Below are 130594 nucleotides of genomic sequence, written 5' to 3'. Positions count from 1 at the left end.
ATTGATACATATCTGAGTTATTTTGACAACAGAAGTTGACTTAACTTTGAAGTTCAAATGTAAATCTTTTAACACGTGCACTATTATTCAACCCCCTTCAGCTTCAGTACTTTGTGGAGCATCCTTTAGCTTTCATAACTTCGAACAAACATTTCGGTAAGTGCTGACAAGCTACTTACATCTTTCGATTGGAATCTTTGCCCATTCTTCACGTGCAAAAGCCTCTAGCTCAGTGATGTTTGATGGCTTCCGTGCTACAACTGCCTTCTTTAAATCCCACCAAAGATTTTCAATCGGATTTAAATCTGGTGACTGAGAAGGCCGCTCCAGGATGTTTTTCTCAACCAAGCTTTGGTTGACTTGGAGGTGTGCTTGGGATCATTGTCTTGCTGGAAGGTCCATTGATCACCAAGGTTTAATTTGTCAACAGAAGGCATCACATTCCTCTTTAAAATGGCCTGGTATTTCTGGGAATCCATGATGCCAGGTACACGAGCAAGATTGCCAGTTCCTGCCACAGAAGAACAGCCCCACGTCATTAATGACCCATCTCCATGCTTGACTGTGGGGATGGTCTTCTTCTGGTCATAAGCCTGGCCTTTCGCACGCCAGACATACCGCTGGTCCATATGTCCAAACAGTTCCAGTTTGGTTTCATCAGTCCATAGAAATGTCTCCCAAAACTCTGTAGTCTTATCCAAATTCCTCCTGGCATATTCTAGTCAACTTCTGATGTTCCTTGTGGTCGAGTGGAGTGCGTCTTGGAGTCCGGCCATGAAATCCTTGTTTATTCAGTGCACGTCTTATAGTTGCCACTTGTTCCAGCCTTCATGATGTCATCCTGTAGGTGTCTTGCACTCGCATGGGGGTTTTTCTTAGTTGTCCTGACTAAGTGGCTAAGGGCCCTTGATGAAAGTTTGGGCTTTCTTCCACGGCCAGGCAGGTTTGCAGCTGTTCCATAAGTTTTAAATTTCCTTATAACGCTCCCCTTAGAGGCGAAGTGGCCAAGTGGTTAGAGCGCTTGACCACTAAGCGAACGGTCCCCGGGTCGAGCCTCGCCTCGGACGGTGATCTGGGGCTCGCCTCCTGTCCACCCAGCAGTGAATGGGGACCTGGTGGAAACACTGGGGAAGTTAAAGGTGGCAAGGAAAGGAACTGGCCACCCTACCTCACCATGCCGATGGCCTAGACAGAGTGTGCGCTCTAACAGGCACTCCCCAACGTACGTACGAAAACGTATCTGGGACTCTTTGACTTTTGATAATGCTCCCAATGGTCTCTTGGAACGTTCAGTTTTTTGGACATCTTCTTATACCCAAGGCCCTTTAGGTGTGATGAAATAATCTCCTCTCTCAGTTTTTGTAGAAGCTCCTTTGTCTTTCCCATGATTGCAAATGACCTTGAATACTTTCATCGGTGGGGTTTATATATGCATCACAGCTAAAGCAAATGAAGAATCATTATAGAGTTCCCAAAGGCTTAATTGTGTTTCAACTCCACTTTAGGCCATAAACACTGTCAGAAAGCTTTAAAAACAACATTATATCGGGGTTGAATAATTGTGACATGGCTATCTTAACAAAATATACTATTACACACAAATACTACATCATGCATTTTCTGGGTTGATTTTATGTATCACTCAACTCATAAAGAAGTCATCCAAAGCAGAATCTTGCTCTCTGAAAGAACTTGAACTGATAAATCCTTAAAATCTTTGGGGGGGGTTGAATATTTCTGATTGCAATTGTATGTCAGTGGTTTTAACGTCATGGCTGATCGGTATTTGTTGGCGTCACTTGACTCCGAGCTAATTAAGCTATCTATCTAGCCAACGTAGTCATGTCGATTTAATCTAAATCGAAAATTATTTCACTTTAATTGAACCTTAGCTGTCTCGTTGCCTATGTTGCTAGCCAGTTTGCCTCAAATATTTCATTGTGTATCATTATGTTTATGATGTTTTGTTCCGCTATTTCTAATAAATGTATTTTAACGCTGAAAAAGTGAAGTTTATCCCAGGTCTGGGAGAGATGAACTCCGTGACCCACTCCTTCCTCCGGTGCTGCCCCTCCACAGGGCACCTCTTGTGGTGCATCTATATTATATAACAGTATATGAAGCATGTGTCGCCTTTGGCCGTTGCTCTTTTTTTGTTAACCTAGGAAGTGCTCTGAAGTACCAAAAGTCGAGTCTTTGTTTACCTGTGTGTACTGTGTGCTAGAGAATAGCCGTAGGAACTGCTGAGGTGGTTCATCATTACTCAAAGTTAACCAGTGGCCTATGTTTTATGTGTAATAGGGCTCAAAAAGGTTTTTGGACTGTAGCACAACCTAATAAGACCTGGCACCTTCAGAGAGGTGTAAATGATCCGGAGGGCTTTTTATTTTTATTATTTTTTTATTATTATTTCCGTACTGTAGGAGTGACGTATTGAGTGCCACATTTCATTTATAGCCATCCTTGTTCTATTTGAGTAGTTCAGGTTTTGGGTTTGAGCAAATAATAATCCCAAACGCCAAGCTAAGTGTGTGCTAAGAAACGTGTCTTTTATTGTTTTATGTATTGATATAAGTTGATGACTATATTAATAATGATGATGATGATGATAACATTGTAATGTATCTGATGCATGTACTGCAAAAGCCTAATTGTACAGGTCATTTTAATGTCAATTATTGGTGTTGCTTTGTGTGTTTATCTTGTAAGATGCTTTTAATAAAAGTCACCCCAAAGACATCCCAGTGTACTCGCCTGTTTTAATAATACAGTATTTATACCACAGTTGAATTCCCAGTTCTGATTGGACAGAAGGTGTTGATTACATTTCTTTTAAAACAGCGGTTTTAGCTCAACAGCTCATTTGGAATTGAAATCTCCAGTTTACGTTAAAGGGGAACTGAAGTCATTTTTAAACTTGCTTTATTTCTTAATTAACATGTTATTCAATTACGTTTTCGGTTTTAGTAACCTTATATCGTGACCCGTATTGGCAACGAATTGCAATTAAATATTATACTGATCGGCCTATTCGGTTTTTAGCCGTGTTGAATTTAGTTCGTTTGGTCCATGGCAGGCGTCACTTATCCGCGCGATCTTCACGAGACTTGTGCGAGACTTCGAAACGTGAAGTGTCAGCCAGGTGTCAGTGCCGCCATTTTGAAAACCGTTTTCCAAACGAAGTATTGCACAAAAACGAGTTTAAATGACGATTACTGCCTACTTTTTTCAAACTTTCCTGATTGCTATCAAAACAAACTAAACTCCCGGCTTGATTACGTCAGCATTCGAAAGAGGGCGCGCGCGTCTTTTGACAACGTTGGCGGATGTTGGTCACTTTGATTTCCGCTCTACATTTTACTTCCGTCCCACGACGTCTCGCACAGGTCTCGACGAATCTCGTTTACGGTCATTGCTTTGACATATGGACTGATATATGACATAGCACACTTCAAACACTCATAACTTGCTATATCAGCGACAAAATGGTGATCAAAAATGCATTCCGATATTTAATAAAATGAGAAATACAATTTTGATAATAAAAGATTTGCCGTCAGTTCCCCTTTAATGCAAACTTGATCTTTCAAAAACGTGTTATTGAAAAAAGATGCATCATGTTTTTTTTTTTTTATTCTATCCACATTCACTGGATATGAGCAATCGCGCGCTCTGATTGGCTACTACTAGGATATCAGCTCATATACCGTGAGTAGAGAAAAACAAAATGGCGGCGCGTTGCTGAACCAACTGAGGATGAAATAAAAACTACTCGAAAACAAAACCCCAAAAAATACAAAAAAAAAAAAGCAACAAAATATCGAATTAAAGTATTTGATGGTAAGAACATATCTTTTTTTTTGTTTGTTTGTTTATTTATATTCTAAGCAGAAATTATTTTGTCGGACATTTTGTATAAAGTTTTTATTTATCAAACTTGCAAAAAATAAAGATAAAAATGCTCTGTTCCTCAAAATCCAGTGAATGTGGATAGAATAAAACAGTTATTCCACTCAATCTCGTCGTACATGGCTTGCAGACAATTCGTCACTCCGCGCCTCTTCGATGATCAGCTCGTGTACGACTCGATTTCGTGGAATAACTGTTAAATGTGGTGAGTTTGAAATGATTATCAGGGATGAGAGTTTTCCGCTTTTCGGCGGATTTCTGCTTTTTCTGAGCAAAAATCGATATTATGCCAAATCCATTGATTTTTTTTTTTTTTCATTGAGGGGGGTTGGGGTATGTTCCTTCGTGATACTCAAGCGTACGACGATGTTACATGTTTACATTTTCGCCATCTTTAGTCTCGCTAAGTCTCGCGGTAGAATACGTGTTATCTACAATGTAATTGGCCAAAACATCGCTGGCGAGAGCATGATAGCCAATCATAACAGCTCTTACAAGAGTGTGGGAGAGAACAAAAGCCAATCATAACAGTTCTTACAAAAGTACCCGCATCTGTTCTATTTTATCGAAACTTGCACATGTTCATCGTCGCTGCGCTTCAAAAATACGTTTCTCTTTTGTATCGGCTTTTTTACTCAAAATGCCGAATACAGTTGACAAGCGAGACGAAGCGAAGGTACGTGAAATCGATGCTGGTATAAAAACAGAGAGAGGACTGACGAGCTCTTGTCTTTGGCCAAAAGGCTGAAGAAGAAGTTGAAATGATGAAATGAAAATGAGAAGTGATTGTGAACTATAAATAACTGTATAAAGTGTACATAGACATTATCCCATAAACTTAGCACTCGTTTGATTTAATACATTGAACATGTATATGATGGTCAGTAAATCTGAATTAATGCTGACAGTTTTGAAAACTTAAATATTTCAAAAGACTTCTTGAAATCATATGCAACTAATGAGGACATAGGGTGACTGACCTTTTCTCCCTAAGAAATTTTATTTAATATATGAACATTTTGATAATTAATAAAACTTAGGTTTAATGTGAATTTAGTTTGTCATTTTTGTTGATCATAAATTATAACCATACCCTTGAATGTAGAATGTGATTTTATTTTGAATTCAAACAATACTCCTATTGATTTGAAACATATTTTCATGTAAATATATAAAAAAGACAACAGATTTTTTTTAATCTACTACAGCTCAGATTGCAGGAAAAGTGGTTTGTAAGGCCTTATTTTTCAAAATTTTCCTGGGGGGTATCCCTCCCAGACCCCCGGCTTCGGGCGCCATCTTGTTTTCTGCTTTTTTGGTGACCACCCACTCTCATCCCTGGATTATTTAATAATATGGAAGGAGTCTCCAGTGTCAGAGCTTTGCAGTAGTCAGTAGGTTTTCCCCCATGGGAAAGTTTTCAGGAAGGAGAACTTTATAACACATCTTGTTAAAGAGAGAAAAAAAGAGGTTGGTCAGGGAATGACTGTTTATGGCTGCTCTAACCCAAGTAAGAACAGGAACTAACCGGGTGGGTTTCCCAAAAACCTCTTAACGCTAAGAGCATCTTAACTAGGAGAGAGAGCGTTCATTGTGCTGCTCGCTCTACCACTTAAAGGCCAACTAAGATGACAATTGCCTTACCCGTTTTTGTTATTTTAAACAAACAAATAGTGGTTTTCAACCACATAAGAGCCCATTTTCTGATTCCAATAGTAAACGCCTTTAGTTAACCAATTACTTTCGCATATTTTACACACTGTTGATGATCGGAAATGTTCGTAAGCTCCCGACAGGTGAGGTCACTCACAGTACACACCGCCATAATTGAGAGAAGTGAGGATTGTTTGCGTTCGCGTTTTTTAAGATTATTTGAGGTAATGGTTGGATCCAGGTGTTGTGTGGGAGGATGCAACAATGACAGAAGTGAAAAAACTGGCCTGCATCAATTCCCAAAGGACAAAAACATGAGAAGGCAATGGATAAATGCCATTTGCCGCACATCCTGTCTGTTGAAGACTGTGATTTGTACAAAGCCTCGACCTAGGTGGACTTCCGGTTACAAGTAAACGACTATGCTTATTTCAGTATGAGATATATATAAAACGTTTCCATTAATTTGTCGCTTTAAATACATCATAAATGTTTTCTAATAATTACAACAGCTCATACATTTAATGAGCAATTTTATTGAGTATATACAGTGGGGCAAAAAAGTATTTAGTCAGCCACCAATTGTGCAAGTTCTCCCACTTAAAAAGATGAGAGAGGCCTGTAATTTTCATCATAGGTACACTTCAACTATGAGAGACAGAATGGGGGGAAAGAATCCAGGAAATCACATTGTAGGATTTTTAATGAATTAATTGGTAAATTCCTCGGTAAAATAAGTATTTGGTCACCTACAAACAAGCAAGATTTCTGGCTCACAGACCTGTAACAACTTCTTTAAGAGGCTCCTCTGTCCTCCACTCGTTACCTGTATTAATGGCACCTGTTTGAACTCGTTATCAGTATAAAAGACACCTGTCCACAACCTCAAACAGTCACACTCCAAACTCCACTATGGCCAAGACCAAAGAGCTGTTAAAGGACACCAGAAACAAATATGTAGACCTGCACCAGGCTGGGAAGACTGAATCTGCAATAGGTAAGCAGCTTGGTGTGAAGAAATCAACTGTGGGAGCAATTAGCCTGGGCCCGCCCATCCTAAGCGTGACGCAACACGAGGGCCTGTTGCGAGCTTAGTCTGGCCAGGCAAGCTATCTACAGCTCTTCCAAGCTCCCGAAAAATCGGGAACCAATCAACTTTGAGCATCTCCAACGGCCCTGGGTAGTGGCGTGTTCAAGGCACTGACGTAGTAGAACTGCGACCGGAAGCCATAGATTGTTTACAGAATCTATGCCGGAAGCGCTTCATTCACGCTTCCGCATCTATTACGCATAGATGCTGTATTGAAAGCATTCAACGGGAAGTTCTCATTGAAAACGGAGCAAAGAGCAGCCCTGGAGGTATTTATTGAAAGGAAGGACGTTTTCACCTTGCTCCTGACCGGCTTCGGTAAGAGTTTAATCTACCAGTTAGCCCCGTCGCGTCGCATACGTCAGAGGAAAGAGTGATGTGATTGGTTTAAGCTTCGTCACAGCCTTTTCTGGCTTCGACCAGTAGCAAACTGAGGCATTTCAGGGAGGCGGGTTAACCACGGGCTCTGGGAAACGGTTGGGCTTAATATCTTGGCCAGACCAATAGCTCATAGAGCTTTGTCGCGTTAGCCAGACTAGGGAGCAATTATTAGAAAATGGAAGACATACAAGACCACTGATAATCTCCCTCGATCTGGGGCTCCACGCAAGATCTCACCCCGTGGGGTCAAAATGATCACAAGAACGGTGAGCAAAAATCCCAGAACCACACGGGGGGACCTAGTGAATGACCTGCAGAGAGCTGGGACCGAAGTAACAAAGGCTACCATCAGTAACACACTACGCTGCCAGGGACTCAAATCCTGCAGTGCCAGACGTGTCCTCCTGCTTAAGCCAGTACATGTCCAGGCCCATCTGAAGTTTGCTAGAGAGGATTTGGATGATCCAGAAGAGGATTGGGAGAATGTCATATGGTCAGATGAAACCAAAATAGAACTTTTTGGTAAAAATTCAACTTGTCATGTTTGGAGGAGAAAGAATGCTGAGTTGCATCCAAAGAACACCATACCTACTGTGAAGCATGGGGGTGGAAACATCATGCTTTGGGGCTGTTTTTCTGCAAAGGGACCAGGACGACTGATCCGTGTAAAGGAAAGAATGAATGGGGCCATGTATCATGAGATTTTGAGTGAAAACCTCCTTCCATCAGCAAGGGCATTGAAGATGAAACGTGGCTGGGTCTTTCAGCATGACAATGATCCCAAACACACCGCCCGGGCAACGAAGGAGTGGCTTCGTAAGAAGCATTTCAAGGTCCTGGAGTGGCCTAGCCAGTCTCCAGATCTCAACCCCATAGAAAACCTTTGGAAGGAGTTGAAAGTCTGTGTTGCCCAGCGACAGCCCCAAAACATCACTGCTCTAGAGGAGATCTGCATGGAGGAATGGGCCAAAATACCAGCAACAGTGTGTGAAAACCTTGTGAAGACTTACAGAAAACGTTTGACCTCTGTCATTGCCAACAAAGGGTATATAACAAAGTATTGAGATGAACTTTTGTTATTTACCAAATACTAATTTCCCCCATAATTTGCAAATAAATTCTTTAAAAATCAGACAATGTGATTTTCTGGATTTTTTTTTTTCTCATTCTGTCTCTCATAGTTGAAGTGTACCTATGATGAAAATTACAGGCCTCTCTCATCTTTTTAAGTGGGAGAACTTGCACAATTGGTGACTGACTAAATACTTTTTTGCCCCACTGTATTAAGAAAAACTCTTACCAGTCATTTCGACCCAGTCGCTGGTGCTGCGATTCTGACCCGTCATTCACAGAGGACCTTTCCGTGTTCCTTTCTTAATAATAATAATAATAATAATTATAATAATCAGTTAAATTTGTGTACAGTGTCTTGCAAAACTATCCTCCCTTGTTTGTCCTGTTTTGTCGCATTACAAGCTGGAATTAAAATGGATTTTTGGAGGGTTAGCACCATTTGATTTACACAACATGCCTATCATTTTAAAGGTGCACATTGTTGTTTTATTGTGACACAAACAATAATTAAGATGAAAAAACAGAAATCTGGAGTGTGCATAGATATTCACGCCTTCAAAGTCAATACTGTGTTGAGCCACATTTTGCTGCAATTACAGCTGCAAGTCTCTTGGGGTATGTCTCTATTAGCTTAGCACATCGAGCCACTGGGATTTCTGCCCATTCCTCAAGGCAAAACTGCTCCAACTCCTTCAAGTTGCACTGGTGTACAGCAATCTTCAAGTTATGCCACAGATTCCCAATTGGATTGAGGTCTGGGCTTTGACTAGGCCATTCCAAGACATTTAAATGTTTCCCTTCAAACCACACCAGTGTTACTTTAGCAGTATGTTTAGGGTCATTGTCCTGCTGGAACATGAACCTTCGTCCCAGTCTCGAACCTCTGGCTGACTCAAACAGGTTTTCCTCCAGAATCACCCTGTATTTAGTGCAATCCATCTTTCATTCCTGGCCAGCTTTCCTGTTCATGCAGATGAAAAATATCCCTACAGCATAATGCTGCCACCACCATGCTTCACTGTAGGAATGGTGTTCTCAGGGTGTTGGGTTTGTGCCACACATGGCATTTCCCATGACGGCCAAAAAGATCGGTTTCGGTCTCATTTGACCAGAGAACCTTCTTCCATGTGTTTGGGGAGTCTGCCACATGCTGTTGGGCAAACTCCAAATGTGTTTTCTTAAGTAATGGCTTTTTTTCTGGCCACTCTTCCATAAAGCCCCACTCTGTGGAGTGTACGGCTTAAAGTGGTCCTATGGACAGATATTCCCATCTCCACTGTGGATCTTTGCAGCTCCTTCAGTGTTATCTTTGGTGCCTTTGTTGCATCTCTGATTAATGCCCTCCTTGCCCGGTCTGTGAGTTTTGGTGGGCGTGGCCTTCTCTTGTCAGGTTTGTAGTGGTGCCATATTCTTTCCATTTTGCTATAATGGATTTAATGGAGCTCTGTGGGATATTCAAAGTTTGGGATATTTTTTATAACCCAACCCTGATCTATACTTCTCCACAACTTTGTCTCTGACCTGTTTGGAGGCTCCTTGATTTTCATGTTGCTTGCTTAGTAGTGTTGCAGAGTCAGGGTCCTTCCAGAACAGGTTGATTTATACAGACATGTGACAGATCATGTGACACTTGGTGGATCTTAATCAACTAATTATGTGACTTATGAAGTGAATTGGTTGGAGCAGCTCTTATTTAGGGGTTTCACACGAAAGGGGGTGTATACTTATGCACACCCAGATTTCTGTTTTTTCAACTTAATTATTGTTTGTGTCACAATAAAACAACAATTTGCACCTTTAAAGTGGTAGGCATGTTGTGTAAATCAAATGGTGCTAACCCCCCAAACATCCATTTTAATTCCAGCTTGTAATGCGACAAAATAGGACAAACACCAAGGGGGACGAATAATTTTGCAAGACACTGTAGAGTCTTTCTCATCCCCAAGGTCGCTTTACAGTTAGAGAGGGAGAAAAAAAAGAGAGCGAGAGAGAAAAAAAGTCCACCAAAAGAAGGTCAGGATGGAATTCCAATGGTGTAGCGACCCACAGTCCCACCAAAAGGTGCACAAAAATAAGTCCCACACCGCCTGCACAGCCACCGCAACGCCACCGAGCAACATCACTCGGAACACCGTGCCAAGCACTAAAGCACTGCCGCACAGAGCGCTGGACAACCCCGATGTTAAAATGGGCAACGAGCTCACTGCAGTCCATAACGAGGAGCACAGGCATCACCCACGGCAAACCAAGGCCTTCTTCTGTAGGAATTGCACACGGCTCGAATTGATACGGTAATGCTTGTGCATCGTGATCATCATCACTATTCGTGTCATTGTCCGAAATACTCGAGGAAATCAGTGAAGAAATGTCGCTGGCGCTATCGTCCATTTTGTCGAATATAGCCAGAGGTGGACAAAGAACCCAACTTCATTACTAAAGTCAAAGTACAGATCCTGCCGGTCAAATGTTACTCCGATACAAGTGAAAGTTCTCCAGTCAATTTTTTTTACTTAAGTTAAAGTACTTGAAGTACTTGCTTTTAAAAAGTATTAAAAGTACATTTTCCGTCAACGCATCGTTGTATTATTGCCACAACGCTTACAAAACATAACGCCGTTACCAAAGACAGAAATGTGAATTCACAAAATGAACGCATGCTGTGCCATCAGGGTGGTTTAACGTTAAGCTAGCTAGTCAGTGAAGCTCCACCTGACATGCTAGCAAACACTTTTCAGACTTGAAATCATATTGTGTAGCTAACGCTAGTAGAAAAGAAAGACTTCTACATGCTGTTTATTTGGCAAGATTATGCTAAAACATATTCCTGAAAGGACTTCAGATAAGTTGACGTTATTCATGTTAGCATGACTCCATTTTTACATGCTAACTAACAGTGTTCAAGTTAACTAGCTATGTGTAAACAGCAACTTGGCGGGAAAATCCATAGAAAGTCATTTGACTAACCAGACTGCATAGATACGTTTGCAATGTTATCGCTATCTCTAAAAGCACAGACCACGTCATTGCAAGCTTTCTCTTGGAATAAAATGTTTATATACCTCAATATGCTTCCGCAGGTTGGACGGCGAGTTTTTGTCGTGGTTCGTTTTCAGCAAACATTTAAAACGAAACGATCTTTAATCCTTTCAGAAAACTGAAACATGGGTTCTAGGTGGGGCGGCACGGTGGTGTAGCGGTTAGCGCTGTTGCCTCACAGCAAGAAGGTCCGGGTTTGAGCCCCGTGGCCGGCGAGGGCCTTTCTGTGCGGAGTTTGCATGTTCTCCCCGTGTCCGCGTGGGTTTCCTCCAGGTGCTCCGGTTTCCCCCACAGTCCAAAGACATGCAGGTTAGGTTAACTGGTGACTCTAAATTGAGCGTAGGTGTGAATGTGAGTGTGAATGGTTGTCTGTGTCTATGTGTCAGCCCTGTGATGACCTGGCGACTTGTCCAGGGTGTACCCCACCTTTCGCCCGTAGTCAGCTGGGATAGGCTCCAGCTTGCCTGCGACCCTGTAGAACAGGATAAAGCGGCTACAGATAATGAGATGAGATGAGATGGGTTCTAGGTGAAGCCATGGGTGTGCGCATTCTCCAGAAGAACCGCCTCCTTCCATTCTGCCATCAACTGATCGTGTTTAAATAATGCTGTTGAGAAATCATTGAACTTGATATTATACAGTCTATGGACGTGATGTGACCCTAGTGATTACTGTCTCAGTGTCACCTGCGAAAACAACCGATCACGTTTTAGAAAAGAAAAGAAAAAACATCCGCTTTCAAAACCGCTTCATAGTAACGAGGACCTTGATAGAAATGTAGTGGAGTGAAGAGTGCGGTATTTGTCCTTCAAATGTAGTGAAATTAAAGTCATAAGTTTAAAAAAAATGATACTCAAGTAAAATACAGATACTCAAAAAGTGTACTTAAGTACAGTACTCAAGTAAATGTACTTCGTTACTGTCCACCTCTGAATATGGCCGTGTACTGTAAGTGACATCACACCTTTTGGAAACCATTTGGAAAGCAGTTTGGGTGTTTCCGGCAATATTTCCGCCTTTTTCTGTACAAGTGTGATAAAACGCATAGTTTCAGCCTCGTTTTACAGCTAAAGGGTTTGGGTTTGTCCGTAAGTCAGGGTTGCATCTCATTAATACACTATTTCAGATGTATAGTGAAAAAATCGACACTGTTACCTTAGTAGACCTTTAACGATGATCTTTGTGCTGCGATTCTTTTGGGAAACTCAGGCCAGCCTTGTGGACATTCATCATCGTTTAATGTAACTATAAATGGATAAAAAGTAATTTTTTTAATGAATTAAAAATTGTTCGCAAGTTGAAACATTTAATCAGTTTATGTTGCATTGTGGGGCGGCACGGTGGTGTAGTGGTTAGCGCTGTCGCCTCACAGCAAGAAGGTCCGGGTTCGAGCCCCGTGGCCGGCGAGGCCCTTTCTGTGTGGAGTTTGCATGTTCTCCCCGTGTCCGCGTGGGTTTCCTCCGGGTGCTCCGGTTTCCCCCACAGTCCAAAGACATGCAGGTTAGGTTAACTGGTGACTCTAAATTGACCGTAGGTGTGAATGTGAGTGTGAATGGTTGTCTGTGTCTATGTGTCAGCCCTGTGATGACCTGGCGACTTGTCCAGGGTGTACCCCGCCTTTCGCCCGTAGTCAGCTGGGATAGGCTCCAGCTTGCCTGCGACCCTGTAGAAGGATAAAGCGGCTACAGATAATGAGATGAGATGTTGCGTTGCGTTGTGTTGTACTGTATAACTGAAATGTGTGTCAATGTGGCAGGACTGACAATGAAAAACTATTGTCAGAGGCATAAATTCTACCTCATGATCTAAAATCTGCACTTTCCCTCTACATGAAAGCGACTTAGGGATGGAGCCGAACTCTTCATCTATTACATTAACTCACCTCGGCCAACCTTAATCCATTTACGGCTGCAGGAGTTTACTTCAATCAATAGACTTACACAGCAGAGCTCCGGGGCAATGACATGGGAAATCTCCACCACAATATCTGCACAGTCAAGAACCCAATAAAAATGATGGGTTTTGCTTCGAACGATGCTTAAAGCCGGACAACACTTCCTCATTTTACCGCTTAACAACCATCGCTTTGGGTTGTGGTTGTGTGTCTTCAACACATTTTAGGAATAAAAGGTTTTCAAACAAAATGATAGAGTATCATAGACGCAATGCTGCCTTCAAATCTGAGGTCTTACCTACCGTACAAAACCCCCTTCTAGTGACGCAGACCTGAAAACATCTACGGTTTAGTCGTAGCATTTACGTTTTGTTTTGCTTTTTAACCTGTTGCGATGGAGATACGGGAGACACCGAAAAACTATACTGTAGTACATCATGCAAAATTCACCCAGCAGAAAAGCCAGTTCACTGAAGGGGAAAGGACGAGGGGGCATGAAAAACGCATTTGCTCCTGGTAACGGTGACTTTCACTTTGCGACTTTGGATTTGTGAGCTAACAAGAAGTTAGTGGATGGAATTATAGTCTCTGGTTAGTAAAAAAAAAAAATAGAGGCACTGGGTTTTTTTATTATTAAGTAGTGGTTTCACCTGACTGTGTTTTCTTACTGTTTCTTGGGACAAAAATAAAATTAGCCGTCACATCCAGCAACATCTACGCGCTGGTCTTATTTTGGAGTATTTTTTTTTCTTCTCTGCCTGCAAGGAATTTCTTTTTAGTTAAGTTGCCATGTCTGGTGATGGAACGAAGGGCAGGCTGATTGTCAGGGGTAGCTCAATGGATATGCTGTTGGACTTCTGATTGGAAGGTCATGAGTTTGATTCCCAGCACCACCAAGGTGCTGCTGCTGGAAATGCCCTTAGTTGTATAAAAATGAGAAGTTGCTCTGGATAAATGCTGATGGTAATAAAGAAAACAACAGTTATTATTATTACCAATATGTAGGAAGAATGAATTAAGTTCATATACATTTAAGTTCACCCCGAAAAGCCTGATGGTTGGGTTAGTAACTAGTTGGAATAGAACTTTGTCTCCCTCTGCAGGATGTAGAGTTCAAGAATTTATTGTCAAACACATAGTAACAAAATCCATCTATCCATCCATCCATTATGCCACTTATCCATAATGGTCATAGATGAGCTGGACAACCATCACACGCACATTCACACCTACGGGCAATTTAGAGGATCCAGTTGACCTAATCTACATGTCTTTGGACTGTGGGAGGAAACCTACAAAGAGAACATGCAAACTCCATCAGGTTCAAACCCCGAACCTGCTTCCTACAAGGCAACAGTACTAAACCACTGCACCACCCTCATGAGAACATAGCCTGAAGTAAATATGACTAACCTGTCAAATGTGCTACTTTTAAATGCACTCAACTAGAGCAGCGGCTACAGTTATCGACACCTTAACAATCTTTTGGCCGTTGCAAAAGTATAAAAGACTTTCAATATGTAAATTGTGCCTGAATAATTACTCAAACTTCCACTGGAAAAAAAAAAGAGTTGATTCCTGATTACTCAGCGTATCAGATCACGTGCCACCGTTCCACAATTATTGACACCTTTGTCCGCAGTTATCGACACTCTTCCACAATTATCAACACCCAGATGATTCATCTCATCTCATTATCTCTAGCCGCTTTATCCTTCTACAGGGTCGCAGGCAAGCTGGAGCCTATCCCAGCTGACTACGGGCGAAAGGCGGGGTACACCCTGGACAAGTCGCCAGGTCATCACAGGGCTGACACATAGACACAGACAACCATTCACACTCACATTCACACCTACGCTCAATTTAGAGTCACCAGTTAACCTAACCTGCATGTCTTTGGACTGTGGGGGAAACCGGAGCACCCGGAGGAAACCCACGCGGACACGGGGAGAACATGCAAACTCCGCACAGAAAGGCCCTCGCCGGCCATGGGGCTCGAACCCGGACCTTCTTGCTGTGAGGCGACAGCGCTAACCACTACACCACCGTGCCGCCCCACCCAGATGATTATTTATAAAAATATCTTTTATATAAATATATCGATGTTGGTGTTTAAGTAAATGAGGAAGTAATTCTAACGTTTGTAAACAAATGAACTGATAATGTTTAACCTGCGTCAGAAAATCTTTTTGTTCCACTTTCTAAGGTCACATTTTGTTCATCATTCGTTGTTGTTTGTATTAATTTCTAGTTTTGTCATTTACCAATAAACGTCAACAGGCAACTGACACTGTAATCACATGAGCATCCAGGTCAAAGGTCGCATGTCATTCCTCGAACCAAAATATAAAATGTCTACTGATATTGTAATATGTGGTCGATATTTACAACAAACTGCAAAAAAAAAAAAAATTCTGAACGGAATCGAAAAATCTGAATATTTCAAGCGTGTAATTTTTTATATGCTAGGAATTTAATTCTGCTCTAATTCTATTTACTGCAATTGGATTCCAAACACTCTATAAACATTCCATTCTGTTATGAATCAGAAAAAATTTATTATAAATCACAGCACTTTTATTTTTTTTTAAAGTACTTCATCGACTTCAACAGTGTTACACAAAGATCGATCCATAACAGTTGTAAATGTTCTTAATTCCACAGGGTGTCGATAATGGTGGACACCGGTGAAAGTGATCACTATTATCGACACCTCACGCACGTGAGTTCTCAAACGCGCGTTTAGATACAAAATAGCGACTGTTAAATGAAAGAGTAAGAAACAAATAGGTTTCGAGGATCAGATCATGAAATATCGGTGAAGTTGATCAGTAAAAACATGTCCATGATCTTTCCATCATGCTTACCTGCGATGATAACGTCCGGGTTTTCCGAAAAATTGCTGATCGTGCTAAAAAAATTCCAGCTCGGGTAACGAGCTGTGTCATCAGATGACAAGATCAAAGGGTGAGGCGGGTCCTCTGGTTGATTAATTAACCAATAATAACTGTTGGAACTGAAACTCACATTTGTAAAATAGTTTTTTATTGGTGAATCTGAAAAGGCGTCGGTAATTATGGACTGTTGATAATTGTAGCTGCTGTTCTATTTAAAAAAAAAAAAGGTACTTTTTTTTAACTGATGAAATTAAGTAAATGACAAGTTTACATGCGAAAAGTAACCTAAATATTACTTAGTTAAAATTATCAGGTGATTTTTTTTTTTGGTTTTAAAACCATAAATACTACCCTGAGTTTCTTGAAAAACATCATATAATCTTTGTAACACTGCTGTCCGTTCCATGTGCTAACTCTATCTTGTTTGCTAATGAATAGTCAGAGATAAAAGGTCTTGTAAATAACATATGTTTACTATTAGCTAGCATGTGACTTGCTGAAACGGATGCGAGTTTCACCTCGCATTAACCAAAAACATCTGGCTAAAATAGTTAAATAGCCAGTTAATCCGATCAAATTAGCGAAACTTACCGCCACAGCATGATTTTTATTTCATTATTCGAAGTTCACACCGTCTACGCAGGCAAAAATACATCCCTAATTGTATAAAAGTCTTACAAGTGCAGACGCCAGCAAATTGAATCATTTTCCCACACTGCTGTCTGGTCGTTTATCCATCTCCAGATGCACACAGATAGTTACAATGCTAATTTCATTGTGTAGCACGAGAAGGTCACAACAAGCAATCCGTTATCACAATTAATTATCGATAGTTTTTCCGACGTGTTAACTTGACTAGATGCTACATGAAAACATTTGGTTGCTAAATCAAGTCCATTCTATTGACGCATAGAGGTGTTGGCTGGAGAAGAGAAGCCCTTTGAGATTTATGTCTAAATAGAAATGTAAGGAGTAAAAGTATGTTTTTTCCATTATTCATGTTTTCAAGCAGGGCAGCACAGTGGTGTAGTGGTTAGCGCTGTCACCTCACAGTAGGAAGGTCTGGGTTCGAGCCCCGTGGCCGGCGAGGGCCTTTCTGTGCGGAGTTTGCATGTTGTCTGCGTGGGTTTGCTCCAGTTTCCCCCACAGTCCAAATGTGAGGGTTTTGCTGGGATTCAAACCTGGTTCACTGGTGTGATAATCCAGCAAACCCCCACTAGGCCACCAGGGGGATGACTCAAATGCAGAGGCGTGAGGCAGAAGTAGAAAAAGTATCAAAAGGTTTATTTACAATATTTACACTATTTACAATCCAAGGCAAAAACAAAAGTATAATCCAAACGCTCAGAAAATAACCAGGAAAAAAACAAAAGTTCAAAGAAACAAAGAGCCAAAAAACCAGAAAAGAAGAGGCAAAAATACAAACGCTCAGAGGATCCAAAATGGTAAACACAAAGTCCAAAAAGTCCAAAAGAAAGCAAAGTACAAAAACCACAAAGACACGGGCGAGGAAATCGGAACAGAGGTTACTGGAGCTAAACATAACAGCACAAAGACTCCGTGACAAGAGGACTGAACTCAGGGGTATAAATACACAAACTAATTAAGGACAGGGCGGGGCAGGAAACAGGCAATAAGACAAAAACAAAAACACAGAACACAGTGGTGACCTCTAGAGGCCCAAAACAAACATGGCCAGAAAAGGAAACAACAGTGGCCTCTAGAGGCCAAAACAGTCCCAGTCCTAACAGGACCCCCCCCCCAGGAGCGTCTCCTGACGTTCCCAGGACGATCAGGATGGGCCGAATGGAAGTCCCGACAAAGTTCTTTATCGAGTATGTCCTGAGCTGGGACCCAGCAGCGCTCCTCAGGGCCATAGCCCTCCCAGTCCACAAGCTATTGGAGGCCCCCACGAACCCGGCAGGAGTCCAGCAGGCGGCGCACGGTGAACACAGTCTGACCCCGGAAGATGCGGGGGGACGGGGGGTTCCTAGGGGCAGGGGCATACGTGGACGTCAGTACGGGCCGCAACAGGGAAACATGGAATGTGGGGTTGATCCTTAGCATACGTGGTAACTGGAGCCGGTAGGAGACAGGGTTAACTCTGAGTACAACCTTGAAGGGGCCAATGTAGCGAGGAGCAAGCTTGCGGTTCTCCACCCGCAGCGGAAGGTCCTTGGTGGACAGCCAAACCCGCTGCCCAGGGCGGAAAGTGTGGGCAGGTCTCTTATGGCGGTTGGCCTGAGTCTGGTTGGTACTGGAGGTCTGGATGAGTGTCCTCCTGACCTTGCTCCAGGTCTTGCGACACCGTCTCACGTAATGGTTGACTGAGGGCACCCCAGCGTCCTCCTCCTGGTCCGGGAACAGAGGTGACTGGAACCCAAATTGGCACTGGAACGGTGACAGCTTGGTGGCCGATGACTGCAGGGTGTTGTGGGCGTACTCTGCCCATGGCAGCCAGGTGCTCCACGATGTCGGGTTATCCATAGCCAGGCCTCGCAGGGTGGTTTCCAGGTCCTGGTTGAGCCTCTCCGTCTGGCCATTGGACTGGGGGTGGAACCCAGAGGAGAGGCTGGCAGTGGCCCTGATGCTCTTGCAGAAGCCGTGCCATACTCGGGAGGAGAACTGGGGCCCCTGGTCAGAGACAATGTCCTGAGGGAGACCAAAAACTCGGAAGACATGAGTGAACAACAATTTAGCAGTGTGAAGGGCAGAGGGGAGTTTGCACAGTGGAATAAAGCGGCAGGCCTTGGAGAATCTGTCCACTATGACCAATATGACAGTGTTACCTTGAGACTCAGGGAGACCCGTGATGAAGTCGACTGCCACGTGGGACCAGGGACGCCGGGGAATAGGCAGAGGATGCAGGAGACCCTGGGGACGCTGTCGTGGGTTCTTGGTTCTGGTGCAGACCTCACAGGACAGGACGAATGACCTCACTTCTTTCTCCATGTTAGGCCACCAGAAGCATCTTTTCAGGAAGTCCAGGGTCCTCCGAGCTCCCGGGTGGGCGGTGAGAGGGGAAGAGTGAGCCCACTGGAGAACCTTGGCCCGGGCTTGACGAGGGACATACAGGAGGCCCGGTGGCCCCGTCCCAGGATCAGGGTCCCGGCGTTGAGCTTGTCGAACGGTCTCCTCAATACCCCAGCGGACAGGAGCCACAATCCGGGATATAGGGATGATAGGCCCAACTTCACTGTCCCTGTTGTTGGGCGAGAACAGCCTGGAGAGCGCGTCCGGTTTGGTGTTCTTAGAGCCCGGGCGGTATGATAGGGTGAAGCTGAAACGGCTGAAAAACAAAGCCCACCTAGCCTGTCGTGGGTTCAGCCTCTTGGCTTGCTGGAGGTACTCCAGGTTCTTATGATCCGTCCACACCAGGAATGGATGTTGCGCTCCCTCCAGCCAGTGCCTCCACTCCTCAAGGGCTCGTTTGACTGCTAGCAGTTCCCGATCCCCCACATCATAGCGGGACTCTGCAGGGCTCAGGCGGTGGGAGAAGTAAGCGCAGGGGTGCAGCTTCCCTTCCGAGCATTGAGAGAGCACCGCGCCGACACCACTGTCCGAGGCGTCCACCTCCATGATGAATGGTTGGGAGGTGTCCGGGAGAACCAGACTGGGTGCCATGCAAAAGCGGTGTTTTAGGTCATTAAACGCCTCTTCCGCCTGAGGGGACCAGACAAAGGAGCCACCAGTCCTTTTGGTGAGGTCCGACATAGGTGCAGCTACGGAACTGAAGTTCCTGATGAACTTGCGGTAGAAGTTAGCGAATCCTAAGAACCACTGAACCTCCTTAACGGACTTGGGAGTAGGCCAGTCCCGGGCAGCCAGGGTCTTGGCTGGGTCCATTTGGAGTTGCCCCGTTCGTACGATAAATCCCAGGAAGGAGACCTCGGGGACATGAAACTCGCATTTCTGGGCTTTAGCAAACAGATTATTCTGCAAGAGTCTCTGGAGGACTTGGCGGACATGGTGGCGGTGTTCCTGTAAGGTCTTGGAGAATATAAGAATGTCATCGAGGTAGACGAAAACGTATAGATTAATCATATCGCTCAAGACGTCGTTGATAAGGGCCTGAAAAACAGCTGGTGCATTGGTGAGTCTGAAGGGCATCACCTGGTACTCATAGTGCCCTAACGGGGCGTTAAAGGCGGTCTTCCACTCGTCTCCCTGTCGGATACGGACGAGGTGGTATGCGTTCCGTAAGTCCAACTTGGTGAAGATGGTGGCGCCTTGGAGCAGGTCGAATGCTGTGGACATCAGCGGAAGGGGGTAGCGGTTGCGCACGGTGATCTTGTTCAGGCCCCTATAATCAATACATGGTCGGAGACCCCCATCCTTCTTGCCAACAAAGAAGAAGCCGGCACCAGCGGGTGAGGTGGAGGGTCGAATGAACCCAGAGGCCAAGGCTTCCTTGATGCACTCCTCCATGGCCTTGCATTCTGGCTGAGAGAGGGAGAACAGATGGCCCCGAGGAGGAGTAGTCCCAGGGAGCAAGTCGATGGCACAGTCGTAGGCGCGGTGCGGAGGAAGAACGGCGGCCCTGCTCTTGCTGAAGACCTCCTTGAGATCCCAGTACTCTGTGGGAACTTGAGATAACTCTGTGAGATCAGGGGGCTCGGCAGGAGACACAGGAGAGCTAGAGAGCAGACAAGAGGCATGACATGCAGGGCCCCATTCCACAACCTGGCTTGTAACCCAGTCTATACGAGGGTTGTGGCGGGTAAGCCAAGGAAGACCTAGAATAACTGGGAACTCAGGTGAAGGAATCAGGTGCAGGGATATTTCTTCCTTGTGACCTTGAGACTGGAGGAAGACTGGAGAAGTAACTTGGGTGACTCTTCCATCCCCTAACGCTTGGCCATCGAGGGCAGACACAGACAGTGGGACTTCAAGAGGCGCAGTCAGGACATTGGTGCTTTGGGCGAAGTGGATATCCATAAAGTTTCCAGCCGCCCCTGAGTCTAACAAGGCTTGACAAGAGTGGACGGACTCAGCCCAGGAGATGGAGACCGGGATGTAGATTCCTTGGCCAGGGAGTCCGGGAGAGAGGGTAGGCCCCGTCACAACCCTCCCTCGGCTGGACAGGGTGGTCCTTTTCCCGAGAGTTCGGGACATGATGCTCGGAAGTGACCAGGCTTGCCACAGTAGATGCAGCACTTGTCCCTCCTTCTGCGATCCCTCTCAGATACAGAGAGGCGAGTACGACCCACTTGCATGGGTTCTGAACAGTCACTGGAGGAGGTAGACGGGCTCCAGGTAGAGGCAGGGAGGCCGGGGAGGCTCAGTGGCATTCTCTCATCCTGTTGTCCAGACGAGTAGAATGTGAGATCAGTGTTTCGAGGTCACTTGGGCATCCGATAGAAGCCAGACCGTCTTTGATGGGGTCAGACAGACCATGGTGGAAGGCTGACACCAGGGCAGTCTCATTCCATCCACTTACTGCTGCGAGTGTCCGGAACGAGATGGCATAGTCTGCGATGCTTCCCCCTTGCCGGATGGACATGAGCTTTCTGGCTGCGTCTTTACTGATGTCTGCTTGATTGAAGACATGCAGCATCTCCTCAGTAAACAGCTGGAAATCAGAGCACTCAGGTCCCTGTCTCTGCCAGATAGCAGTAGCCCAGGCTCACGCCTTACCAGCTAACAAGGTTATCACAAAGGCAATCTTGCGGCGATCCGTAGTGTAGGTGGTAGGCTGAAGCTCAAAGGTGAGTTGACACTGGGTAAGGAACTCTCGACACTCACTGTGCTTGCCGTCATACCTCTGTGGTGCAGGAAGGCTGGGTTCACGAGGTGAAGAAGGCAGCATGGCAGGAGGCACTGGAGCAGAATCAGGCAGAGGAGATGGGGGCAGAGAAGTCAGCTGTGCCAGGGTTCTCCCAATCTGCTGAAGCAGTACCTCGTGGCGAGCAAGGGTCTCACGTTGGCTGGCGAGAGTCCGTCCATGAGTGTCCATGGTGGATCCGAGGCGTGTTAACGCAGCCATCATTCCCTGAAAGTTGACCGGGTAGACAGATGAAGAAGCCTCTGCTGAGTCGGTCATGACGGAGTCTTTCTGTTAGGGTTTTGCTGGGATTCGAACCTGGTTCGCTGGTGTGATAATCCAGCAAACCCCCACTAGGGTGCCAGGGGGATGACTCAAATGCAGAGGCGTGAGGCAGAAGTAGAAAAAGTATCAAAAGGTTTATTTACAATATTTACAATCCAAGGCAAAAACAAAAGTATAATCCAAACGCTCAGAAGATAACCAGGAAAAAAACAAAAGTTCAAAGAAACAAAGAGCCAAAAAACCAGAAAAGAAGAGGCAAAAATACAAACGCTCAGAGGATCCAAAATGGTAAACACAAAGTCCAAAAAGTCCAAAAGAAAGCAAAGTACAAAAACCACAAAGACACGGGTGAGGAAATCGGAACAGAGGTTACTGGAGCTAAACATAACAGCACAAAGACTCCGTGACAAGAGGACTGAACTCAGGGGTATAAATACATAAACTAATTAAGGACAGGGCGGGGCAGGAAACAGGCAATAAGACAAAAACAAAACACAGAACACAGTGGTGACCTCTAGAGGCCCAAAACAAACATGGCCAGAAAAGGAAATAACAGTGGCCTCTAGAGGCCAAAACAGTCCCAGTCCTAACACCAAAGACATGCAGGTTAGGTTAACTGGTGACTCTAAATTGACCGTAGGTGTGAATGTGAGTGTGAATGGTTGTCTGTGTCTATGTGTCAGCCCTGTGATGACCTGGCGACTTGTCCAGGGTGTACCCCGCCTTTCGCCTGTAGTCAGCTGGGATAGGCTCCAGCTTGCCTGCGACCCTGTAGAACAGGATAAAGCGGCTAGAGATAATGAGATGAGATGAGACTGACTTCCTGGTAGCCACATTGCTGAAAGGCTTGCGGTAAAATGGTAGCTTGCTCTTGCTAGCTACAGGTAGCCATGTTGTTTCTGTAACTATGTTACCTACAGCTGGGAACTTCATTTTTTTATTTTTTTTTTATTGGATAATTCTCTCATGCTGGCTCTCTTGGTCATCTCCATCCTGTTAAACCACAGAAAGAACATTTTGCCACTGTTAGTTAATTTCCTTGTTCTTCATGTGCAAGTGACGTCACGCTTATTTTACAAACTGGAAGTCCGCCACGTTGGATGATAACAGCAACAACCAGGAACCAGCGCTTTGTGATTCTCTTTTGATTTCATTGCCTTTGAAGAAAGACAATGCTTTGTGTGCGGGATATAATTGAGATATAATTAAGGCTACTCGTGACAAAGAGAACCGGTTCTTCAGAAAGAATTCCCAAAATAATTAAAAACGCCGACAAAACAGATGAAGAACTGTCCAGAGAACACTGTGCGTACAGAAACATACAACGTAAGGACGTAACTCAGGAAAAAGCTAATTACACCCGTGTGTGTGTGTGTGGTGACCACTTTATGTCTGGTAAGAGTTCATTGCTAATTAAAGCCATGTTTTCTGATGATTAAATTGAACTTTTGAGCTTTAGCGTGAACACACTGCTTCTCACCTTGCAGGAGCTCTGGCAAACCGACGCGATAAAACAAATCCAGATTGGGCGCCAACACTTAAATTAGGACAGGATAAGATCAAGACAAAAACTCGTCTCACAGTATCAAGCAGCAACAGGATAAATGAAAGCTCTGCCAAGAAAGCCAGATTAGACACAGCGCGAGAAATCTTAGCGAGTTTGGATACACAAGGAGAACAATGTGGGTCAGCTTCGCCAATTAAGATATGAGCAATGCCGTTCCAGTAACCCAGTAACTTTGGTTTACTTGTGCACTTTTTGTTTTACAGACGTACTGGAGTCAAATGAAATTGTGCCTGAAACCCTCCCAGAAGAGACACACACTGAAAGTGGTGGCAGACGGAACTCACTGGGTTACAAATATCTCAAATAGAGCAGTGCAATAGCGAGACGACTTGTGAATTGGTGGAACTTAAGAAAAAAAATATTGTAAGCTGATTTAACTTGATAAGCTTGCCGAAGTATGCTGTGTCTCCACCAATTGTTCCTTTTGATTAGAGTGATTTTACTTCGTCTATGAAAAGGAAATAGAATTAGCATAACATAGTACTAGAGCAGCGGCTACAATTATCGACAGTCCATAATTACCGACGCCTTTTCAGATTCACCAATAAAAAACAATTTTGCAAAGGTGAGTTTCAGTTCCAACAGTTATTATTTGTTAATTAATCAACCAGAGGACCCGCCTCACCCTTTGACCTTGTCATCTGATGACACAGCTTGTTACCCGAGCTGGAATTTTTTTAGCACGATCAGCAATTTTTCAGAAAACCCAGACGTTATCATCGCAGGTAAGCATGGTGAAAAGATCACGGACATGTTTTTACTGATCAAATTCACCGATATTTCATTATCTCATCATCGAAACCTACTTTGTTTCTTCCTCTTTCATGTGACAGTCACCATTTTGTATCTAAATGCGCGTTTGAGAAGTCACGTGCGTGAGGTGTCAATAATAGTGATCACTTTCACCGGTGTCCACCATTATCGACACCCTGTGGCATTAAGGGACATTTACAACTGTTATGGATCGATCTTTGTGTAACATTGTTGAAGTAGATGAAGTACTTTAAAAAAAAAAAGTGCTGTGATTTATAATAATTTTTTCTGATTCATAACAGAACGGAATGTTTATAGAGTGTTTGGAATCCGATTGCAGTAAATAGAATTAGAGCAGAATTAAATTCCTCGCATATAAAAATTACACGCTTGAAATATTCAGATCTTTCGATTCCATTCAGAATTTTTTTTTTTGCAGTTTGTTGTAAATATCGACCACATATTACAATATCAGTAGACATTTTACAGTGGTATGCAAAAGTTTGGGCACCCCTGGTCAAAATTGCTGTTACTGTGAACAGTTGAGCAAGTTGAAGATGAAATGATCTCCAAAAGGCATAAAGTTAAAGATGACTCATTCCCTTTATATTTTAAGCAAAAACAATTTTCATCTTTTACATTTTCAAAATGACAAAAAAGGAAAAGGGCCTGAAGCAAAAGTTTGGGCACCCTGCATGGTTAGTACCTAGCAACACCCTCTTTGGCAAGTATCACAGCTTATAAACACTTTTTGTAGCCAGCTAATAATCTTTCAGTTCTTACCTGGGGGATTTTCACACATTCATCCTTGCAAAAGGCTTCCAGTTCTACAAGTTTCCTGGGCTGTCTTGCATGCACTGCTCTTTTGAGATCTATCCACAGATTTTCAATGATGTTTAGGTCAGGGGACTGTGAGGGCCAGGGCAAAACCTTCAGCTTGGGCCTCTTGAGGGATTCCATTGTAGATTTTGAGGTGTGTTTTGGATCATCATCTTATTGTAGGACCCGTCCTCTTTTTAACTTCAACTTTTTTACAGATGGTGTGATGTTTGCTTCCAGAATTTGCTGGTATTTATTCGAATCCATGCTTCCCTCGACCAGTGAAATGTGCCCTGTGCCACTGGCTGCAACACAACCCCAAAGCATGATCGATCCACACCCATGCTTCAGAGTTGGAGAGGTGTTCTTTTCCTGGAATTTGGCACCCTTTTTTCTCCAAACATACCTTTGCACATTGTGGCCAAAAAGTTCTATTTTGATTTCATCAGTCCACAGGACTTGTTTCAAAAATGCATCACGCTTATTTAGATGTTCATTTGCAAACTTCAGATGCTGAATTTTGTGGCTCGGACGCAGGAACGGTTTTCTTCTGATGACTCTTCCATGAAGGTCATATTTGTTCAGGTGTCGCTGCATAGTAGAACAGTGCACCACCACTCCAGGCTCTGCTAAATCTTTCTGAAGGTCTTTTGCAGTCAAACAGGGGTTTTTATTTGCCTTTCTAGCAATCCAATCTTCATCTTCCAGACCTCACCTTAATCTCCACTGTTTCAGTTAACTGCCATTTCTTAATAACATTACAATCTGAGGAAACAGCTACCTGAAAACACTTTGCTACGTTCTTGTAGCCTTCTCCCGCTTTGTGAGCATCAATTATTTTATTATTCAGAATGCGAGGGAGTTGCTTAGAGGAGCCCATGGCTGTTGATTTTAGGGACAAGTTTGAGGAGTCAGAGAATTTATACAGCTTTGAAATCTGCATCATCTGACCTTTCCTAACGAAGAATTTAAACAAGCCACAGCTCAATAAGCTAATTAAGGTCTGGAACCTTGGTAAAAGTTACCTGAGAACTCAAATGTATTGGGGTGCCCAAACTTTCACATGGTGTTCCTTTTCTTTTTTCACTCTCCAATTGTACAAAACAAAACTAATACACAAATCTTGCAGAAAATGCTGAAATGTGTCGTCTTTACCTTTATGCCTTTTGGTGATCGGTTCATCTTCTGCTCACTTAACTATTCACAGTAACAGACATTTTCAGTAAGGGTGCCCAAACTTTTGCATGCCACTCTATATTTTGGTTTGAGGAATGACATCCGACCTTTGACCTGGTTTTCCATGTGATTACAGTGTCAATTCCCTGTTGATGTTTATTGGTAAACTACAAAACTAGAAATTAATACAAACAACAACGAATGATGAACAAAATGTGATCTTAGAAAGTGGAACAAAACGATTTTCTGACGCAGGTTAAACATGATCAGTTCATTTGTTTACAAACGTTAGAATTACTTCCTCATTTACGTAAACACTGACATCCATATATTTATATAAAAGATATTTTGGACTCAATATAAGTCTATGGAAAACACATTTTAAATAAAAACTATGTTTTGTTAATACCACATACTGATTTTTTAAAAAAATAAATAATCATCTGGGTGTCGATAATTGTGGAACGGTGTCGATAACTGTGGACAAAGGTGTCGATAATTGTGGAATGGTGTCACGTGATCTGGTCATCGGGAATCAACTCTATATTTTTTTTTCCAGTGGAAGTTATATATGTTATTGACCAGCTGGGAGGTCCATATCGTGAAATACCGTGACCTCGGCCTTGAAAGTACTGCCTGAGGCTCTCTGGGCCGAGGTCAGTATTCAAGGCCGAGGTCACGGTATTTCACCATACCAACCGACCTTAAGCTGGGAAATAATATATTAATTTTTTTCTTTACCAAATTCTAACAGAAAACGAGAGCGCCCGAAAGGGAAAACCGAGCCGAGCCGCCATTTTGAATCCTCATTCACGGCTGTAATGCAAATGGCTTCCTCTTCGGTATACAAGTGCACTTCCATGGCAGGAAAAAAAACTACATTTTGCCGCCTATGTAGTCCCCTATTTATACAAATAGGAGTCATTCAGGATTCAGCCATGTTTTTGCTCGGCGTTAGCAACAGTTATGCCGCTTTTCCACTACAAACGCGGCTGAGCCGTGCCGTGCCGAGTCGAGCTGAGTCGGGCTGAGCGGGGCTGTTGGAGTTGCATTTCGACTACAACCGCGCTGAACCGTGCTGGCTGGAAGTGGGTGGACACATTGGGTGGAGTTAGCGAAAGTGGGTGGACGTCATGTGATGTCGTTAAGTGGCGCAAACAGTGACATTAGTGACAGTGGCGGAACAAGTCAGAGCCGGGCCGGGGGCGGGGCAAATGACCGGGCCCTTTATTAAAGCTTATCATAACATCATTTTAGGCTACAAAATGTCCGCAACTGCGGTGTTTACCAATTTCAACACTACCGGGTGCAACTATGTTATTTAGTACATCAAGTCCTTCAAACGAACATGTAACTCAGAAACAAAAAACATTAGGATACTGTACATGGCTCATAATAAAACATCAATAGCCTATACTGCGCACATTATTTGAAGGGCATACGAATGAGCGCTCAGAGGTTGCAACGCTGACAGGAAGAGTCAGAAATAAAAGGAGGGCGGTGCAAACCTCACTGAATGCACTGTGTTTACCAATTTCAACACTCCGGGGTGCAACTATGTTATTTTGTACATTAAGTCCTTCAAACGAACATGTAACTCAGAAACAAAAAAAACATTCGGCGACATACTGTACATGGCTCATAATAAAACATCAATAGCCTACTGCGCGCATTATTTGAAGGGCATACGACGAGCCTTGCGCTCCGCGAACTCGTCCACGATGCTCTGTATGTCACTGATTCAGTGATCTTTTAAGCGGTAGTCTCACGACCCGAATAGTAAACAATAAACATGGAGGACATGGAGTCGTTAGTGTTGCTGGTCTTGGTGCTGTGGCTTGTTGTCACCGACAACGCGGACAGATACTGGCAAGAGCGTATAGATGAGGCGAGGCGCATAAGGCTTCAGAAATTCTTGTAATTCATAATTATTCTCCTTCCGGGTTTGCGGTGTTTACAGATCCCAGCGCGCTCGCGGGGCGTGTGTGGGCATGTGAGGACACTCCTCCTCACCAATCAGTGCACAGGGGAGTGTCTGCTCACGCCCCCAACCTCAGTCGGCACGGTTTGGCTCGCTTCAGCCCCACTCCAAAACGGTGCGAGTTTTAGGGGCTAAGCAGGGCTGAAACGAGCCGAGTCGTGCTGGTTTTTGGTAGTCGAAACGCGAGCCGTGTCGGGCTGAAGTGAGCTGAAGCGAGCTGAAGTGAGCTGAAAAAGGGTAGTGGAAAAGGGCCATTAGAGGTTTTTATCTTTCTCCTGAAATGTTTTATTTTATTTCTTCTTCCTCAGGGTAGTAAAACTCGCTTTCGCTGTGAACACTGTCGTTATCGCTATCCATGGTGTAAAATTAATGCTATTCTCCTGAGAAATGCGAAAATAAATGTTGACAAAAATTGCTACTATGTTTGTTGTTGTTGTGAACGAGCGAGTCGCCAGAGGTCCGTATCTGGGGTCCGTAACCGGGGTCCATAACCAGGGTCCATACCGTAGGATACGGACCCACTCGCCAGCCAATCAGAGCGCAGGATTTGATGGAAACCAGACCGCCAAAAAAAAGAGTAATTATTCATTAAAAGTCTTTTTTCTACTTTTACAATGGCCAAAAGATCGTTAAAGTGTTGATAATTGTAGCCGCCGCTCTAGCTGCTTAGTGATGTTTTGTTTGTACTCTATTTTGTCAAAGATCTTTGTTTGAAATGTAAAGGTTTGTTGGGTTAATGATATAAAAGGGAGAATAATAACAATCACAGTAACAAAATACGTGAACAAAATATGCTACTTCTGTACATGTCCTTGCGTTCTGGATTTGGAGATCATCCAACATGGCGGTGGGCATACATGTCAACCCCTACGAATTTCCCGTATTCCGTACGGATTTTGGCATTTTAAAAATGGTACGGGCATAATGGTATTCAACTATGGATTTTTCTACATTTTCACCTTAAAATTATTTTGATTTATTACATACATGTCAACCTATACGGAATGTCCGTATTTTATACGGATTTGATTCAATAAACGTAGTATACGGGCGTATAAATAAAGTTATACGGATTCTTTAAAAAAACTTCAATATTTATTTAGAGCTATAATCAATTCCCACGATGATAAACGTACTGTACAGCACAGACAGCCAGTAAAGAGTCTTATGAAATCGCGCATTATCTTGTGGTAGCGAGACTTCGTTCCACTTTTGATCATGCGCACACTGCATTGCGAGAATCCCGCCAACCGTGAAGTCATAGACATATAAACATAGATGCCGCCTTCTGCGTAGAATCATACGTCATCCTCGCCGCCATATTAGATGTGGCAAAGTGGAGATTCTTCAACCGTCTCTGGTATAGCGTCTAGACGGTAGCCGAGAATAAAGATGCCTCATTCATGTGCTGCGTTTAACTGTACCAACAGGTTTACCGTCCAAACGAGATCACATGGGATTACCTTTCACAGGCGAGACTGGAAAAATACTTTGTATTCATTCTGAAGGTTTATTGTTATTAATGCTGAATAAAAAGTAACTGGGATATATCATTGTTAATTATCATTCAAATTTTAGGTAAATTATTTTAATTTGCATCTTATACGGATTTTATAAGGGAAATATGGATTTTGGAGGTTGGTTATACAGGTTTGATTGACCAAAGGTTGACATGTATGTTCTTACCATCAAAATATCGTCATGAAATACGAAAATGCATGGGAGCCGCCATTTTCTACATTTAGAATTACTCAACCGGTACTTCCGCTAGTACCAACAAGTCATTCCGAATGTCTGAGCATGCGCAATTGTGATTTTCCTGCACACCGAGCGGGAAATAACAGCACATGTAGCGTAACAATAGACAGGTCAAGATGTCGGCACCACTGAAGAAAAAACTCAAAACATCTAAAACTGGAGGTCGCTTTCTTCCCGAATGGACAGAAACATTCAATGGAATAATTATCGCTTCCAAAATGGGTTCTGAGTATGTCAACTGCACAATTTGTTGTAGAGACGTGAAAGTGTTTGCCTCTGGAATTAACAACGTGAGGGAACACATGAAATCTCAAATGCATGTGAAGAATGCAAACCAGAAAAAGAGACGGCTGTCAATCCATTTGGTCTCCCAGTAACTATAGGGGTGTTCACATGGCACATATTTGCATCGATGCTGCACCGATGTATTTTGTTGCGATATATCTTACACCGGTGTAAATTTTGTGGAGCGTTCACACGTCACAAACCTGCTTACTAGAGAGAAGCGTGTTAGCACCGGTGCAGCCCCACTTGCGTTCACATGGCAGTTTTTGCGACCGTGCTATACGATAGTAATAATGCGGAAATGAAATATGCGCATGTGTGAAAATGTACTTCCTTTTCCCGCCTTGTTTGTGATTGATATATCGAAAAACCATGGTTTATACTTCTCCAGACAAACTTTCTACGTTGTGGTCTATCAGACACTGTAAAAGGGTAAAAGAGAGAAAGGAAAGGTTGCGCAAGTGCAAGAGCACGAAAACAACGCATTCTACAATTCATTCGGCAACAAATCGATGACTTTGTGTCGTTCATGGCCATGTGGACGGTTGTCATGGCATCACCAAGCGCCGGGAAAACAACGTGGATGAAGACACGCAGTTCTGTTGTTGTTGATATTCGCCATTTTGGAAGCGCAAAATACCAGGATGCAAATTATGCAATGCCCATATGTAATCAACTCTCCTCACGCGCAGCGAGTCTACCCCTGTAGCGTTCAGACATCCCATTTTATATCGGTGCTGCCCCGCAAACTAGCGGAGTAAATTTCTTAAACCACCTGGGTTAGATTTGCACCGGTTTAAGCAGCTTTCAGGGGCTACACCGGTATAACTTTGTACCGTGTGAACGCTCTACCGGGGCAGCCCCGGTGCTACACCGGAGTAAAAGTTGCCATGTGAACACCCCTTATGTTAAAAAATGCTCTGGTTTGGTCTGAAACTAGCTTGTAAGGGCCTCTGCATGCTCTTGCGACAAGGCTTTGCAGATAGCTTTTCGCAGACAGTTGTAATTTATCGTTGAGCGGGGAGTAATAGGCGTGCGCGATGTTATTCACCGCCACAACGCAAGGGGGCGCGAAGTCGCGAAATCGCTAGGAGTAGTTGGTGGGTGTGGTTAGTGGAGTGTTTATCCTCCAGTTACTTATAATGACTAGAACTGGAGTCGTATACATAGATGTACGTACTTCCTCACTTCCTCGATCAACCGCTCTTCGTGCTGCTCCATCTTCGCTCGTGTTTTTAAAAATGGCGGTCGTGAAAACAAACCAAACCGGGAAAGTAGGTAAGCGGAAGTGCGTGTACAGCGGATGTAGAGTGGACCAATCAGAGCCCTCTTGTCTGCGACGCTGTCTGCGAGGCTTCTGCGGTGGTCACAATTTTTGGGAGGTGCGCGCAGAGCGTCTGCGAAGGTGGGGGGGCTACGCAGATGCCATCTGCGACGCCATCTGTGAGGACTGCGTTGTCAGCATAAATTGGCCTTAAGTTTACGCTGTATATTTTTCACTCCTGGAAAACTTAGTTCCTAGATATTGAAATTCTTCTTTTCTATCTATTTATTTTTCAATATAATAATAATAGTTTACATTACAAAACTCTGAGTTTTAAATACTCATACATGTCAACCTATACAGAATGTCCGTATTTTATATTCAATAAACGTAGTATACGGGCGTACAAATAAAGTTATACGGATTCTTTAAAAAAACTTCAATATTTATTTAGAGCTATAATCAATTCCCACGACGATAAAAGAGCGCATAACATTTACAAACGTACTGTACACCACAGACAGCCAGTAAAGAGTCTTATGAAATCGCGCGTTATCTTGTGGTAGCGAGACTTCGTTCCACTTCTGATCATGCGCACACCGCATTGCGAGAATCCCGCCAACCGGGAAGTAACATTTTGTTTGAAAAGCGTATTTCCACCTGAGCGACTTTCACTAGCGATTGAAAAGATTCTGAATGGGCAAGATCAACACAGACACTTGCTGTGACATGCAGCCTCGTGAGGTATTGGTGCAGAGTGCTAAAAAAGCTGTCATAGAGTACAATTCAGAACATTAGAGTGACACTTTGTGTTTTTGTCGAACATTGGAGCTTTGTATTCATTCTGAAGGTTTATTGTTATTAATATTGAATAAAAAGTAACTGGGATATATCATTGTTAATTATCATTCAGGCGGCACGGTGGTGTAGTGGTTAGCGCTGTCGCCTCACAGCAAGAAGGTCCTGGGTTTGAGCCCCAGGGCCGGCGAGGGCCTTTCTGTGTGGAGTTTGCATGTTCTCCCCGTGTCTGCGTGGGTTTCCTCTGGGTGCTCCGGTTTCCCCCACAGTCCAAAGACATGCAGGTTAGGTTAACTGGTGACTCTAAATTGACCGTAGGTGTGAATGTGAGTGTGAATGGTTGTCTGTGTCTATTGCCGCTTTTCCACTACAAATGCGGCTGAGTCGGGCTGAGCCGTGCCGTGCTGAGTCGAGCTGAGTCGAGCTGAGCGGGGCTGTTGGAGTTGCATTTCGACTACAATCGCGCTGAACCGTGCTGGCTGGAAGTGGGTGGACACATTGGGTGGAGTTAGCGAAAGTGGGTGGACGTCAGGTGATGTCGTTAAGCAGTGCAAACAGTGACATCAGTGATCTTTTAAGCGGTAGTCTCACGACCCGAATAGTAAACAATAAACATGGAGGACATGGAGTCGTTAGTGTTGCTGGTCTTGGTGCTGTGGCTTGTTGTCACCGACAACGCCAACAGATACTGGCAAGAGCGTATAGATGAGGCGAGGCGCATAAGGCTTCAGAAATTCTCGTAATTCGTAATTCTCCTTCTTCCGGGTTTACGGTGTTTACAGATCCCAGCGTGCTCGCGGGGCGTGTGTGGGCATGTGAGGACACTCCTCCTCACCAATCAGTGCACAGGGGAGTGTCTGCTCACGCCCCCAGCCTCACTCGGCTCGGTTGGGCTCACTTCAGCCCCACTCCAAAACGGTGCGAGTTTTAGGGGCTAAGCAGGGCTGAAGCGAGCCGAGTCGTGCTGTTTTTTGGTAGTCGAAACGCGAGCCGTGTCGGGCTGAAGTGAGCTGAAGCGAGCTGAAGTGAGCTGAGAAAGGGTAGTGGAAAAGGGCCATTAGAGTGACACTTTGTGTTTTTGTCGAACATTGGAGCTTTGTATTCATTCTGAAGGTTTATTGTTATTAATATTGAATAAAAAGTAACTGGGATATATCATTGTTAATTATCATTCAAATTTTAGGTAAATTATTTTAATTTGCATCTTATACGGATTTTATAAGGGAAATACGGATTTTGGAGGTTGGTTATACAGGTTTGATTGACCAAAGGTTGACATGTATGAATACTCAAAAAATGTATCAAGAAAATAAAACTTTTACAGGTTTAAAGGTGGGCGGCACGGTGGTGTAGTGGTTAGCGCTGTCACCTCACAGCAAGAAGGTCCTGGGTTCGAGCCCCGGGGCCGGCGAGGGCCTTTCTGTGCGGAGTTTGCATGTTCTCCCCGTGTCCGCGTGGGTTTCCTCCGGGTGCTCCGGTTTCCCCCACAGTCCAAAGACATGCAGGTTAGGTTAACTGGTGACTCTAAATTGAGCGTAGGTGTGAATGTGAGTGTGAATGGTTGTCTGTGTCTATGTGTCAGCCCTGTGATGACCTGGCGACTTGTCCAGGGTGTACCCCGCCTTTCGCCCGTAGTCAGCTGGGATAGGCTCCAGCTTGCCTGCGACCCTGTAGAACAGGATAAAGCGGCTACAGATAATGAGATGAGATGAGATGAGGTTTAAAGGTGAAACCGGAACAATCTGGCAACCCTGAGCGGGTCAAGCGCGCGCCTGCGCCGGTGTGTGTGTGTGTTGTGTATGAAATGCTGCAGCTCTGAGAGCGGAAACTCTCGTGTATTTCCAGGCGCTGGTCCGGAATCAGCGCCGAACCGAACCGAACCGACTCGAACCGAGTCCCGGTTTGTGGAAATGCAGGTCGGTGACATGGATGCGGAAGCGCGCGCGCCTGGGCCCGGATCCGTTACAGAAACCGGACACAAGCGCAAATCCCGCAGGAGGAGGAGGGGGAAGAGACGGAGGGGCAAAAAAGCCAACGAGCCGCCGCCGCCGTTTCTGCCCCCGGAGGTAATTTTACTGCAGTGGGCGTTCCCATGGTGACGGTGGTTTTTTTTTTTTTTTTAAGCTGTTAACGCTAATGCACGTGAGCACATAAACGTCGCGTGCAGTGAACGCTGCTGAGGTGATTTGAGGTTAGCCACAAGCTAACTGGGTTCTGTAAATAACGCCAGAAAACCATAATAATAATAATAATAATAATAATAATAATATATTACAGTCAGGGGCGAATTCAGGAAAATGGGAAAGGGGGGGTCAACCCGGTGGGGCCCGGTGGGGAGGCCCTCGGAATCTCTGCAGTTTTTAAACGCCCGGAAAGACATTTCCAGCTCTCAGAGACAGGTTGTAAATGAAATATCCTAAACAAAATGACCATATCAAAATTTTTTTTTTTAAAGTAGGAACTTTAAAAAAACATTTTATCAGAGTTGTAGGTATATACATAGAACATAATCACAACTGATGTACGGTAAAAGTGGCATGCAAAAGTTTGGGCACCCTTACTGAAAATGTCTGCGAATAGTGAAGCGAGCAGAAGCTGAACTGATCATAGGGTGACCAGGTTCCCCGAGTCTGAAACCAGGACACTTTTGCGCGTGGCCATGCTTGTGCACGCACACCTTTTTTTTACGTAAACGTGACACTCAAGTGGTGTTTACATTAGACCATATTCGTCTCGTTTCCGTTCACGTTAAAACGCCGGGAAACGACTCCACAGGCGGAACAACTTGAATCCGCCAGGGCCCACGTATTCAATCCATTACGTATCTGATCCGGTGCTGTGTAAACATTGAGGAACGAGGATACGCTGTGCTGAGCTCTAGCTGACGTCGTCATTGGACAACGTCACTGTGACATCCACCTTCCTGATTCGCTGGCGTTGGGATCACACACACAGCGGCTCGGTCCCGAATCACTGCTCGTGTGCTTCACTCGCGCGCTCTGTGAGCTGCGCAGGGCCTGCTCCAGAGGGCACTCACTGTTCAGGGCGGAGTGATTTGGAGCGCAGCCGCTGAGGAGGAAGCGCTGAGCCGCACTGACACATTTCAACTTGCGTGCCGTCTAATTAGTCATGTGATTAGCGTATCCGTGTATTGGCGTTGCTGTGTGCACACGAATCGTTTTAAAAACGTTAATCTGATGATCCGCTGATACGGTCTAACCACCTCAGAGAGGTGCTCTTATCATTGTGTTGAAGCTCACATTTATCAACATCTCACATGAAATAAAACAAACAGGCATGTTGTTATCTAGTAGCATAGCGGTATACAGATCAGTTAAATTATGGTCAGACAACAGATTTTGTAATGGCTGAGAATAGGCCAGGCTATGTCCATAGGCCAAATTTACACTGATTTATTCCACCTGTTTGTGAGAACACCAAGAAGAACGCATATGCACATGTCGGCTATATCTCTAAAATTGTATGCACTATAGCATGAACTTAAAAAGTAGATACATGACCTCAACATAGCCTAGGTCAGAATCAACCTTACTAACCATTCCCCACAACTGAATGAATAAAGCAAGAAGATGTGTACAAAAGTGAACACTTTAATGGAAGCTGCAACAAGCTGTTCAACACAGCAATATGGCCAAACTGTCAGAATGGTATGTTAAACAGAATCCTTTTTTTTATTCACCTTGTTATCCCGAGATAACGACATAATTAATTCAGGATCTCGAGAAAACAACACAACTAATTCGAGATCTCGAGAAAACAAAACTGTTATTTCATGATCTCGAGTAAACAGCTGAGAAATGGTTCATTCAGGTGCGCCAAGAGACTTGTGATATGCTGACTTTGGGGCTATTTCTCATTCTGTATAGACGCAACTTTGGTCATTAGAATGTCTGGAATAATCGATCACCTAATAAGGCAATATTTTGATCAGGGGTTGACACAGGGAGAGATTGCATTAAGTCTTTTAATAAGGGATAATTTCAAAATTAGTCCGCGGCACCTCCGCAGAAGACTGGCCCGGCTTCGTCTCTACCGACGGAGATCCAGTGATCCAGCTGAGATCATGAAACAATTGCTTTGTTACCTCGAGATCTTGGAATAACGGTTTTGTTTTCTCGAGATCTCGAATTAGTTGTGTTGTATTCTTGAGATCCTGAATTAATTATGTCGTTATCTCGGGATAACAAGGTGAATAAAAAAAAGATTATATGAAGGGCCTCTCGCGGCTTCCGTAAATATACACTCAAACAAAACAGCAGTAAAGGAGGAGAGGGGCGACAGCCCGAGGAAAGCCCCCACAGGAGCACACAGCATTTGCAGCATAGGCTACCCAACTCAGTACAAGAACAAAACACTTACAGTGTGTGCAGTAGGCTTCGTGCGCATTGTTCTGCACCTCTCGGAGGAAGGGGTAGATGCCCTGTAAACTTTTGGAAAAAGTACATTTTCTTTTTGGCATAATTGCTGCGGCATTACTGCTGCTAGCTGCGAGACAAAGAACATTCGCGCCAGTTAATGTTTATTTTATTGTTGCATGGCAACACGTTCTGTTGTCTGGAATAATGTGGCTAAATAAACACCCATGCCACAGGGCCAGGGGGCAGTAACCAGGAACGTTTGCGATTCCTGTCAATTCATCAAAATAGTAAATGCAGACATTTCTTCGCTAATGATTCCCACGCTGCTCAGTCGCAAACGTCGCGAGTGGCGAAAACCGGGACATATCCGTGTCCCGACAGACTTTTGTCGGGACTCGGGGGACACAACCCCAAATCGGGACTGTCCCAGTAAAACCGGGACGTCTGGTCACCCTAACTGATCACCAAAAGGCATAAAGGTAAAGACGAGATGTTTCTTTTCAGCAAGATTATTTTTTGTTTTGTACAACCGGAGAGTGGGGCGGCACGGTGGTGTAGTGGTTAGCACTGTCGCCTCACAGCAAGAAGGTCCGGGTTCGAGCCCCGTGGCCGGCGAGGGCCTTTCTATGCGGAGTTTGCATGTTCTCCCCGTGTCCGCGTGGGTTTCCTCCGGGTGCTCCGGTTTCCCCCACAGTCCAAAGACATGCAGGTTAGGTTAACTGGTGACTCTAAATTGAGCGTAGGTGTGAATGTGAGTGTGAATGGTTGTCTGTGTCTATGTGTCAGCCCTGATAATGAGATGAGACAACCGGAGAGTGAACACCATGCGAAAGTTTGGGCACCCCAATACATCTGAGTTCTCAGGTAGCTTTTACCAAGCTCCCAGACCTTAAAGTGCACATCACGGGTAAATTCAGGAGCAAGATCAGTGTAATTCTCCTATTTTATATTAAACTTTGGTCAAATATCTGCCACGTTTTGCATTTTGTGCAATTTTTTTTACCTTGCACAATACCAGAAAATTCAGTTGAAATCAAGCCATTTGAGGCAAATTGGTCCACCTCTGAAAAAACATTGGATTTGGATTTCCCGGCAAACATTGATTTTCGTGACATCACGTATGTGCGGGACACCTCCTTCTGAATCCTACATCAGCGCTGGTTTGTTTATGAGAAAACGACCTGGTGGTTTTCTGCAAATTTCTTCAACGTTATCGCGTAATTATTAAAATGGTTAACAGATGTATCGTAGGAGGGTGTAGCAGCACCAATCTTGATGGGATTAGTACTCATCGTTTTCCAAAAGACCGGACAATGAGAGAGAAATGGGAGCGCTTGGTCTACACAGGCTGTGCACTGAAACCGTGCAAGCTTGCGCAGCCTGCTCGCGCAGCCTGCTCGTGCTTCCGCAGATAACGTCACAATTCTGGCTCCAGACTCCCTTGGGGTTTTTCCAGACACGTTTTGTTATTTTATTTTTTACCCTTCTGGATGAGTGTGTAAAGGGACATACTTTCATATAAAAAAAACCCCCGAAATTGGTCCAGAATATGCCCTTTCATTAGCTTATTGAGCTGTGGCTTGTTCAAATTCTTCGTTAGGAAAGGTCAGATGATGCAGATTTCAAAGCTGTATAAATTCTCTGACTCCTCAAACTTGTCCCTAAAATCAACAGCCATGGGCTCCTCTAAGCAACTCCCTCGCATTCTGAATAATAAAATAATTGATGCTCACAAAGCAGGAGAAGGCTACAAGAATGTAGCAAAGTGTTTTCAGGTAGCTGTTTCCTCAGATTGTAATGTTATTAAGAAATGGCAGTTAACCGAAACAGTGGAGATCAAGGTGAGGTCTGGAAGATGAAGAAAACTTTCTGAAAGAACTGCTCGTTGGATTGCTAGAAAGGCAAATAAAAACCCCTGTTTGACTGCAAAAGACCTTCAGAAAGATTTAGCAGACCCTGGAGTGGTGGTGCACTGTTCTACTATGCAGCGACACCTGAACAAATATGACCTTCATGGGAGAGTCATCAGAAGAAAACCGTTCCTGCGTCCTAGCCACAAAATTCAGCGTCTGAAGTTTGCAAATGAACATCTAAATAAGCCTGATGCGTTTTGGAAACAAGTCCTGTGGACTGATGAAATCAAAATAGAACTTTTTGGCCACAATGTGCAAAGGTATGTTTGGAGAAAAAAGGGTGCCAAATTCCAGGAAAAGAACACCTCTCCAACTCTGAAGCATGGGTGTGGATCGATCATGCTTTGGGGTTGTGTTGCAGCCAGTGGCACAGGGCACATTTCACTGGTCAAGGGAAGCATGGATTCGAATAAATACCAGCAAATTCTGGAAGCAAACATCACACCATCTGTAAAAAAGTTGAAGTTAAAAAGAGGACGGGTCCTACAATAAGACGATGATCCAAAACACACCTCAAAATCTACAATGGAATCCCTCAAGAGGCCCAAGCTGAAGGTTTTGCCCGGGCCCTCACAGTCCCCTGACCTAAACATCATTGAAAATCTGTGGAGAGATCTCAAAAGAGCAGTGCATGCAAGACAGCCCAGGAAACTTGTAGAACTGGAAGCCTTTTGCAAGGACGAATGTGTGAAAATCCCCCAGGTAAGAACTGAAAGATTATGAGCTGGCTACAAAAAGTGTTTACAAGCTGTGATACTTGCCAAAGGAGGTGTTACTAGGTACTAACCATGCAGGGTGCCCAAACTTTTGTTTCGGGCCCTTTTCCTTTTTTGTCATTTTGAAAATGTAAAAGATGAAAATAAAAAATATTTTTTGCTTAAAATATAAAGGGAATGAGTCATCTTTAACTTTATGCCTTTTGGAGATCATTTCATCTTCAACTTGCTTAACTGTTCACAGTAACAGCAATTTTGACCAGGGGTGCCCAAACTTTTGCATACCACTGTATGTAAGTTGCATTGTCATATAATACATTACCACATGACACACTACAGTGACCACAAAACACCTTAAATCAATAAATTATTACTATTTTAGCAACTGCACTGCACTCTGAGCTCCTGCTCAGGACATTCAGTGTAAGGGGCTACTTAAGACAGAGCTTAAAGCAGGTATGCAGAGCCTTTATTTTTAAATACATTTCTGACTGGCTAGTATCGCCGTCCTTGACTCTTGTATGCTTCATAAATGGGAATTTAAAATGTATATGAGTGATTCCACGCTTATGGGTACTGAAATGGGGACATGAACTTATTCACCTAAAACCATTTCTTTTTTTACCATCAGGTCACAAAACATGTAATCTTTAATGAATGATATGTTAAAAGATAACTTTAATTTTCTGAGATGTAATAAAAACATATTTATATGCCAAAGTCAAGCCTATGAGTTCCAAAATGATGTCTGTTACATTACTTCTGTTACGATTGTCCATCTCGCGTCTGTTACAAATTAATTGCAATCTAGCTCTATACCATGTTAATCTTATTGAAAGAATGTGTATGTTTATTCTACTACACATGTTTATTAATTATATTTGCTAAAACATCACCTTCCTATGTTTCAAAAAGTAATTCTACATTGTTAAAATTGAGAATCTATATGTCCACAACACTTCTGTTACGTTCTGACTTTGGCATATAAATATGTTTTTATTACATCTCAGAAAATTAAAGTTATCTTTTAACACATCATTCATTAAAGATTACATGTTTTGTGACCTGATGGTAAAAAAAAGAAATGGTTTTAGGTGAATTTTTAAAAATAAGTTCATGTCCCCATTTCAGTACCCATAAGCGTGGAATCACTCATATATTTTTGAAAGTTAAAATCGACCGCAAAGTTGGCATTCGAGCTGAGCCAGCCAGCCCTGAGTGCGTGACGTCACAGCGGTAACCGGTTTTAAGGCTGAGGCCTTTTACAGCTATAGGCCAAGGTCATATAAATAAAAATTTATGGTGAAAGTAAGAAATAGCGTTACCGACTTCCTCAACTAAGACTGATTTGACTTCATTGATTGTATTTTGACTCTTATTAAAACAGGATGGGTGTTATAACTTATGCAATGTACATGTACATGCATGCATTTTCACTGATAAAATGTAAAAGGCTAATTAAATAATCAGATGAACTGAGACAATCACATTCTGAAGCAAATTAAATAATCTCATACCGGTAACTTATGCCGCTTTTCCACTACCAATGCGGCTGAGTCGGGCTGAGCCGTGCGGTGCTGAGTCGAGCTGAGTGGGGCTGTTGGAGTTGCATTTCGACTACAACCACGCTGAACCATGCTGGCTGGAAGTGGGTGGACACATTGGGTGGAGTTAGCGAAAGTGGGTGGACGTCACGTGATGTCGTTAAGCGGCGCAAACAGTGACATCAGTGACCTTTTAAGCGGTAGTCTCACGACCCGAATACTAAACAATAAACATGGAGGACATGGAGTCGTTAGTGTTGCTGGTCTTGGTGCTGTGGCTTGTTGTCACCGACAGCGCCAACAGATACTGGCAAGAGCGTATAGATGAGGCGAGGCGCATAAGGCTTCAGAAATTCTCGTAATTCTTCTTCTTCCGGGTTTACGGTGTTTACAGATCCCAGCGTGCTCGCGGGGCGTGTGTGGGCATGTGAGGACACTCCTCCTCACCAATCAGTGCACAGGGGAGTGTCTCCTCATGCCCCCAGCCTCACTCGGCTCGGTTTGGCTCGCTTCAGCCCCACTCCAAAACCGTGCGAGTTTTAGGGGCTAAGCAGGGCTGAAGCGAGCTGAATCGTGCTGTTCTTTGGTAGTCGAAACGTGAGCCGTGTCGGGCTGAAGTGAGCTGAAGCGAGCTGAAGTGAGCTGAAAAAGGGTAGTGGAAAAGGGCCAATAAACACACAATACAAGTTACATGTATTAATCTAAATGCAGGTAAACAGCGAGTGTTGTTGTTTTGTATCCAAACGAGACCCGCATCTTACCCGTCTGTGTTCTCGCTTCTTGAAGGCCGATCTTGTGGCTGATTGTTTTGAAACAATCTGACTTTCGGTTCTCCGTACATTCGCTTCTTCCACGTAAGGGCGAGATATTGCTGCTGAGGCGAGCATATCCAGCGGAGAAATCAGACGGCTGGCCCACTCATTCTCCATTTTCTCCATACTGAGTACTCCGCCATTACTGCTCAGCTCAGGCAATTACTAAAACCCGGGATGGGACGGGACCTCACCAGGTTTAGCAACAACCGTAGGGAGGTCACTGCCTGAGCGATAATATGTCCCATCCCATCCCGGGTTTTACCAACAACCCTCGGCTCACACTCCGGGAGAACTGGTGCAACTGAACTTACTTTCCTTTTCTTGTAGTTTTCTTTTCCTTTAATTGTTGGTACTGCACCCTCTTTCAATACGGGTTTATAGCCAACGCTCCTCAACAGATCAGAGGTCTCATACGAGTCTTCAGTAAAATGTGCAGAGCAGAGGAGAGACCACTTCATAGGCATCCAATGTGCCTGTGAACTTCTCGCAAAACTCTTCCAAATCTTTGCAGTTTGAACATTCTTGGGCCATGAATGCAGCGTAAATCCAGCTTCTGTCATGTTGCTGCACCCGTCAGCAACACATCTACGTGGCATGGCGATAAATTAGCTCAAAATGGAGGATCTGAGTTGCAATCAGCTCTGTGTTTTAGTATAGCAGAAATGGCGATAAGACCGATAGCCTTCCTGCTGTGACGTCATAGATGTCAAGGTCATTCACTCAGAGCGCTACCTATATGAATCACTTTAATCATAAAAATTACTATATTAGATTTATTGTTAACGCTTAAAACTATTCCTGTGCCATTCTTGAGGTCTCAAGGCATTTATAAACAAAAAGTGAGGCCATGGTTCTGCGTATCTCCTTTAATACCAACAGAACTATAAACACAGACTGTAAGAGCTGCATGTCTGTAATACAAAGTCAGTAACTGCAATCTGAGCTCCTGAGTCTAATAGACTGAGAAAACAATGATTGTGTGAGTTGCATGTGAACAAGTCCTATAACAAATCTGAGTTCTGGGGATTTCAAGCAGATATTCTTCAGAGCCATTGCAAAAATCAACATCTCTCACAGACCTATCCAGCTGCTGTCGTAAAATTCAAAGTGAGGCTCCGCCCCAAAACGGCACGTGTACCATGTACATACACCAGGTATGGACCCTTTTCACGTGACGTCACGACAAACACGGCCGCCATTTTGGACATGTACTGCCAGTAGTTTACCACAGCCAACATTGAGGAACGGCAGCAAAGAAAGTGTTTATTTTCAGCAAGACTTCCATCATGCCACTATATTGTTGTGCACCTGGATGTAGTAACCATCAACAAACAAGGCAAGGGTTATCATTTTATCAGATCCCGACGGAGAAGATGGATAGCGGCCATTAACAGATTGGCAGCCCTCGGCATACCAGCGCTTGTGTAGTGACCACTTTGTTGGAGGTAAGACGAATAAAATTAGCCAGAAAAGGCATTACATTGCTGTTAACATTCTGTGGCGGCGAGTGTGTAACCAAATAGGTTAAAATAACCCATTGTAACCTCTTTGTTCTTCTGTAGTAGCTATTGTTGACTAGCTAATGTCAACAACATCATAGCTAGTATGTTACTGTAGCAATGTTTACGTTCAGTCATTTGGATGACTGTTAAAACCTTTCAGTCTCAAGTTTTTCCTTTACTGTATTTACTAGTTTACTGTAATTATGATCCGGCAGCTATTTACACCGGATCCAGTGTAAATAGCTGCCGGAGCCAATGTCCGAGAATTAAGCAGCGCGCTCTGGCTTGCTCGCCCTCAAATTAAGCAGCGCGCTCCGGCTTGCTCCCGGAGTGTTCCGGCTGAGGTTCCGGAGCGCGCTCCGGCTTGCTCCCCATCAAATTAAGCAGCGTGCGCCGGCTTGCTCCGGAGTGTTCCGGCTGAGGTTCCGGAGCGCGCTCCGGCTTGCTCCCCATCAAATTAAGCAGCGCGCGCCGGCTTGCTCCGGAGCAAGCCAGAGCACGCTGCTTAATTTGAGGGCGAGCAAGCCAGAGCGCGCTGCTTAATTTGAGGGGGAGCAAGCCGGAGCACGCTCCGGAACCTCGGCCGGAGCACTCCTGGAGCAAGCCGGAGCGCGCTCCGGAACCTCGGACATTGGCGTGTATGTGTATGGCGATGGGTTTTTAACGACATAGGTATACAGATCATGTGGGCCGAAGTCAGGTAAAGACGAGGGCTTCGTGTACTTCCGTACGTCAGTGAACAATCCTGGTGGAAGCAGGTAAACGTCGTTCTCTAAGCCTGCTAACCTCAATTTTTGCAAATACCTCTCCCTCTGCTCGCCCTGTAAATGCCCTACGTCGCTGGATAGTGAAGGTGTTTTCTGCATCTCGCTCCTTTTTCTTTTATGTTTTTCGTTTGTCGCCTTCCTCGCATTCAAACTGATTCGAGCCGAAGTCCACTACATGTTCAAAATGGCGGTCGCGTTTATGAAGGTCACGTGACTGAAAAGGGTCTATAGTGAGTACAGGGATACCCTATTAATGAAATACGAACAGTAGCCGGACAACCGACAAGTAAGTCTGTGTGTGTGTGTGTGTGTATACGCAGTAAGCCTGCTGCAGCATCTTGGCCTGTGAACATGCATGTTAACGATATCATAAACATAAAAGGATGGTGCACACCCTTTACATGTAGTCTACAGTACAGTTCGGGAATACAATATGTTATTATGTTGATGCACAAAGTCCCGCGTCCTGTTCAAATCCAACAGGACTCGCCCAGCTTGCTTTTCACTGCATTTGTGTCATGAACGAAAAAACCTAAGCCAGGACCTACTATTAAATATAAATTCATACCATAAACTCTTCAGCTCAATCCCACCTAATGGTTTATTTTGTTAAACCTTATTAACTATAAAAAGGGCGGGCATATCTCAGTATTTGCAATACAGTCAAGTCACAATTCCAAGTAGTCATGTACTAACATTTTTTTTTTTTGGATGAGGGGGCGCACCCCCCCCCTTAAATCTGTGCCAGTGTTATTCATGTTTCATGTTCTTCAATAGCTAAACCTATTCAAAATAAATGCTTAATAAACAGATAAAGGTAACTCAACTAGCCAGCTAAGTTAGACTGGAATTAGAATCAGAATCAAACTATCTGTATTGTCCATTAAACTTGCATAAAATGGAAAATTATCTTTGGGACTGGCATGGAAGAAAATATTCATTTGGAGCCTCAATACTAAGAGAGAGAGAGCTCTCCTGCCCCCACCCCAATACTGTGATTGGCCACCCCAGTGCCCCAGCACTTAAGGTACCACTTTTAACAAAAACCCTTCACAGATTCACTTCAAACAGGAAGAGATTACTGTATGTCCTGTTAGACAAATGTCTCAAAACCAAATACTGTTACAGCAAATTACCCCACAGACAAACAGCCCTCGAACAAATTCTTCACAGCTCCTCCCCCCAAAAAATAACCAAATTTCCCAAAACCATATACCACTATCAAATTTCCCACATCTGAATGCTCTAAAACCAAATCATCTTTCAGCCAAATGCCCCAGATTATATACCCTTACACCCATATGTCCCAAAACCAAATAGCCCACTACCAAAAGCCCCACAGCCAAATACCACAAAACCAAAAAATTCTTATATAACTACATTTCCCAAAACCAAATACCCCCACAATTAAGTATCCCACATTCAAAATCCCTTAAATGAAATGCCCCCACAGATCAATTCCCTAAGGCCCTGTCCACACGGCAACGGATTCAGGTGAATCCGATAAAATTTTTTATCGTTTCGGCCTGGCGTCCACACGGCACCGGCATTTTGGGGTGGAAAAATCTGGCAACGGCGCCGTTGCAAAGTCGTCTGGATGAGTAGAACGGATTTGTTTACGATGACGTCACAACCACATGACTAGAACAAGCAGCACTCTCGCGTGCATCATTCATAACAACAACAGCAACAATGGCGGACCCCAGAGTAGTAGTAGTTCAGTGCCAGGTAGAAGAAGGGGTTTATGCACATGCGTCCTACTTCTTCTATTGTTCTGGTGTCTCCGATGGGACCGTCTTACAGTGCACATAGAGGTGTGGCATGTGTATTGCATCGTTTTCAGCAAGCGTTGCGTTGCCATATGTACCTGATATTTTACTGATCCGTTGCCCATGTGGACGCGATATTTTTTTTACCCGCTAAAAAAAAATCTCGTTGCCGTTGTCGTGTGGATGTAGCCTAAAACTAGTTACAGCCACAGCTCCGTGACCCAAAACCAAATATCATCAGAGCCAAATTACTTATAGCCAAGTGTCCCAAAACCAAAAACACTGTAGTCAAATTCTCCACATCTGCAAAATGATGGTGCCACAGATGGCTGCCTCGGTGTGTTGGTGCACAATGTTTTGTCTTATTTTGTTTGTAAACTCAGTTCACTGCTGCGATACCTGAGTGTCTTTCACCACATAAGAGCTCTTGAACATCAGGGGAACAACTCCAGTGGACTTATTACCAACTTTTCTGGTGTCATCCGTGGAATTATTGGACATTCTGGTCAAAGGTGCTCTCACCTTTGCTCACTCAGTGAGGCGTCGGAGGAAAGAGCAGCACGCTGGTGTGCCTCCATCAGCACGGACTTTGTGTTCTGCTACCTGCGATATTTCTTTCCAACGTGCAATATTGTGCAACAAACTGGACAAAATCCAGCTGCTGATGGAGAGAAACAGGGACTTTTCCGCAGCTTCTGTTTTATGCCTCACAGAGATGTGGTTATGTGGATTCATACCAGACTCTGCACTGCAGCTGGCCTGCTTCCAACTTTTCAGAGCGGACCGTAACATGGATCTCTCTGGCAAAACAAAGGGCAGCAAAATCTGTTTTTATGTACAACCCCGATTCCAAAAAAGTTGGGACAAAGTACAAATTGTAAATAAAGACGGAATGCAATGATGTGGAAGTTTCAAAATTCCATATTTTATTCAGAATAGAACATAGATGACATATTAAATGTTTAAACTGATAAAATGTATCATTTAAAGAGAAAAATTAGGTGATTTTAAATTTCAACAACAACACATCTCAAAAAAGTTGGGACAAGGCCATGTTTATCACTGTGAGACATCCCCTTTTCTCTTTACAACAGTCTGTAAATGTCTGGGGACTGAGGAGACAAGTTGCTCAAGTTTAGGGATAGGAATGTTAACCCATTCTTGTCTAATGTAGGATTCTAGTTGCTCAACTGTCTTAGGTCTTTTTTGTCGTATCTTCCATTTTATGATGCGCCAAATGTTTTCTATGGGTGAAAGATCTGGACTGCAGGCTGGCCAGTTCAGTACCCAGACCCTTCTTCTACGCAGCCATGATGCTGTAATTGATGCAGTATGTGGTTTGGCATTGTCATGTTGGAAAATGCAAGGTCTTCCCTGAAAGAGACGTCGTCTGGATGGGAGCATATGTTGCTCTAGAACCTGGATATACCTTTCAGCATTGATGGTGTCTTTCCAGATGTGTAAGCTGCCCATGCACACACACTAATGCAACCCCATACCATCAGAGATGCAGGCTTCTGAACTGAGCGCTGATAACAACTTGGGTCGTCCTTCTCCTCTTTAGTCCGAATGACACGGCGTCCCTGATTTCCATAAAGAACTTCAAATTTTGATTCGTCTGACCACAGAACAGTTTTCCACTTTGCCACAGTCCATTTTAAATGAGCCTTGGCCCAGAGAAGACGTCTGCGCTTCTGGATCGTGTTTAGATACGGCTTCTTCTTTGAACTATAGAGTTTTAGCTGGCAACGGCGGATGGCACGGTGAATTGTGTTCACAGATAATGTTCTCTGGAAATATTCCTGAGCCCATTTTGTAATTTCCAATACAGAAGCATGCCTGTATGTGATGCAGTGCCGTCTAAGAGCCCGAAGATCACGGGCACCCAGTATGGTTTTCCGGCCTTGACCCTTACGCACATAGATTCTTCCAGATTCTCTGAATCTTTTGATGATATTATGCACTGTAGATGATGATATGTTCAAACTTTTTGCAATTTTACACTGTCGAACTCCTTTCTGATATTGCTCCACTATTTGTCGGCGCAGAATTAGGGGGATTGGTGATCCTCTTCCCATCTTTACTTCTGAGAGCCGCTGCCACTCCAAGATGCTCTTTTTATACCCAGTCATGTTAATGACCTATTGCCAATTGACCTAATGAGTTGCAATTTGGTCCTCCAGCTGTTCCTTTTTTGTACCTTTAACTTTTCCAGCCTCTTATTGCCCCTGTCCCAACTTTTTTGAGATGTGTTGCTGTCATGAAATTTCAAATGAGCCAATATTTGGCATGAAATTTCAAAATGTCTCACTTTCAACATTTGATATGTTGTCTATGTTCTGTTGTGAATACAATATCAGTTTTTGAGATTTGTAAATTATTGCATTCCGTTTTTATTTACAATTTGCACTTTGTCCCAACTTTTTTGGAATCGGGGTTGTAAACAGCAGCTGGTGCAGTGATGTCCGTGATCCTGCAACACTGTTCTCCTGACTTGGAATAATTTTTCATTAATTGTAAACCCTTCTACTCCCCCCGTGAGTTTGCTTCATTCATTCTGGTCGGTGTTTACATTCCACCGCAGAACGTACAGCGCATGCTGGCTGACCAGATACTGGGTGTAGAGCAGACTAACCTGGACTCCCTAGTTATTGTCCTTGGTGACTTTAACAAAGGTAACCTCAGTAATGAACTACTCAAATACAAACAGTTTATTAAATGCCTACCCAGGGAGGAGAATATTTTGGATCACTGCTACACTGCAGTCAACAATGTCTATCATGCTGCCCCCCCACCACCACCACCACTGCACTGGGCCAAACTGACCACGCCATGGTCAACCGGATTCCTGCATACAGGCAGAAATGAAAGCTGAGGAAATCTGTAGCGAGGACTTCAAAAATGTGGAGCAATGAGGCTGCGGAGAACCTTCAGGCATGCTTGGACTGTACAAACTGGGATGTGTTCAGGACTGCTACCAATAGTCTGGATGAGTACTCAGAGACTGTGATGTCCTACATCAGCTTCTGTGAGGACTAGGGATGTTAACCGATGACCGTTTGACCGATGGTTGACCAAATCAACGCCAACCGGTTAATTTTTTTTTGGTTGTCGGTTAAAAAAAAATCACTCGTTTTGAAGCTGCCGATTTTGGAGTGGAGAACCTGGAATTCTGTGTTGTAAACGCTCGGGGCATGCCATGCGGTGTAAGGACGACAGCTGACAAATCAGAAACACCCATTCAGTCATGTCCCGCCCTCCCGCCCCAGTTGAAGACAGCTGCCACTCGGCGAAAGAAAAGTCTCAGTGTTGGATTACATTTTACTTGTGTTTATGAATAAAAAATAGTGATTTTCGGAGTGGGGTATTTTGTAGACCACAGTGTTTTCTATTTCAACTTGTTTAAACCTGTTAACTTGTTAGCCTATGTATTTCCAAGAACAACTGTTTTTTGTGTGACCCTTGACAGAAGTTGACTGTATTTGTGAAAAATAAAAAAGTATCAGGCTAGACTTTTTAGCTTACAAATTACTATTCTGTTTTTTTTTTCTTAATTATTATTAGAAGGCACATCAAGTTTAGTCCTGCCTTGGCCAGTGCATTCTGAAAGTATGTTTCGGTCTGTAGCCAACAATGCATGTTATTGCAGATCATATCTCTCCGCACAAACTAAAGGCGCAGATGCTGACTTTTGGAGGGAAGGGGAGAGAATGAAATGACAGCGGTGTCTGGAGGGGGAGTGACAAACGCAGCTTTTATGTCTGTGAGCCAAGTCGGTGACGGCTTCAGAGCAACTTCAATACCATGCAGTAATGGCGTGTTGATATTGGTACCGGCGTTATAACGATTGTAGCTAATTAATTAGATTACCCGGCATTATAACAGCCTTTATTTTAACGCCGTTATTCCCATCACTGAATGTTATGTACTTCTTCTAGCACTTGACTTTATTTTCAACGCCATCATGGCCAACTGATGCTGTCTCTAAGCTGGAGCCATTTGTCCTCCGCTCCAGTACAAACCCCTCGACATCAGTGCCGCGTTTGACTAAATGTTTCGCGCTGTAGAAAAGGTAATGTGAGTGGAGGGCAGCGACTGGGACTGAATGTGCGGATGCTCGTGGTTAGATTTAGAATAGATTCTAATAATTCCAATTCTAGAATTTTAAACTCATAGGTTAACCGACTTTAACCGGCTAATGAGGCTCGGTGGTCGGTCAAGATTTTTTTTTAGTTTTCGCCATCCCTAGTGAGGACTGCTGCATTCCATCACGAACCAGGGTGAGTTACAATAATGACAGACCCTGGTTCACAGATACCGTAAGCTCAGACAGATAAGGTTGCAAAAGGAAGACACATTCAGAAGTGGGGACAGGAACAGGCTCAAAGAGTCAAGGAACAGGTTTAACAAGGTGCTTAGAGAAGCTAAACGACTGTACGCTGAGAAACTCCAACGTCAGTTCTCAGTCAATGACTCTGGCCAAGTTTACATTAGACCGTATCTGTCTCGTTTTCTTCGCGGATGCACTGTCCGTTTACATTAAACCGCCTGGAAACGCCGGGAAACGGGAATCCGCCAGGGTCCACGTATTCAATCTAGATCGTGTCAGGTCCGGTGCTGTGTAAACATTGAGAATACGCGGATACGCCGTGCTGAGCTCTAGCTGGCGTCGTCATTGGACAACGTCACTGTGACATCCACCTTCCTGATTCGCTGGCGTTGGTCATGTGACGCGACTGCTGAAAAACGGCGCGAACTTCCGCCTTGTATCACCTTTCATTAAAGAGTATAAAAGTATGAAAATACTGCAAATACTGATGCAAATACTGCCCATTGTGTAGTTATGATTGTCTTTAGGCTTGCCATCCTTCCACTTGCAAGTGGTAAGTGATGTGCGCTGGGATCACACACACAGCGGCTCGGTCCCGAATCGTGGCTTGTGCACTCCACTCGCGCGCTCTGTGAGTTGCGCAGGGCCGGAGTGCGCACCCTCCAGAGGGCACTCGCTGTTCAGGGCGGAGTGATTTGGAGCGCAGGATGCCTGCGGAGCCGAGCGTATCCATGTATTGGCATTGCTGTGTGCACGCGAATCGTGTATTGGTGTTGCTGTGTGCACACTAATCGTTTTAAAAACGTTAATCTGATGATCCGCTGATACGGTCTAATGTAAACCCCACCTCTATCAGTGCGTTTACATGCACATAGAGAGAATCGAATTTCTGCCATTGCTCGACTGAAATCGAATTTCAAAATGCCATGTATACACCTTAATTCGGCTGAAATTGAACCGAACTTAATTTCTCGGAATCGAGCTACACGACCTAGATTATGCGATTTCTGCCGAGCTACTTAGTGCATGTAAACCCTATTGAGCTACGTATTCGAGCTACTTACTTCAGCACTGCCCCTTCCGGAAGTGACAAGTGACGAGACCACAAGCGGGAAACACAACAGCCTCGGTCGGCATGACAACGGCATGAATCTTTTCTTTTTGTGGCATTGTTTGCACTGTTAAAATTTAGCTCACTTACTGTATCACCAAATACATCTGTACAGCTGTTGCATAGCTGTGAATTGTGTACATAAACAAGTCACTGTATTTGTGTGTGTGTATAGATGTCCAACATCTGAAGAATGTCAATAAAAACAAAACAATTGAACTTTTTGTGTGTTTATTAAGACATAAGTTAAATTGTAAGCAAAAAATGAACTTTAGAAAAATATTTTTTGTAAGCAAAAAAAAAAATTTTTGTAAGCAAAAAATGGACTTTAGAAAAATATACAATTGTGCAAAATAAGTTGTCTTACAAAACAGTGGTCTGCGCAGGACAGTTTGTAGCCATACAGTCTGTTAGAGCAAGCCTAACAGCTTGAGCACGGAACTTGTGAACACGGAACTGCCAGTGTTGCCAGATTGGGAGGTTTTAAGTGCATTTTGGCGGATTTGAACATGTTTTGGGCTGGAAAACGTCAGCAGTATCTGGCAACACTGCTGATAACTTAGTTTATACTCTTGAATAGCTCTTCTTCATGACGACAACCGGAAGTGTACCAACACGATGGAGCGTGTAGCGCCACCTGTGGCTCGAGTGCACAATGTACCTCACACAATAGCTCGATTTTATTGTGTGCATGTAGGATTGGATTTCTCTGGCACCCCTGCTGGGACCCTTAGCTCGATTACCGACAGTAGCTCGGTTTGGATGTGCATGTAAACGTACTGTATGTCTGTCTGGAAAGGGCTCAGACAGATCACTAACTACAAACCTTCAGCCCCCCACTCTGTTGATGACTTGCTCCTGGCCAACCAACTGAATGAGTTCTTCTGTCGCCTTGAAAGACAATAGGACTGTCCTGATATCCCCTGTTGCCCCTTTTCCACCAAAGCAGTTCCAGGGCTGGTTCCGGGCCAGTGCTTAGTTTGGAACCGGGTTTTCTGTTTCCACTGACAAAGAACTGGCTCTGGGGCCAGAAAAACCGGTTCCAGGCTAGCACCAACTCTCTGCTGGGCCAGAGGAAAGAACCGCTTACGTCAGCAGGGGGGCGGAGTTGTTAAGACCAACAACAATAACAAGACCGCGAAAGATCGCCATTTTTAAGCGACAAGAAGCAGCAGCTGTACAAACACGAAGTCATTATTATTATTGTTGTTGTTGCTGCTGCTGCTTCTTCCGTGTTGTTTTTGCTTCGATATTCGCGCCAAGGTTTATGCAAACGTAGCGACGTAACTGGCGTATACAACGATGTAACTGGCGTATACAACGACGTAACTGACGTAGACAGCGATGTAATGACGTGGCTTCCCTTAACACCGTGAGCTATGGAAAAGCAAACTGGTTCTCAGCTAGCTTGCAAGTTAAGCGAGTTGTGAACCAGCACCAGCACTGGCCCCGAACCAGCCCTGGAACTGATTTGCTGGAAAAGGGGTATCTGACTCCACACTCCAGTTCCTGCCCACCACCCCCACCTTCCCCACCTCTACTGCTGCCAGGGCCTCTCTACAACCTCTTACCCTAGAAGCCCATCCACCCACCACTACAGCCTCAACTCTCTCCATTCTGGAGAGGGATGTTAACAAGCTCTTTAAGAAGCTGAGCTCCCGCAAAGCAGCAGGTCCCGACTCCGTCTCACCATTTACCCTGAAGCACTGTGCTGATCAGCTGTCTCTGGTGTTCACAGACATCAACATCTCACTGGAGACATGCCATGTGCCAGCCTGCTTCAAGGCCTCCATCATTATCCCCATCCCCAAAAAGCCAAGGATCACAGAATTAAATGACTACAGACCCATAACCCTGACTTCTGTGTTTATGAAATCCTTCGAGCGCTTTGTGCTTTACCACCTTAAAGCCATCACTGACCCACTCTTGGACCCTGTGCAGTTCACCTACAAACCCAACGGATCTGCAGACAATGCTGTCAACATGGCTCTTCATTTCATCCTCCAGCACCTGGACCCCCCCAGCAACCTATTCTAGGATCCTGCTTGTGGATTTCAGTTCCGCCTTCAACACTGTCATCCTAGCTTTTCTGCAGGACCAGCTCTCCCAGATGAGTGTGCCTCACCCCATCTGCAGGTGCATCACTGACTTCCTGTCTGACAGGAAGCAGCACGTGAAGCTGGGGAAACACGTCTCTGACTCCCGAACCATCAGCACCAGATCCCCCCCCCCCAAGGCTGCATCCTCTCTTCTCTACTTTTCTCCCTGTACACCAACAACTGCACCTCCAGTCATCATTCTGTCAAGCTCCTAAAGTTCGCAGATGACACCACCCTCATTGGACTCATCTCTGATGAGGATGAGTATGCCTACAGGTGGGAGATTGACCATCTGGTGTCCTGGTGCAGGCAGAACAACTTGGAGCTTAATGCTCTAAAGACAGTGGAGATGATGGTGGACTTTAGGAGGAACTCTGCCAGTCCTTCCCCATCACCCTGTTTGACTCCCCAGTAACCTCTGTGGAGTATTTCTGCTTCCTGAGCACTATAATCACTCAGGACCTCAAGTGGGACACAAATATCAGCTCTCTCACGAAGAAAGCACAGCAGAGGATGTACTTTCTGCAGCAGTTGAAGATGTTCGATCTGCCAGAGATAATGACTGTGCACTTTTACACCACCATCATCGAGTCCATCCTCACCTCCTCCATCACCATCTGGTACGCTGCTGCCACTGCCAGGGACAAGGGCAGACCACGGCGCATCATTGGCTCTGCTGAGAAGACGATTGCCTGCAACCTTCCATCTCTTCAGGACCTGTACGAATCCAGGACCCTGAGGAGAGCAGAAAGGATTGTGGCTGACCCCCCTCACCCTGGACACAAACTTTTGGAATCACTCCCCTCTGGTACGAAGTTGCGGTCCGTTAGAATCAAAACCTCACACCATAAGGCCAGCTTTTTCCCCACGGCCTCATCAGTAAGGTCAGAGAACCCCACTGACTCTAAATTCACACACTCAACCTGTGACATTAATGCATTTCGTTTCTGAACTGCAATTTTGCACATCTCGTGGTCATGTCATACTAGGGCTCGACATTAATGGTTGTCTGACTGTCCAGGACAACTAAATGTTTGGTCCGGAAAAGTCAAATCCACATCCGTGTGTCCAACGGGTTAAGTTTAATTATTCCCAACTCTCCTGGAAGTTCCATGAGCCTCCCGCATATTGATAGCGTCTCCCTGACACCCGCAAATTAGATACAAAATCCTGGAATCTAGAGCGAGCAAGCAAGAGTGTGCGTGCGCATCCTGACTGCTCTGTCTTGCTAAGTAGACCAATCAGTTTTCTGTGTGGGCGGGCTTTACATTTTTTCTCCCGGACCGAGAGTCCATCAGTTCAGTGTGTCCAGGAAAGTCATGGCAGAGTACCCTAAAAAACAAAAATACAAAACCCACTTCACCTCAGTCCTGTATATCCCCCCCCCCCAAAAGAATAGTAGGGGAAACACTAAACTTGATTCTGATTCTAAATACCCCACAGCCAGATTCACCAGGTTCCACTCCACAACTGATGCGATAGTACAGAATAACCATTACAGCTACAAGAGTGCTGAACATTTCACTGTGTCAAATTGGTGTGGATTATCCTGTAATGAATGTCATCTATCGTGTTTCAGGCCGAGGAGGGAAACATTGAGTACAAGGTACTGCATCTCCCACACAGTGTCGTAACCTGTATGATTCATACACACTGCATTGATTAAAATCACGTTCTCAATGACACGTATCCCTTCCTCAGCTGAAGCTGGTGAACCCAACGCAGTACCGTTTCGAGCACTTGGCCACACAGCTCAAGTGGCGGCTGCAAGAGGGCCGAGGGGAAGCCGTCTACCAGATTGGCGTCGAGGACAACGGGCTGCTGGTGGGACTCACCGATAACGACATGAAGGCCTCCATAAACACCCTGCGCAGGATGGCTGAGAAGTATGGAGACACCCGAATTCACTCTAGTCCTGCCCTATGTCCTAATTCACCCTAACCTGCCTATCCTAACTATTTTGAAGCATCCACTATATGATTATCACCTTAAAATGGGATAAGGTATAATCAGTTTAACATTAGGTATGATTTCATCTTCAAGTGGCTGGACGCGTTGTGTGTATCACGAATGCGACATGTTCAAGTTACCTATAATGTTTGAGACATTACAAATCCAATTTTTTATTTAATATACAGTACTGTGAAAAAGTCTTGGACATGGAGGAGGAAGAGTGACCATGTTGAGTTGAATAGCATCAGAGCCTAATCTAGGGCGCGTAATACTCGATAATACGCGTTTTTTATCTGTCTGTCGCACATCCACTTTTTGGGCACGAGAGTGATATCGCGTATCTATTCATTTTGTCGCGCATTTATAAGCAGAGAGCGTGTAGTCGCGTTTTACTGAATCTTGTGCGCATCAATTTGTCAGCACCAGCTAGCAAGCACTGCGGTAAATATAGCGTTGTTTACACACCAATCGGAAAATATCGGAAAGGACCGAAGTATTCCGAATGGTTTATTTAGCGGGTAAAACAGTTTTGTGAACTATTATATCATTGGTCACTGAACCGGAAGACAGTGTATCTCAACCAATCGTGTGAAGTGTTTTAAAAATACCCAAAAGCACACGGCATATCGTTCTGTCTCATCCAAACATAACAATGTCAAAACGCGCGGTCACGTTGAAAGACCTTTGGACGAAAAAAGGAAACAAAACGAAGACAGAAGTGACAGATACTAATCCAGCCGACATTACACAACCCGATACAAAATATTATGAAATAGATTTAATCTGTTCTTGTATAATGGTAGGTACTAGGGCTGTAACAATATGCGTATCGAAATCGCGATACGCAGAGCCACGATCCGTGTCGCGATACAAGAAGGCAGTCGCGGTACACCCTTTCAAACTTCTCCTCAGCCCAAAAACAGAGGTGCTTCCAAACTTCCATTTATGAATACTTTTTATTTAAATTACATTTTAAACTTACTTAAATTACTTTTATTTTTTTATATCTGTTAATAAGTCTTTTTTTCGCCGACCTGCGACAATCTTCTGCGAGTCACGCAACGTCCACACTCGCCACTGGCAGAGCATTCATTTCTTTTAAGCGGTCGCCATTCTGGTCGCGACACGGGGAGCGAATCTGTAAACAAGCAGCTCATTGGCTGGCTAGGTGTGCCACAAGCCAATCACAATCACTTGACCGGAAAGGCATGCATTGTTGCCAGATTGGGTGGTTTTAGGTGCTTTTTGGCTGGTTTTGAACATATTTTGGGGTGGAAAACGTTAGCAATATCTGGCAACACTGAAGGCATGTCTGCTTGGGCGGAAGCCTTCTGCGGCAGTTACATTTTGACACGCGAGCAATGTTTCACCATAAAAATTCCATAATTTCCATCTGTTTTCCGCGATCACAGAAAATCATTGGCCCTATGAGAGTGAGACAGTGAGAGAGAGAGATTTTATTTCATCAAATCAGAGGTCAAGTAGGCTATAGGTATATCATCTCCAAAGACAGGTACGGTAGTAAAAACAACCGTCTAGTGAAAAAACAACAACAACCGCTCAGAGAAAAAAACAGGCAGAAAGTGTGCCTGCCAGTTAACGTCATATCAGATAAAAACATTAAACGTTATTCAGACCATTAACACCATAACATCAGAGACGAAGAATAAAGTTCATCTTGGAAGGAGAGTTATTTTTAAAAATGCAAAACAAAATCATTTATAATAGCCCAGAGAAAAACTGGCTGAATATGTACCGTAACATCAAGTTATTCAATAGCCTATAGGCCGAAAATCATTACATAACTTATTTATAGGCCTATCATTAATAATAAAACACAGGTCAATCAAGTTTATCAAGCTGACGATTTCACTCCAAATCAGCAAATCCATTGAATTCCTCATCCTCGGTGTCGCTTCTGAACAACTGCCAACTCCAGCGGCAGACGAAGCGCCGTTTCCTCCTCTTCCGCGTGGCTGTCGTCAGACTCGGCATCAGCTCCAGTTATTCCGCGGTGAAAAAAAAACATATATACGTCGCACCGGAGTATAAGTCGCATGGCCAGCCGAACCATGAAAAAAAGTGCGACTTATAGTCCGAAAAATACGGTAATTAATAGTGGCAAGACTACATGGATTTTAGACTTAACTATATCAAATGATGTAATATATTAACCTAGTCATATTTGAAATGCAACATTATACTACTGGTGGTCAAATTGGTAAAAATAGGCTAGTCACATGATTTATAGTAAAACAGTAACCTAGTCATAGAACAGAAAACTAGTCATATTTGTAAGGTTTTGCAGTATATAATTCTTCATATAGTTTTTGATCTAAAATCTTTACATTTTTAAAGTTCAGATCTGATCATAATGTTTGTGCAATACTATAAACTGTGGATAAGTGTTTGCTGATATGGTTTTCATATCACTGTATTAAAGGATGTGTATAGTGCCATAATTATGATATTATATAGATTAACATCTGATATGAATGTTTGTTACATGTATTAGTTTTATAGAGCTTTTTTTTTTTTATTTTATTTCTTTTTCAATTTTCATTTTATTTATTCTTTTTTCTGTGTGTTTGTGTAGTTTGATGTTTGTTTGAGTGTTTTTGTCCGCGGGTTGTGGTGTAGCTCCGGACCCAGTTTGGGCGTTGGTTCCCTCCAGGTCTTGGTTCGCCATGGGCAATGCCTGTGCTCCCAGCTATAGACTGCAGTGAGCTCGCTGCTCATTTAACATTCGTGGTTGTCCAGCGCTCTGTGCTTTAATGCTTGGCGTGATGTTCTGAGCGATGTTGCTCGGTGGCGTCGCGGCGGCTGTGCAGGCGGTTTGGGACACACCAGCGCTCTGCGTGGCGGAGCTTCTGTGCTCGCTTTGTGGATCCATGGCGTGGTGTTTGAGCGATGTGGCTGACGGTGTCACGACGGCTGTGCTGGAGATGTGGGACTTGTTTTCATGCGCCTTTTGGTGGGACTGTGGCTGCTACACCACTGGAATTACATCCTGACCCCTACTTGGTGGACTTTTTACTTCTATTATTTATTTATTTATTTATTATTTTTTATTGTTATTTTTTCTTTGTCTATAATTGTAAAGCGTCCTTGGGTTTCTTGAACAGCGCTATATAAGTTGAACTTATTATTATTATTATTATTATTATTATTATTATTATTATTATTAATAAAACTGTTCTGTGTATAGATGTACTCTTGAAAATATCTACCAATGTATTACTTATTTTTCTGTCCCCACTAACTGGAACAAATGAGGGATATTTTTACCCATGTTAATATTTTCTGTCCCCTGTTTCTACAACTAGTGAGGGACCGGTCCCCTATTTTCAAATTCCTAGATTAGGCTCTGTAGCATCGTATTTTTTTGCGTTGAGTTGTGTTGTGTTGTCTTAGGAGTGAATTATATTGTATCGGATTATTAGTAGTTGCTTCATATGCATGTATCATATCGTTGGCAATACATTGTTTGAGATGTGTATCATATCGACTTCGCATATTTAGCACGTGTGATTACATGCAGGGTCGGCGCTGATATCACACTCTTGAGAGAGCGGGAAGTGGATTATGAGTTGGATAAACCCCGGAAAATCGCAGAGGTCCTTGTGAGGAAAGTTCCAGATAACCAGCAGGTCAGTGCTCGAACGTAGCATGGTTTATTCAACAGGCAGCACGTAGACAGTTAAAGCTTACTCTTTATTTTACACTATTGAAGAATAAGAAGAATGATCGGATTAATTGTTAATAACCGATGAATTAAAACTTCATTCTCTCGTGTACTTTGTGCATATAGTTTCTGGACCTGCGTGTGGCTGTGCTCGGGAACGTTGACTCGGGGAAGTCCACTCTCCTGGGCGTCCTGACGCAGGGTGAGCTGGATAACGGACGAGGCCGAGCTCGTCTCAACCTGTTCCGGCACTTGCACGAAATCCAGACGGGCCGCACGTCCAGCATCAGCTTCGAGATCCTCGGTTTTAACAGCAAAGGGGAGGTGAGGCAGACGGGGGCCGTTACACCACAGAGCTGAGAGGTTTCTCTAAAAAGTTTAACATTTATGTAAGGAGTCTCCAGTGTCAGTGCTTGGTAACAGTCAGTGGTTGATTGCCAGGTAGTGAATTACAGTGAGTCACGTACGGCAGAGGAGATCTGCGAGAGCTCGTCTAAGATGATCACCTTCATCGATCTGGCCGGCCACCACAAGTACCTAAAGACCACCATCTTCGGCCTGACCAGCTACTGCCCCGATTTCGCCATGCTGGTGGTGGGTGCAAACACGGGCATCGGTGAGTGCAGGTTTCAGGAGACAGTCAAAGGAAATCATATTTTCTTGGCTATGATGTGAGAATATGAAACCTGAGTCTCCTTCAGGGTGAAGTTGGATGATTTAAGGCAGGGGTTCTCGACTTTAAAAGTATTCCCAAGAACCCACTTGTGATCACAGCACAGATTTAATTTTAAGAACAAAATGGTAAATATGAGCATCGTGAAAGTAGTTCATTCAGGCTATTAGAGCTTTTTATTCCTTTCCACTTTCCACATGTAGATTTGAAACACTGTGTATTGATTTGAAAAAATTCAAGTTTTGCTAGTTTTTAGTCCCCCGCTGGTCGAAAGGCCCGAAGGGGGATTATGTTGTGGCGATGTCCGTCCGCCATCCATCCGTCCGTCCGTCCCAGGAAAGGGTGCTCACCTTCTGAAATCAACTTTCACAATTTTTGCAGGAATTTCACGAAACTTGGTAAAAGGCATTGTTATATGTTGGTAATACGCATATTGTAATTTTGTTATCCAGAGTTACAGCCCTTGATTAACAACCTTGTACTTTGACAATTTCATGAAGGTGCGCTCGCCTTCTGACATCAACTCCTCTCACAATTTGTGGACGAATTTCTCGAAGCTTGGCAAAAGGCCTTGTTATATGACGGTAATACGCGTATTGTGATTTAATTTCGTTTGTAAAAATTTTACCAGAGTTTTGACCCTTGATTAAATAACTTGTACTTTTGACAATTTCATGAGGGTGTACGTTCTTCTGAAATCAACTCCTCTCACAATTTGTGGAGGAATTTCACCAAACTTGGCAAAAGGCTTTGACAGTTATACGCAGATTGCAATTTCATTTAATTTGGGCAAATTTTCCCAGAGTTATGCCCTTGGTTATTAACAAACTTGTACTTTGACAGTTTCATCAAGGTGTGCTTGCTTTCTGAAATCAACTTCCCTCACAATTTTTGGAGGAATTTCATGTAATTTGGCAAAAAGTTTTTTTTTTTTTTTTTAATCCCCCGCTGGCTGAAAGGCCCGAAGGGGGATTATGTCGTGGCGATGTCCATCCGTCTGTCCCGGGAAGGATACTCGCCTTCTGAAATCAACTCCTCTCTCACTTTTTAGAGGAATTTCAAGAAACTTGGCAGGATTCTTTGTTATACAGTTAGGTCCATAAATATTTGGACAGAGACAACATTTTTCTAATTTTGGTTCTGTACATTACCACAATGAATTTTGAACAAAACAATTCAGATGCAGTTGAAGTTCAGACTTTCAGCTTTAATTCAGTGGGTTGAACAAAATGATTGCATACAAATGTGAGGAACTAAAGTATTTTTTAAACACATTCCCTTCATTTCAGGGGCTCAAAAGTAATTGGACAAATTAAATAATTGTAAATAAAATGTTCATTTCTAATACTTGGTTGAAAACCCTTTGTTGGCAATGACTGCCTGAAGTCTTGAACTCATGGACATCACCAGACGCTGTGTTTCCTCCTTTTTAATGCTCTGCCAGGCCTTTACTGCAGCGGTTTTCAGTTGCTGTTTGTTTGTGGGCCTTTCTGTCTGAAGTTTAGTCTTTAACAAGTGAAATGCATGCTCAACTGGGTGGAGATCAGGTGACTGACTTGGCTATTCAAGAATATTCCACTTCTTTGCTTTAGTAAACTCCTGGGTTGCTTTGGCTTTATGTTTTGGGTCATTGTCCATCTGTATTATGAAACGCCGACCAATCAGTTTGGTTGGATTTGATCACAGTATGTCTCTGAATACCTCAGAATTCATCCGGCTGCTTCTGTCCTGTGTCACATCATCAATAAACACTAGTGACCCAGTGCCACTGGCAGCCATGCATGCCCAAGCCATCACACTGCCTCCACCGTGTTTTACAGATGATGTGGTATGCTTTGGATCATGAGCTGTACCATGCCTTCGCCATACTTTTTTCTTTCCATCATTCTGGTAGAGGTTGATCTTGGTTTCATCTGTCCAAAGAATGTTCTTCCAGAACTGTGCTGGCTTTTTTAGATGTTTTTTAGCAAAGTCCAATCTAGCCTTTTTATTCTTGAGGCTTATGAGTGGCTTGCACTGTGCAGTGAACCCTCTGTATTTACTTTCATGCAGCCTTGTCTTTACGGTAGATTTGGATATTGATACGCCTACCTCCTGGAGAGTGGTGTTCACTTGGTTGGCTGTTGTGAAGGGGTTCCTCTTCACCATGGAGATTATTCTGCGATCATCCACCACTGTTTTCTTCTGTGGGCGTCCAGGTCTTTTTGCATTGATGAGTTCACCAGTGGTTTCTTTCTTTCTCAGGATGTACCAAACTGTAGATTTTGCCACTCCTAATATTGTAGCAATTTCTCGGATGGGTTTTTTCTGTTTTCGCAGCTTAAGGATGGCTTGTTTCACCTGCATGGAGAGCTCCTTTGACCGCATGTTTTCTTCACAGCAAAATCTTCCAAATGCAAGCACCACACCTCAAATCAACTCCAGGCCTTTTATCTGCTTAATTGAGAATGACATAACGAAGGAGTTGCCCACACCTGCCCATGAAATAGCCTTTGAGTCAATTGTCCAATTACTTTTGGTCCCTTTAAAAACAGGGTGGCACATGTTAAGGAGCTGAAACTCCTAAACCCTTCATCCAATTTTAATGTGGATACCCTCAAATGAAAGCTGAAAGTCTGGACTTTATGTCCATTATATAACTATAACTTGAATATGTTTCAGTAAACAGGTAAAAAAACAAAATTTGTGTCAGTGTCCAAATATATATGGACCTAACTGTATGTCGGTAATACGCATATTGTAATTTCGTTCAATTCAGTCGCCTTTTACCAGAGTTATGGCCGAGTTGCCAGCGGGGGATATTGTTCTCTCAGAGCGCTTTTGTTGAGCGTGTTTTTGTGATTTAAAACAACTCTCAATTGGGACATCAGAGACGCCTGGAATAGCAGTCGTCGATAAATAGCATCATTATAACTACAGGGTTCTAACTCGGCCTTTTCAGCGTATCAGGCCGATACGCAGTGTTTCCTTACCGCTGTGCCCACAATATTGCCGACGCCTGTAAAAGTTGCCGCTACGCTAATAAAAAGACTTGTCAATCTTGAAAATGTGGTCTTTTGTTTAATTTTCTCTTGTTATCCTGAGGCAGTGGTGACAGCGACAGCACACCCCCATGCAAATGTTCTACATTCCGACACGCTCCACTCCCCGTCCACGTAAGGCCAAAAAAAAAAAAATGTGTGTTTCCGGTTACCCGACCGACCCTAATCCGTGCTGCCCGACCCTAAACTTTTTTTTCGTTTTTTTCCCAGTCACGACTTTTACATATAACCCAACCGCGTGAACCGGAAGTTTTTGTCACTCACTGGGAAAATCAGGGCTTTCCACAAGCGCCGGCTGCCGGCCATACAGCCGACTACACAATTAAGTCCAGCCGGCTATTTTAATGACTATTTTTGTAGCCCACAGGCTCTAAATATTAATTTTCGATTTTAATAAAATTAAATGTTTATCTAACGGACTGACAATAATGTCAAACTGAACCGCACTCATTTAAGTTGTGATTCGCGCTGTTTGTACCGATAATAACCACAAATTCCCCGCCGACTTCGTTGATCAGGGGAGAGTAACTCATCCGCGGCCCCGACATGCGGTGTGCGCGCGCGCACTCGGCGGAGGCAGTAGTGAACAGAAGCAGAGATAACGCTTATTTTGTCTTTCACCTAGAGACATGATTCAAACTTTAAAACGGAGACAAAATTCTCCTGTGTGGATCTGGCATTCAACTTTTTTGCTGGGTTCTATACTTTTTGATCAGTCACAGATCAAACACCATGATCACACCTGGAGAAATTCCGGCTTTATAATGGGTGTCTATGGCGTTACACACCAGTGGAGCTCAGGAGTTTAGAGTGTAGGCAGCTTGAAAAAAAAAGCTCTAACTTTCTCATTTAAACTGTTTTCTCAGCCACAATTTTCACTCTACACACACAATTTTCTCAAAAGTTGTAGTCACACATTGTGTGAATCAAGACAAGTGTCTACCTGAGCGATAGGATTTACAGTTTTTGAATGAGAAGCCTGAAAGTAAGGAGAGGACAGCCGCGCTGCCCCATAGACTCACATTATAAACGTGGCAGCGCTTTTACTGCAAAATCAGAAATGTCACTTGTTTTTAACTCGCTCTAGTGTCCACATTTTTTACACTAGGGACAAAAAAAATTACATTAATGTGTTCATGGGAGCCTTGTATCACTCGATGTGAAAGAATTTTGTGAATAGCTCCTTTTGTTTCCGTGTAAATCAGCGTTGTTCGAGGAGAGGGAACTCTGAGAAAAAGCGCTCTTTGCTTGTTATATTGTCTTTTCCCTGCACCGTTACCAAGGCGACGAGCTGCACTCAGGGAGCAGAGAGGGGCGGGGCTGCTCTCTCTCTCTCATGGTGTATTGAGCTGTTATATTTACAGAAAAATTCATGTTAAAAGGTGTCTCATGCTGCATCAGATTCATCAGAAGGTGGTAACTCAGGTGACCTGCAAAGAAATTCATTATATTTTGTGAAATTATTCCTGTCTAAATATAGGTTATAGCAGCCATCTTGAAAAAAAAAATGCCTGCCTACCGACCCTAGTTTTGAAATCTACGTAACCGGAAACACACGTTTTTTTTTTTTTTTGGCCTAAGTGTCCCAGTGCATAGCTGCCCGAGTTATTCCGTGTGCAGATTGTCACTGATCATGCCCATCCGGTTTACCTCCTTCCTTATGCTGTGTTCGCGGTAAAGTGCTATCCATGTTAAAAGGCGCTTACGCGACATGTACGTAATCTGCGCCGGTCCCTGAGTAAGAGCTGGATAGTCATATTTTGTAATTGAATGGCTGAAGCTGAAAATAAAGCTGACACTTGGTGAACATCAACTGGTTGTTTTATTCTTATTCCATAAATGTGTCACTAATGTAGATGAATATTAATTATAATACGTCAATCGAAAACAATCACAAGAACTTTTAGAAAAAAAAATCTCATTAATATTACCAAAAAAAGTAACCTTCATGGAGGCCTGCAAGTGCCAGGACATGCACTGGAATGCATCTCTGAGCCGAACATGTAGAACCCGTGAGCTTTCGGGGGGAACCCCCGGCCATTAAAACTGGGGCCACTACGCTGATATTTTGGTCTCGTTAGAACCCTGAACTGATAATGCTCACATACCCATAGTCACAAAAAGTACCACCAGACTAACGGGAGACTCCTACAAGGCTAAACCTGTGTGCTCCTCCCCTTCCTGTCGGTCAGCGGGCACCACGCGGGAGCACCTGGGTCTGGCTCTGGCGCTGAAGGTGCCTGTGTTCGTGGTCGTCAGTAAAGTGGACGTGTGTGTGGGCGGCGCTGTGCAGAAGACCGTGCGGCAGTTAGAGAAGCTGCTCAAGCTGCCTGGCTGCAACAAGGTTCCCATGCTGATCTCCAGCCACGATGATGCCGTCACCGCCGCCCAGCGCTTCGCCCAGTCCTCCAGGTACACGCTCGGAGTGCGTTTGCGTATGCGTACTGTATGTATACGTCTGAATGCCGGAGATATTTTTGAAGCTATATTTAATGTCTGCTGCTTTTCTATGCACTGAGACGCTCATCTTGATCCTTTCCTTCGCTCGTGTTGTTGCTTCACCTCATCAACCTCATCACACCATTTCTGTGCGCAGCATCACGCCGATCTTCACGCTCTCGAGTGTTTCCGGGGAGAATCTGGATCTGCTCAAGGTTTTCTTCAACATCCTGCCCCCCCTCAGCAATAGCAAGGAGCAGGAGGAGCTCATGCAGCAGCTCACCGAGTTCCAGGTTCTCACACACATGATGCGTTTAGCACCGCCCAAATTTTACAAACGTAACAGACATAAATTAAAGCAAAGCTAAGAGACATTGTTTTTAAAAAAAAAAAAAAACCTCGAGAATAGTATTAAACTTTTTACACTGGTACTAAAGTTAATATATCTGTGATTTATTTTATTTCAGTCATTTAATGTTTATTTTTTTTAATGTTGTGCCGTGACTCTGTGTGTGTGTTGCAGGTTGATGAGATCTACAGTGTGCCTGATGTAGGAACAGTTGTCGGAGGAACACTCTACAGGCAAGTGATTTTATCTAGCGACGATAACACAAGTTCAAAGGTCATTCTGTTTTTTATTTTGATTTTGGTTCCTATAGGTTTCGTGAGTGTGTTGTTATTTTTCAGATTCAGGGTCATCGTGGTAACTGAATGTCAGATTTGTGATGACAGAACACCCTTTATCAGAGATGCCTACTAGTACGGATTGGCCGTATTTTGTACGGAAAAGTTACGTAAATACGATGTTACGGCAAACAGTGTTATTCTGTACGGAATTATTATAAAGTCTTAAAAAATTCCAGTGAGTTGTTTTTAAATGTCCAAGCGACTTTTTCAATCCATGCGCGATTCACGGCTATTTATTTTTACGACAACCGCACATGCTGTGTGTGACATGCGCAGATTCCGCACTTTTATTCGCGCTATTTTCGATACGGTAGAATGGCCGTGCGTTACACCCAGTCAAAAGGGCAATGGATACGCGCACTGCAAACTGTGTAGAACTGACATTAACATCACTCATGGTGGTCGCGATGACTGCACGCGGCATGTCAACTACAAAAAAAAACATATGGAGTATGCTGAAATGGCGAGTCAGGCGGAAAGTAAATCTGGGGGGATCCAGCAGTTTTTTACGAAATCTGTGGATGAAAAGACACGGAACGTGACCCGTGCTGAAGCGGTGATGGTTGACCTGTGCTTGGAGTTGAACTTGCCAGTTAGTGCCATGAAATGTGAGTTAAACTTATTCAGTTTCTTTTTACATGTCTGATTTTTATTCACTGAAATATCAAACACTGGCTGGACTTCTTTAATTCAAAGTCAGGGGTTTTCAAAGTGTGGGAGAGTCAGCCCCCCCTCGGAGAGCAAATAAACAACCGCGCCCCCCCCCCCTTACAATTTTTGTTGTTGCTATACTTAATGTTCCATTCGTATTTTTAAAAAATGGTTGTTGTACACATTTTTTTCTTTTTCACATTTTAAACATCTGTGCTTTTTAAAACATCTTGTTTTACACATTTTAAACATCCCATAGCATCGTTAGTTAGCATCTCTTGGCAGACAACACACTGTGGCAGTGGAGCATCTTCAGATCCAGTCCATGAAAATCCAAACTTTAAATAATCGTGGTCATACTTCCTTCTTTTTCCAGTCCCCCAGGATTCCGCGGGGCCTTTTTTGTGATTGTTGTGGGCTAAAATGTCAGATGTTGCGGGAGGTTTTCCAAAAAAATTGCGATGAAAGTTGCGGTGTTTTTTAGGTTTTTGTTGCGATTACATTGCGGGAGGAAGTGAAAGTTGCGAGAAATTGTTGCGATTTTCTCTTTTTGTGATTAAAACTGAGTGATATGTTAAATATTAAGTTATTACTGAAAAACTATTGATTAAAAAAACAAAGAGAAATGGTCCTATAAACAACTTTACCAATATAAAAGATTAGCAGGACTACAAAAATGCAGAAAAATAGGCTTTACTTATCCAAATGCACCTGTTGGTTCAAAAGTTAAAGTGCATAGAACCTCACAGCACAACATGAAGTTACCTTAAAATATAATATAAATGCCTCAGCTTTCATGTAAGAAAAAAAAAACTATTAATACTAGTACTGTGTGCAGGCAGTCTCTCCTGAAGACTAAATTAAACAATAATTATAAACTAATAAAATAAATGGCTCAGGCTTCATAGAAGAAAAAAACAATTTGAACAGAATCTCACAGTATGATGCTGAAGCTGCCTAAACAATGGAAAATAAAATACCATTTTGGCAAAAATGTTGGCATCCATTAACTTCTTGTATTAAGTAAAAAAAAATAAAGTGCACACAGTGCTTCACTGTAAACATAACACACTTTCAGTGTTGTCAGATACTGCTGACGTTTTCCAGTCCAAAATATGTTCAAAACCGCCAAAATGCACTTGAAATCGCTCAATCTGGCAACACGACGCGCATGCTGCTTCTCTTGAACACACGGAAGTAAGGCGGAAGGTAGTTTGTCGACGTCACCTCAAGACGACGCCAACGATTGGTCAAATTTGCGGGAAAGTTGCGGTGATTGGATATAATTGCAACACCGCCCTGAATTCACGGGGATTGGTTGAATTTGCAAATCGCAACATCCTGGAGGCTCTGTTTTTTTGCTTGGCCCAGACTTTGTCTCCTCACTCACTGTAGCTTTAGGTACTAAAAACCGATCCATTTTGTCTCTCACGTTGCGCCCCCCCTGAAGAACTCTGGCGCCCCCCAGGGGGGGCGCGCCCCACACTTTGAAAAGCCCTGTTCAAAGTCTTTTCAGTGTTGCAAGCGCAAATGTCCATGTAGTATGATCAAAAACAGAATTTTATGATTAGTGCTGTTGGGATTGTGGCAAAAAATTGATCATTCCACTGTTTTAAATACAATTATAAATGTCATTTTATTCAATGTCTCTTCTGAAGCATTATGCTGAAGTATTTATATATTGGGACATTAAGATAACAATGTCGGACTCTCTTTGGCATGAAATAAGACATTTTTTTTTTAATTTTATTAGAATCCGTTAATAGGTAGAACATTTTGCCAGGCAATATAATATAATACTTTTGAGGAGTTACAGTCAATACCAATGATTGGTAGTCAACCGTAATGTCTGCAGACAGGGAACACTATTGTATTTATAAAAATGTGATCTATTGTATGCTCTAGAAATTTGTCGAGTGGAAATTCAGTTGAGATGGCTGCTCGCGTTTTGTTTATTCAATTCACACAAAACAGTTCTTTTTAATAATTTAAATGTTAAACATATTGGTATAGGGCGGCACGGTGGTGTAGTGGTTAGCGCTGTCGCCTCACAGCAAGAAGGTCCTGGGTTCGAGCCCCGGGGCCGGCGAGGGCCTTTCTGTGTGGAGTTTGCATGTTCTCCCCGTGTCCGCGTGGGTTTCCTCCGGGTGCTCCGGTTTCCCCCACAGTCCAAAGACATGCAGGTTAGGTTAACTGGTGACTCTAAATTGACCATAGGTGTGAATGTGAGTGTGAATGGTTGTCTGTGTCTATGTGTCAGCCCTGTGATGACCTGGCGACTTGTCCAGGGTGTACCCCGCCTTTCGCCCGTAGTCAGCTGGGATAGGCTCCAGCTTGCCTGCGACCCTGTAGAAGGATAAAGCGGCTAGAGATAATGAGATGAGATGAGATGAGACATATTGGTATATACACCTCTTTATAATGGAAATGCGCATAAATTAATGTTACTGAAAGTCATTCCAAAATACTGAAAAATGTTTTCAAGAATACTGAAATTCAAAATTTGGGGTAGGCATCTCTGCTTTATGATCTCTTCTTCAAAATAAACCCTCAATCACTAAAGTACTGTTTCTACAATGTGTCCATGTGAGCATTTTTCTGTGTGTGTGTGTGTGTGTGTGTGTAGCGGTGTGTGTCGCGAGGGAGACCGCTTGGTAGTGGGGCCGACAGATGAGGGGAAGTTCTTGCGGTTGAAGGTGTGCAGCATGCAGAGGAACCGCTCGGCTTGCAGGGTTCTCCGAGCCGGACAGGCAGCCACGCTGGCACTCGGCAACTTCGACCGCTCGCTGCTACGCAAGGTAAAGTCTGCAAATGTTTGGGGCCCCTGGCCATATCACATATTGTGTAGGTTTTTGAAGTGAAAACAAACTCTGCAGCAAATTATTTTCTGCCAAATAGCAGGTAATTACAGCGTGTGCAAAAGTTTGAACACCCGACTAAAGTCATTATTTAGTGCTGACCGTTACAACACTTGACAGAACTGTTAAAGTGATGATACATGGGACAACTTTTTGGGCAACGGGCAACCAGGTGAGACACAGGGCAACTAATTAGGGCAACAACCAATCAGATAAGAGCAAATCTGTTGCCAGGGAGACAGGCACCGCAAAGATGGACACGGAAACATTTTGTCACTTTTGTCTCGACTTCAGCCTTTATTTATTTCGCTCGAGTAAGTATCACTTCTGGAACAAAACTGAACAGATCCTCTGGTCAAAAGATAATTTGCCATTATTTTAACATTTATAAGTCAAAATAACCACATTATTCTGTTCAACACTTTTTAAAAATGCTACTAGCCTCAATCGCGTATGCTATAACTAATAACTGGCACATCACAAAAACCTCATCGTTTAATTCTCATCTCGGCAAAAAAGACAAAAGGACACAGACCAGGAGATGCTGCTGAGGAGGAAAAGGGCGTGGCAGAGCTCCTGAAAGGCTTTTCTTTTTTAGATCCTGAAATTTGTACTGTTTCACCCTCAGGTTCCACAACTAGTCGTGCTCTGGATGTGAATTAGATCAGATCAGACGATAAGTTAGACAATCTCTATTACAACTCACACACAAAAAAAAAAAAAAATCATGAGCTGCCCATCACACAAGAGACCTAACGTTATCCCGACATAGCTAGCGATAACTTTCAGCTAACTATGTTAGCAAAAACCACCGATAGTTAGCTAAATCCCATTCAGTCTCTATGGAGCAGTGGTTAGCAAACGGTGTTAGTTTACACTTAGCTGGGGAAAAAAAATTGATGTCTTAATTCCAAACTGAGCATAAAAATAGATGTCTGTTGGTTCAGCATTTGATGAGGTAAAGTCACCACTTTGGGTTCACACAGAACAACTTTCCGCCATAAAAAGATACAAGTCGTCTCTCTTTTTTTTTTTTCTTTGCTCCACTGCTGGAGAGAGACGCCGCCATCTTTGTTGAAAATTTCAGAAGCTGTCACTGAAGTGGTCATGTGATTTGCTGCTAGCACTCTGATTGGATGATCTAAATCATTCAGATAGAAATGATGCCCCAATCTCAACAGGAAAGTGTTGAAGCGCAATTACCCGGCAACACTGACCAAAAAGTTGCCCCGTCTGTCATCACCTTTAGACTTGCTGTAGTTAAGAGTCACACTGAGTATAGCAAAATGTTTCTGACGCGCTTGTTACTTGGTGTGTGTGTGTGTGTTAGGGCATGGTGATGGTGAGTCCGAAGATGAATCCCAACATTTGCTGGCAGTTTGAGGCGGCTATCGTGCTCCTGTTCCACGCCAAGACGTTCCGCAGTGGCTTCCAGGTCACAGTCCACGTTGGAAACGTTCGGCAGACGGCCACGGTGGAGTGTTTACTCGGCAAGGTGGGCGTGGCTGTTTTTTCCTCCTCTATTTACTAGATCACTGACAAACCCTTAGTTTTCACCTGCGTGTGTTATAGTGCAGCAGATAAGTGAATATTTGTCAGGAATTGTTCAAATGATGATACAAGCAACAAATTTGGCATGTATGTCCTCAAGAGGCTGCATTTAAAAAAAAAAATTGTTAGCCACTTAAAAATTCAAAATGGCCTCCATTTTCAACATGGCCGACAATACGATAACATTTTGACACAAAATTTGATCCAGATGTCCAACATGAATGATATCGGTTCCGATTCCGATGTTATTTACTACACAGAAAACGATTCCAGCACTTTTAAATATACTAAGTAACTTTAAAAACGCACAATGGAATTCAACACGATATCACTTTAGATCCATGCATATATTTGAAATTTATGATATTGTATGTAATGCACACACATCTTGAAACATCGATAAAGGACATTTATTGTCAAACTCAAGAATTAATTCACAATAAAAAAATTCAAAGTGACAGTTGGTCCATGTTCGGACCGTCATGCTGGAGATTCTGGGTCTGTGTCGTCCAGGGGTCTCAGCAGCAGTGACTGAGGGTGTCAGGAATCTGTCACGGAGGTGAGCTAGCCTGATGTGCTGATCCTGAACTGGCGTCGTGACTCGAGGCTGACCAGGGCGTGGACGATCCCTGGTGCTCCCTGTCTGTCTGTAACGCTGACTCAAACGGGAAATGGTAGAATGATGAACACCGAAGTGCCGGGCGACCTCTGTCTGTGTACTTCCAGCACGCAACATCCCGATGGCCTGTTCACGTTGATTTTGGCTTAGGCGTGGCATCTTCAATAATGACAATTTTCCCATCATTTCCCCCGGGTATTTATAGGCAAGATTGTGTGTGTACAGTGTATGCAAAATTTGTTTGAAAATTAAAGCCTGTCCATGTCATTGACTACCCGAGTCATATTGTACGTTATTGAGTACAACTCCCTTAAATTCTGATTTGAGCACAGATTTGGAACTTATTCGGGCGGAACGAAGTTATTTTTCCGTTGTGATATATTTCTTTTCTTCTTGAGATAAACTCAGCACGAATTCTCGTCTCGTCTCGTCTCGTCTTCTTCCGCTTTATCCGGGACCGGGTCGCGGAGGCAGCAGTCTAAGCAGGGAAGCCCAAACTTCCCTTTCCCCAGACACCTCGGCCAGCTCCTCGGGAAGAACACCGAGGCGTTCCCAGGCTAGCCGAGAGACATAGTCCCTCCAGCGTGTCCTGGGTCTTCCCCGGGGCCTCCTCCCGGGGGGACATGCCTGGAACACCTCCCCAGGGAGGCGTCCAGGAGGCATCCGAAAAAGATGCCCGAGCCACCTCAGCTGATTCCTCTCGATGTGGAGCAGCAGCGGCTCTACTCCGAGCTCCTCCCGAGTGACTGTGCTTCTCACCCTATCTCTAAGGGAGCGCCCAGCCACCCTGCGAAGGAAACTCATTTCGGCCGCTTGTATCCGCGATCAGCACGAATTCAGCAAGTTTTATCAATGTGCGTTTTTAAAGTTACTTAGTGTATATCGGAATCTCCTTTGTGTCATTTTCAGGTACCTTTGCTTTGATTTGAGTGCATGATTAATATTCGTGAATAAAAAAAATAGTGTGGGGTGTAGTAGTAGAGGAAGTACTCGTTTCAGAAGTCAGCCACATCCTCTGGATGGACTCCTGGCACTCGTCCTCACGGCTTACCCAACTCTCATCCATGGCTCCAAGTCGTTGCTTGTGCACAGCAACGGCCAATAATTCCACGTTTCACGTGTAGAGACACTGTGTGCGCGGACATTGAAATTATGACGTGTCACGATGATAAACTTTTCACTGTGTTCCTGAGAAATCAACTTTTGTCTTCATAGAGGTATCTTATTGAATTCGTTGAGGTCAAAAATATTGGAATTGACACCAATATCATTCACGTCAGACGTCCTTATCAAATTGTGCATCAAAAAGTGTATTTTCATGAACTCTTTGGTGGCCATTTTTGAATTTTTAAGTGGCTAATAATGTTTTGCTTAAAACATAACCTCACAGCGATATTCATAGCAAATTTGGTGCTTGTATCACCATTTGAACGATTGTTTCACTTATCTGCGGCACTATTAATGCAGTGTGTCTGGATAACAGTGGAGCATGAATGTGAAAATGTGAAAACGTTGCACAATATACTTTGTGTGTGTTGTGCAGGAGGAGCTGCGCACCGGCGAGAGAGCTGTAGTGTGCTTCCGCTTCCTGAAGCACCCTGAGTATCTGCGCATCGGAGCAAAGCTGCTGTTCCGAGAAGGCGTCACCAAGGGCATCGGTCATGTGACCCACCTGGTGCCGTCTGGTCAGAACAGCACACATGACCAGAACCACAAACCACACCAGAACCACAACTAGAGAGAGAGAGAGAGCACAGTGTCTACTGTGATGTCAGCCAATAGGAGACAGTTTGGGGTGGGGTTTCCTGTTCAGGTGAAATAAAAAGTCTTTAGCTACAAACATGCTTTCAGCAAACCAACAAAGTTTTTTTAATACTCAAACGTCCCAGTGACCTCACACCCCGGCCTACTCACTTCTGATTGGCTGACAGTTGCCTGTGAGACACCTGTAATGCAGACGTGGTGAAATACGATGAGATATTAATCGCAATGTATGCCCTTGAGTCTACGTAACAGCGTTGATGTGTAACCATGACGACGAGCTTAAATGATGGCTTGAGCTCAAGGCGTATATTTACTCTTCGCTCGTGCCCTTGCCGGTGCGCAGCTGAACAAAAATATCGAATGACATCCATTTACACAGCAAGGAATGATTTATACGCGACAGAGATGTCGCCATAGCAACAGTCGTATAACTGTTCTTTAGGAATGGACTTGAAAGATAGCGAAATAAAATGAGTCGATTTCATATTGTTCTTTTATAAGGAGGCAAAACATACATGACCCTATGAGTGAGAAGGCTAAAGCGTGTGGTTTGGGACATGTCCGTGTGACGGGAGTTATCTGTCCACGAGGGTGTGTGGTTTGGGACGTATCCTTTATAGTGAATTAGGGCAAATGGATTGGGACACAACCACAGTGGAATGATCATAGTGGGATCATGGTGAGTTCTTACTTACTTACTTACTTGGCCTGTATTATAGTGTGAATTAACGCTACGTTCACACTGCAAGGCTTAATGCTCAATTCCGATTTTTTTGTGAAATCCGATTTTTTTGTGAGGTCGTTCACATTAACAAATATATGCGACTTGTATGTGATCCTCAGTATGAACGAAAAGCGACCTAAAAGTGTTCCGCATGCGCATTGCAGGATACGACGACGTCACACGCAGTGAGCATGGCCAGTGTTTACGGAAGTAAAACCGCCCGGTTGCGGTATGACTCATCCAATCTAGCTTGAATAGCTGCATCCCCCCAAATGGAAATCGGCTCCCTAACCTCTGCGTCCTTCCATTGAGAAGATTCAGAACCTTCACAGCCCGAAGCGTCCCTCGCATTGATGTCATGCGCAGGGGCGCAGATACGTTTTTTGAACTGGGGGGGACAAAGCTGCCAGCAAACCAACCCCAACCCCGATATGCCTGTCAAACTTGTTGTGGGTTACCATAGCAACCAAGCTCGAGCTCGCAACCTGTGCAGTCTGCGCAGCTCAACCAACCGAATATCAGTCTTTGTTTTGTTTTATGCGAGTTGTTGCAACTATGTCTGTACTGCTGTGCACCTCAATAAACCGAATGGTAATTAGTCTTTTGATTTTTCTGTGAGGTTTGCCTTATGCAAAGAAAGACAGCATAGACGTTTTTTCCTCCCTATAAGTGGGGGGGGGACCGAGCGAGGTGAATTTAAATCTGGGTGGGACGAGTCCCACCCTCTATCTGCGCCCGTGATTATGCGCCATGTTGTTGTAACTTTTTTTGAGAGACCCGCCGCCTACTTCAGCGCAGAATAGTGACGTTTGTGGCTTGTTGATGACGTGTAAGTCGGATGAATGCGACCTGGCGGTTCAGACTGAAGTCGCATATGAAAAGATCGGATAGGAATCGGAATTAGGACCACGTATCCAAACGGCCTGGGTCGGATTTGAAAAAATCGGATCTGTGTCGTTCATATTGTCAATAAAAGATTGGATACAGGTCACATATGGGCGAAAAGATCGGATTTGAGTCACTTCAGCCTGCAGTGTGAACGTAGCCTATGATGTGTGGTTTGGGACACGACCGCAGTAGGATGACCAGATGTTTGTGACAGTATGTATCTGACCTGTATTTTGAATAGTGTGGATTGGGACATGACCACAGTGGCCTGATTCTCTGTTTATGTGCCCTATATAGTGAAGTAGCGGTTTGGGACACGTCCACGCTGGAACGATGAGATGTTTGAGAGTATGATCTGACCCCCAGTATATAGTGAGACACGGCGTGTGGTTTGGGACACGTCCACTGTGGACCGGTGATAATGTGGACAGGGAGCAAACACACCTTGTACAGTCAGTAGATACGACCGAGAAATCATAATCACAGAGATTTACTTGTGGTAAGATTTAATAGACTCACATTAGATCAGGGGTGCCCAAATTGATCCATAAAGGGCCATGTGGCTGCAGGTTTTCATTCCAGCCATGCAGCAGCACACCTGATTTGGCTCATTCAATCAACTGAACTGTCTTCACACAGTCAAATACTTGCAGCCACACCCACCCTTGATTAAAGGGTGGGTGTGTCAGTTGATTGAATAAGCCAAATCAGGTGTGCTGCTGCATGGCTGGAATGAAAACCTGCAGCCACATGGCCCTTTATGGATCAATTTGGGCACCCCTGCATTAGATGGAGATATTTATCATTTTATTCTCATTATTATTTCTTCACACAGCGGTGAGTGATGAGCAGAGCTAATAAAGGACCGACAGTAGAGTTCACTGTTAAAGAGTGTTCCTCAGTTACCAGAAACGCAGAACGAGGAAGGAAATCTGGACAAAAATTAAGAGTAAATAGAATGAGATCATTTAAAGGATAAAAGTCAAAATCAAATCCGGCCAGAATGAAAATTTTAAACTGCTCCGTTTCCTGTACAAGCGTGAGTCACTTGTGCCAAATATATAAAATCCAACTTAAAATGTATTTTTGTTTCATTTTATTGTCCCCCGCTGGCCAAAAGGCCCAAAGGGGGATTATGTCGTGACGATTTCCATTCTACCTTCTGTCCGTCCGTCCCGGGAAGGGTGCTCACCTTCTGAAATCAACTCCTCTCACAATTTTTGGAGGAATTTCACGAAACTTGGCAGGATTCTTTGTTATATGTCGGTAATACGCGTATTGTAATTTTGTTAAATTTGGTCACATTTTACCAAAGTTACAGCCCTTAATTAACAAAATTATAATTTCACAATTTCATGAGAGTGTTTTTTTTTCTTTCTGAAATCAACTCCTCTCAGAATTTTTGGATGAATTTCGTGAAGCTTGGCAAAAAGCTTTGTTATATGACGGTAATACGCAGATTGCGATTTAATTTCGTTTGTGAAAATTTTACCAGAGTTTTGACCCTTGACGTTCTTCTGAAATCAACTCCTCTCACAATTTGTGGAGGAATTCCACCAAACTTGGCGAAAGGCTTTGTTATATGACAGTTATACGCATATTGAAATTTCGTTTAATTTGGGCAGATTTTCCCAGAGTTATGCCCTTGATTATTAACAAACTCGTACTTTGGCAATTTCATGAAGGTGTGCTTGCTTTCTGAAATCAACTTCCCTCATAATTTTTATCCCCTGAAGGTCCGAAGGGGGATTATGTCGTCGCGGCGATGTCCGTCCGTCCATCCCGAAAGGGTGCTCACCTTCTGAAATCAACTTCTCTTACAATTTTTGGAGGAATTTCACGAAACTTGGCAGGATTCTTTGTTATATATGTCAGTAATACGCATATTGCGATTTCGTTCAATTCAGTCGCATTTTATCAGAGTTATGGCCGAGTTGCCAGCGGGGGATATTGTGCTCTCAGAGCGCTCTTGTTTTTATTACCTATCAGTATTTCATGGTCATGACTAAAATGGAAAAGCGAATAAGAAAAAAATCGAAATCTCACGTTTGATTTTTACATTTTTTCCCCCTCATAGCACTAGTGCTAACATGTCAGTGATGTTTAATTTTCATTTTGTTTAATAATTTTGAGGCTGAAAACTGGACCCTTGTGATTGTATCTGACAAAAAAACAATCCATGACCAATGTCGGAAAATGAATAACAAAAGCATGTTTTGCACTTTATTATTTTTATTCGGATGACCTGTCCTTTTATTTTTGGACGGATTTTCCTTCCATTTATGAATGATTTTTATATAACGTCTGGAATAGAAACGTCTGTCTATGGACTGAAGTGCATTTCTAGCTTGTTTGTGCCAAGCGAGGACTGTAAGGCTGCTTTCACACTTGATATTTAACACATTGCTCTACAAGATATCTCTCGACCAATCAGATCGCAGCTCTGTGGACATATGAGAAAAGCATACAGCTCGTCATTGAGCGAGTCTACACTCCCTGGCGACTTTAATAGGAACTTGGTGTTGATTCTAAGATCCCTGCTCTTCACAGCAGAGGAACCCAGTGTGGGCTTCTGCTGTTGCCATGCCGAGATGCTTTTCTGCTTACCACGGTTGTAAAGAGTGATTATATGAGTTACTATATCCTTCCTGGCCAAAAAGCTCGACCCAATCTGTCCATTTTCTGATCTCTGACCCTCTCTTATCAACAAGGCTTTGTTTCCACCCACAGAACTGTCGCTCACTCATTCAGTGTTTTTAGTTTTCGCACCAGTCTGTGTAAACTCTAGAGACTGTTGTGTGTGTGAAAACCCCAGGAAGGAGATCAGCAGTTTCTGAAATACTCAAACCTCATACTCATCTGGCTCAAACCGACACCCATGCCACAGTGAAAGAAAGTCACACTTCACTGTGAGATCACAGTTTTTCCCGTTCTGATGTTTGAACACTGAACATGAACTCGAAGCGCTTGATTTGTATCTGCATGATTTGATGCATCACGGGATTAGCTGATTAGAGAACTGCGGAAAACAGCAGGTGGACGTATGGGTGTTCCTAATAAAGTGGCCTGGTGAGTGCAAGTGTGAAGACGTCTCAGGCCTGTCCCTCTTCAGCTCCTCTTGAAAGCTCATTCATACAAGCTGCTTCAGCAACGTTACAGTAAATCCAATCTATAATAAAACCAGTTAATGTTGTTATGGTTACAGTGTTTGGTTTTGCTGGGTTTGTTTTTTTTAACACCAGTGCATCAAGTGTGAAAGCAGCCTAAGATATAGACGTCCTGAACCGCGGTAAAAAAAAAAAATACTGTTTCGACTTAACGTCTCGTTATTTCAGGATAGTATTATTGTTTAACTTATTTCAACCATTTCATAATTGGTGATCAGACATAAATGTGTGTTAGATTCATTTAATTAAAACTAGCTCACTGTCTCAAACAGTTATTAGCTAATATGTGTCAGATAACGTTATCCAGGGACAAATGTCGGCCCGGGGGCATTTTGAGTTATTGACAGATTCAGAAAGTACAGTTTCTAAGCTTTCCAATGATGCCTTCCATGTGGAGATCTGACAATATTTGAAGAATGTGTGGCCTTTTGAAAGTGTATACCTCTTAAAACAGAAAAGGGAGAAAATCGCCCTCAAATGGCCCTTTTCCACTACCCTTTTTCAGCTCACTTCAGCCCGACATGGCTCGCGTTTCGACTACCTCCGAGCAGCACGACTCAGCTCGCTTCAGCCCTACTCAGCCCCCAAAACTCGCACGGTTTTGGAGTGGGGCTGAAGCGAGCCAAACCAGGCCGAGTGGGGCTAGGGGCGTGAGCAGACACTCCCCTGTGCACTGATTGGTGAGGAGGAGTGTCCTCACGCGCCCACACACGCCCTGCGAGCACACTGGGATCTGTAAACACCGTAAACCCGGAAGAAGAAGAATTACGAATTACGAGAATTTCTGAAGCCTTATGCGCCTCGCCTCATCTATACGCTCTTGCCAGTATCTGTTGGCGTTGTCGGTGACAACAAGCCACAGCACCAAGACCAGCAACACTAACGACTCCATGTTTATTGTTTACTATCCGGGTCGTGAGACTACCGCTTAAAAGGTCACTGATGTCACTGTTTGCGCCGCCTAACGACATCACGTGACGTCCACCCACTTTCGCTAACTCCACCCAATGTGTCCACCCACTTCCAGCCAGCACAGTTCAACGTGGTTGTAGTCGAAATGCAACTCCAACAGCCCCGCTCAGCCCGACTCAGCTCGACTCAGCACGGCACGGCTCAGCCCAACTCAGCCGCGTTTGTAGTGGAAAAGCGGCAAAAGTTTTCCATCTCAGCTACTCTGGGTGCAGGGCGGGCACATAATGGTTCTCATTTGCATGACATTAAGGAAAGCCCTACCCCCTACTAGCTAGCACGATGTTTCATGTAAACAAAGATCACCACGTCAATTTTCCTTCCATGCAAAGTATACCCAAAACAATTATGAAGTACAAAAATAAGTCCTAAAGTATACTTTAACGTTTTGTGGTTGAAAAATTACTCACACCGTAAGAAAGAAAGATAGCACGATGATGACACAACTAATGCAACGCTAGTTTCATGTAACCAAACCACAACACTCTCCGTTACATGCAAAAATAACCACACAGCCTTAGATTAATAAACTTAGCCCATCAGAAAGAGAAACGTCGCCTTGCACACACCAATGCCTCCGATGGAATATGTAGTCCTAGAACACTTCCTTTTGGTTGCGTTTTTTTTGCTAGAAATGGTTATCTCCGATGTAAATACCGTGTCTGTTTGCTTCGCGGTGTTTCAGCTCCTCTGCGCTCTGTTTAGCTTGCTCTATATTCATTCCATAGTGAAATTACACGCCTGTATGCAGCTTAAGTAGCCACGAGCTCAGCTCGTATCATACAGCTGATTCGCGAAAACCCCCCCAAAAGACATTCACATCATGTGAATGGCCCATATGGTAATTTACCCACACCCCCCAGCAGGCTACAGTCCTGACAAAAACGAGACAATTTGCAACAAAAAATGTATGCTTTTCCAACAAAACAATCTATTATCTGAAATACTGATTGCATTCTTCAAGATCTCAACTTGCACATGATGGAAAAAAACGAAAATCACAAATTTCGAAAAAAGCTTCTTTTGCGATTGTCTCGGATTCGTTTCGGCCGACATGCGTCCCTGGATTCGGTGAGGTGTCACATATGTAATAGTCTTATTGATCAATCGCGTTATTAAATACTGAATCTGATTTCATGAGATCTTAACTAGAAATTACGCATTGTTTTAAAACGAGATGTCCTTTCGATTTCGTAAAATCGGTGAAATTTAGTTCTGTCTGAAATGTGGTCATTGTGAGATGTTTATCTCTGTAATATCTGACAAAATATCAGGCCATTCTGTAGCTGGGAAGTTATTTAATTTGAGGGGATTAAAGCAAATAATGCGCATGAAATCGTGCAGTCAAACAGACAGAGGAAGTCCGTGTGTGCGCATGCGCAGGTTTCCCTTTGAGCGTGCACTGACAGTTCCATCATTCTGTCGCTAAACGAACAGCTGATCACACCGAGGTGCTCGCTGAGCGCCGATATTTATTAGTTTGGTCCTGCGTTTCCTTTCCTTCGTATATAACATAACGTCTTTTCTTCTCGCTTTCTTTCTGTTACTGTAGTGGGTCTTTCACGTTTCATTCGCATCCTCCATTTTCCGCTCGTGTTTCAAATTTGTATTCCACAATGCCTTGGGCATACGGGGAAAGACCATCACGTGATGTAGTATCTTTTATTGCATCATGGTGAAGCAGGAAAAAATAGCGGAGAATTTAGGGCCATGTGGCCTTAAATTCATTAATTGTCCTATTTAAAAAAACTAATAAAATTGGAAGTCTGCGATTCGAATTCAGTAGCTTTCACTCCACTAAACAAAAATAATTGCGTGTTGGGGAAAATTCTTTTTATGACCTACACTTGAAAAATCTGAAAGGCAGCCGAGCTTTAATCAAAATGTGACATTTCATAAAATAACGAGTTCTCAAAAACAATACGTTTTATTCAAATAACAGTGTAATACCTTGAAATCATCAGAAACTGAATCACAATAACGAAGTTAATTCTTTTTAATAAGTTTTCTTTTTATTCCCGCTGGCGCTTCAGGGCGTCTGTATTAAACTGTTCGTACTGTAAGGTCAGAATATTAGCAAGCCGAGATATTTGTGAACATTTTCCTGTCAGATGTTTGACATGTGCATGTTGTGTGTTCGTGCTGTTCTACTTCCTGAATTCCTGAGGCTTTGTGCAATTAATCAGCAAAAAATAAAATAAAAAAAAACACCACGTGAATGTATCGTCCTTCGTGGCCAACTCCTCATTTTGCACTCCATATTTTATTACTGTGACCTGTGTAACGTTTTTTTTTTTTCTACATTTTGTCTTGCGTCCCGTAGCACAGCGTTTGGTTGATATGTTGCATGCTGTGAGGAATTCTGGGATGCGCTCGTGCTAACGACCTGCAAGACACCTCACATTCACAAGAAATCAGTGTCTGTGAACTGCATTGGACTGAAACGCAACTAGTTTGTAAGTAATAAAGAGATGTTTTATTGTGGACTGCAGAATCCCGAGTGAATGTTGTGGAGAAATTGGGAATTACGCAGCCAGCTCCAGAATTATTGGCACCCTCAATGTAAAAAAAAAAAAGTCAGGCTGGAGTCTTAACCTCACACTGAGAGGTTTAATCTTTATTAAATTTACTAGAAGGTCATTTATTCTTAAAAAAAATAAAGGAAGCTTGAGAGAAGCAATGTTTAATACAAAGGATTTATTTATTTATTTATTTTTGAACAAGATGTCATTTATCATGAACTAGAACTGTTCCGGGTTATTGAGCACCATATTGATTATTTTTAATCTTAACGGTTAATGAAAAATTATATATATTACCAGATAAACATAATGCAGTTTGCACACTGAACTTAAACCTATACAATAGAAAAAAATGAATAAATAAAAGTGACATGACCCATACGTCCCGATTTTGTCTCAATGTGGGTGGAGCTTAAGCTACATTTGCTCAACTGACTGCCAACTTAATCATATGACATCACCACGATCACGTTCTAGCAAACCTGTCAGCTAAAACCAAGCCATAAAGAAAGGCGGTCACACATGACGGAGCTTGTTGACTCGCAGGGTGATATCAGGACGTACGGCGTTACAAACGAACACAAAACGCGCTATCACGTCTACACACCTGTACAAATAACTTAAAAGCTGTGCAAATAATCATCTCGGACATACATTCACGGTCTAGAAAGGCCATGAACAGCGGTTATTAAACATTCTTCAGATGTAACTACTGAAATCCTCCGTTGTGCTTCTGAAGACGGTGAATGAATGAACGTGAAACGGTGAAGCTCAGGAATGCACCAGAGTGTAGAGAAGAAGCACTTGGGAGTGTCGTGTTTCCTTCAGCCCTTTGCTTTCAGTGCGCGCTAGAATTGAGGGCACGTCGGTTGGATTAGGACTGAATTATGGCGAGATTTAAGCTAAGCTCCTCTGTCTGGGTTTGATCCGCAGATACAGCTGTGAAGGGAAGACGATCGATTAGCGAAACAACAATCACAATAATAATCCACTTTCAGGGCCATAAAATGTCACATTAGGCAATGAGGAAAATTCTAAATCATTTCCGATACATGCATGTGGAAGATAGCTAACAACAGCTAGCATGCTGCAGTAAAAACGATTTACACACCCCGAGCAGGTTGCGGGGGATGTAGCCTTCGTTGTCCCCGCACCGCGCCCACCACCACTCGCTCTCGTCTCTGTCTTCGTGCCTCAGCACGGTTATGCAGTCGCCCTCGGTGAACGACAGCTCGTCGGCGTACTCGGCCTCGTAGTCCCACAGGGCGTACACAATACCGCGGTTCATCACGCCCATTTTCTCCTGCACGCCTACACACACACACACATCCTTGTGATAACCTTCTATTAAAACATATTAATGTATATATTTATTATTAAATACGTTATAAATGAGTTCTGCTCACTCTGATTTGATCGTAACATCACTCACCATAGAGGAACTGTGAACACTGGGCGTATCCCTCTTCTAGCTCCTCGCACTTCTCCGCCGCCGTCTGCATGTCGCTGTAGGTGGCGGCGAACACGGCCGCGCCCGACTCCACAAGGAACTTGCACACCTGGACGTTATTACAGGAAGCTGCACAGTGCAGCGGCGTCCTAGAGCGAGAGAGAGAGAGATGGTGAAAGACAGAGATAGACAGAAACGAGAGAGAGAGAGAGATTATTAGATAAAGTGTGCTACTTTAACAATGATGTAAAAAACTTACGAACAAATTGACTTTTGATTTAAAAAAAAAAAAACAGAGAAAGACAGACAGCTAATAGACTGAGAGAGAAGAAGACAGAAAAGTGGGAAAGATTCCAATCTCAAGTGTTGGCTTAAGTGCTTGGCTCCCAAATTGCTGTTGCTTAGCAACCCATCAGTAGTACCTTAAAGACTCGATGAAGTTTTTATTGACTAACTATAATAACGGTAGCTGCTTAATACACTGACGACAGTAACCCTGTGTGTGTGGGGTGGGGAGGGGCTCGTGATTTAATTTTTAGTTTCGCAATCAAAACAAATAATTCTCCCACCAGCCGTCGCTGTCGGCAGCGTTGACGTTGACTCCGAACTGCACCAGGAACTTGACGATCTCCGTATGTCCTGCGCACACTGCGTTGTGGAGCGCCGTGATGCCTTCGTCGTTGGGCATGCTGGGGTCCTCCACCTGCCCGGAGACACCACACACTCGTTACACTCCCATCGTGCATCTTTCCTTCGAAAGAATTCAATAGAATACCACTAATAACACATCAGCATCCTCTTCCTCACCTCGTAGATGATCCTCTGCACCAGGTCGTACTCGCCCTCCAGTGAGGCGTCCAGCAGGAGGGCCAGTGGATTGAAGCGCACCCGCATGCCGTGGCTGATTCGCTCTGACCCCGCCTTCCGCAGGTTCGTTCTCTTTCCCTTAAGAAAAACAGAAACGTGAGAAGACTGACAGACGGATAACTAACAAGCAAAATGAGCTTCATAGCAAACAGTTTAGCATCATTCCAACTGCATGCTTAACTCAGCAGAATTGACTTAAAGCGGCAGTTTGTACATTTTAAAGCCCTCTGCTGCCTACAAAGCATATTCTGAAAAAAAAAAAACCAAACAAACCAAACCCAACCCATAAAACTAAATATGCTTCCTGAGTTGCCCTTTAAGGAAGGGGCAGGGCTTATAAGTTCATTTCCCTTTCCTTTTTAATCAACTTCACACCATCTGTTAAAGCTAAACATGCCTCCTGAGTCACCTTATTGGGAAAAGGGGCATGGATTAGCAGTTATTTTAAAGAGCTAATCCGTAATTTTCTGGGCCAGAAAGCACATACAACAAGGGAACTAAAAAGAGATCCACTGCACAACAATTCTGCAAATCGGTTTTTCTATGGTCTCTTTAAAAAAAAATGCATCATATTTACAGGCCTGCTGACTTTAAGGAACACTTTCAAATGTCACAGACTGCACCTTTAAAGGAGAACCGAAGACAAATTTTTCACTTATCTAATTTTATTAAATATCAGAATGCATTTTTGTTGCTGCTATAGCAAGTTATGAGTGTTTGAAATATGCTCTGTAATATATCAATCCGTATGTCAAAGCGATGGCCATAAACGAGATTCGTTGAGACCTGTGCGAGACGTCGTAGGACGGAAGTAAAACGTACAGCGGAAATCAAAGTGACCAACATCCGCCAACATTGTCAAAAGACGCGCGCGCCTTCTTTCGAATGCTGATGTAATCAAGCCGGAGGTTTTGTTTGTTTTGATAGCAATCAAGAAAGTTTGAAAAAAGTAAGCAGTAATCGTTATTTAAACTCGTTTTTGTGCAATACTTCGTTTGGAAAACAGTTTTCAAAATGGCGGCACTGACACCTGGCTGACACTTCACGCTTTGAAGTCTCGCACAAGTCTCGTGAAGATCGCGCGGATAAGCGACGCCTGCCGTGGACCAAACGCACTAAATTCAACACGGCTAAAAACCGAATAGGCCGATAAGTATAATATTTAATTGCAATCAGTTGCCAATACGAGTCACGATATAAGGTTACTAAAACCGAAAGCGTAATTGAATAACACGTTAATTAAGAAATAAAACAAGTTTAGAAATGACTTCAGTTGTCCTTTAAACAGAATAAGAGAAAATTATTATTATTATGTATTTTTTTAGTCCTGGACTGTTAGATGGCAACTTTATTTTCTCAGAAGCAGTCCTGATAAGGAAAAATAGTCACAAAAAGTTGATTTGAAAAAAAGAAACAAAACTGCCTGCTAGAGGGCGCTGTTGTTCAAATTTTCCCTTGAGAACATGCTGACCTTTTATTATAACATATAAAATCCGCCAGAATTATCCTAATTATTAAAGCTGATTTTAACCATTAAGTCATTCTTCTTAATTTTTCTTAAAATGTATAATTCACTAACTCCAGCCAGAAGAGTAGGGGCTTTAAATCTGGACCTACAGACCCTTAGGGAGATTTTAAAGAGGAGCTGAGTATTTAAAAATCCTCAACTGAGTATAACAATAGAGTAAATAATACGCACTGGCGGCAGGGTGACCTGTCCAGTGACCGCCGGTGCCTTCATGCCGCTGTCCTCTTCCTCTTCCTGCCCATCCTGGGTGCCTGCACTGGGGTATGGGGGTGGAGGATACGGAGGGTATTCCTCAGCTGGGACGGAACCAGCCACCTCCTGCTCACCATCCTCCTTCAGTTCAGTTCTTCTACTCTGTTCTGCAGCAGAGGAACGCGGTGGAAGAGGAGAAGTCGTCTGATCTTCCTCCTCTGCGTCCCTGTCCATATCCGACGGCTTCTGAGCTCCACCCGACAGCCTCCCCGTGTCTTCGGCAATCCCTGTGTTGGTCTCCGGCATCTCCATGGCTGCCAGCGTGGTCTTCTGGTAAAGGAGTTTCTGGATGTTGGGTCCGCCAGGTCCCTCAGGCTCTGTGATAGAGCTGCGCTTCTTTAACGGGCGTGGCGCATGCTGCAGCCGCCTGCGTGGCGCCTCCAGTTCAGCGTCACTCTGCAGGCGGTGCTGGTGCATTAGGAATGGTAGCAGCTTGGTGGGACTCAGCGGACGCGGTGCTCGCTCCGACTCTGTGCCCTCACTGGAACCGCCGCCGATAGCGTGGTCCACTTGATCAGCCTCGACGGAGCTTCCTTTCTCATTGTGGCTGCTGTCCTGAGGGTGAGAGTGCTGCCCTCTGCTGGACTGGATGACCGGTTTTCCATACACTAAAAAAAAATGGCAGAAACAGGTGCTAGTGATCAGGTTCTCATTTCAAAACAAGACATTCCCTGTTGTAGTAATACAACGGTCAGTTAGCATCACAAGCACACAATGCTCGTAGAAGCCACCTACTACTCGGTAGACACATCTCTAACTGCTGGGTTCATAGTACGAGTCAAATTCATTCGCCATTATATGCGTGGTTAGTAAGCGTACATTAGTATACGTAACTGTGCTAACAGTGTACCCAGCTATTTACCGTCCATCCAATATCTTTTTCTCTCTTTCTGTCTCTTCCTCACACACACCAGATTTCATGCTATAATATGCAGACATCTTTAATACTGATTGTATCCTTTACCCTGAGACTAGCATTAGCGGTGTTAGCAATGCTCACCCCGAGGCTGTGAGCGCGTCAGTGTGCTCTGGCCCTGGTAGCACTTAGCCAGCGAGCTCTGCTGCGTGTACATGGAGTAGATGGAGCTGGCTGCCAGCGTCTGAGGTTTCTGGATGGCGGGTCCTTTGCTTGTGGAGCCCTCCACGCTGAAGGGCCGTACAGTGGCCGCGGGCATCGGTGCTTTTGGGAGGTGGGGAGCCAGCTGGTGGGTGGGTTTGGCTTTGCCTGGAAAGGTGCCAGTGGAGAAACAGGGCTTGGGGAAACCAGACTGGCCTAGTTTGGGTTTGCTGGGGACTGGAGGGGGAACTTTACCACCAACCTGATCAGAACAAAATCACATACATAACGGTTTTAGCTTTAGCTGAAATGATTTCCCAAATGAGTCCCGAAGGGGCGGAGCCTATTGGTGAAAATAGACCAACAGACACTCATGGGACTGCAAGTGAAAAAAGACCTGATGGACAGCAACCGTATGTTAATATGAAAACGGGTGTGGCCTGTTGGGAATAACAGATCTGAAATCGTCCAAATGAACACAGCCCATTAAAGCATTAATTAAGTATGTGTGTTAGTTACCTGGCCATTGTTTAAAAGGTCCTCGCTGCTCTGATTCTTCCGTAATGGAAGTGCTGGTGGAGGCTTCTGATCTGCCTCGGGATCTGACACACGTGAAAAGCGCTATTAGCATCACGTTTATGGATGATTAGTACATGAAGTGTGTGAGTGCTCACCTTTCTCTACGGAGCCGTGGCTGCTCATACGGGGCAGGGTGGAGGCGTAGCCTCGCTGTGACCCGCCCATGCTGCTGATCTCACCACTCCCACTCCATTCGGAGAGCTTAGAGATTTTACCTGGGGGGGGGAGGAGAAAGGGGAGCGGTAAGTGCTGAAGAACAGAGGGGTTTGGTGCACAAATGCTGTGTGTGTGTGTATACCGGTGGGTTTGGTAAGTGGTTTGGGCAGTGTGCTTGTGCCATCCGGATAGGCCGGCTTCACCAGGACATCCTGTTTGGGAGGAAGTGGAGGAGCAGGAGACTGAATGTACGGGCCGACAGCGGCAATTCTGGACGGGACTGAGGGAGGTTGAGAGTTTTGTCCATCACCTGGCTGCTGTGAGGGGGAGAGAGAGAGAGAGAGAGAGAGAGAGAGAGTTTCTGCATTGTGTTTGGTTTTATCACAAGTTACAATTTTACAGTATTAACAGAAACAATTGCTCGCTAACACCTTTTACTAGATAAATCAGTTAGGTTTAAAAGCTAAAGCTAGCTACGTACCACTAGTGGGCTTATCAACTTAATTAAAAAAAAAAAGACTTAAAGGTGAGTTGGCTAATATGGCTAGCTCACAACCTCGAATATCAAAGAACAAGCTGGATGACTACCAAGCAAACTAACTAGTTAGCTACATTAGCCAGCTTTTTCTCAGTAAACAAGCTAATTGAAACTAGCAGGTAAAATATGTTGACTATTTATGCTAGCTGAATTGAATAATGATCCAGCAATCTGCAAATGTTACATTATCATGATAACTTGTCTGAAAATTTATAGAATTTTATTTATTTTAATGTATTAGACTTGTACCTAAACTACTAATATAGCAAAAAAAAAAAAAAATTCAGGACTTCCATTAGCCTAATATGGTTCCTTTTTTTTTTTTTTAAACTAATATAGCCATAGATACATAGCTAGGTAGTAAACTAATGCTAGCTAGAAAGTTCAATTCAGTATTCTGACTGTTTGTAACAGGAAACATTTATTAAAAAAAAAGCCACCCTAAACTCCAAGATATAAAGCTGTGTACATGTTTTTCAGTTTGTGTCGCAGTTCTGTCTGTTAAACACTCGACTTGTCCCTAGATAATGTTAGCACAGTGAGCCCATTATGGCTAGTTAGCAGGTTACATTTAGTAATTAAAACAACCAACAAGCTAACTAACATTATTACACCAACAGTAACTACGCTGAGTGTAAAATTATAACCAGAACCTCAAGTGTGGAGATTATTTACTGAAGTGCCGAGTCATGGCTAAACCTCATTGCTAACGTACAAGGCTAACAGTATTCTGTGTTACCTGAGGACTTTTCAGTGACCCCCAACTTTTTTTTTTCTTTTTTTTTTTAAAAATGTCCAATGCTGCGTTCATGTGCTATGGGAAGATGATATTTTCCAGTTGGGAAGTGGTATTTACCAGTGTGTTGTGTTCACATGCTTTTGTTGTTGTTGACAGATTAAAGATGGTGGACCAGATTCAGAATCAGGCCTGTTATTTGGCTAAAACAATTATAGATTGCCTTGTTCATCAGCTGCAGCAGGAATACGAGTTATCAAAAGTCAAAAGGTAAATAATGCTGAATATTTCCTGATCATGACAAGTAGAGATTTTCTTAACACATTGAATGCCACGCAGTTTTTGGAAAGTTGGCTGTAGCCACAATGAGAGTAGCCAGTATCTAGATCACTGTTGGCGTTCTTTGGACAGCCACAGAATATTTTGTATTAGGCTATAATATACATATTATAATAATATAATATACATAACATGACTCGTTTAAAAGGTGAGAGTCAGCTTTCCGTAGGTGAAAACCACTTCTTTCTTGGTTCATAAGCTAGTCTTGTACCGCTCGCCGCCATGTTGAAAAGGTTAAAGTTCATCTCATCTCGGCAACTCGTGTATCAAAATTTTCTACGAGTTGCCCAGTGGAAAATACCACAAGAGGGGGCGTTCATGTGTGCTTCCCATGTCGGCGTTTGGTATTTACCATAATTCCCATAGCACATGAACGCACCACAAGTATACAAGCATATGAAACTAAACAAGCAAACTAGTTTGGTAAACTACTGCACTTGGTGAAAAATGAGCTAACTAAACGCTGTTTCTCCTCAGACAAGATGTTAGCAAGATATTGTCAGTTAATAACTGATACTCGCTAGTATGTTAAATATTCTCTCTTCCCTGAGTTTGGGAACAGAGAAGCCAGGTAACTAGGTAGCGAATAAATTTACCTTAAGGTAAATAAGTTAATTAATCGAGCTTTATTTCTAAAAGTAAAGTTGTTTGGAGAACCGAACGAGACTTTTAAAGAAGTATAGAAGTCATAACGGTGTCGAATAGCAAGCCGGTGTGTGTTGAATATGGCCGTATAACTGAGTATCAGTTCTGTCCTGCACTCACAGGCAGGTTTTCTTTCTGCTGTAGAGCTGCTTTCTTCTTCCACAGTCTCTGGCGCAGTTCGGCCAGGCGCCGCTCCATCCCCGCTACTTCCTGTGTGCGCTTACTCAGACACTCCTTCTGCTGATGAAGCTTGGTGCTCTGTTCCTGGTTCAGCTTGTTCCTCAGCTTCAGGGGAGCACAGAGTCTTAGTTAGATAACCCTTTTTAACCCCGCCCACAATGTTATTTTATTCTTGCAGATTATTTCAATCAATCTCCCTGTTTTCTGTTTTTCATCATCTATCCATCTGTTTGTCTGTAGACCCATCTATTCATCCATCACCTACCGACCTGTTCTTTACTCATCCATTTATCCATCTCTATATCTGTCCATCCTTCTTTTCCTTTAACTGCCAATCCAGCCCTTTTTTTTGTTCCTATACACTCATCCATTCATCCAGCTCCTTTTCGATCCATCTACTCATTCTTCCACTAGTCTATCTCTTTAACTAATCACATCTCCATCTGCCCATCTACTCACCAATTCATGCTTTATTTTATTTCTCTGCCCATCCATCCATCCATCCATCCATCCATCCGTTTTTCTATTCATCAAGCCATCTGTCCATTGAGCCACCGTTCTACCTCTTTACTGAATGAACTCTCTTTTTACCAGTTTGTCCATTTCTTTCATGTTTCTAACCATCTACACATTTATCCATCCCTTCCTCTATCCATCTTATACCCAGCCTCTATTTCTTAATTCTTCTAGCGATGCTACAATTTCTATTTTTATCCCTGTCTTTTCCTTCATATCTCCATCCATCTGTCTTTCTGTTATTTCTCTCTCACTGTCCAGCCATATATCCATATGTAGGTCTCGTCATCCATCCATCCATCCATCCATCCATCCATCCATCCGAACAACAGGCACCTGAAGCTCTTTGTAGAGTCTCTCGAGTTCAGCGATTTCATCCAGTTTGCCACTGCGTAAGTTCTCCAGCTGCTTGCTCAACTCCTCTACCCGGGACACGGCCATGAGCAGCTCCCTCTGCTTCTGCTGGAACAGGCCGTTCATCTGCTCGATCTCCTCCACTACAGACACAGAGAGACAGAGTGATAGAGAGCGAGAGTTTTCATTAACGATGAATCAACTATCCGTCTTCGGTTCATTAGGCCTAAAACTCATTGTGGAGATTTCTTGCTGAAGTTTATGAAGTGTTGAGTCAAGGCTAAGCCTCGTTGCTCATGCTATTAGCATGTAACCGCAAGGCTAATAGCAATTTGTGCTTCCTGAAAAACTTTTTGGCCTTTTTTTTTTAGCTTTGCAGAGTTTCACCAAATTGCCCACATAAAAAAGTCTCCATCCATCTCTCTCTATAAATCGAATCATTCATTCATCCATCCATCCATCTTTTTCTATCCATCCTTCTTTCTTTATATCTAATCTTTACTTTCATTTGTCTATCCGTTCACTCATCCATCCATTCCCTTCTCTATCCATCTTTATATAGCTCATCATTGATCAGTCTCTATATCTGTCCACCTACACATACATATCTGTCTACATCAACTATCAATCTATCTATCTACCCCTTTCTCTGTCCATCTCTTTCTCTATGTATCTAATCAGCCATCCATTCATTTATTTCTATATATCCATCCATCCTTACATAATTAACTATCCGTCATCTCTTTCTTTATTCATCTAACCATCCATCCATCCATCCATTAAGGTTTCTCCCAGAGTGACAGCACATTAAAACACTTAATGCTTCATTAATGATTCATCAGAATCCCACGTTCTGACCTAGTTTGCTGTTGCTGAAGCGTTTCTGCTCCACCTGACCCTTGAGAGCCCGAACCCGCCGCAGTTTGGCCTCCTGGTTCTCCGCGTTCTCGCGTAACAGCTGCAGTTTCTCCTGCTCACGATGCTGCTGTTCCTGCATTTTCAGAAATCGAAGGCGCTGCTCCTGAAAAAAAAAACAAAAACCACAAATACAATGAACTCGTCGGTTTACGCCTGTGTTATGTGATTTGTGCAGAAATCATGGCCATTTTTATCGCCACACTATTTAATCATCAGTGCGTGCTGCTTCTAAAGCTTGTTCGGCATGTTACTTTTGTCTTTATTAAAAATCTGACACCATTTCAGAGGACACAAGCTGCACCTTGGAGGCCAGAACCTGCTGCTGCGCGTTGATCTGCTGCTGCTGTCGGGACGCCATCTCCTGCAGCTCCGTGAGACTGATGTCCATAGGTGGAGGGACAATCTAGAAAAACAAACCCAGTGATTTATATTAAAATATCGTTGTTCGTTGCCCTGTGTTTATTATGCAACACTAGGGGCAATCATTTATATGAGAGTCAGACATGTGACTAGCTGTGCTCCAATATTACAGCACAGGGTTGGGCCGTGATCCTAAAAAGAGTCAGTTCTTTAGGAATGACGAACTTGGGAATTGAGATTCAACTCCAAGAGTCATCATTCAACTTGGGGGCAAAAAAAAAAAAAGTGTCTTTCCACTGCACACGTAGTAGTAACCACAAAGTATTTTACAGCGGATAAAGTGGAAAACATAACATTTGTAACAAAAAATGGCTTACGTTCCAACCACGTAAAAGGGCAATTCCATGTAAATGTCAACCTCACCATGCAAAAATAAAGCAACATGTAATACATCAAAACCACTCCCAGAGATATCACCTAGGCCTGTATTTTACAGATGTGAATAAGTTGAACCAATTTGTAACCAACCTAATATGTCACTGTCAGTCTTTTTCTTATAATGTAAACCCCAAGCTAAAATCAACTTTGATCATGTACAATTCTATATTATTGCCACAAGCCACAGAAATGTATGCTAAAATCCACAAAACAGCAAAACAATAGCCATCCTAAATATTATTTAAGAACTTTGATAGTTTTAGCTGATATTTAGAGAGTTTTTCAAAGGGTTATGGTGGTTAAATTGCTGATTTTCTAAACGTATGCCATGTCTATTTCAGACGCGTCACAGCCGTAACGGAATTTCGTCACATCCATAACGCTGACTTTTCCTTCCGAAACTCTGCATGAAATACAAAATATTTTAAACGAAGATTTTTTAATATTCACCTTGGACCCCTCTATCAAATGGATATCTCCATTTCGACATTAGGTTTACGATTTCACAGAGTTTGATAAAAATGTACAGTCACCCAAGAAAAGTGATACTTTTTCTGTCACATCCATAACGCATCTTTTATTGGCGTTTTCTGGCATGCCCTAGATGTACTATGGGAATTGTTCTTGTTCTATCACTTCTCCAGTATGGTACAGCCTTAAAATATGCAACACCTGTTTAAATACTGGGAGACAATAAAACATGCACTGGGTCATTTGTTGCCATTTTGAGTTCAAGTGTCACGTCCATAACGCTGGAATTGCTCAAAACAAGAATGTTCTCAAAGATGAATCGGCTGTAGTTGAGCTAATTTGGCTGGAGTTTGTTTGGAAGTTTAGCTACTATGAATGTTCAAATTAACAACATATTAGTCAAGTGATCCGCGCCAAGTAGCTCGCTAATTTCAAGAGCTGATATGAGATAGCTAGCTGTAACGTGAGTGATGTCATTATTTTTCCACAATACTGTATATATCGTGGTTTTCGTAATCAAGAAACTTCTTGTATCAGCTCGACTCCTGGACTCCATCGAATCAGAATCCACATGTTCTGGAATCAGTTAAATCGTAAACTCATTTTCTTCGAAATACGATATGTTTATTTCAACCGTCAAACCGAGAAGAGTTTTAATGAAACCGCTGCATTTAGAATTTTCTTTTAGTGCCATCATACATCGTGAACTTTCTTTTACTCATAAATCAGATTAGCACATGAGCTTCAAGAACAGACATTTCCATTTATATAATTAACTAACATGCTTATTAAGCAATGCACCTAACTTAGCTTATTAACCACGGATAGCTAGCAAATTAATACTTAAGTAATGTTAGTGAGAAGTTGGAAGTTTCCTTGCTAACGGACTACCGCTAGCAACATAGCGTACTTGGTTATGTTAACAGGATCCCCTTTATGCAGCTAGTAAGTTATAGCTAGCTAATAGTTAGCCCTGGAGGCAAGTTTGCTCGGCAGATAACGTTAGGTAATTTTTTCAGTGTGTAATTGAAACAAACATGCTTGGACAGACGTAAGCCAAGATTAAAGCACTAGCAAGCTGGATAACATTACGTAAACTGAGCTAGCTGGCTGTTTGGTCCTGTATTTGGGTGTAAAAAGCAGCGAGCTAGAAACAACTAGCAATAATGTCCCTGAATGAAATAGAAATTTTGGTGAACAACATTGACATGGTTTCATACTTACGCCGTTCTCAAGGTGTGTCTCGGTTGCGGCTTTCAACATGTTCCTCTTCAGCAAGAGCTCCGGGCCTCTGGGAGCCCCTGAGAACACACACACACACACACACACGCAGTTTAACGACACTAATTAAGCACAGCTAATGAAAAACAATGCGTTGTCTGGTTCATTAAGCTGCCAGCAGCGAATCCTTTAAATCTCTACCATCATCAGTATTAAATAACGAGATAAACATGTCTCATTGCTCATCTCCGCTACAAGCACTGACCAAAACGCATCTCCTCAAGCTTGCATCAGTTCAGCGTGGAAACACATCACAGCTCGGGCTCGTCAGCATCAGCCGTCTTCTGGGACAAATTCGAATCCATTTGCAAAGTCGACTGCGGCTTTGTTCCTATACTTTTGCTACATAACTGTGTAGCGAGCAAGCTGCACAGCTCCGGAGTGGGTTTTGGGATCGAACCCCCTGGAATATTTTAGAACAGGTCCCGATGGTCGGTTATTACTGGTTGGTTAACGTAACACATACAGCAGGTCTGATTACAGATGCATCAAAGAACGGTGTTCAGCTCAATAACTGCGCTATAACTGTGTTCATAAACGATCAGCGAAGCTGCCACCATCATCATCATCATCATCATCATCATGATTCCTCCATGTGAGGAACATATTTTCACTGAAACCAAAGGTTTGCTAGTAATACACAGCAGGGCTTTGTGGATTAATGAGGACACAAAATCTCTTGTGGAAACTCGACACCACACACACACACACACACTCAGGGTCATGTCAGGGCTCAAGTGTAAGCAAGGAGTGTGAGACTTTACCCTTTCAAGCAGAAAAAAGGGAGGATTTTGCCTTCTTGTGACGGAATTAGAGGATGTAAGAGTTTGTAACATAATGAACACACACACACACGAGTGTAGTAATGGAGTGAGGTGTTATTCGTTTAAAAAAAAAAAACTACATTAACAGTGTGCGCGCGCGTGTGTTTTAGCCTCCGTGTTTAGATGAGATCTATGGCGTCAGAGCAATTTGCAGAAATGAAGCATGTGAACAGGAGATCTACAAAATCTCTGCATCTGTGTGCGTCTGTGCCATCTTCGTGCCTGGCACAAGATGTGGGCTGACACACACACACACACACACACACACACTTGTACTCTCTGTCTTTGTGGGGACTGTCATTGACATAATGCATTCCCTTACCCTAACCATCACAAGTAAACGCCTAACCCCACCCCTTACCTTAACCCAACCCCTTACCCTAACCCTCAGTCTTTACCCTCAGACAGCTCTTTGAAGAAGTGAGGGCCAGACAAAATGTTCTCACTTCCCAAAAAGTCCTAACTCTGTTGGTAAAAAACATATACCGGTCCTCAATATGTAGCAAGTATGAGTGTACACACACACACACACACACACACACACACACACACACACTGCCAAACAAATGTGATGGTGGGCCCATGGGTTGTGAGATCCCAAAATATTCAGGGTTACGTTCCAATTTCTGTGGCTTAGCACAGTGGGATAACACACACACACACACACACAGTGAGTGGCAGTGAGCCAGTGCTCCTGGATGACCCTGGTAGTATGAGGACACGTTTTGTATGTGTGTGTGTGTTTGGGGACCACTGTGATACCAGAACAATGTCCCTGAAGATGAAGGAATTATCATGCTTTGGTTTAATGTCCTGGAATCTCCATTTCCTCCCTCAACGACACCAGAACTGGGTCGATATGCCTGTTTCAGAACCATTCAGTACTTTGAGAGCACGTAGATGAGAATCAGCACTGGGACACGTGTGCTGCATTTCAGTCTGATCTGATAAAAAAGTCTCCGAGCTTGCTGATTAAACAGATCAGTATCGGCTCCGGGCTGTCTGCCGAGTCAGGGGGCGGAACGGAATGGAACGGAACGGATCAGTGCCACGACAACAAACAGCACACGCATGCAGTCACGTCAAGCTGTGTGTGTTTGTGGACGGTCAAAAACTTGTACTCATCTTCAAAGAAAAAAAGAATCCAGCTCTCCTTTCCCGGTCCTGACGTTTAAATATTTAAATGATGTCTAATAAAAGCTGCATGGTTAGTCCGGTCTTTCCTTCCCTTCATCCATCACATGTTTATCCTCCTGTTTCCTCGCTCACCTAGGTCATGACTGGGCGCTTGCTCATGGCGGAGAACGAACCGGACCTCGGACCTCTGCTGCCCCCAGCACTGCAGCAGCTCCATCATCCTCTCACCGTCACCAATCGCACGCTCTGTTCGAGAAAAGTACACAAAGCAAAAATTACACCTGCACACTCAGAACGGGAGGAAGCCTTAACAAGACATGCGCTGTATTGTACAACCCCGAGTCCAAAAAAGTTGGGACAAAGTGCAAATTGTAAATAAAAACGGAATGCAATGATGTGGAAGTTTCAAAATTCCATATTTTATTCAGAATAGAACATAGATGGCATATCAAATGTTTAAACTGAGAAAATGTATCATTTAAAGAGAAAAATTAGGTGATTTTAAATTTCATGACGACAACACATCTCAAAAAAGTTGGGACAAGGCCATGTTTCCCACTGTGAGACATCCCCTTTTCTCTTTACAACAGTCTGTAAACGTCTGGGGACTGAGGAGACAAGTTGCTCAAGTTTAGGGATAGGAATGTTAACCCATTCTTGTCTAATGTAGGATTCTAGTTGCTCAACTGTCTTAGGTCTTTTTTGTTGTATCTTCCATTTTATGATGCGCCAAATGTTTTCTATGGGTGAAAGATCTGGACTGCAGGCTGGCCAGTTCAGTACCCGGACCCTTCTTCTACGCAGCCATGATGCTGTAATTGATGCAGTATATGGTTTGGCATTGTCATGTTGGAAAATGCAAGGTCTTCCCTGAAAGAGACGTCGTCTGGATGGGAGCATATGTTGCTCTAGAACCTGGATATACCTTTCAGCATTGATGGTGTCTTTCCAGATGTGTAAGCTGCCCATGCCACACGCACTAATGCAACCCCATACCATCAGAGATGCAGGCTTCTGAACTGAGCGCTGATAACAACTTGGGTCGTCCTTCTCCTCTTTAGTCCGAATGACACGGCGTCCCTGATTTCCATAAAGAGCTTCAAATTTTGATTCGTCTGACCACAGAACAGTTTTCCACTTTGCCACAGTCCATTTTAAATGAGCCTTGGCCCAGAGAAGACGTCTGCGCTTCTGGATCGTGTTTAGATACGGCTTCTTCTTTGAACTATAGAGTTTTAGCTGGCAACGGCGGATGGCACGGTGAATTGTGTTCACAGATAATGTTCTCTGGAAATATTCCTGAGCCCATTTTGTGATTTCCAATACAGAAGCATGCCTGTATGTGATGCAGTGCCGTCTAAGGGCCCGAAGATCACGGGCACCCAGTATGGTTTTCCGGCCTTGACCCTTACGCACAGAGATTCTTCCAGATTCTCTGAATCTTTTGATGATATTATGCACTGTAGATGATGATATGTTCAAACTCTTTGCAATTTTACACTGTCGAACTCCTTTCTGATATTGCTCCACTATTTGTCGGCGCAGAATTAGGGGGATTGGTGATCCTCTTCCCATCTTTACTTCTGAGAGCCGCTGCCACTCCAAGATGCTCTTTTTATACCCAGTCATGTTAATGACCTATTGCCAATTGACCTAATGAGTTGGAATTTGGTCGTCCAGCTGTTCCTTTTTCGTACCTTTAACTTTTCCAGCCTCTTATTGCCCCTGTCCCAACTTTTTTGAGATGTGTTGCTGTCATGAAATTTCAAAATGCCTCACTTTCGACATTTGATATGTTGTCTATGTTCTATTGTGAATACAATATCAGCTTTTGAGATTTGTAAATTATTGCATTCCGCTTTTATTTACAATTTGTACTTTGTCCCAACTTTTTTGGAATCGGGGTTGTAGTATATTCACTATATAGTGCGCTATATCACGATCAGAGTCGGCCGATTTGTATACAAAGAAGCCATTATTAAAGCCGTTATTAAAAATGCCCAGTGACACACTTTTTCTGGCTTGTGCAAGCAGACGTGCGAGGATATCTCACTCTACAACCACATCACAACCTTCAAGATCCTGAAGCTTATGGCTAGAAAAAAAGTGTACAAATGCAGTCAGATCTATTTTGTAACCCGTAGGCAGAGCATCTAAGGAAGAGACTAGCCGTGTTGCCGTGTCAGGCTTTCATTTAACAATACATCGCACCTAAAGAATATCGTTGATTGACGAAGGAATACAGCGAGCTCACACGGCGATGTCATTTCAGATAGCTTACGAACGTTAAGAGTTTTGCAACATCATTTTGTTTGGTTTAACTGGGGTTGGCCCAGTTAGTTTCTTATTCTTGGGTTTGAAAATAAATAATACTGTAAATAGCTACTTATATAGTTAAAAAAAAAAGTGTCAAATATAGTGCTGTGCAAAAGTCTTGGCACCCTAATTTTTTCATACAAACAGTGCCATATTCCATAAGAGAGGACTTTTCAGATTAAAAAAAAAAAAACATAATGAAGACGCGAGTGCGACAGTCAAAGTGTCCAGAAGAACTGTGGCTGGTTCTGGGAGATGCTCAGTAAAACCTACAGCTACCTACATTTCCTTATAAAACTGCACTCACTGGACCTCAGACTACTATTTTTTTAATTTATTTTTTTTAAAGCAAAGGGTCGTCTCACACCAAATATTGTCTTTGTTATATTGATTTATTATGGCTTACTGCTTATAGTATTTTTTTAATGTTGAAACATTTCATTTCATTATTTTTTTAAGCCGTTTTTGGTCGACAGCATTTCTTTACATGTGCCTAAGGTTTTCGCGCAGGACTGTATTTGTACACTTTTCTGGAAACAAGCTTCGGAATCGTAACGACATTACGAAGACTGAAATTAGATTTGAGACTGTTCACACTTCTATACGCTGTTTTTTTTTTCCCCCCCAAACGGAACAACAAACATATTTTCCTTTTTTTAATAGTCTCTCTCAGCTTTCGCAGTTCTCGGTCACGAAAGCGGAATGCTTGGCTTCAAGATCCGGGTTTGATTCAACAAGCAGCCGTCAAATTCATGAAAGTAACGTTTCGATTTTTAGATGTTTAAATTTTCAGTTTACCTGACATTTTTGCTTCATGAAAAAATGTCAAGGTTTTATTTTTTCCAACATACCAAGCTGTGAACACTGCATTATCTAACAGTATAAAGCCTAAAACTGATTATGATATATTATAATAATGTGGCATCATGCCAGCAGCAGCAGTGTTGTGCTCAGGTTGGTTCACTGATATCCCTGAAATGGTCTGAGTGTAAGCAAGATCAACTGTGAGCTACTGTACTGCTCACTTGCGTATCCTCCCGCTCTCGCTTTAATCAGAATGCAAGCGATCGAAGGAACAGGACACTTATTATAAATGTTGACCTCAACAAATAATGAACCCTGAAACGAGTAAGTAAAGAGCAGTGTCTCTACCCAGGCATCCTGGGAAACTGTCATTATAATATGAAATCGCATTTTGCTTCTTGAAATAGCATCAAAATCCACACTACATGTTTCATAAATACATTCAGTCGGTAAACAGGAAGTCGGCGTGCGACAGACCTGAAAACGGTATACATGGTATAGAACCCCAAGCTGAAGCTTCGTACCAAATATCAAGCAGGTGTGATTTGTAGTTACTGAGAAAAGTGTTATGAAAGTTTTGTAAATCCAGGCTGTGTGTTTCGTAAATACATTCAGTCGGTAAACAGGAAGTCGATGTGCGACAGACCTGAAAACGGTACACACGGTATAGAACCCCAAGCTGAAGTTTGGTACCAAGTGGCTACGATCCGTAGTTGCTGAGAAAAAGGGTGTTTCGGATGGACGGACAGAGGTAAACCAGTATACCTCCCTCCTTCGGTGCAGGGGTATAATATATGGCTCCTGTTTCGCCTCATCTTGGTTATCCTTCTTTGAAAGATCGAGGCACGTCCTCACCTGATCCTCTCCAGCTCTCGGCCAGGTAGCAGTCGGTCTCTCCGGGCTCCTTACACACGTCCACAACGTCCCGGCACAGGGTCTCCGGAGTTACAGGCACCTCGGTGAAGTGCTTCTCGCTGTTGCTGAGGTACACGGTTAGAAACATCTGTCGTACACACACAGAACAACATACACATATATGCTGTGTACCTATACGTTTTAGACAAATTTCCTTTTAACAGCAAAATGTTTTCTATAAATATGTGTTACGTCCATATTTTGACATTTCAGTCATCGCTTATCAATTTTCCTCAAAGCCATACCAAACTGTGCTGTGGAAATATGCAATTCCAGTTGCCAGGATGGCCGCCATCGTACACTATCCTATATCATAGACCACATCAGCGAAGGGTGTAGCTTGAAGAATACATAATGCGTATCATACAAATGTCTCCTAGTCCTCTGATAGGATATTTTTATCACTGCTAGTACTATTATACTGTCACATTTCTGTACCACCACACCGCCTGTTGTTCTCTTTCTAAGCCGCACCACAAGGCTTAAAAAAAAAAAAAAAAAACCACTGCGGATTTCTCTCTTGGCTCGAGCTAAAAAGCACAGATGGACGTCAAGAGGCTTCGGACCCAAAAATAAATCGCTGGTGGGAGGACGGGATTCGTCATGAAAAGGGGGGTAATTGATTTTCTGAAGTACAGTAAGAGCTATGGCAGTGACAAGGGTCTGTGGAAATCCTCATCGCAGCATGCTGTAGAACAGTCAGGCAAGTAGAAATGCTAGAGGAAAGAAACGAAATGAGTGAAACATCGTCAGTACCGGGACTGGATGGATCGGATTCGATTGTGCCAGCTTATACAGAGACATCTTCACCGCTGATTGGGTGTGAAGTGTGTGTTAGCACGGCAGATGGGCTCAAGCAGAATTTACGGCTGCATGCTGCTTTACCTGAGTCTTTCTCTCTCTCTCTCTCTCTCTCTCACACACACACACAGAGTTCTGTCCTGTAGGCATTATGAGGTTTTTGTGCCAACTATCTTTATGTACATTTCTGAAAATGAGAATCAAAAAAAAAAAGCCTAAATATAGCAAAAAACACAAAGTTTTAGTGCACTTTCACAAGTATTGCTGAGCGCTAATTAGTCGGAATTTAGATTCTGGTTTTACGCTGTCATGTAGAGCAGAAAATGCCTTCGTAAAACCATTCACTGGTCAGAAATACGGCAAACGGAAAAAGGTAAAACTCTTAAATGAAGCTGTTTTCAAATTCAGTCCGTATTTTCTATCCCATATTTTTTTTCAGGCTTAAAGGTGAGTGCTTGTGTTTAACAATGGTTGTCTAGATGATGGTCAAAAATAGGGATGTCCCGATCAGGTTTTTTTGCTCTCCGATCCGATACCGATCATTTGATTTTGAGTATCTGCCGATACCGAGTCCCGATCCGATACTTCTTATAATCCATAAAAAATAAAGACGAGGAAAGAAACGGATCCAGGATGTTCCTCATTTTTTATTTAACACCTTATTTTAACATCCAACAACTCCGTTAGCAAACAGAGTACTTACGTGAGGCAGTTTGAACAATAAATAACAAATTAAAAAAAATAACCTTAAAATACCTGGCAGGAATGTAAACAAATAAAAAAAATAAAGTGCCACAGTGCCGGTAATTTGCTTTTAAGAACGCATCTCACAGTGGTGTACAGTAATTTCAATTAAGGAAATGAACGTTTTTCTTGATGAAAACAAGCATTTCTACCCTTTCAGGTTTGAGCCCGTTTCTTTTGTCATCCAACGAAAAAAAAAAGATCTCGTGCTTTGCTTTCCGCTTCGAACTGCTTCCGTGTTCAACTTTGCCGGCAGCAGGCAGCCAATAACCAATAGCGTCTCCGCTACAAAGTGATGTCATGCCGCACGCGTTGATGTTGCTGTGTTGAGACAAGAGGTCTGGTCTCACTCTGTGCCAACGCATAGCTATTGATGTGTTAAAAATGAGAATATATTATATAGATATATATCCGATCCCTGATCGGGAGGCAATGCCCGATTCCGATCGAGTCTGAAACCATGTGATCGGGCCCGATTTCCGATCACGTGATCGGATCGGGACATCCCTAGTCAAAAACAAACAAAAAAACCCCACACACACCACAGGAAGTGGAAAAAGCTGGTCTGTTGGTCGAGAAATCCTGACAAGGTATTGAATATTTCCAGTATGCCACTGATAACAACTTTTGACCAGTCAGAATCTAGAATTCAACAACAGCATGGTATATGAGGAAATATTGTGTCATAGTCTATCTTTAGAGAGCGAGAGAGATGAATGAAAGTGTGTGAGGGACACCATCAGGAAGAAGGTGCTGCTGAGTGAATGGCTTCAGTAGTGTACGCTCTGTCGCTTGTCTACATTTCTCAAACATATAGATATCCAAGATTACGATCAGCGTGAGGGCATATTTCCATGTTAACAGAAACATTTCCATGGAAAAATAAAGTCGGAAGCTCCGATTAAATCTTTGTGGTACGATTTCAGCATCTGATATGAGACGTCATGCCAAAACACACGTAAGACTGAGGCAGGAATTGTGCTGGAAGGGGATTTGTAGTTTATTTTTCATCCAAGGATAAGTTTTTTGTGAAAATTAAACTTACTTCATGTAACTTTTACCTCAAAAGTCGTCCAAAAAGTTGTCTGTTTGTTTCACTGAGCTAGTACAAGGCTAATGTGGCTAACAAGTAATGGACATCTCTCACCGGAAATATTTTGTGCTTCAAAATACATCCAGTTCTTCAGTAATATCACTCAGACATCCTGTTGTGTTTTAGGGCACAGTTGTGATTTCCTGTCAGTTAAAAACATGAAGAAGAAAAAAAAAAAAAACCTTCACCAATGGCAGCCAAACACCGGAATGTTACAAGGGCGGCCATTTTTTTGCAATTTAGCACATATACAGAAGAAAAGGAGTTTTACTCTGTGCTTAAAATATAAAAGTTTTCTTTAAAATGAGATTGAAAAACAGTATAAAACAAGATTTTTGGTGAAATAAACTTAATCATTACTTGTTAGCTGCAAAACTAAAGAAGATAACATGTTGGCTAATCAGCTACCTTTGAGGTAAAGCGAGTCTTTCGTTTTTTTCACAACACACACGTAACGTGACGACTACTCATTCAAATCTGTTTAACTGTTAAAATGGTGTAAATTCTCTGAAATTTTATTTAAAATAGATAAACCACTTCAGAGCATACACAGATCTGGCTTGTTACCTGTTTATAATAATATTATTTGTTAATTTTGCATGTATTATGCAATAATTATAAGGTGTTCCAATAAAAAGTGTATTAAAGTTATTTTGCTCAAAACGTTGTTGTATTTATTTTTTGTTTTTTTTGTTAAAGAATGTTCTAAGAAGGAACAACTAGATATCACAATCAAAACCCAGAAGTCATTTTCAGAAGCAAATGATGGAGTTTTTATATTTAACAGTTATCCCACAAAATCGGGTCGTACATGAGCTGATAGCCGACGAGGCACGTAGCACCGAGTTGTCTATAAGCCGTGTACGAGCAGATTGAGTGGAATAACTGTTTTATTCTATCCACATTCACTGGCTTTTGGGAAACAGAGCATTTTTATATTTTGCAAATTTGATAAATAAAAACTTTGTACAAAACGTCCAACAAAATCATTTGCGCTTAGAATGTAAACAAACCGGCGAAATGACAGGAGCAATTTGTGAAAAGTATGATAATTCTTGAAAAATAAAAAAAAGATACATTCTTGCCATCAAATACTTTCATTCCATAGTTTGTTGCTTTTTTTTATTTTCTGGGGTTTTGTTTTAGAGTTTTTATTTCGTCCCCGGTTGGTTCAGTAACACGCGCTGCCGTTTTCTTCTTCTTCTTCATGTTTTTTTTTTTTTTTGCGGTTGGCAAACCAACTTAAAGGTGCATTAGCGCCACCTACTGGGCTGGAATGTGGAACAGGAGATATTGGAGGTGCGTGGTGTGATCATCTTTTAGCTATTTCTGTTTCTTTTAAACATTTGATAGCAAAGTGATCTATCTGACTTGATGCGAGCCGCCATTTTGTTTTTCTCTCCTCACGGTATATGAGCTGATATCCTAGTAGTAGAGTAGCCAATCAGAATGTGCGGTTGCTCATATCCAGTGAATGTGGATAGAATAATTCTTGATATCTTAATTTTGGAGGTATTTAAGTATCTTTAGAAGATATCAAAATTTAAACAACCTTTAAGATCTTTTTAAACTGTATGATAAGTAAAAGTTGAAAAGCATCACGTTTCTTCATTTTTCTTAGAGTTAAACTTTAATGACTTATACAGCCTCTATAAAGTCTTTTAAATTTTAATTTAGTGACTACGTGACATTGTAAAGGATCTTTAAGAAGTCGTGAAGTCACTGAAAGTTATACGATAAGAATTCTTAAAGTTATAAGTAAATACACTGAAATATAACATTTCGTAAACTTTGATACTTTAAAGATATCTAAAAGCTGTTAATTTGTCGAGTGCATGCTATTATAGGAAAATATTCATGGCATAGTGTGATGAAATTAAATTACTCTTGTTGATTATTTTTCTCTAACAGGAGATTGCGAGGTTTCCACGAAATCAGGCACTGATTTTTCTCTTTCTTGAAGTTAATCAGACAAAAAAAATTTATCTGATGGGATTAAGAGTTGGCAGTGGGAGGGATTTTCATTCTTCTCATTGAATGGAATGGAAATTTTTACTCTTCTCATTGAATACCTCTCCCACTGCCAACCCTTTATCCCAAAACAATAGGACATTGAGTTTTTTGCTGGCAAATCAATGGAGCAGATTTAAGTTTTTGTGCTTGATCTATTCCTAAGACTGAACAGAATCACCTCAAGTGACCAAAACGGTTCGACACAATAGGTAAGGTCATGTTTTTTCACACATTCCGACACAGTTCTAAAACTGCTTTTTACAACAGCTTCATTTATTTGGTATTTTTTTAAAAAAAAGTACAATCACGACATTCAGACTACAGAGATATTATTGTAGCTGAACTTATGCTGAATACAAAAACGTCATGTGATTTGGAAAATACTGCTTAGATTTGTTGAAACTGACAACAAAATCAGAGCGTACCAAAATCATAAGAGTGCCAGAAAATACCCTCAGACCCCAGAGGGTTCAATCTGAGTGTTCAAAGTGATATTCTCTCCACAATTTCTTCCTTTATCATATGATCTTTGCACAAGTCATTTCCTGAACAGAAAACAAAAAAATGCAGATGATGATCTGATCAACACTCCCATGGTCGCCCAGACTCGCCATTTACATTATTTACAGAAACGCCCATAAATGGACATCAGACGAATTCGGCTGCGCTTAAAAAGCCATCATCGTCTCAGAACAAACAAAACAGCAGGATGCTCATGACTCATCGGGACGCTGTTGACACAGCAGCCGGAGCCAAACACAAAGGTGACACGGTGTGTCTGTGCAGTCCAACCTCATGACAGGAAAGAGGACGCAAAGACAGCATTTCATATTTACACTAATGTTTCAGATAATGACGTTTCCTCATTCAGCTGCTGATGTGAACGAGACTCCTTCTGTAAACACGATATAAACACGTCCTCACAGAAAACGTCACAATAACAACGACTATACTGAATCTGTTACAGTATTTCAGGCTTGGATTATGTCGAGGATCTGCTGTACAAGTCCTTGGGAATGGGATGTTACCATAGAAACGATGATGTATTTGAACGAGCTGAAGAGCTGCTGTTGTAGACAATGAATCACCTCCTGACCAATCAGAATCCAATAGTGCGCTGGTGTAAGGAATAGTACAACATTCAGATCACCTCTGACTGAAATGTTCAACCACACGCTGTCAATAAAACGTACTGTATACACCAAAGCTTCGTTTTAGGTCATAATTCCTCTCGAACTCTCAAAGGTATTTTTACTGTCGTATTAAAATTGGGCTGTCAGTCCTCATCGGGCCTCGTTTCTGCATTTAGGTTGTTCATTAGCATACATACAGTAGAAAGAACACACACACTATTCGCAGCCTACTTAAATCCAAACCAGTGGCTCAGATACAACACCAAACACAGCACTTTCCCAATAAAATCATGGTTCCTGGTTTTCAAAATACCTAGATTTTTGAAGTGCTTTATTATCATTCATTCTCATCTCATTATCTGTAGCCGCTTTATCCTGTTCTACAGGGTCGCAGGCGAGCTGGAGCCTATCCCAGCTGACTACGGGCGAAAGGCGGGGTACACCCTGGACAAGTCGCCAGGTCATCACAGGGCTGACACATAGACACAGACAACCATTCACACTCACATTCACACCTACGCTCAATTTAGAGTCACCAGTTAACCTAACCTGCATGTCTTTGGACTGTGGGGGAAACCGGAGCACCCGGAGGAAACCCACGCGGACACGGGGAGAACATGCAAACTCCACACAGAAAGGCCCTTGCCGGCCACGGGGCTCGAACCCGGACCTTCTTGCTGTGAGGCGACAGCGCTAACCACTACACCACCGTGCCGCCCGCTTTATTATCATTTCAGGGGGAAAAAAAAAAAAAACACTTGCCGGCCACTTAAACAGGAATATCTACTCGTTCTGCTCATTTATCCAAGCAGCCAATTGGGTTCCAGCAGCGCAAAGGTACAAAATCAGAGCACTTCAGTTAACGTCCACATTAAACATCAAAACTCGATTTAGCAGAGCCGTTCTGCAGGCGGAAATGCGTGCCGGTAAAAAAAATAATTAAAAAAAGTAAGTAGAATGAAAATCGCCATAGTGGTTTGAGCTGACAGGAAACAACCACTCTTTACAAACATGGTGAGCAGAAAAGCATCCCAGAATGTATATCACAGTAAACCTGGACATGCCTCAACAGCAGAACGTCATGGCTGTTACTATAGAAACGATAATGAACTACTGTTAAAGAAAAGGAATCAACACTTTCTGACCAATCAGAATCCACAACGCAATGGCACTGTGGTATAAACAAGGTTTATTTCAGAGTATTCGATTAAAGCTCGGCTGCCTTTCAGATTTTTCAGGTGTAGGTCATAAAAAGAATTTTCCCCGACACCCAAATATTTTTGTTTAGTGGAGTGAAAGCTACTGAATTCGAATCACAGACTTCCAATTGTATTAGTTTTTTTAAAATAGAACAGTTAATGAATTTAGAGCCACATGGCCCTAAATTCTCTGCTATTTTTTTCCTACTTCACCATGACCCAATTCAAGATACTACATCGCGTGGTGGGCTTTCCCTGTTCGCACAGTGGGATACAAATTTGAAACCGGTGAGAAAAATGGAGGATGCGAATGAAACGTGAAAGACCGACTACACTAACGGAAAGCGAGAAGAAGAAAAGACGTTATGTTATATACAAAAGAAAGGAAACGCAGGAAATATCAAACTAATAAATAATCGGCGCTCAGCGAGCACCTCGGTGTGATCAGCTGTTCGTTTAGTGACAGAATGATGGAACTGTCCGTGCACGCTCAAAGGGAAACCTGTAGATGGCAGTAATGCAACACTGTGGATGCCAGCTGCCGTAAAACCCAAAAGAAGAAGAAGGTAAACCTGCACACGCGCACACGGACTTCCTCTGTCTGCTTGACTGCGCCAAGCGAGCGATTTCATGCACGTTATTTGCTTTAATCCCCTCAAATTAAATAACTTGTGAGATGTTACAGAAATATCACAATGATCACATTTCAGAGGGCTCTAAATTTCACAGATTTTATGAAATCGAAACGCCGTCTAGCTTTAAACTGCTAGATTTTAGTAAGTAGGAAGCCAGGTTTTATAGTTTTAGCAAATTCTAGCCCAACAGGTGTAACTTTCAGGTCTCATGCTAACCTTTAATTAGTTGAGATGTAAAAGAAATCTTATACGTGACTTGAGGAAAAAAAAAAAACTTTATGATACAACAGAGTAAGAGAAACGCAACAAGCACCGAACATCAGTAATTTATCTTTGATGACAAACGAGCACCTGTCGTACGATACAGGCTTCCAAAAATTTAGCTGAGGGATTTTTTTTTGTTGTTTTTTTTTACTTCAATCATTCCAGGGAGTTATAAATGATTTCAGCTGAATCGCTAATTAACTAGCGAGATTGTAATTTACGTGTTGTGGCTATTAATCTGAGCTTGTGTGTGTCACGGAATAGCCACTGTCAGACTGCTTGGTGTGTGTGTGTGTGTGTGTGTGTGTGTGTCTGACCATATGGTCCGTAGACAGAATGGACACACACACAGTCACATGACAAGGGCTTACCCTTGTACCCTGCTGACCTTTAAAAGGTTTACCCTCTGAGAAGTGGAAGGAGATTACACTGTAGCTCCATCTCAGAACCTACAGTTCATAGCTAGTGTTCTTACTAACGGCAACCATTAAAAAAAAAAAAAAGGACATTAGAACATATAAAAACGTAAGCTGTTAACAGTTATATTTTATAGTATTCATACAGTGCAGTCTTGCTATGTACTCCCCATGCGAACATTTCGATGCGGAGAAGCGATTGCTAGCACGGACTTGGCTTGAAATTATCCGTGTAATGAAATAAAGTTAGCTACGTTATCTTCAACACACAACTACAAGTCGTAAGTGTTCCTACTAGAACATCCATCCCAAATGCTCATGTTTATATGCGTCGACGCTGTTCTGATGTCACTTCCTGCTCTTTTACATCCTGTTGTGTTCAGGTTATTATTACTGACATATTGTCTGTCAGGCTTTAGCAAAGGTTGCTCTATTTTATGAAAAGCTCTCTGCAAAAACTGAAACGCTAGCTAATAACCGCTAATAACCAAAGCTGATCATTGAGTGCGTTAGGTGTTTTAAGTACAACCCTGATTCCAAAAAAGTTCAGACGGGGCAACAAAAAACTGGGAAAGTTGTGGGATAATTTTAAAAAAAAAATTTTTGAAAAAAAAATCTTCAGGTTTACAGGTTATCTGGGAATTGGAAAGCCACAGCTGTTCACAAGCAAAGATGGGGCAAAGTTCACCACTTTGTGAAAAACCATGCGGGGAAAACAGTTTAACAGTTTTGGAAGAACGTTTCTCAATGTACAGCTACAAGGAATTTAAGGATTTCACCTTCGACAATCCATATCATCATCAAAAGATTAATGCCATGTACACACGTAGCCGGGTATTTTTAAAACCGAACATTTTCCCCCCCTCCGTTTATAAAAATGTTTTATCCACACCACCTCGTCTTCGAAAAAAATCCCTTCCACACATAACCGAACATCTGCGTTTTCAATCACATTCATAAGCATTCCAAACCTGTAGATGGCATTATTTCCCCAAATCCTCCCCCCTAATCACATCGCCTGTGCTCTTGGAGCAGTAGTTGGGCTTCTAAAATTAAACATGTAAATAGCACCTGCACAATAATTAACGCTTTCAAGGCACTACTCCGATCCATTACTCTTTAGCTAGCCGCACACTACGCCGATTTTCAGCGTACCGAGCCAACTGAAGTCGCGAGTCAGGCGTAAAGACTAGTTTTCGATGGTACCGACTCATCTCACAGCCGATTCGAAAAACTAATCGGGAGCCAGACTGATCGGCGAGAGTCGCTAGCAATAGCCAATCATATCTTTCGCATAGAACACGTGACATCATTAAACACAATTTCTAGCGCGAGAAATGCGTGTTGGTAGCACCTAATGCAGGTATATACTGTAATTCCATAGACTGAAGCTTTATCCATAGACACAGTGGGCTGGAAAGCCACTCTGCTCAAGTTGTGTGGCTGAATTCCAAATCGCTTTAACTCCCCTATATAAGTGCACTATTTAAGGTTGGGAATAATAGCTCATGCAGCCTAGATAGTGCGCTACATATTCCATGTTGTGTCATTTGTAATTCAGCCTGTAGCATCTTCAAGTGTTGGATTTAACAGTAACTATATCCAATAGCCAATCACAAAGCTATTAAGTTGTCACGTGTCGCTTCAATCGCGACTGCACTCGTCAACAGTCGGGGGATATGTGTGTGCCCTGTCGGGAGTCGGCTCTGAAATGGGTCGGTTCGGTACCGCGTAGATCGCCGTGGTGTGCGGCTAGCTTAAGTCCATGCTTAATCTGGCTTCTGCAGTAAACAAAGGTTGCACGTTTGACGTCAGGGCAGATTTGTTGTCATTTTTTTGGCGCAGATTGTGACATTCTAAAACGCAAAACTCCGGTTATCTCTGTCTACACGAAAAGGCATACACGGAGTTTTCAAAAATCTTCACTTTGCCCGGAGTTTTTTTAAATATTCGTTTTTGATGTGTTTTCATGTGGATGACAGGCCAAAACGTAGAAAAATATCTTCGATTTAGCAGATACCCGGCTACGTGTGGACGGGGTCTCAGAGAATCCAGAGAAATCTCTGCATGTAAGAAGAAACCGAAAACCAACACTGAATGCCCGTGACCTTCAATCCATCAGGTAGCGCTGCATTAAAAACTGACATGATTCTATAAAGGCTATTACTACTTGGGCTCCGGAACACTTCGGAAAACCTTGAGGGTAAACACAGTTTATGACGACATCTACCATGCAAAGTGAAGGCCAAATATCAAGATCCAAAAATTCTCTGGACCCGACGTCATCCAGAACCATCCAGATTGTTCCCAGAACAAAGTTCAAAAGTCAGGATCTGTTATGGTACAGGGGTGTGTTCATGCCCATGGCAGGGGTAACTTGCACATCTGTGAAGGCACCATTAACGATGAAAGGTACATCCAGGTTTTGGAGCAACATGCTGCCACCCAGATGACGTCTTTTTCAGGGACGTCCCCGCTTATTACAACAGCATAGCTTTGTAGTAAAAGAGTGCAGGTGCTAAACTGGCCTGCCTGCCTCCCTGCCATTGAAAATGTGTGGTGCATTCTGAAACGCAAAATATGACAACGGAGACCCCGGACTGTTGAGCAACTAAAGTTTATATCAAACAAGAATGGGAAGGAATTTCACTTTCAAGACTTCAACAATCGGTGTCCTCAGTTCCCAAACGCTTCCCAAAAGTGTTACAGGCATCAAATTCAGAAAGAGTGCTTGTCGGATTGGACAGTAAATATCTTTGTATTGTGTCCAAATGAATATAGTTTGAAAAGGATTTGCAAATCGCAAATTTGCATTCTGTATTTATTTACATTTTACGCAACGTCCTGACCTTTTTTGGAATCGGGGTTGTATTTTACACAGAAGTCACATCAGTGGATACGTGACAGACTCATCAGGAATATCAACATTTCATTCAGAAATGTTTGTAAATGACGAGGAAAACACTCCGTATGAGTGAAATTACACTTAGCATCCACCGCTAAATGAGCACAGGTTCAGTCATGTTGAGAAACGTTGCGTCAGGACTCGTGAACTGTCAGAATATTTTGGAAGACCAAATGTGTGACGCAAATACCACAAGGCTTGTGGAATCTTCCAGAAAACACACACACACACAGTTTGGAAAGAGGATTTCCAAGGATATAAAGGTTTTTTTTGTGTGTCTGTTTTTAAAAATCTTGTTTATATTGCTCATCGAGATAAAGATATGCTAAATCTTTCATTCTAAAAACACGGGCTAGTGTGAAATCTACTGCCAGGCAGCGAGCGCAACGTGAGGGTTAAAGTCTCCTCTGAAAGACGAATTGCCATGGTTACTGTTGCCATGGCAACATGGCCCGCGACAACATTGGTGCTATGCAGAGCAGAGCTTCTGAACCAAATGGCTCTGCTACTTCAGAAAAACACGCATTTTGTCATCAAGGAATGAGTGTCGAAAAAAAACGGATCGCTGTGACCCGACCATGACATAAGGCTTAAATCGGAGTGAAATGAACGCGTTCTTCGTGAGCAGCCTTTGTGCTTAGGTTTGAGAATCGAGTTACCGTGAACTAATGTCATTTAATCCGTCTTCCGCATGCTAAGCATACGCTCACCTGTCAAATCATGCTCATTACGGTACAAAAGCGATGATTTAGAGTGAGTTACGCTCTGAGTCACGCGACATCCCTCGCTGACTGGCAAAGCCCAGCTGTTCAGCTTCCTCTGGGGAACTACTAACAATGTAAAATGCATTTTGGGGTCAACGTGTCGCATTTAAACAATGGACAAGAGTTCCTTAAATGTCATGACGCGTGGAAAACCCCCATTCGCTCGAAACAATGTGCTCCACACACGTACGTATGGGAAATAAATACAGACTCGCACACAAAATGAATGGAAGGATGTGACAATATACACTCTCGGGGGGGGGGGGGGGGGGGGGGGGGGGTACCAAACTCTACTTTTCCTCAGTGAACAGGACCTGTTTTATACACTGAAGGGTAAACGTGGTAACGTTTAAAGCTTTAAAAAGGTGCATTAGTGGTCCTTAAGTTCCAAAGAAACCAGGTTTCATGAAGGTACCACCCCAACAACAAGGACGAGTCCAGTGAAATATAGTTCTATTCCTATAAATTAAATCATAATAAATATTTTCTGACATGACGCATGAATATGAATATAAAAATACAATATGCTATTCTGGCTGGCACTTCATTTGTGAATGTAAATACTGTAACGAATATCATTTATTATAAAATGTCACATACGATATGTTTTTTCTCATTTTTTTACCACTTGTTTATTATTATTATTATTATTATTATGTACCCCTATTAGCTAATGTTGTTCTCTTCCAGCTTTAATGCGAGGATTAGTGCGAAGCACTGTAAGCACTGTGTTGTTGAGCAGATTGCTTTTCTATAATTAGCCCAAATAGGCATGCAGGGACGTGTGTGATAACAATCTGACAAAATCCAGATTGGGAATCGCAGGCAATGCTGGGATTCAGAAAGAGAGGCTTTTAATAATAAGATTAAAAAGAGCAGACGAAGCTAAACATTTACCCGCAGCGGAGGTTCGAAAGTGTGGTGCGATATATCGTGTGAACTGTCACTGCGATTAGGATGAATAACGATGTGCCCACTTAAGATCCGCTGAAGATACGACAAGACGCAAACGAAAATTGTAAAATAATTTCATTACGCGAGGCTCAAATTAGTGCCGTTGCGAACAAACGTGGCCAACGAGAACTTTCTGATCAAAATCTCAGCGTGTGAGCGCTGCAAACTCACGGAACAGCGACGAATACGGTCGCGGTGATGAAGAAACGTGAACCAAATATGCAAATGAACGCAAAAATATCTATCTTTCCTCGAGTTCACTTTGAAAACTGTTTGTGTTTAACGAGAGCTCGTTTTCTGCATCACGCCGATTGTTAACGTAAGCTTAAAGGTAGACCGACCTTCAGATTTTTCAAGCGTAGGTCATAAAAATTATTTTCCCTGACACCTGATTATTTTTGTTTAGTGACTGAAAGCTACTGAATTCGAATCACAGACTTCCAATTTTATTTGTTTTTTTTAAAATAGAACAATTAATGAATTTAAGGCCATGTGGCCCTAAATTCTGCGCTATTCGCATGTAGACTCATCTGTGTTCGTAGACGACATTACAGAGACTAAACTTTTGCTCCAACACATAAAGACTCGGACTTACCCGAATTTTCGACTGGCTTACTCCAGTCCTTGTCAAGGAATGACCCTCTGCCATACTTGCCAACCTTGGAAAAAAATTTTGAGTAGCAACTTATCGCAGCGGTGCGGCGCAGCACGGCGCGAGGTCAGGCACATTCGCTGATCAGTATTGATTGTTCACATGCTCACTCATTACAATGTATTACTAAGCACAGAGTTCCCACTCACCACCATATCTAGTTATTCAACATACAAGTAGACTATGAACAAAACAAGAACTCTTTTAATGAAAAGACATGAATATATTTCCAATGCTTTCACCAAGACATTTGGCACAAGGCAACTGTGCCCGAAAAATATGTTCCTTATAGAGACCTTAAACTACAGCCCTGCACTCCCGCAGGAGTCCCACGGGACCCAACGCAAAGCAGTGCGGTGCGGGACAAATTTTGAAAGCTCATTGCGGGCGCGGGCGGTAGGGGGAGTGCACAATGCGGGCGCGGGCGGGAGGGGGAGGTGATAAGCTGCAGTCCCGCTAACTAAAAATGTGTTTAAAATAAGATTTATAAATTATTAATTTATGTCTATCATATATAATTTGTGCTGGATATTTTATTTGGCATTAATAAAAACATTTTAAGATGCCTAAATTTGCGGATGTGGTCTAATCTCGCGTACGTTTCCGATTCCTTTCCGCTCTTCCGTGTTTGAGATCTCCGATCATGGCAGAAGAGCAGAGCTCCTCTAGTGAAGCTCACAGTGCTTCAGAAGTAAGTGCTGCTTTAAAAAGAGGTACATTTACCGTTAAAAAGTCAAGAGTAAGGGGCAGGGCACCATCACGCTGTGTCTTTAAATTATATTAATTTCTTATAGGCCTACTTGTATTTCCTAGAATGTAAATGTGAGGAGTGACATATAAGCTATGTGCAATGTACAATATTCTTAATATCCACTGTAGATTTTGGTAGGCGTGTTGGGTATCTCTGTAAAGCCTCAGCTGCGCATGCCACCTGGCAACGCGCACCCTCGCTATGTGCGCTAGGTGAAGGATCGGTCAGTGGAGAGCTCAGCATGTTCAATTCCCCAAGCCAATGACAAGAACTTTCGTGAGAAATAACGCGAACGTCTGCATCATGCGGGATTTGTGGGCGGGAGCGGGACACAATATGGCGGGCGGGAGCGGGACTGAAAATCATAATTCTTTGCGGGAGCGGGACTGCACAATGCGGGAGCGGGACTGAAAATTCTGTCCCGTGCAGACCTCTACCTTAAACTTAAAGATAAGGGATAAATGTACTGCCTTTGGCATATTGTGTCTTAAATACATTGGGAATTATAAACAACAAAGAATCCCAAATAGCATGCTACGGTATGTCCCTTTTGACATTTAGCATTATATTGTATAGATAACAGAAAAACCAAAGGGCTATAGCCTACGTCTTTTAAAACAGACTTTAGACTTTATAAATAACTGAAAACTGCTATGTCCTTTGGACAGATATCAAACAACATATTAAATAACTGAAATAATAATAAGAAATAACTGAAAATCTCAAAAGGTATGATATTTTCCTTCACCACAACGTTGTTAAGTTCCCTCTCTCTCTCTCTCTCTCTCTCTCTCTCTCTGCCAGTATCCTCATCTGACGTCATGTGTATGTATTATTAACTGCAAGGCACGCACATACTGTACACAAACACACATCATCATCCACCACACGCACTTACGTGAAGACACTTCGTGTGCTGCTCATTGAATCTCACGTGCACGAATAGCCTAGTTCAGAAGATTTTAACGCGTCTATCGGTTGACTGGATGGAAACGTCAGTAGGCTACTACTAGTGCATCTCAAAAAATTAGAATATTGTGAAAAAGTTCAATATTTTCCATCAGTTATTTAAGAAAGTGAAAATGTTATATATTATAGACTCATTACACATAAACTAAAATGTTTCAAGCATTTTTCTATTTTAATTTTAATCAGTATGGCATACAGTACAAAAACATAAAAAAAAAAAAACCATCTCAAAATATTAGAATATTTCATTTTGAGTAAAACAGTATGAACACAGTGTATCTCTCGGTCTAGTTCAGTACACACAACCACAATCATGGGGAAGACTGCTGACTTGACTGTTGTCCAGAAGATGATCACTGATGCCCTCCACAAGGAGGGTAAGCCACAAAAGGTCATTGCTGAAAAGGGTGGCTGGAAAAGGTGCACAAGCAACAGGGATGGCCGCAGTCTTGAGAGGATTGTCGAGAAAAGTTGATTCAAGAACTTGGGAGAGCTTCACAAGGAGTGGACTGAAGCTGGTGTCAGTGTATCAAGACCCATCACGAACAGACATCTTCAAGAAAGGGGATACAACTTTCGCATTCCTAATATCAAGCTACTCCTGAGCCAGAGACAATGTCAGAAGTGTCTTATCTGGGCTAAGGAGAGAAAGAAATGGACTGTTGCTCAGTGGTCCAAAGTCCTCTTTTCAGATGAAAGTACATTTTGCATTTAATTTGGAAATCACGGTTCTAGAGTCTGGAGGAAGAGTGGAGAGGCACAGAATCCAAGGTGTTTGAAGCCCAGTGTGAAGTTTCCACAGTCTGTGATGATTTGGGGTGCCATGTCATCTGCTGGTGTTGGTCCACTGTATTTTATCAAGTCCAAAGTCAACACAGCCATCTACCAGGAGATTTTAGAGCACTTCATGCTTCTATCTGCTGGCGAGCGTTTTGGAGATGCTGATTTCCTTTTCCAGCAGGACTTAGCACCTACCCACAGTGCCAAAACTACTACCAAATGGTTTGCTGACCATGATATTACTGTGTTTGATTGGCCAGCCAACTTGCCTGACCTGAACCCCATAGAGAATCTATGGGGTATTGTCAAGAGGAAGATGAGAAACACCCGACCCAAAAATACAGATACGCTGAAGGCCACTATCAAAGCAACCTGGGCTTCAATAACACCTCAGCAGTGCCACAGACTGATCACCTCCATGCCACACCGCATTGATACAGTAATTCATGGTAAAGGAGCCCCAACCAAGTATTGAGTGTATAAATGAATATACTTTTCAGAAGTTGGACATTTCTGTATTGTAAATCCTTTTTTTGATTGATCTTAGGGAATATTCTAATAATTTGAGATACTGGATTTCTGATTTTCATGAGCTATAAGCCATAATCATCAAAATTAAAACAAAAAAGGCTTCAAATATTTCACTTTACATGTAATGAATATAGAATATATGAAAGTTTACCTATTTGAATTAAATTATGAAAAAAATGAACTTTTTCATGGTATTCTAATTTTTTGAGATGCACTAGTATATTTTCACTTTAGGCTATGCAATATTTTTTGGATTGAGAAGCCTGGGTCAAATATCAAAACAAGCTGGAACAAATATTTCCTTCAGATAAGGCGGAACACTGTGCTTTGAACTATGATGTTAGGACGGTTGTCCTTGCTTTATTCGCAATACCCTTGCCCTGCCCATTTACCTTCGAAACGCTGTTTAGCACCGTTCTCCCTTGTAAAACCAGTCACAGTATGAAGATCGACCGAGAGGGATGAAAATCAATTTCGTGAACTTTCGTTTTGACGGCTCCTCGGCTCTCCGCTTAGCCTCATAGCCTAGGCCTATTTGAAGAGTTTAAAACTAGCGCTGTGATTGGTCGAAGTCTTCTTTTCTCTACAGGTTGCTGGTCAATGCGGTTACACCCATAGACGAGTTGCCTAGTGCGCGAATGCACAGACAGTTGAACCGGAATATTAAAGATCTTTGAACTCAAAGCCATCAATGGCTTTTTGCGTATTTTGAAGTGTTAAATCGTAGCAGCGTAGTTTGATCTCTAAATGCGTATCTGCTATGCAAAATGCGTAAAGGTTGGCAGGTTTGCCCTCTGCTTCCAGCACGTGACTTTATGCGAATGAAGCAGAGGATCAAAGGTCGTCGATAACCGGAACCTCCACCCGTCTTTGTTTAGAGTCGGTTTTCTTCGCTAGAGGAGTAAAAGAAGCCATCTACATCAGGGCCGTTCAACCTACTCTAAACAAAGACGGAAGGAGGTTCTGGTTATCGACGACCTTTGATCACCTGCTCCAGTCGCATAAAGTCACGTGCCGGAAGCAGAGGGTCATTCGTTGACTAGGACTGGAGTAAGCCAGTCGAAAATGCGGGTAAGTCCGAGTCCTTATGTGTTGGAACAAAAGTTTAGTCTCGAGAAAACTCTGCGCTATTTTTTTCCTGCTTCACCATGACCCAATTCAAGATACTACGTCATGCATCATCACGTGGTGGGCTTTCTGCGTTCGCCCAAGGCATTGTGGGATACAAATTCGAAACACGAGAGGAAAATGGAGGATGCGAATGAAACATTCAAGACCGACGACAGTAACGGAAAGCGAGAAGAAGAAAAGACGTTACGTTATATACGAAGGAAAGGAAACATCAAACTCATAAATATGGGCGCTCAGCGAGCACCTCGGTGTGATCAGCTGTTCGTTTAGCGACAGAATGATGGAACTGTCAGTGCACGCTCAAAGGTAAACCTGCACATGCGCGCACACGGACTTCCTCGGTCTGCTTGACTGCGCCAAGCGAGCGATTTCATGCACATTATTTGCTTTAATCCGCTCAAATTAAATAACTTCCCAGCCACAGAACAGTTATTACAGAAATAAACATATATCACAATGACCACATTTCAGACGGAACTAAATTAAACAGATTTTATGAAATCGAAAGGCTGTCTAGGGGCGGCACGGTGGTGTAGTGGTTAGCGCTGTCGCCTCACAGCAAGAAGGTCCTGGGTTTGAGCCCCGGGGCCGGCGAGGGCCTTTCTGTGTGGAGTTTGCATGTTCTCCCCGTGTCCGCGTGGGTTTCCTCCGGGTGCTCCGGTTTCCCCCACAGTCCAAAGACATGCAGGTTAGGTTAACTGGTGACTCTAAATTGACCGTAGGTGTGAATGTGAATGGTTGTCTCTTGCCCCTTTTCCACCAAAGCAGTTCCAGGCCTGGTTCGGGGCCAGTGCTTAGTTTGGAACCGGGTTTTCTGTTTCCACTGACAAAGAACTGGCTCTGGGGCCAGAAAAATCGGTTCCAGGCTAGCACCAACTCTCTGCTGGGCCAGAGGAAAGAACCACTTATGTCAGCGGGGGGGGGCGGAGTTGTTAAGACCAACAACAATAACAAGACCGCGAAAGATCGCCATTTTTAAGCGACGAGAAGCCGCAGCTGTACAAACGCGAAGTCATCCATTATTATTATTGTTGTTGCTGCTGCTTCTTCCGTGTTGTTTCTGCTTCAATATTCGCGCCAAGGTTTATGCAAACGTAGCGACGTAACTGATGTATACAGCGACGTAATGACGTGGCTTCCTGTAGCACCCCGAGCTATGGAAAAGCAAACTGGTTCTCAGCTGGCTCGCAAGTTGAACGAGTTGTGAACCAGCACCAGCACCGGCCCTGAACCAGCCCTGGAACTGATTTGGTGGAAAAGGGGTATGTGTCAGCCCTGTGATGACCTGGCGACTTGTCCAGGGTGTACCTCGCTGGGATAGGCTCCAGCTTGCCTGCGACCCTGTAGAACAGGATCATGAGAATGAGATGAGTTTTATCATAGATCTATCGACAGTGGATCTTCATCCTCGGATGTGACATCGAGAACACAGGTTACTGCACAGCTGCGGACTTTTATCAGGATCTCGTCCAGTGATGAGGAAGAATTCTCATCTCATTATCTCTAGCCGCTTTATCCTTCTAGAGGGTCGCAGGCAAGCTGGAGCCTATCCCAGCTGACTACGGGCGAAAGGCGGGGTACACCCTGGACAAGTCGCCAGGTCATCACAGGGCTGACACATAGACACACAACCATTCACACTCACATTCACACCTACGGTCAATTTAGAGTCACCAGTTAACCTAACCTGCATGTCTTTGGACTGTGGGGGAAACCCACGCGGACACGGGGAGAACATGCAAACTCCACACAGAAAGGCCCTCGCCGGCCCCGGGGCTCGAACCCAGGACCTTCTTGCTGTGAGGCGACAGCGCTAACCACTACACCACCGTGCCGCCCTGAGGAAGAATTGGGGGGGAAAAAAAAAACAGATCATGCACTCGGAAAACCGGACATTTTCTACAATTATATCGCGCGATACAACCGTCTCCATCCGATCAGAATCGCGAGCCCCTGGACTCCTTGTTGTCTCGTGCACACCTTGAATCCAGCGCGTGACAGGATGTTTATTCAGTTCCAAGCATTTCCTCTTCACACAAAACACACAGTTCTGAGATCAGAGCCGGGCTCACACCAAACACGGGGCTTTTATCCGTTTATTTTTACCTCGGTGTTCTCTCCCGCGAGCTATTCGGTTACACTCACCGGCATCATATTGTCGGTCGTGAAGAATGCAGACCTCCTGATCCGTGTGTGTGTTTTGCAGTCCAGGCGATGTTCTCGCTCGCGCACCTGCACTCCTCCGTCCTGTGTGTGTGTTGTATTGTGTATTGTTCCTCTCTCTTTCTCTCTCTCTCTCTCTCTGATGCTCTCGCTCCTTTACAAACCTGTTGCAGTGTTTACTTATTAAAAAAATAAAAGCTCCTTCTAATAATCAGTTCTTTCTCTCACGCGCGCGACCGGAAACACGCGTCCATCCTGCAGCAGCGCCGCACGCGCGCAGACCCCGCGAGCGCTCGCGCTACCTTCACACCGGTGTGAATATATATATACTGTATATACTGGCTCGCGCGCTGAAGGGGGCGTGTCTGTCAAAAAAAAAAAAAAACTCGAGATGCAAATGAGGTGCCGTGCGTCGTGACGTCACGAACTTCGACGCTTCCTTCCCCCAAGCACGCACGCACACGCGCGCGCTCAGGAGCTGGCCTCAGAGCTCATCTGTTCTGTCGGTTCTCCCTCTGCTTCCTTTTCGGTTTCCTCACAGTTTTTTTTTTTTTTTTAACTTGTAACTTTTAATTCTTCACAGTGTATTACACTACCGTTCAAAAGTTTGGGGTCACTTTGAAATGTCCTTATTTTTGAAAGAAAAGCACTGTTCTTTTCAACTAATCAGAAATCCACTCTATCCATTGCTAATGTGGTAAATGACTATTCTAGCTGCAAAGGTCTGGTTTTTGGTGCAATATCTCCATAGGTGTATAGAGGCCCATTTCCAGCAACTCTCACTCCAGTGTTCTAATGGTACAATGTGTTTGCTCATTGCCTCAGAAGGCTAATGGATGATTAGAAAACCCTTGTACAATCATGTTAGCACAGCTGAAAACAGTTGAGCTCTTTAGAGAAGCTATAAAACTGACCTTCCTTTGAGCAGATTGAGTTTCTGGAGCATCACATTTGTGGGGTCGATTAAAGGAACAGTCCGCCGTATTTCCATAATGAAATATGCTCTTATCTGAATTGAGACGAGCTGCTCCGTACCTATCCGAGCTTTGTGCGACCTCCCAGTCAGTCAGACGCAGTCAGACGCGCTGTCACTCCTGTTAGCAATGTAGCTAGGCTCAGCATGGCCAACAGTATTTTTTGGGGCTGTAGTTAGATGCGACCAAACTCTTCCGCGTTTTTCCTGTTTACATGACCAGTGATATGAAACAAGTTCAGTTAAAAAAATTGAAACGTAGCGATTTTCTATGCTATGGAAAGTCTATAATGACAGGCGTACTAACACCTTCTGCGCGCTTCGGCAGCGCGTTGATACAGAGGTCAGATATCAATGCGCTGTCGAAGCGCGCAGAAGGTGTTAGTACGCCTGTCATTATAGTGCGGACTTTCCATAGCATAGAAAATCGCTACGTTTCAATTTGTGTAACTGACCTTGTTTCATATCACTGGTCATATAAACCTATGTAAACAGGAAAAACGCAGAAGAGTTTGGTCGCATCTAACTACAGCCCCAAAAAATACCGTTGGCCATGCTGAGCCTAACTACATTGCTAACAGGAGTGACAGCGCGTCTGACTGCGTCTGACTGACTGGGACGTCGCGCAAAGCTCGGAGAGGTACGGAGCAGCTCGTCTCAATTCAGATAAGAGCATATTTCATTATGGAAATACGGTGGACTGTTCCTTTAAATGCTCAAAATGGCCAGAAAAATGTCTTGACTATATTTTCTATTCATTTTACAACTTATGGTGGTGAATAAAAGTGTGACTTTTCATGGAAAACACAAAATTGTCTGGGTGACCCCAAACTTTTGAACGGTAGTGTAAATACATACCTCTAGTGATATTTATTGCTTGTGAAAAAGGACCCTGTTGACTTGTAACTCGTGATGTCCTGGTCACCACAGCATTCAGCACACATTTCTGATTCATTTGAAGAATCGGTTCAAAATGCAGAGGTTCATTAAATGTGTTCTTTGAAAGAATCGACTCAGTGAAGTGAATCATCTCATTATCTCTAGCCGCTTTATCCTGTTCTACAGGGTCGCAGGCGAGCTGGAGCCTATCCCAGCTGACTACGGGCGAAAGGCGGGGTACACCCTGGACAAGTCGCCAGGTCATCGCAGGGCTGACACATAGACACAGACAACCATTCACACTCGCATTCACACCTACGGTCAATTTAGAGTCACCAGTTAACCTAACCTGCATGTCTTTGGACTGTGGGGGAAACCGGAGCACCCAGAGGAAACCCACGCGGACACGGGGAGAACATGCAAACTCCGCACAGAAAGGCCCTTGCTGGCCACTGGGCTCAAACCCAGGACTTTCTTGCTGTGAGGCGACAGCGCTAACCACTACACCACCGTGCTGCCCTGAGTACATCCAGTATATTGGAAAGTGGGTGTGGCAATGACCATATATGGGATTGTGGTTTAGCTAATGCCACTGATTTATGGCCCGCCACACCTACTTCAAAAGGTGCAGGCTATCTGCTGGTACCTCGCATAGTGAAGGCTACATCAGGGGGCAGAGCCTTTTCTTACAAAGCCCCACAGTTATGGAACAGCCTTCCAAGTAGTGTTCGGGACTCAGACACAGTCTCAGCATTTAAGTCTAGGCTGAAAACATATCTGTTTAGTCAAGCCTTTTGTTCATGGTGTTTATGAGGTAAAGGAGTAGATCTGGAGGGTCCTCAGACAGAGTGTTTTGGTAAACTGGGATGTATGGATGCTGTCAGTCCCCCACTTGCTTGCTCACTCGAGTTTGTTGATGGTGTAGTGGCTGCTGCTTTATGTCCTGGGGCTCCCTCATACCTGTGTTACCTTCTGGCTCTCCCCTTTTAGTTATGCTGTCATAGTTAGTTTTGCCGTAGTCCCTGCTTGTACTCAGCACAAAATGTATACTGTTCCTACTTATTCAGGTGACATTGGGCATACCTAACGACCTGTGTCCCCCCATCTGTCCCTCTGAGTTACATGTCAATCCTGAGATCGAGATCCTGACCTCTTCTGCTCCTCAGACCTGCCTGATCCAACCTGATGCCCTACGTCTGGCTGGAGTCTCATCATATCGCTCCTGTAGAGGACAGCCCCATATGGACAGTCGAAAGTCACACCTGGAGGACGCTCTGGACTCTTACAGTAATGCTTTTATGGCTGAGGACTACAGTTGGCTTGCTAACTTTAGGACTGCAGTTGGTTGTCATGAACAGTTTTGCACTCAAGTTTCCATCAATCAAGAGTTATAACATCAACGAAACTGACTTCATGTTAAATCTGTTAATGTTATAGTCATGTTGTCTGTTGTTGCCCAAATGAGGATGGGTTCCCTTTTGAGTCTGGTTCCTCTCGATGTTTCTTCCTCATGTCATCTGAGGGAGTTTTTCCTTGCCACTATCGCCAAAGGCTTGCTCATTGGGGATAGATTAGGGATCAAATTAGCTCATGTTTTAAGTCATTCAAATTCTGTAAAGCTGCTTTGCGACAATGTTTATTGTTAAAAGCGCTATACAAATAAACTTGACTTGATTATAGCTACTGATTTATTTGGCAATATTGTGTCATGACACCAATTGTTTCCTTTTGGACATAGGTCATTTGAAATAATTTCAGTGTTATAACATCATTTTGGTCTAAAACCTCCAAACTATAATGTTATCAACCAACCAACTGTTAGGGTTTTGCTGGGATTCGAACCTGGTTCACTGGTGTGATAATCCAGCAAACCCCCACTAGGCCACCAGAGGGATGACTCAAATGCAGAGGCGTAAGGCGGAAGTAGAAAAAGTATCAAAAGGTTTATTTACAACATTTACACTATTTACAATCCAAGGCAAAAACAAAAGTATAATCCAAACACTCAGAAGATAGCCAGGAAAAAACAAAAGTTCAAAGAAACAAAGAGCCAAAAAAACAGAAAAGAAGAGGCAAAAATACAAACGCTCAGAGGATCCAAAATGGTAAACACAAAGTCCAAAAAGTCCAAAAGAAAGCAAAGTACAAAAACCACAAAGACACAGGCGAGGAAATCAGAACAGAGGTAACTGGAGTTAAACATAACAGCACAAAGACTCCGTGACAAGAGGACTGAACTCAGGGGTATAAATACGCAAACTAATTAAGGACAGGGCGGGGCAGGAAACAGGCAATGAGACAAAAACAAAACACAGAACACAGTGGTGACCTCTAGAGGCCCAAAACAAACATGACCAGAAAGGAAATAACAGTGGCCTCTAGAGGCCAAAACAGTCCCAGTCCTAACACCAACCAACCAAACAAGCAAACAAATAATTAATTCTACATTCGAAATCACATTGCTATCACAATTTCTACACATTGTATTGAATCCTTCCTTCCCTTCCTCCATCCCTTCCTCGACCTTGGAGACTCATGACTGATGGAGTGGAAATACAGGCATGGCAGGTCATGCATTCTCTTCATCCATGGATGCGTTTGGTCTCAGAGAATAAACTCAGCCGTATTCAAGCCTTTTAAATTAAATTACTGCGTGGAACTGATTATTAAGAACTAAACCACATTTTTGAATCCACTCCTTTATGGAGCTTTGAAACTAGAAAAAGTGTTTGAAGAATTTTTTTCTATTCCTCGTGTCTTTCATTGATCACTGTGTCAGGAGAGTGTAGTACAGCATACAGGCGCTAGAGGGCACCAGAGTCCTCATGACTAGCTAAACAGTGCTACAAAACAAATTATTATCCATGCAGGACACTTTTTCGATGGAATAAAAACGTGTTCTATTCCCTTCTAGCAGGTTTCATTCATTTGGTTTGATAGCATGCAATATTGTTAGCATATCGCTTATCCTACTTGTATTACGTCACTCTACCCAATGGAAAATGAGCGTTGAATATGGTTTACGATACTGCATGGTTGTCAAGACAACATGATGTCACACATCAAAGACGTAAATCTCCTGCTCTAGCAAGCGACTGTGACAATTTGTAAACAAACATGGCTGCCAGGTTTGCTTCTTTAAATATGGAAGATTTTGAGAGAATTTTGAAAGAGAAAGACCCGTTGAACACCCAAAAGGAATGTGTATCTCATTATCTCTAGCCGCTTTATCCTTCTACAAGGTCGCAGGCAAGCTGGAGCCTATCCCAGCTGACTACGGGCGAAAGGCGGGGTACACCCTGGACAAGTCGCCAGGTCATCACAGGGCTGACACAGACAACCATTCACACTCGCACCTACGGTCAATTTAGAGTCACCAGTTAACCTAACCTGCATGTCTTTGGACTGTGGGGGAAACCAGAGCACCCGGAGGAAACCCACGCAGACACGGGGAGAACATGCAAACTCCACACAGAAAGGCCCTCGCCGGCCCCGGGGCTCGAACCCAGGACCTTCTTGCTGTGAGGTGACAGCGCTAACCACTACACCACCGTGCCGCCCAGGAATGTGTATGTATAATAATAATAATAATAATAATATTGACTGGCTTTTTTTCATGGTCTATCAGATATATTCCATTCAGCTACTCGTCTTCGACTCGTTCAGTATCATGCTAGCTGAATGGAATATATCTGATATACCACAAAAAAGCCAGACAACATTATTTAAATACTTGTAATCTTATCTCATCTCATTATCTGTAGCCGCTTTATCCTGTTCTACAGGGTCGCAGGCAAGCTGGAGCCTATCCCAGCTGACTACGGGTGAAAGGCGGGGTACACCCTGGACAAGTCGCCAGGTCATCACAGGGCTGACACATAGACACAGATAACCATTCACACTCACATTCACACCTACGGTCAATTTAGAGTCACCAGTTAACCTAACCTGCATGTCTTTGGACTGTGGGGGAAACCGGAGCACCCGGAGGAAACCCACGCGGACACGGGGAGAACATGCAAACTCCGCACAGAAAGGCCCTCGCCGGCCACGGGGCTCGAACCCAGACCTTCTTGCTGTGAGGCGATAGCGCTAACCACTACACCACCGTGCCGCCATACTTGTAATCATTAAAAAAAAAACTTTCTTAGGATATGAAATACGCCTTTAAAATAACATACTGCATCAAAACATTACATTAAGCATGATGGATTTTTTTTCTTACAACAATATGCTTCAGCTAGAGTTAGCCACTGATGCTGCAGAGGTGTTTTTTTTTTATGTACTAAGTTTTTCCAAAACATGTTTATTATTAAAGCTCGACTGCCTTTCAGATTTTTCAAGTGTAGGTCATAAAAAGAATTTTCCCTGACACCCAATTATTTTTGTTTAGTGGAGCAAAAGCTACTGAATTCGAATCACAGACTTCCAATTTTATAAATTTTTTAAAAATAGAACAATTCATGAATTTAGGGCCACATGGCCCTAAATTCTCTGCTATTTTTTCCTGCTTCACCATGACCCAATTCAACATACTACGTCATGCATCACGTGGTGGGCTTTCCACGTTCGCACAAGGCATTGTGGGATAGAAATTTGAAACACGAGAGGAAAATGGAGGATGCGAATGAAACGTGAAAAAGCGACGACAGTAACGGAAAGAAAGCGAGAAGAAGAAAAGACATTGTTATATACGAAGGAAAGGAAATGCAGGACCAAACTAATAAATATGGGCGCTCAGCGAGCACCTCGGTGTGATCAGCTGTTCGTTTTAGCGACAGAATGATCGAACTGTCAGTGCACGCTCAAAGGGAAACCTGTAGATGGCAGTAATGCAACACTGTGGATGCCAGCTGCCGTAAAACCCAAAAGAAGAAGAAGGTAAACCTGCGCACGCGCACACGGACTTCCTCTGTCTGCTTGACTGCGCCAAGCGAGCGATTTCATGCACATTATTTGCTTTAATCCCCTCAAATTAAATAACTTGTGAGATACAATGACCACATTTCAGAGGGAACTAAATTTCACCAATTTTATGAAATCGAAAGCACATCTACTTTTAACAGAATAACACTATTTGCTCTTGTAGAAACCTATTCACAAACACGGAGCGATGAATTCGAGCGTGTGCAGAGACTTCTGGAAATAGATGTCGATCTAGTTCCAAGTAAAATTCCCAAAATGGCGGAGTTTATTTATTTGCTGAGTCAAACACGGCATTACTGCAGGAATCAAGTCAATTTGTGTTCATATCCTTAAAAATGAAACTGAAGCGTATTGTTTAACCAGAAAATCTAAAGTGTTTTAATTGGACTGACCTGGCAACCATGATCTGAACTTTAGTGTTTATTTCAGTGATGGCAGGATTATTTGTCCAAACCAAATTCAATACAAGGCAAGAAATGCAGGTGGGATGCAAAAAGAAGGAAAGAAAGAAAGACACAGTGGTGTGAAGAAAGCAACGGTCAACAAAACAAGGATATCATGTACATATAGACTAAAATGTAATTCATACTAATGCAAAAAAAAAAAAAAAACCCTGATGTACACTACCATTCAAAAGTTTGGGGTCACCCAGACAATTTTGTGTTTTCCATGAAAAGTCACACTTTTATTTCCCACCATAAGTTGTAAAATGAATAGAAAACATAGTCAAGACATTTTTCTGGCCATTTTGAGCATTTAATCGACCCCACAAATGTGATGCTCCAGAAACTCAATCTGCTCAAAGGAAGGTCAGTTTTATAGCTTCTCTAAAGAGCTCAACTGTTTTCAGCTGTGCTAACATGATTGTACAAGGGTTTTCTAATCATCCATTAGCCTTCTGAGGCAATGAGCAAACACATTGTACCATTAGAACACTGGAGTGAGAGTTGCTGGAAATGGGCCTCTATACACCTACACAGTAAAAAATGGAGTGTCAATATTGCAGTGTAAACCTATTTTCCTCTGGATAGAGTAGTTATAACACTATGCAGAGTAAAATCGTCTAAATGGTAGTGTCAAAAGTGAGAGTTAATTCCCACTTGCACACAACGACAAAATCTACTCTGCAGGGTGATGATTCCCCGCGAAAATACAATATAGAGTCAGATTAACTCTGAAAATCTTACACTATCTATAGTGTTAAATATTTTTACACACCTCATTGTTAATTTTGACACAAAATAGAGTAAAATTAACTCTAAAAATCTTACACTGGGGGTGGCACGGTGGTGTAGTGGTTAGCGCTGTCGCCTCACAGCAAGAAGGTCCTGGGTTCGAGTCCCGTGGCCGACGAGGGCCTTTCTGTGCGGAGTTTGCATGTTCTCCCCGTGTCCGCGTGGGTTTCCTCCGGGTGCTCCGGTTTCCCCCACAGTCCAAAGACATGCAGGTTAGGTTAACTGGTGACTCTAAATTGAGTGTAGGTGTGAATGTGAGTGTGAATGGTTGTCTGTGTCTATGTGTCAGCCCTGTGATGACCTGGCGACTTGTCCAGGGTGTACCCCGCCTTTCGCCCGTAGTCAGCTGGGATAGGCTCCAGCTTGCCTGCGACCCTGTAGAAGGATAAAGCGGCTAGAGATAATGAGATGAGATCTTACACTGGCTATAGAGTAAATTTTACACTGATTTTGAGTGGGACCAAATGTTATCTGACAGAGAGTTAAATTCAACTCTTAAAGAGTAAAATTGACACTATGATTTTTACTGTGTATGGAGATATTGCACCAAAAAACAGACATTTGCAGCTAGAATAGTCATTTACCACATTAGCAACGTATAGAGTGGATTTCTGATTAGTTTAAAGTGATCTTCATTGAAAAGAACAGTGCTTTTCTTTCAAAAATAAGGACATTTCAAAGTGACCCCAAACTTTTGAACGGTAGTGTACATAAAAACTAAAAATGACATCCATGTTTTAACAGCTTTCGACACATGATGGAGTCTAAATACTCAAAAAAAGATGAATATTTAAGTACTTTATTTATATTGTACATTACAAATATTACTTTTTTTAAATACAGTTGAATTCCCTGCTTTGTGGCTTTTAAAAACTATTTTAACACAGGTTTCAATTAATCAATAGAAAGTTTCACTTCTAGTGTTTCAGGAGCCTGCAGAGGGAGACAGAGTTCTATCCAGCCAACCATCACCCTTTCAGAGGTTTTTTTTCTCTCTCTCTCTCTCTCTCTCTCTGGTACAGTTTTATAAAGAATTCATTGATAATCTGGTAATTTCTGGCACAAGTAAAGTTTTATTTAAATATTATCGCTCTATCCTTTGTTGTTTTACTAAAGCGGCAGCTACAATTATCGACACCTTAACGATCTTTTGGCCGTTGCAAAAGTAGAAAAGACTTTCAATACGTAAATTGTGCAAAAATGAGTTGATTCCCGATTACTTTGCATAACAGATCACATGACACCGTTCCACAATTATCAACACCATTTCACAATTATCGACATCCAGATCTCATCTCATTATCTGTAGCCGCTTTATCCTGTTCTATAGGGTCGCAGGCAAGCTGGAGCCTATCCCAGCTGACTACGGGCGAAAGGCGGGGTACACCCTGGACAAGTCGCCAGGTCATCACAGGGCTGACACATAGACACAGACAACCATTCACACTCACATTCACACCTACGCTCAATTTAGAGTCACCAGTTAACCTAACCTGCATGTCTTTGGACTGTGGGGGAAACCGGAGCACCCGGAGGAAACCCACGCGGACACGGGGAGAACATGCAAACTCCGCACAGAAAGGCCCTCGCCGGCCACGGGGCTCGAACCCAGACCTTCTTGCTGTGAGGCGACAGCGCTAACCACTACACCACCATGCTGCCCGACATCCAAATGATTATTGATAAAAAATTAAATAATGGATATGTGGTATTAAGTTAACAAAACATATTTTTTATTTAAAATTTGTTTTCCATAGACTTATATTTAGTCCAAAATATCTTTTCTATAAATATATGGATGTCGGTGTTTACGTCAATGAGGAAGTAATTCTAACGTTTGTAAACAAATGAACTGATAATGTTTAACCTGCGTCAGAAAATCTTTTTGTTCCACTTTCTAAGTATTTTCGTAGATCACATTTTGTTCATCATTCATTGTTGTTTGTATTAATTTCTAGTTTTGTCGTTTACCAATAAACATCAACAGGCAACTGACACTGTAACCACATGAACATCCAGGTCAAAGGTCGTATGTCATTCCTTGAACCAAAATATAAAATGTCTACCGATATTGTAATATGTGGTCGATATTTACAACAAACTGCAAAAAAAAAAATTCTGAATGCAATCGAAAAATCTGAATATTTCAAGCGTGTAATTTTTTATATGCAAGGAATTTAATTCTGCTCTAATTCTATTTACTGCAATCGGATTCCAAACACTCTATAAACATTCCGTTCTGTTATGAATCAGAAAAAATTATTATAAATCACAGCACTTTTATTTTTTTTAAAAGTACTTTATCTACTTCAACAATGTTACACAAAGATCGATCCATAACAGTTGTAAATGTCACTTAATCCCACAGGGTGTCGATAATGGTGGACACCGGTGAAAGTGATCACTATTATCGACACCTCACACACGTGACTTCTCGAACGCGCGTTTAGATACAAAATGGCGACTGTCAAATGAAAGAGTAAGAAACAAATAGGTTTCGAC

At 43.0% G+C, this 130594-nt stretch overlaps 2 protein-coding genes across 8 annotated transcripts; one reads left to right on the top strand and one right to left on the bottom strand.

Moving 5' to 3' along the window:
• Nucleotides 1–34180: 34180 nt before the first annotated feature.
• gtpbp2b (GTP binding protein 2b) lies at nucleotides 34181–81630 on the top strand. Of its 6 annotated transcripts, none has more exons than XM_060911241.1 (14): nucleotides 34181–34450; nucleotides 54909–54935; nucleotides 55031–55215; nucleotides 58824–58932; nucleotides 59094–59291; nucleotides 59409–59583; nucleotides 64874–65093; nucleotides 65278–65413; nucleotides 65644–65702; nucleotides 69085–69256; nucleotides 70647–70811; nucleotides 73030–73171; nucleotides 75160–75361; nucleotides 81322–81630. In XM_060911241.1, the coding sequence occupies exons 1-13, from the start codon at nucleotides 34184–34186 to the stop codon at nucleotides 75165–75167; spliced, it is 1863 nt and encodes a 620-aa protein (XP_060767224.1). In that variant the 5' UTR covers nucleotides 34181–34183; the 3' UTR covers nucleotides 75168–75361; nucleotides 81322–81630. The 6 variants fall into 6 exon arrangements, with proteins under 6 accessions (XP_060767224.1, XP_060767222.1, XP_060767220.1 ...); XM_060911239.1 differs by having other exon boundaries at nucleotides 73030–73929; XM_060911237.1 differs by lacking the exon at nucleotides 75160–75361.
• Nucleotides 81631–81680: 50 nt separating this feature from the next.
• On the bottom strand, nucleotides 81681–120403 carry tp53bp2b (tumor protein p53 binding protein, 2b). 2 transcript variants are annotated; one of them, XM_060912002.1, is made up of 18 exons: nucleotides 120062–120403; nucleotides 100122–100269; nucleotides 96279–96392; nucleotides 94129–94205; nucleotides 91937–92038; nucleotides 91576–91738; nucleotides 90700–90860; nucleotides 89788–89952; nucleotides 87552–87726; nucleotides 87349–87468; nucleotides 87194–87276; nucleotides 86618–86936; nucleotides 85537–86225; nucleotides 83778–83915; nucleotides 83540–83673; nucleotides 82953–83119; nucleotides 82632–82831; nucleotides 81681–82459 (listed from the first exon to the last, which is right to left on the bottom strand). In XM_060912002.1, exons 1-18 carry the CDS (start codon nucleotides 120068–120070, stop codon nucleotides 82418–82420), a joined length of 3006 nt encoding a protein of 1001 aa, XP_060767985.1. In that variant the 5' UTR covers nucleotides 120071–120403; the 3' UTR covers nucleotides 81681–82417. The 2 variants fall into 2 exon arrangements, with proteins under 2 accessions (XP_060767985.1, XP_060767986.1); XM_060912003.1 differs by having other exon boundaries at nucleotides 87552–87723.
• Nucleotides 120404–130594: the final 10191 nt, after the last annotated feature.

Source organism: Neoarius graeffei, chromosome 27 (genome assembly GCF_027579695.1).
Source record: "Neoarius graeffei isolate fNeoGra1 chromosome 27, fNeoGra1.pri, whole genome shotgun sequence".
NCBI classification, from domain to species: domain Eukaryota; kingdom Metazoa; phylum Chordata; class Actinopteri; order Siluriformes; family Ariidae; genus Neoarius; species Neoarius graeffei.
Note: the sequence above shows the minus strand (reverse complement) of the source record. Positions and strands in the feature narration are given on the sequence as shown.

What these genes read in the sequence shown, in the direction of transcription:
- gtpbp2b (XM_060911237.1), top strand. Translation starts at nt 34,184, where the DNA reads ATGAAATGCTGCAGCTCTGAGAGCGGAAACTCTCGTGTATTTCCAGGC. An exon ending in AAGTTCCAGATAACCAGCAG is followed by an intron (nt 58,933 to 59,093) that starts GTCAGTGCTCGA and finishes TTGTGCATATAG; the next exon opens with TTTCTGGACCTGCGTGTGGC. An exon ending in CGCTTCGCCCAGTCCTCCAG is followed by an intron (nt 65,094 to 65,277) that starts GTACACGCTCGG and finishes TTCTGTGCGCAG; the next exon opens with CATCACGCCGATCTTCACGC.
- tp53bp2b (XM_060912002.1), bottom strand. An exon ending in CTTCAGCAACAGCAAACTAG is followed by an intron (nt 90,861 to 91,575) that starts GTCAGAACGTGG and finishes CTGTGTCTGTAG; the next exon opens with TGGAGGAGATCGAGCAGATG. An exon ending in GTGTTCACAGTTCCTCTATG is followed by an intron (nt 82,832 to 82,952) that starts GTGAGTGATGTT and finishes GTGTGTGTGTAG; the next exon opens with GCGTGCAGGAGAAAATGGGC.